This window comes from Lepidothrix coronata, unplaced genomic scaffold (genome assembly GCF_001604755.1).
Source record: "Lepidothrix coronata isolate B3197 unplaced genomic scaffold, Lepidothrix_coronata-1.0 Scaffold36, whole genome shotgun sequence".
NCBI classification, from domain to species: domain Eukaryota; kingdom Metazoa; phylum Chordata; class Aves; order Passeriformes; family Pipridae; genus Lepidothrix; species Lepidothrix coronata.
The window spans coordinates 4,245,569-4,389,747 of NW_016690216.1; the positions used below are offsets into that span (position 1 = coordinate 4,245,569).

Consider the following 144,179-nt stretch of genomic DNA (forward strand, 5'->3'; position numbering starts at 1 on the left):
ACTGTTATCCCACAGCAATGTTAAATGCCCTGTTCTAACTGGCAGGAAGGGATTCAAACTTCAGTTTGTTTCCTCACGCATGCAGCTCAAGTCATACATATGTATATATAACTAAATCGTCATCCACATTTCAAATAAAAACACAGGGAAAAAATAATGAAATTTAGTATTAGGGTTTTTTCCCAAACTTATCATGACAAAATTTGCCTCTCTTAGAGTAAAAGTTGGATTTGAGCAAAATGCTCCAGTGCTGTTTCTGCAGCAACGCTGTGCACAAGAGCAACATTTAATTCAGTTAATTTTATGGGACAAATAGATGGAGACAATAACCACCAGCAAAGCTCTCAGTCATATCCAAATCAATCAGCAGCAAAAGGACTTAGAACAAAGTGTTTCTGCTCCTAAGGGTTGAATTTGTTGGAGCTGTCTATCTGTTTAGGCAGAACAAACTAGCATGCTCATAAGTCCCCTATCCCTCCAAACCAAAAAAAAGCAGATGTTGTGAGCTTGAGAGCGTGAATAAACAGGAGACTAAATCAACAAGAATAAATATGGTACCATACACCTGCCCCAATTAGTACTTTATTTCAAATACATTAAATGTAAATATTGTTTTTCAGTGTGATTTCATTTTGCCAGAAGTGCCCTCATCACTGGGTTACAAAAGTGTTACTACACATCTTCCTGGCTCAAAGCATACTTGATTATTTTGTGAAATAGAAGTGACAGAGAATGTTGTTCTGACTCACTGTAATGTACAGGTTGGGGAAATTAATCATGGGCAATCAGGCTCAAATCCTTTTAAAGAGGGATGGAAATAGAAACCTACCCCTTCAGATGTTGATTATCTCTTGTGGTACTGTGTAACGAAAACACAGTATGTATTTGTCTTTTGTGATATTTTAGGAACAGCCATACTGAACTGATCCTGTGTGCTAATATTTAACGTCAGAGACTATTTCTGAGAGTCCAATCATTCTTCATTTCAGGAGCTTTTTGTTTGGTAAACAAAATATGTTTTGATCTTTATCCATTTAAGAGGCAAGCAGAGCAAATTAACCAGTTTAATAATAAACTACAGTTCAGAAATCAGAACAATTTCCTGTATCTTTCTTTTAAAATGTATCTTCAAAGTAATTTAAATAATGAATTTTTTTTTTAATTATAATCTGTCTTCCCTTCACCCCAGCTCCCCATTGGCCTGCAGCTCTGACATTTCTCCATTGGTTAAAATCTTTCTTGGACTTCATACCAGTTGAAGAATGTTAATTGATGATAATTTTTGTACACTGTTGCTCTTGGACAAAATTAAACTAAAAAAAATAAAAGTTCTTAATCTCAATTAGAAGCAGAGTAGAAGCTCCCCTCAATAGAAATAATTACTTCCAATCACTCTAAATACACAAGAATGCCCTTTTCAAAGTATTACAATGATATAAATAATAGTTCTGTTCTCAAGCAGTCATTGTATTAAAATTTAAAATGAAATGTTTTAAACTAGTAACATAAAAGTAAAATTTTAATGAATGTTTATTTAATAGATTTCATGTATATATACAATTTCTGTTTGACACTTACAGACCTTTGTGATTATTTTTTTTTTAGTCACTTTTGTGAAATAGATGGTGAGGATGGTGCAGAAAAACAATTCTGCTAATCTTGCTCTTTGTCGTAGCAATGGATAATACGTGATACTAGGTATGGCTCCTTTTCTTGAAGGCCAAGAGCTGTGGAGTGCTACATGTATCTATTAAGTGCTGTTCTTTTAAGTATTTTTTATGAGGGACTGATAGAAAAATATGATCTTTCTGAATTCTGTCTGTATAATACCAAAAGCAACGGATAGAAAATGATGCTACAATGTCTAAAGATGACCAACATTTGAATTAACATCATGTTGCGCAAAGTGTACTAGAGGATGTACAGTGATACTTGTTGATAAAAGAAAATGCATGGAAATGCTACCTGGTACATGCAATGTGTCCAGAGACTTGTACAACTTCTGATAGATGGTATAGGGTCTTAATGCATCTTTTTACTCTGGTAAATCTAGCCACAGGAAAGCTATGCTACGCATTTTATGCTGCACATTTTTTGTTTTTGAGTTCTGTCTCTAAATTGCCAATATAACAGTGCTCCACAAGAACAACGCAGTTCACAAGATCCTCAACAATGGACGTGACCAAGACATTTTCAGCTGAAGGAATCCATCTATTGAAAGATCTTGCAACACTGGAATAATCTTGCACATTACTGTACTCACACCCAGAATAGCAGAAATACCAACACCCATCATTTCTTTACTTCATTTGTTGTTCTTGCCAGAAGCCTTTTGTGTCAGTTTTGTAAATCCGACCAGAAAATTAAAAAACTGCAGGGACAGTTTGGGCAAAAGCTTAATGCAAGGCTTTGAGCAGAGCTCATCCATTTTAGTCACCAACGTTCAGATGGATATATTTACCTTCTCTAGCTCTACATATATTTAATTGAAAAAAACCCAAACAGATTATACAATAGTCAACAAAAGTAAAATCAATTCAGACCACTCAGCAACATGGTGGGCATATTAATTTCAGCAAAGGAGAGTTCAGGAACCTGCTCCAGATCAGGAAGAGATTAAATTTGAAAAATGGTCTCCCACCTTAGAGACTTGCTCCTGAAAAGTCTCCTGCTTGACCATTTTTGTGGGAGTCTGAAGCAATTTGCTACATTGTTAGTACAGATAGGCAGGTGGGGGCCTGATTTGAGAGTGGGCATGTCAAAACGCCATTTGTGACCACTTTTATGTGGTCACAAATCATACAGCCATAAACCAAATGCAAAGGGCACAGTCACAGAGTGTAAAACGTTTGCTGACAAATTAATTGATAACAAAAAGAATCAATTTCAATGAGGCCTATCTCTTTTTGCATTAGTATTTATTTTATTGAATCTAAAACTTGAATTATCATATATTAAGGTCTTCAAATTGACAAAGACTAAATATGATCAAGTGCTTTCAAAAGGTACAACAAATACTCAAAAAGAAAGACGGAAAGTGATATTTTATCCGTATTCTGTTTGAAGCCCAGCAGATGACCAGTGCTGACGGAAAAGGGCAACTACTACAATTTCCAGTTGATGGAAACTGGATGGAACCCCATAAATATCTTCACTCCTTTAGAATTTTTTGGTTTCTCGTCTGCAACCATTAATGGGTCTAAGAGTAAATCTTTTCTGTTGCTTTATAATGAAATAGCACTTGTGCCTGTACACAGAATAAATGGCTTGGTATGACACATACTCTTTACTAGGTGATAATGTTAAGCTGTACCTCAATGCTTACCAACAGCATGCTTGTAGCAAATGGGGGCAGAGCCCTCCCCAAATCTTCGTTCACGAAGCCTAGCCATGATGATAGATGATGATTCACCTCAATGCTACAGAGTCTAGGTCTTGGCCTCCAGAGGTCTAGAGAAGAAAGAAGCAAGATGTAGCTAGACAACAGTAATGAGCATTAAAAAATTCCAGATCTGATGTGTAGACTCCAGGAAGTCCTAATGTTTTGTTTCCTTCCCGTTTCTTCAAACTCTTTTGCATGGACAGGATGTTAGTATGGCTCATTCTTCTGTATCCGAAATGATAGGTGTTAAATTGTCTTAGCATATAAACATGGAAAAAACTTGCATCTACTCTGTGTATCCAGCTGCACAGTGGCATTTTACCTCACACAGTTTTGCTATAAAAAAAAGTTTAGTGCCCAGTACTTGGGTGCAGAAGCCCACTTCCCAGCAACACAAGGAAAAAAGTCATAAAGATCAACAATTACAGAGTATAACACTTTTTGCATATCACAGAGCATAAGTACCTATAGCATCCTGCACTTAGTTCCAAAGTATTTAGGGAAGTTATAACCAAAACTGAGAGAGTATAAGAAGCAGTGTGTTACTTTTCATGGCATTGTTTTTCTTGGGCCCATGAAATTTGGAAGCATTTATAGAGCCGGCCTGAAGCCAGCTGGATTCTGATGAATTTTAACCTCAGCGTCTCAGCTTTTGAAAATGAAAATACCGAGAACCTTTGCAAGCTGCTACAGCAGTCCTGTGAAGACTGGAAGCTGGTCAATTCTGAAGTTAGCTCAATGTAGCAAATTATACTAAGTAAATGAAATGTTGTCCTGATTAGCTTGCATAAAAATTTCAAGCTAGAAGACTTTGATACAATGAAAAGTATATATCTGATGCCTATTCTTGCCTGGCAAAGAAATGAGTGGTTACAAGGTTTTGAATTCTCCTTTGTAAAGAGAAGTCTCATGTGGCTGGTCTGAATCCACAATAAAATTCCTGTCCTGATACCTCCAGCCATATCCACATGTTCTGGACTTTTGTGGAGCTCACAGCTTTTTCTCTTTGCTGTGTCTCAGCAGGAGCAGGCCAGCTTAGCATCCTCTTGCCAGCTGCCAAGGATGGAGGCGGCCGCGGACGTGGCCCCCCTCAACCTTTTCTAGGCATTAGCTTTTGCAGGACCGAGGCCAGCTTCTGGCTGAGGCTGCGGTCCCAGCCAGCCCTTGCAGCCCGCGGGACTCGAGGCATCGATCTCCCCGGGAGCTGGTGCTGGCTCCGCCGCCCCGGGGGCGAGGACGGGCTGTGCGGATGCCGGGGCGCGGGTGCGGGGGCCGGGGCGGGCGCGCTGCCCGGAGCGCGGCGCGTCCCGCCCCGCGGGTGCCGGGGAGGGGTGTCCGCCGCACGTCACCGCCGCCCGCGATAAATGCCCGGCGGGGCGGGAGCTGCGAGGAGAGGCGCGGAGCTCTTCGGAGCGGCGGTGGCGACGACCCAGAGGCCAGTGGGGGAGGCGGCGGCTGAGCGCAGCGGCAGCCCCTCGCCGCGGCTCCGCTGCTGGACACGTCCTTGAGCGCCGCGCCGCTCCCGCCTCAGCGAGCGGGGCGAGGCCGCGCCCGCGCCCCCCGGCCCCGGCTCGACGCGGGCGTGGCGAGGAGGCGGGCGGCGGAGCGAAGCTGGCTGCGGGGAGAGCAGGCAGCCGCCGCCGGAGGGGTAAGGGCACTGGCGGGGGGCAGCATCCTCCCCGCAGCATCCTCCCCGCGGCAGCGGGAGGGCGGGGGGCGGCGGCAGGCAGACCCCGGGGCCGCGGGGCGCTCCAGTCCCAGGAGAGCGGGGCCGGTGCCGCCGGGTGCGGGCGGTGGCGGCGCGCTGGGGAGAGCCCGGTCCTGCCCGTCCGCCTCTTTTTGTTCCCCTCCCAGCGGCTGGGTCCTGTGTGGCGGGATTCGCGCGTGCTCGCCCGGGGTGTAGGAATGACCGCGGCTTTCCTACCTAAAGCAGTCAGTTACCTAGTAGGCGGTGTTGGGATACTGTATTCTTGGAGGTGGTGCTACTTTTTCTGATCGTTTCCAGTGCTTTCCTTTGTTTAGGGAATAGAATAACCCCGTCTTCCCCCATTTTCTTGTCCGAGTTGAATACCTTTAGTTTCATCAGGTATTTTTTTTTAAATCATAGAACAAAAGCTTTAATCAAAGTCATATTTCGAAATGCACTAAGAGGGGCTATTTTATATCAACTTTATTGTGGATTTCAAGTTTACACTTTGGTGATGAATGCAAGCCTTAAACTTCTTTTGTTCTTAAATTCCAATTTTGAGAGACCTTATCTGCAATCTAATCTTCATTGATGTCTGGCTCCTTCGAAGTAGATATGAAAAGCATACTTTTTGCATTCAGGCACTGAAATGGGCATGCCAGTGTAATGTATAAAACCACTTGAACAGAATGAGGTTCATAAGGTTGAAGATAACCTATCTTTCCGAATCAAGAGTGTGTACTTATTAGAGTAAAAAAAAGTAGCATCCTGCTTTCTCCCCCTAAAATAACAGTGACAAACTCTGTACGAACTACAGGATTTTTTTTCTTTGTAAGTTCATACAGGCCAGTCCTTCAGTCTCCAAATTACATTACTCTCTCTTATGTATTTACAGCCAACAGACGTGGAAGAAAGACTTTGTCTTGGAGCTAACTCCTGAGCATTTTTGAGATCATTCATCATGAAGTATGTAGTACAGGAATGGCTCAGAATAACTATCTTGCTATTCATAGCTCAAGCAGTTTCTGCAATGATTCTTCCCAATGCCACGCTCTTAGAGGAACTTTTGGAAAAGTACATGGATGAAGATGGTGAGTGGTGGATCGCCAAGCAGAGAGGGAAAAGGGCTATCACAGACAGTGATATGCAAAGTATCTTGGATCTTCATAATAAGTTACGGGGTCAGGTGTATCCACCAGCTTCCAATATGGAATATATGGTAAGGAAAAACTGATAGCGACATGCAGAAAGAATTGTTCTTAGTATAGTTACTATCACTTTATGAAACAGCATAATTTCAGTCTTAGTTTGTTTGTCTTCTCATTTAAAGCATATGTCACTTTTCTTTTTGTACAGAGATGAAATGTGAGATAAAAATGCATGTTTGTGGATCAAGTATCACGTTCTATTGATATTCATGCATTTAATCTCTCATAGCTCACTTAAATTTAAGTAGCAGTTCCTCAGTGTTAGGGACCCATTTCCAAAACTGTGGTACTCAAAATAGTTGATTGTGATTGTGACCTAAGTTACCATCTAAGAAGAGTACTGAACTATGAAGTTTCAAAATAACATATATTCTTTCCCATGCTTCTAGGTCAGATGGAATTTCTGAGCTAAATGAGAGACTTATAACAAGAAAGTCTTCTATTTAAATTGGCATGTGTTACTGGAGTCCTGCATGTTTCTGTGTTTAACAGATTAATAATGTAATATATAATTTCTGTTTGTATTTTTTTCTTTAGGAAGCCTCTATATTTGGATTATTATTATTAGCATTAAGTCTCCCATGTTTCTGAACTTTGATTTTATTCCGTAGTTCAAGGCTAATTTTAGCTCTCCTTGCTAAGTAGATCAAATCAGGTCATGAGAGCTTTTAAGAAGTCCAGAGTTTTTACAAGAATGGGCAATTTTACTCACATCGGCATCTTTTTCCTGTTTCCATGTGGTGTATTATTTGTTTATCTATTCAAGCACCAGAGAAATAGCATTGCTATAGATTGGGTTGTTTATATTAAATATTACACAGGTTTCATGACACTTTCCGTGACAGAGGTTTGTATTAACACACTTCAAGATGTAGATATCTTTCCCAGTCTGCACATATCCTTAAACTTTGTTTCCTGTTGTGACTTTTTCAGACCTTGTTATAATAGAGGTTACCATTTTGTTCCCAGTAACTCAAGTTGAGCGATTTCTGGAAAACGCAAGAAAAAGCTGTTAAGCCTTTTTGTAAAATATGAATAGGGGAGACTATTGTTTTCCCAAGACTGCAAACTTTTTTCTCAAGATTATGTGAAAGCATAGCTATGATTTTCAGTTATGTACCTTTTTCCATTCCTAATGCCATTCTACATTTGCCTGTCTTACATATCTTGAAAAGAAGAATTTGGATGTAGTCACTGAAGCAAGACTTTTGACAGCTCTATACTTCGAAGATTCCTCCTGCACTGCACACACTTTGGCTTAGACTCTGTTAGGTCTACATCTGGAACAAGTTTTTGTGGTTTTGTTGTTGTTTTTTCTGCGCTCTCCAATGACCCCTGAGCCAGAGTACTAGTAGCATGAAAATGTGATTACCCAATTTTGATGTTGAGGATGTTATTCAGAACAGGACAGCAGCTTTCAAGAGGGTGGGATTCAATTTTGGCATAATATCCAAGGGAATAAGGGGTTGGGATGGGCAGGGGTTTGGGATCTGTGAATGCAGAGGGTCTGTGTGAAGGGTCAGGTCAGAGGGACTCATGAGAAGGCATGGAGAGAGGCTAAGAGTCTGGTCAAGAAGGTTGAGAAATTAGAGTTATGGAGGAAAGGAGCACTTGATGAATAGACATAGTTAGGGGAAGAACTGGGACTGTCTGTGCAGAGAAAATTTGGGATCAGAAGTTTGTGGAGGGAGGTTAAGAGGACAAAAATTTGCTAAGAAGCTATTTAAAAAGGCTTAACCTATGAATGAGTGGGGAGGGAGATTGTATGTGGAGGAAGCAGGAGAGAGTCAGTCTTTGGAACTGAGAGAGGACAGTGGGAGCCGCTTGCTTCTTGAACAGAAGGAGTAAATGACAGGATTTCTGATTGTTTGCACATATATTTTTATTATACAGTTTGTGATTTTCCTTTCAATGTCTTACCAAAGGTGAATTTCAGTCCTCCAGAACAGGGAAATAATCCCCCTAAATGTTTACCTGATGTTTAGCAAACTAGATAAGTACAAATGAAAGACTTTTATCTACTTATGGTGTGCTTTATTAGAATAGACATGCTGGCAAAAAAATCTCCTGCTATGGGCACAGTCCTGTCCCTCTGTACTAGTGAAACTTCTCCTTATAAATACAGCTAGTTCTGCTTGGGGAAATGAAGTTTTATGTCTCACCGAATCTGAATGGAGTTGATCAAGGTCCAGATCCTTCACTTGTACACCTCTGTCTCTATTAGTCTGTCGTATAGTTGAGAAGTTTAGGATCTCCACTCTCTGAGTGGAACTGGGAGAAGGAATGTGGGGGCTGTATGTTCTCATTGCACTGTTAGTCTGTAACATCTCAGGTAACTCAACAGGTAGCTCTGGCTGAAATGCTTCTGTCCTGCTCCTGCCAATAGAATGTACCAGAGTTGATTATGAGTGATCCAAGTACTTAAAGAATCAAGATTTTATATTTTAAAATTTAGGTTTTTTTCCCATTCTGAGTCATGAAGCTAGTTCCATACATGGCTGAATCAGATGAGTTCAGTGCTATAAAAGTTGCTGGGAATGTATAGCTAAGAAATGGGAGGGATGGAGAATCACACTTAGGGTAGGACAATCAGTTATATGATTTAACTTGCAAAGTCCAGCCTTATCTTTGAGATGAAGTTTCTCTATTAAAAAAAAAAATTAAAAGGTTGAATTACAGATATTCTGTACAGCTTTACACTCTTCCAATATGCCTTGAAGAAGAAAAGGGTACTGGGCTATCACTGTTAAAGACCTGAAGTTATTAGCTTCAGTACGATTCATAGTAGATAGGTCTAAAACATTCTTATGGTTGTCTGGCTGAACTTACTGGATGAAAAGTTCATTTTCCCAAGTACTGTGGCTCTGGTGATGAGCAGTAGTGAATTCCTAGGGTAAAAGAATAAGAATAGAGCATGTCAACGGAGAGACTTCTGCAATGAAACCCCCCAGCTTCCAGCAAACAGCAGCTTAGGGAATTCCTGACTCTGGTGGCATACTTTTGTGTCAAATGGAATAGTCTCAGATGGAATTTTTGTGAATCTGAGTGCTTTTGAGTTCATTTAGTTTATTTATATTCTTTGAATCCATAGCATCAAGTTGCAGAGCTCTATAAATTTAATTATGTACTGTGTGAAAAAGTACTTTTTCTTGGTTTTTTTTTTTTTTTTGCTTTAAACCTGTTCTTTTATTTTCTGCCTTATTTTACTTTATTGTAAGAAATAATTTTCTCAGTGATCACATAGCTTTCTTTTGAAGAATTGTGCTTCCCTTACTCGAAAACTGTTCTATCTGAAAAGCAGTTCCATTTTGTTTTCCTTCTCTGTCTGATATGGTTCTCCTGTTTTCCTTTTATTTCAAAGGAAACAAACCAAACTGTTGACAGTTATGGTATACTGCAAATTGATGTAGTTGTATTTATTTTCTTCACTTCCTAATAATTTCTAACATTCTCTTACTTTTTGACTGGCTGAATTAAAGCCAACATTTTTCATAGAGCTATTCACAATGACTTTAAGGCCTTTCTAGAATGTGCTAAGAGGTCATTTACTACACTACAGTGTATATATAGTTTGTTGTAACCTCCAGCTGTGTCACTATTATTTTGTATGTGTTCACATTGAATGCTATCTATCATTTTGCTTCCAATCACTTAGTATTAATGAATTTCCCATCTTTATCTTGTATTTTTCCTATCTTGTTTTTAACTATCTTAAGTGCATTCCCTTTTCTGGGGCTATTGTGATCAAGGTATACAGCAGAGGACAATGGACACATCTTGAAGGGAATTTGAAAGGTTATTTTGTATTCTTAAATCTTTTTACTGTCATTTACCACTTTTTTCTTTATCTCATGATAGCTTAATTTGATTTGTTTATTAATTTTTGAATAGCTTAAGAACTCTTGAAAATTTAACTGCATTTTAACCCTTTTCGACATGTTTTTGACACTTTCAAAGTATAATATATTTGGGAAGAATTCTTATTATCTATGTATTTCAATATCGTTTTTTAACTTATCCTATGAAATTGTCCCAGCAGAAGTCAGTTTTTTGGTCTGCAGTTTCTCAGGATCTGCTAGAAGCTTTCTAAAATGCTAACATCCATGTGCTGTTTTTTGTTACTGTGGTAATGAGGCCATTTTAAAAGAGAGAGTGTACCACACAGTAATTAAGAAGTTTCATGATCAAGTTTTTCCAGATTCTTCAAGGATATTGTCTGCTCCTGGCAATTTGATACTGTCAATATTTTCGTTTTCAGCTAATGTTTAAGTCTCGTATGTGTCCTCTACCTCATCTTCTGTTTCTTTCTCTGTGTAGAAGAATTCTGGTGAGAGATCCTGCGTAAGCTCATCTGTAGGGAACAGTAGTGCAACAAATTCTCTTAACTCCTCTGCAGTGGCCTTATGACTGCGTGTTAGATCATTTCTTCCTAGACCTCTTCCTTGAATGCTGGGAGAGTTTTTGGGTTGTCAACATTATGACTTAAATAAAAAAAATATTTCTTGAGGTTATGATGAACAGTTTGTTATGAAAATGCATGGCAGACGTGTGCTGTGTATTTGTTTGTCTGGATTGTTTCCTAGTAAAGAAAGGAGTAAGGAAAATTTTCTTTTTGCTATGCATATGGATTTAACAGCACTGGAAAGAGAGCAAAGAGGGATGACGTTTCCCTGCTGCCTTTCTAAAGCACCCAAACAGTACATAGCAGAATGTCGTGGGAATCATTATGCTTTCAACATTTCCCACCCTGGGCCATTGACACCAGCGTGGCCTTCACACCATATATGCACTTGGAGCACATCTGTATGGAAGAGGTACTTGAGCTAGTACTGAAAACTGCAGCTGACTGCTGCTGGCAGTGTTCAGTCTGACCAGATCAGGGAGCTGCTGTGGCTCTGATGTTCTGTGGCTGCTCAGGTGTCCCTCCTTGTTTCTCTCCTGTGTTGGACCTGCCTGTGCCTGCCCAGCCTCCCTTGGCAAAGACCTGTCCTTTAAGGCAAAAATGGGAACCATTGTGCTTTGTCATATACTTGTCAATGGTTTGTTGTGGATTGATGTGGAAGGGTTCCCTTATTCTCTGTTATTCAGTTCAGGTAGAAAGGGATTTATTGCGTATTAATAAATTCTTAGTAGATTGTAAAGTCTTAGTAATATTTGAAAAAATTGTTTTAGGCACCATAACCTACAATTTCCTAAACTCTTGATCTTTTTTTTGGGTTTGTAAGCATTCTTTGTTTATCATGGATTGAAATTGGAAAACCTCTTCCCCCCCCAATAATTTAATTGGTAACTTTGCACCTTAATAAAAGTGAACCTATCAATGAAAACTTAGATTTGTTTTTCATGATCATTGCAATCAACACTTTAAAAATAGTCATTATTATTTGGATAGTGGAAGTTGTTAGTTCCTTTGTATTCTGAACAGTTATACTTTGCAAAATAAAAGGACCCACCAAGGATAAAACTTAAAAAGTAATTTTAATTAATGAGTTTAGAATGCATTCTATTTTAAACCATTTTTTTAGTATTCATTCCTTGATTTCATCTGTGTTTTTCCAAACAAAGGAGTAAGTCAAATAGCTCATGCAAGATCCTCATTTCATGCCTGTGGAATTTGCTGTACTTAAAAGTGTTTGGGTTCCCAGCTTGAGAGATAGCAGAACATTTCAACCTGCTATTTCTTGGCACAGAGCCACACACTGCATTTAGTAATTACTATAATTGGACAACATCAGTATCCTCTAGGGATACTATCCTCTGCTTATTTAATTATTTCTAGTCTTCTGGGAAGATTCTTCAGATAAATACATTGCAAAACCTATGTCTTGCTTCTATAAAGTTTTATTTTGGAAACCTTGTGAAGAAAATATAGTCTTCTATGGGTGCTTTTAAAAAAATTCAGATTAGAATATTTATTTGGTTCATAGAGTGGAAAAGTATATATTTATTCTTACTTTTTGTTGGTATAATATCTCTGAAGGTGTTAGTTTCAAAACCTTGATAGTGATGTGTTGAATATAATTCCTTTCAAAACCGTGACTGCCTTGTAACTTCTGTGGGACTTTATATTTTGGAAGGCTTAAAAATTTGCCGCTCCATTTCAGTAAGTTCAGGAACACTTCAGAAGAAGAAAATTAAGTAATTTGAGACCGTAAATATTTCTCATTTAGATTTTTTATAATTTTTCTGCTGGCAAATTCCTTCTATATTGAAATAGAAACCATTAAACTTTGGATCATTTGAACCCACTAGTGGATAGAGCTCTTGAATGGATGATAGTAAAATGTTATTTATTGCATTGTAGTGACTCAGTAGGGAGTAAAATAATTTTTTTTGCTATTTTGCGATGCTTTTAGATTCTATGATTTGTTTTAAGTCTGGAAGTAGCAGTTTCTCTGTCAGCTCCCAGCTGAGATTTTTTTGTCATATCCATTGTTCTTAGGAAAATTGAAACAGTGTTAGGAAATGTAAAAGAAGGCCTTTTAGTGGATGTACAAGTTTTGGTGAATTTTTATGTTCTGAAGTGCCCTGTTAAATTTCCTAGACCTTTCTGACAAAATTTTTGATGTCTCCATTTAGTGTGTCTTATCCATCTTGCCAAAACTCTTCAGGGATGCTTGGTTAAAAACAATTCCTGTTCCTTCTTGAGCAGAGGACTTTGGTTTGTGGAATTCCTTAAGTGGCTGAAGAGCACGTTGGGTGCCAAGAACAGAGCAGCTCTATTCAGAGTGAACCTGCCTGCTTTCCCTCTAGTTTTCCACTTTTCTGCTCCACTTCAAAGATTGGTGGAAGTGCTTCAGCTCCTTTGCCTCTGCTCAAAGGCTACTGACACTGCATCAAAGAACACAGTGACGTTGACTTATCCTCTTATTCTCTCTGGCAGTTTTAGCAAAGGATTGTGCAGTGTGAAGTGGCCAAGAAAAGAAGTGGATAAGTCCATGGTATGACTTTTATTGATGTAATGCCAACATCAACTAGGCAACTCCAAGTAAAGAAACTGAAAGTGGAAAGTAGCAGAAAGACTCACTGTCTCAAAGTTTAAGGAAGCCTTCCCTAAATAAAATAATTAGCAACACAGGACAGACACTGTTCATCTTTTATTTTTGCTGTCAGAGTATTTCTTCAACCCCCATATCAAAAAAGCTCATGGAATATTAATCGGTAACAGCAGAATCAAAGCTTAAATGCAAAATGTAAACTGAACACAGAAATCATCAATGAGATTTATAAAAGTAACTCCATATAGTCTGTCATCTTCATGATATCTGCCTTGGAATCTTCCTTAACTTCTCACTTTATTGAAATGCTATATATGAATTTATGCTGTTATCCGTAAATATAATCATCAACCTTAATTTTGGCCTAAGTAGAATGACTATCATAGAAAAAAGTGTGATTCATTAAGAAGACTATTCTCTGTCCTTATAGAGAAGGACAAATTTCACTTTATTATGAAACAAGAAAAGTTTCTTAAAATGAGGTTGTTAAATTCAGAATTTGGCTGCCTGATAGATATTACAATATATTTGTCCTGAATTCCCTGTTGGATTTTCAAATGATCAGGCATTCCTTTAATACATTTTCAACTCTCTTTTTTTAGATTTTATTTCAACATATTTCTGACAGTAGTGCCAAGTCACATATGATCAATGGATGCTCTCTGGCAGCAAGTTCAGTTCACTAATGTCAAATCACAGTGGTCATCTTTTAAAAGCATTTACTGTGACACATATTTGAGATACCGCAGCTAATTCCTGTTCAAAGCCCAGGAAATTCTGTAGCATCTCTAAACTGCTGTATGAAAGCAATCGGTTACAGCGAGTTTATCCTGGTAATCACTACCAGGATTTGAGGTAAGGACTTGTTCTCTGGTCAGTTTGTGATTAGCTATAAATATTTATGAATACTACTTGTGATGAATGTGTGTAATTCATAATTTGACAATGGAGAAACTAGAGAAATCTAGATCAGCTTTTATGCTGTTGATTCTCTTCCATTCCTTTTAGAATATAGAAGTGAATGGATGATTTTTAGTCATGTTCTAATAGAAAGTCTTAATGCATTGCTTTTAAGAAGTAGCAAAGTAAATGCACTGTTTCAGAATACCTTGGAAAGCTGAATATTCCAGTGAGGTTTTTTTAACATGCTTAGAGTACACACAGAATTAAATGTGATTAGTCATGTCTGCTGGTTCCTATTCCTGGTTTTACTTTTTGAACACAAAAAGCTCAAACACATGAAGCTGTAATAGGGACATACTTCTAAATATTGGTGCAATTTTTTCAGTGTTTGGGAACAATATTTTTGGCCTTATACTGCTTTCCTGTTTCCAGGCAAAAGCCACAGTTTTCCTGCTTTTTACTCTTTTCCAAAAGAGTAGCTGAAACCTCAAGGTCTATTCAGGGATCTCTGCCCGGTTTAAAGCTTTATAAACTCCAGTCTGCCACATGGTAGCATGTAGGTTCCTTACCATTTCTTTTCTACATAGGTAGTAGTTCTGCAGCAGAAAATGGATGTCTAACTTTATTGGCAGAGAAAAGTTGGGCAATTTTAGCTATTCTCTTTCTTTGTCCTTAAAGGATATATCAGTACTAGTTAGTATTCCTGGTGTTTCCATACTCCTGAGTTTTTATGGTCGCTGCTGTATATGGGACCTCAGACTAGAGGGAGGACACATTTTTTTTTCAAACTCAAATGACTGAAAAAGGTAAACATCTCAGTTGAGTGCAAGTTACTTACTTTTCAGATGTGTTCATTATCACTAGTTTCCATGAACTTCCTTCAGCAGCTTTGTACTGATGAAAATGCCTCACCTAAGCATGATTGAAAGGCCAGCAGATGAAAACTGCCAATGTCTGTTTATTAAGAAGAGATCATGTTAAACCAATCTATTTTACTTTTTTAATGACCCAATAATTAACCAGAATAAGGTATCAGAAGGAATTAGTATTAATTAGTAAGTAAATGTCATGTTTTGACTCTGGAAAGTTCTTGACACTGTCTTCCCCTGACATTTTTGTGACAGAAATTGAACAGAAGCTCCCTATTAAATAGGCAGAAGATTGAAGGTGTTGATGCTGTTGGAGCCCATTCATTTTTGGTTAAGCACTTGGGTTTTGACTTGTCTGAGCAAAGAATACACATGAAAACTGCAGTATATCTGCATACATAATATATATAATATAGGCACAGCATGGCGTTGTTTCAGGGAACATGACCAAAATTAGAACCTGAAAAATAGAAGTCATGGCCTGGAATCAACATGGTGAAGTTTAACTACAAGATATGGAATAAGGAAGAAATCAAACAGGTAACATACAAGGGATAAAATGTAGAGATAAAACTACAATAAGAAGATGCAGGAGTTGCACTGAATTTAAAAATAATATGAGGGAGGAATCTTTGAAAGGAGACTTCTGTGTGTGAAACAGATGAGACCTTGCCTGAAATGCAATGTCTATTTCTGGTAATTTTTTAAGAATGGTGTAGCCATTCTAGAGAGAATCAAAGAGATTAATGAGATTGATTATAAAGACAGAATATGTGCTTTATGAAATGATTGAAGGAATGAAGCAGCTGAATTTCATTAATCTTGGAAATAAATAAAGGTTGTTAGAGGAAAGACAGTGATTTTCTTTTTCTTGGCAATAAAACATCAGCTAGCATTGTAGGGCAGGAGATTTACATTGCATACCAAGGAAATCCTCTTTACTCTTACAGTGATAAAACTCCAGAAGAAAATTACACTAAATATTATTCTGAAAATACTGTTACTAATTTTAATTACACGTATATTTGGCTCAGTGGAAGAGTCTAGACAGACTACAGTCAGGATCAGTCTCCTGAAGTCATTTTCAGCTGTACCTCTGTCATTCTGTGCTGATGCCATGCAGGTGATTTCTAGTTCTTAACTGTATTTCTGGCATATTTGCTCATGACATTTCTGATTCTATGTTTCATTTTTCCTTTTTTTCCTTCTCAGTGTCATTAGTCTTAAAGAATACAGTGGATTCTTTTAAAAAGTAAATAAATACCCATACTGTACTGTGGTATTTACTTTCCCACTCTTTCCCTATATTTAGAATGTATACAGCAATGAGGTATTTATCCTATGCCATGGTAAATGTTTACTTTCAGTGGTGCCCACTGTACTTACTTTTCCATCTTTACTGAGCTTAAATTTTAACACTTCTTTAATTTCAATATAGTCCAATTCCATATGATTATTTCTGCCTTCCAACATATGTGAACATCTCTCTCCAATTAAAACGTTATCACTGGGGGTTTTTTATTAATCTTATTTTTAATGGAAAATGGTTTTTGAGCTCCTGGACTTTGCAGTTCTGTTGCAACACCATTTGGTGTAATTGGTGGACTCGTATGCTGGTGCAGCTTGGGTGAGAATATGCTCTTTTGATTTAACACTTGCACAACACAAATGGTGGGATTCATCTCAACAAGCTTTTGCTGTCTGTACTGTAAATGTCTGCATTTGAGCCAGTCTTCTTATAATTAGTAGAGAAAAATGAGAATTGTCAACACACAGTTTATCTCGGTTAAAGGTGGGTAGCTAAAGTTGTCTCCCTCTATAGATGCTTATTGGTCTGTGTAACTGCAAAGATAATTTGGATGATTATCTCAGATGTAGGTATCTGATTTAAGACTGTTTAAATTCAGAGGAGGTTAATCCCACCCCATGTAATTCATTTGGCTCTTGATGAATTTTAGTTTAAACTTTGGTAACCTTAAAAAACACATCAGTTCCTCCATAAGCAAGCAGAACGTTGGTTTCAGTCTACGTGCTACTTGGACCCCGTGTTTACAGTTTAAATACCCCAACTTTTAGTCCAGTCTGTGAAGTTAAACTAGCAGTAGTTGTGGCTTATTTTAATGTCATCTGTTGTAAACTAGAAGCAGTCAGAAGATCCATATTGTATGTAACATCATATCACTGCTGCAAAACGTAACCTCCTGGGGTAGAGGTAGAGTTGGCAGCTGGAGGCAGTAACTGCTTCTATGGTTCAGTTTAACCTGCTGCCCGAGTTTTAGCTTCAGCCAGTGTGGTGTATTAGAACATTTGTGAAACGCTGATAGTGGCATATCTGTGTGAGTGTCTTTGATTGTGCACTAGGTTTTAACAGGGTTCTGATAAAAGTAATGGTTGTGTTGGCGAGTGTTGTGGTGCAATTGGAACACATTTGTAGAGTAAAAGAATTGATGCTGAGAACCTGACATTCTTGGTGTCTGCATTTCAGGGGGACTTGTTTTGAGCTAGTTCTTTCTGTGTGGACTGAATACCCATGAACAACTGCAAAGTGCACTCCTGGAGCACAACTACTGGCATTTTATTTGGAAAGAATCCAGTTTGTACTTCAGGAGTGCTCTGTTGTACACATTAATTTGGAATGATCAGGATTTTAATTTCAAAAGCACATTACTGATCTAAATTTTAAAAAAGAAAACCTGCAAAACTAATCCACTTTGAATTCAGTTATGGTGATATTGCAACCCAGCCTAAATGATCAGGTTCATTTTCTGAATGCTGGTGTCACGAGAAAGAATATTTTAGATAGTAGATCTGTGTGAACTCTAAGAAATGCAGCAGAAATGGCATTAATAATCATGATACTCAGATGATACAAAAGTTGTTTTCCAAAGCTGAAATAGGAAGACACTGAAAAAGTATACAACCCTTGTGAGACTGTAAGGCTACAGTATGCAGAGCTGAAAGTTTTCTTCTCTTACTGTAAAATAGATACTTACAGGAGCCGGTAAGTTTAGTTCCTGCTCTACATAGTGGGTCAAATATAAGTTTGAAATAAATAGTTTTATTGTGTAGGTATAATGCTTTGGATAGCAGAAGCGTCTGAGATATGGACCACACAATCTTGTCAGTGGTAGGCTCTTCAGAGTAGATGATGAAATCAAGCCTAGAGCAGTAGTGAGCCTTGAACTGAGTGGTTTTGTGTGTGAATGAATTATACCATCACAACAATGATACATTAAAAGTTAATGTAGACCATATTTGTCCCACAGGAGTAGACAAGTATAAAAGGGAAGTGGTTATGTCAGTAGCTTTCTACACAGAAAGATAAGTCTCTTTGGATCTTTAAAGAGGTAAGATAATGGGGTCAAGTTTTCACAGACTGAAATTTCACATTTCGATGGGTGAATTTGTTATTTCCTGTAGCTTTGGTGAACAATTGTTTATGTATGCAGATGGCTAGAAAGCACTGAAGCAAAGGCCATCTTGAAAGTTTTGCTCGGGGAAAATGTAGTTTATGAACCAGAAAGCTGTATTTGTCATGATAACTCAGTATTCAATAGTACCATGAAAGAAACTATGGCCCGGATAGATTGAGGAGCACAAAATGATAAAGCATATACCATTTTCTTAGACTTTTCTTGTATTGATTTGCAACTGTCTTGCCCTCTTTTTTTCTTCAAAACAGAGAAGTACAACATGAATTTCTTAAGTTAGGTGCTGTTCTGAGCTTGCTCTACATGAGAGGGAGCGAAAGAGAGGTACATAGCTTGGTAGCTACAACCACTTTGACATCATGATCACTGATGAACAGGAGGAAAAAAACCCTCTGTAGTTCCTTCCTGTTTCTGCAATAGCATTGTGTCTTCCCATTGCTAGGTAACATCTTTTGGTCTTTATAATTGACATCAGTGAGTGGTCTTCTCTTGAAACTAAAAGCGAGATTTGGAAAGTGGAAGGACATTTTTCAATTTAAGACATACTAGCAACTCCTTTTAGGAATAGCTTCAAGTAGGTTTATGTTGCTGAACAGTTTGTGATATTTTCAGTGTCTGCCTATTTCAGTGTAGAAAGCCAACCCTGATGATGATTCCTTATATAAAAGGTAGACCTCACGTAGTTTTCCAACAATGTGAGGAGCACTTTTTCTTGATAAACAGGTTGAATTACCTTGCATGTAGTACCAAACAATTGCCAGTCAAAATGCTTGTCAGACCTGGGAATCAGCTGCCTAGTTGCACTTCCATCTTCTTGTGCTCCCATTACTACCCTGTATTTACCAAAGGAATCTGATAGTGCAAAGACATTGAAACCTGGTCATGTACAGACCTACATTTCAAAAGATCATAGTAACCCTTTTTATGAAAACAAGCAACTTTCTGTATTTTTAAGTAACGGTTTTTGAAGATTTAATTCATCCTTTATCAAACAGAAGGATCCTTGCCCATAGCTATGCAGAGATTTCTTTTAAACTTTACTATTTGTTTCAAAGAGTTGTTTTAGAAGTGCCCGTGGTGTAAATCTGTGAATTACCAACTGCTGCTGAGTATTGTGGAAGAACCTTCTGAATTAAGCTTAAAGCTTTGGAATTGGGTCAGCTCAGTATATAGTAGCCAGATTTGAATATCACTATTAACATTGTGATTAAAGTATGAGAAATGCTTACTTTTGGTAGGATGTAAAATAGCTGTGTTGCTGTCACTCTTCATATTCTTCCATTTTCATTCTAGCTTCTTTTAAAGTGCCAAGCATTTTGACATTTTAAAGTTCATTAATTAATTTTTATATTTGTTTAAAGTTCTTCATTGTGTAACTTGCTCTGAATGAAGATTTTTACATGTTTTTTGTAAACCTTTCCTTATACATTTGCTTTCCTCCATTTATCTCTTTTCTTCCCTGCTTTAAGGAGGAAGGAAACACTGGGAGAACAAAAACCTTTTGGATTTTATGAAATGACACATGAAAACATAGGTGTTTAATCTTTCTTTGTATATGGAGATGCTTTCATTGTTTGAAGCCAAAAGCCATCGTGTAAGTGAAACAAGGGAATGCTATTAAAAACACAAGAATAACACTTTTATTCCAGTAAAGAGATATGTTTTAAATACTTGTGCAGATTATTTTACATGTTTGTTTCTTTGAGCCTGCTATGTGAGCAAGCACAGAATGAAAATGTAAATGCATTACATTTAATGCTCATCTGACAGGATTGGTATGAAAAACCTTAAAATAAACAATCTCTTAATCCTTAGAATTAAGATACGCAGTTTTTCTTCATATAACTTCAATTAGAATAATAAATTTAGGGGGGAAATTTACATCTCCTGTTTTAATTACTGAAAGAGAAGGACAAAATTCAAGGTGGCATCACTAATATAAAGCAGCTTCTTCCTGTTCTTGATCCCATCCCTGAAGCAATGAATAGGGCACGTTAACAAAGAAGTAGAAAATCTTTCAAATTGTTTAAGTTCCAACTACATGTAACTGTAGAAGTGACCTTGAAAAATACCTTTAAGCTATTCTTCTCTACATTAGCTGTGATATGAAATTTTAGGCTGACACATTTCTTGTACAAGTTTTTAATTTGTTTTCAGAAATTTCGTACATGTTCATAACATTATTAACACCCGTGTACAATTTTTGCATCACTGGACTAGTCAGATATAAATTTAATATAAAGTTTTTCAAGTAATTGCTTCAGGAATTAGGATATCAGTTACCGAATCAGAAAACTGGTAAAGTTGGAAGGGACCACAGAGTGTCATTTGGTTCAATCTCCCTGCTTAAGCAGGATCATCCCCACTGATAAATAAGTAAACAATACTGGGCCCATTATTAATCCTTTGGAGGACACCACTAATTACAGAACTCCAACTAGACCCCGTACCACTGATTACAACTGTCTGGGACCTGCTGTTCAGCGAGTTCTCAATTCACCTCACTGTCCACTCATCCAACCCACACTTCTTGGGTTTGCATACGAGGATATTGTAAGAGACAGTGTTAAAAGCCTTGCTGAAATCAAGGTAGACAATATCCAGGGCTGTGCCCTCAGCCGTCCAGGTAGTTGTTTCATCACAGAAGGCAATCAAGTTGGTCAAGCGGGATTTACCTTTAGTGAATCCATGCTGACTACTCCTAATCACCACCTTGTCATCCATGTGGCTAGAGATGGCTTTGAGAATGGAGCACTCCATTGCCTTTCCAGCTATTGAGGTGAGGCTGACCATTCTGTAGTTCCTTGGGTCCTCCTTGCACTTTCGGAAGACTTGAGGTGACATTTGCTTTCTTCCAGTCCTCAGGCACCTCTCCTGGTCTCCATGACCTCTCAAAGATGATTGTGAGCAGCCTCACTATGGTGTGTGCCAGGTCTCTCAGCACTTGTGGATGCATCCCATCAAGGCACATTGAGTTCTGGATGTCAAGTTTTCCTAGGTGTTCTCTAACCCAATCCTGCTTAACCAAGGGAAAGTCTTCCTTCCAACATTCCTGGATCAGAAATTCCTGAGGGCTGGTCTTGTCAGTGAAGTCCAATGCAAAGGCAGCATTCAGTAACTCTGCCTTCTCTGCATATGCTGTTAGCAGGGTCCCCCTCCATTTAGTAATAGGCCTGCATTATCCTTTGTTTTCCTTTTGCTACTGATGTATTTGAAGAAGCCCTTCTTGTTGTCCTTCACATCCTTGGCCAGATTTAATTGCAGACAGGCCTTGGCCTTCCTTGTCTCATTTCTGCTTACTCTGACAACATCTCTAAATTCATTCCAAGTGGCCTGACCCTGCTTCCATCTCCTGTGTATTTCCTGGCTATGCTTGAATATTGACAGGAGTTCTTTGTTCATGAATGCAGGTCTCTTTCCCCTTTGCCTGATTTCTTGCTCATTGGGATTCATCGGTCTTGAGCCTGAAGGAACTGATCCTTGAATATCAAGGATATTAAAAATAATTAGAGTGATCCTGGAGATTGAGAAGGGCCTGGAGACCCAAGTAACTGTGACATCTAAACTCTTTTACCTTTTTTTGTTTTCTGTGGCTGTAGGTGGTTAGCAGTATTTTATTCCCACTTTTTCTTTAAAGGCTCTGGTAATCACGAAAGTGACTTGAATCTCTATCTAGAAAGTTCTTTTGAACTGGGACATTAGACGTTGTTCCAGAATGTTTCATAAATTTGATGTACCTTTGCAGAGGTTTTGTTTTAGTTCTAGCTTCTGTGACAGACACTTCAGGAAGTGGTGGCTTTGATGAGAAAATGAATACTGCACTTAAAGAGATGTTTCCTATGTGCCATTTACACTTGACAGATTTTTTATGTCTGAATATGTAATGCTTTTGATATTTAACTCCATCACATCTCAAAACAATTCTGAAATGATTAAAATCAGAAAGAAATTAAGCTATATCTTGGTAATCATAAATGAGGCTGCTTCGAGGAAAGTGCATTATGATGAGGATCACCTCACCGTAAATTGTAGGACAAATTTAAACTCTATAACCTAAGAAGAATTAGGGTGATTGCATCGTGATGAACCTTAAGCTATGACGTCTTTCCCTGAATTAAGCGTGCCAATTCCTACCTGAAATAATCTTGCATGTATAACCCCATTCATGAAGAAAGTGGAGTTGGTTATTTGGCTCATACACCAACCTTTTCTGGAGTCAGAAGTGACTGTGCAATGGACAGAAATATCCAAACACCTCAAACTTCTCATTGCTGATGTTGTCTCCTGCACTATGCTTTCTGTGAAGAGCTTAAGACTGTCTGCTCAGGCGTGAATATTTCTTTGCTGCAGCTAAGATTGTGTCTTAGAAACTGGGAAGTCTGCTTATCTCTGGCTAGCGGGGTAAAGGGAGTAAAGACAGTATTTTATACTGTGGATGAAGGCAGAGAAACAGTTAAAGAAGACGGAACTTTCTTTAAAGACCATATCCAATTTCAACAGCACTTGGAGCGTGGGTGTTCATCTGTCAGGAGGATTAACGGTGAATTTAAGTTTTTCATCAAAAAGCTATTCTTGCAGAGTTCTGGATGGCTCTGTCATGCATAGCTATCATTACTCTTTAAAAGAAAATTTTGTTAAAGATAACTACTTCAGTAGCTTGAAGAATTGATTCAAGCAGCTAAAATTGATTGGCTAGTTCTAATCTTAAAAAAAAAATCATTATTTCAGTTAAAATAGCTGCATAAAATATTTTTAAACTTATGTGGTGAAAAAATGGAACAGTAGAGCTTCTAACCATGGCTTCTGTTTTAAGAGTCGAAAATGTGAGGAGATGCTTTACAAGAGAATATATAGTGGCCTTCTGAAGCTCATCAGAGCTATAAGAAATCGTAGCTAGCCTTTGAAGTGGGAAGTTCTAAAACTGAGCAGGTGCCCAAATTTTGATCTACTGTAGTGGGTTGACCCTGGCCAGATACCAGGTACCCACTAAAGCCACTCTCTCACCCTCCCTCTGCAACTAGACAGAGGAGAGAGAAAAAAAAAAAACAGCTAAGGATTCATGAGTAAAGAGCTTGGAGAGGTCAGTGATTGATTACCTTCACGAGCAAAGCAAGACTCAAAATGGGGATAATACCTATATTTATTACTAACAGGATAAGAGCCAAAGAGTGAGAAATAAAACAGTCTTAAAAACATCTTCCCCCCACCCCTCCTTCCTTTCTTGTTCTCCCTCCTCCCCCCAATGGTGCAGGGGGACGGGGAATGGGGGTTGTGGTCAGTTGTTTCTGCCACTGCTCAGGGAGAGGAGTCCTTCCCCTGCTCCCGTGGGGTCCCTCCCATGGGAGACAGTCCTTGATGGACCTCTCCAGCGTGAGTCCATCCCTCGGGCAGCAGTTCTTCCCAAACTGCTGTCCCATGGGTCATTCCTCCATGGAGTGCAGTCCTTAATGAATGAGCTGTACTGACGTGGGTCCCCCACAGGGGCCACAAGTCCTACCCCGGAAAAACCTGCTCCAGCGTGGGCTTCTGTCTCCATGGGCCGCAGGTCTCTGGCAGGACCCTGCTCTATCCTGGGCCTCCCACGGGTTCACAGCCTCCTTCATGCATCTACCTGCTCCAGCATGGGCTTCTCCATGGGCTGCAGGTGGGTCTCTGCACCCCGATGGTCCCCCATGGGCTGCAGGGGGACAGCTGCTCCGCCATGGTCTGCACCACGGGCTGCAGGGCCTCAGCTCTGGCACCTGGAGCACCTCCTGCTCCTCCTTCTGCGCTGACCTTGGTTATTCCCATGTTCTCACTCCGCTCTTCCCTGGCTGAAATTTCTTCTAGGCAACAATCTTCTGTTCTTAAATATGTTATCACAGAGGCATTACTGTTACTTCTAATTGGCTCGGCCCAATCCTGGAGCCAGCTGGCATTGGCTCCACTGGACAGGGGAAGCTTCTAGCAGCTTCTAACAGAAGCCACCCCTGTAGGCCCCCTGCTACCAAAACCCAGCCACAGAAACCCACTACGTTCCTCTCCTCACCTCTGTGAATCACATATTTAAGAATTTTAAATTTCACATTCATCACGCAACCTTCCCTTACATAAACAAAAGAAATAACAACCTACCAAAACAGAATATAACGAAAATTCCCCCTGCCAAAAATCAAAATAACATCACCAATCACCAAACTTAAGTGAACAATTTACGCAAAATCCACCCCATGTACCTTTACCACAATTACAGCAAAAATTCCCCACGATCATTTCATTCTCGAACAGTATTCAATACTTGTTTTGCTCGTTACCTCTCCCAGTTACTATCCTTATCTCAAAATCCTCATGACTTCCCCGTACAGGCCACCAAAAAGCCTGTAGGTGTGTAGGTGTTACGATCTGAGTCCTTGTCTCAGCCAGAGCGTCCTCCATTACAGTTTGGGTTCCGGCCTCCACTACAGTCTTCTGAGAGTATTGAACTGTGGCTCGATAAGCACAGGCCAGGCCAGGGCAAGAAGCTATTGGTTTTGATTGGGGTAGGCAAGGCACCCTTCCATGAGGTGATGTGTCAGTTTGCTAGGGTTGAATACCCGTCAGGTGTGAAGTCCTGGGTAATGGGAGGTGTCAAACACCCTAGGAATCCTTCCACACTCCCTGCCACCAGGAACTGGGCCCCTCAGGGCATATCCCAATGTATTATCACCTAAAGTTTGTTTTCTCCTACACCGAGATAACACCACATTCCACAAACTCCATAATGTTCTGACAATATTGGTTAGTAGCAGTAACATTACTAAACAGCTCACATAAGGATTAACAAGGAGCATGGGTGACTTCATTATAAAGCCATTTATATCAGTCAGGAAGGGGGGGAAGGTTGTATTCCTCCATCAGTCTCAAATAGTTCCCCAGAAGACTACTCCCCCAGCACAGAAAGGCCATTAGTACAAAAGCAAGGTGCAGAGTCACTGTTTATATTAGTATGTTCCCGAAACTAGCAAAGTAAAGCTATAAGCGATGCAATGCAATGCAATGTGTATATATATATATATATATAACTGCCTTTGTCGTGCCCCACAACTGGGCGCCAAAAAGGACTGTGGTGGGTTGACCTTGGCTGAATGCCAGGTGCCCACCCAGCCGCTGTATCCCTCCCCTTCCCAGCTGGACAGGGTAGAGAGTAAGGTGGGAAAAGAAAACTACACAAATCGTGGGTTGCGATAAGGCAGTTTATGCAAAAAAGAAAGCAAAAGCAGCGTATACGTGCAAAAAGCAGAAGCCAGCAGTTTACTTCCCATAAGTCTACTTCCCATAAGCAGCGATGGTTGGCCACTTCTCTGAGAAGCAGGGCTCCAGCACATGTAACGGTTGTCAGCAGGCAGCCATCAGAGACAGTGAGTGCCTCCAGTCCTGCTCTTTGCCTCAGGTTTTATATCTGGGTTGATGTCCTATGGTATGGAATATCACCTTGGTCAGTGTGGGTCAGCTGGCCTACTTGTATCTCTTCCCAGGATCTCGCCCTCCATTGAAGAAGGAATGTTACAGTGCTGTGCTCAGCAGTAGCCAAAACATGGGTGTGTTATCAACACTCCTCTAGCTACCAATGCAGAACACGGCACTGTGAGGGCTACTATGGGAAAATAAATTCCGGCTCGGCCAGACCCACCACATCTATCATAAGTCTAATTTACTCTAAATTTGCATTTCAGAGTCTAGTTGGTAAAACCATTCTTAACAGCAATTATTTGGGAATTATGTTAACTTTATGACTTGTTCATGCTCAGAGCTAAATCTACATATTATAAGATTTTGAACTGACTTAATGTCATACAATATATGCAACAAAAACAAACTGTAGTGGCTTTTGTTTTAAAATTTTATGATCTTGTGATTTCATGATAGAATGATGAAGCAATGGTACTACAATCTATAAGAACAAAATATGTATGTGGAGGAAGTATGTTAACCTTCCTGTTCTTTTACAGTGGGTGCAGAAGGGAGAAGAACTATTTATGATAGTGTGACAACAAAAGGGAAGAGGAAAAGATTTATACAAACTGTCATATAAAATTTTGTGATTTAAGATTAGAATATTTCCTTATGAAGATTAAAGAATGCTGGAGTTTATGATATCAAAGTACTGGCCCAGAAGGGTGAATAGAAAATTCCTACTGTTTTCTAAAATTAATGGGCTTTGTATCCAAAGGTGGATTAAAAGATTTATTCTGTCATTATTATACTGTTTGAGTAATACTGTCAAAATAAATATTGCATTTTGGGAGTCAAAATGTACTCTGTAAATTTCTTACTTGCTGATGATTGCCAGCTAGTTGAGGGAGGTGATTGTCCTGCTCTGCTCTGTGCTGTTGTGGCCTCACCTTGAATATTGAGTGCAGTTTTGGTCACTGCAATATAAGAAACATACTGAGCTATTGGAGAGTGTCCAAAGGAGGGCAACAAAGATGGGGAAGGGTCTCAAGGGGAAGATGTATGAGGAGCGGCTGAGGTCACTTGGTCTGTTCATCCTGGAGAAGAGGAGACTGAGGGGAGACCTCATTGCAGTTACAACTTCCTTGTGAGGGGAGGAGGAGGGGCAGGCACTGATCTCTTCTCTGTGGTGACCCGTGACCGGATCTGAAGGAATGGCCTGAAGTTGTGTCAGGGGAGGTTTAGGTTGGATATTAGAAAAAGGTTCTTCAGCCAGAGGGTGGTTGGGTGCTGGAACAGGGAAGTGGTCACAGCACCAGGCCTGACAGAGTTCAAGAAGCATTTGGATGATACTCTGGGGCACCTGGTGTGACTCTTGGGGATGGTCCTGTGTAGGGCTGGGACTTGAACTCAGTGATCCTTGTGGATCTCTTCCAACTCGGCATATTCTGTGATTCTTTGTGATTGTATGATAATAATAAGACAGAATGGAATGCAATACATTGGAGACCTCTGAAGAAGAGAAGCAAGAACAGATATTCTACGATAAAATTGAGTGATATAATGGTGGTCTTATATAACCAAGGACATATTTGTTTTTAATGGGTAGTCTGATTAATAACATGAAAACTGCATGTCAAAATCAATAGAAAAATAAATTTTAGCATGTGGAATTTGTCTGTTATATTTGTGTAATCTTTGGCTGTGTTAAGGAGCTTTCTACCTTTCATCTGTGCCAAAAATTTGTAGATATGATCTCCAGTGGCTGCATGGGAATTTGGATCTGGAAATATTGAATTATTGTTATTTAGATAGCATAGTCTTAATCTATGAAACTTAATCTGAATTTATGATGAAATACTTGAGGTTCTTTCCTCAGGAAATACTATAGTTTCCTAACCTGAGCATTGGTATCAGAGAGACAGGTATCTGGAAACTGTTTCTGCAGGTCTCAGGAGATTCAAAAAGTCAAGCAGCATTATGGATACTTTGTGCAAGAGGGATGGATCACTTTGAGCAAACCCCAGATTAGTGCAGTAAAAACTATGCATACAGAGTATGGTATGATTTTTTTGATTTGCCTTTCAGCTACAAGCCTATTCTTCCATGTCTCTTAAAGAATTAAAAATAAGGATAAACAGTAGTGATACACAGTAATTCATGATCTTTTTTTTTGACTTGTCCTAAGCATGCCTCATGAATGTCTCCCTTTTTGCCAACCTAGTGATAAAATCAATGAATGACAACCTTACTCTAGTTTTCATATTTGTGTTTGAATTGTGTATTATTTCAACAAAAACTCGTTATAGAAAAGGAAGAGAAAATCGCATTCATTTCACATGAACTATTGGTTTAGAGGAAATAAAGCTTTGTTTGAAAGCATGTTGGGTAATACCCTTTTGACTAAGAAAAGTGCCCATAAGTAAAAAGAAATCTCAAGATAGAAAAAGCACTTAGTTTAGCTTGGAAAGTTGAACTAAGCCTTTCAATTTCGTATTTGTGCTTTATTCACTGCAGCATGGCTGCACATGGTTTCTAAAGGGAATGCTGCAATGGGATTAAAACTTTGTTTTTTCTCATGGTGAAAACATTTTTCTTTCTTACGTAACACAAATGGAGCATGTAATTTTCAAGTCTCACTTTTTTCTTCAGTCTTCTGCCTCAGTAAAAGAAACTTCAAAAATGGACAGTCTTCTTTTTTTATTTTTTATAGAATGAGATACACACCAAGGATTTCTAAGAAGATTTCCCTTTTTTTTCTTTCAAATTTCAGACATGGGACACAGAACTGGAGAGATCTGCAGAGTCATGGGCTGAAACCTGTCTTTGGGAGCATGGACCAGCAAACCTTCTTCCGTCAATTGGACAGAATTTGGGGGCACATTGGGGAAGGTAGTTTAAGATACTGTTTTATGCAATATATGAAGTTTTTTAAAATTTAACAAAATTTGATTATTACTTAAAGGAAAAATGATAGAAGCTACAACTTTTGAATGATCTAATACTCTGCTATTGGCTTTCATAGGTACAGACCTCCAACATTTCATGTCCAAGCATGGTATGATGAAGTGAGAGATTTCACGTATCCCTATCCTCATGAATGCAATCCATATTGTCCATACAGATGCTCTGGTCCTGTTTGTACACATTACACACAGGTATGTAGATGTGTTTGTTTTTTATCACCTGTGGAAAAGAGTGGTTGAGACCTCCAGTTATGTTGCTGTATGATACTTAGAGCATACTAAACTTTCAGTATATGCCATAGCACAAAAGCCCCAAAAGGGCTTGTTTAGACTCCATGGTTAAAAGCACTGGGTATTAGTAACAGAGTAGGGTTGCCATGCAAATCTTTAGACTTCATCCTCATAAATATCACTTCCTTATCAGGACTAAGGAAAAAGCTCATGAACACCAGTGTCGCACTGTGTTGCTGCTCACTGCACTTTGCATAATCCGGCCTCTGTGCTGGTATGCTGATAGTCCTTTCTGTAATAAGCTGAAGAAACAGCTCATTTTTAAAAAAAATAAATATTTTCTTAGGTGAGTTCCTCAGATCAAGGAATAGATTTTAAGATATTACTTTAATTTCAGCACGTTTTTAAAATTGCATAAAACTAATTTATTGCTTACTTCTGAAATTTGTGTATCTAGCCTGAATTTTGGCAGAGGGGAGCCAGTCATGTTTTCAGTGAATGGGAAATGTATGATTTTCAGGTTATACTACAGTCCACATAAAATTTGTGATACAATATTTGAAAACCTAAAAATTATTAATTTTTAAACATTTATTTTCTCTTTAGTAGCATAATTTACAATTGTATCTAATTTTAAAACAGAATTATCTCCATATTCTTATTTACCATTTTTCTAAATATAATTACACTTACCATTACATGCGAGATCAATACATATATAGTGTTTTTGTGGTATCCTGTTGGATCTACAGATCTGGCTTATCTTGAATTAATACAATTTCAACAGCTGTCATATTTGTCTAATTTGAAGATTCCAGCCTTTGTCACTCTGATTATTTTGAGATCTGCAGTGAAAGGTGAATAAGGAGCACAACCACCTTTGATGGCAATGACATGAAAGCATATTCATTTAAAATCCATTACTTGGGTCTATTTGGTGTATGAGGGTTTTTTTTTTAAGTTTTATCCTTTATCTTACTTCCTTTTACTGCTGAAAGATATCTGTTCTCTCAGTCCAACCGATCCAAACCCCTCTGGGTCTTTAGGTTGTACTGAGAACTCTAGGGCACAGGAATATAACTTCTAACTCACAGTCATCTATAAATTGTAATTCCAAGAACCAGTTCTTCAGATCATGTTTTGTAAATGTTTTGCTACACTTTCAAATATATGCTTAGACCATTTATATGTATAAAATGAGAGCTGCATTTTTTGTGTCAAGGTAAAGCTTTTCTTTCTATTAAGGGTATAACCAAATGGCCTTTTGGCAGTTATAATTAGGTCACTTCAACCCATTTATAACAGAGGGGAATATATCACTTCTGTTATTTGAGTTTTATATATTGAAGTTTGGAGATAGTTATGATTTTAAGTTTATCAGCTTTGGTTTCACATTTTTCTCTTTCATTTTCCATAGGTTGTTTGGGCTACAAGTAGCAGAATTGGTTGTGCAATTAATTTGTGTCATAACATGAACATCTGGGGACAGATTTGGCCAAAAGCAGTCTATCTTGTATGCAATTATTCTCCTAAGTAAGTAGATTGATACCCAGAAATATCTTGAGGGGGCAAGATACTTTAAATAATCTGAAAGGAGATCATGGATTTTCTATCTTTTGTACTGTTACTTTGTTCCCAAGGCAGGCTTTGGCTGCCCAAATACTCTTGTGATTTTTCTAGTCCTTTGGTTTTCTGGTCCGTGTTTTAGTATACAGCATCAGAGATCTTTGTTGTAGTGTGATATTTGTATTTCCCCACTGTGACTTTAAGGAATGTGTAACAGGAAGCTCATGGTTAAGATCAACTTTTATAGGATATTCCATCTAGGAGAGTGGAGCCTGTTCTCATGTAATGGAGGAACTTAGTCTTACAGCGCTATGCCAGTCTGAAAAGATCTTACAGCAATTTACATCAGTTCTTCAGCTTTTTTCTTCATGGACTTTTCAACTATGTCCTATGTATTTGGTATAGAATCATAGAATCATTTGGATTGGAAAAGACCTTTAAGGTCACTGACTCCAACTGTTAAGCTAAAACTGCCAAGTTCACCTCTAAACGATGTCCCTAAGTGCCACATCTACATGTCTTTTAAATACCTCCAGGGATGCTGATTCCACCACTTCCCTGGGCAGCCTGTTCCAGTCCTTGACAGCCCTTTCAGTGAAGAAATGTTTCCTAATATCCAATATAAACCTCCCCTAGAGCAACTTGAGATCATTTCCTCTCATCCTATTGCTTGTTACTTGGGAATATCAGAACAAAGTTACAGTCTATGTATCTGCTGGTTTTCATTATTTATTTGTTGACATACTAAATGCTGTTTAATGTTAATACATTTATTTATTAAGGTATTTTTTGCTATTTTTTTTTCTTTTTGTGTAAAGGGGTAATTGGTGGGGTCATGCTCCTTATAAACCTGGTCGCCCTTGTTCCGCATGTCCCCCTAGTTTTGGAGGAGGTTGTAGAGAAAATCTTTGTTACAGAGGTAAGTACTATTTCAGCATTACAACTATAAATGGGAATAGAAATGTAACCTTTCCTTTTTGATTTCTTTCCTCATTATGCCTTAACCTAGTGGAATAGTATATATTATGCATATACCCAAAGACCTGGTAGGGCCCTTCTTTACTATGATGAATGAGATCATGTAGTTATGGTATGTGAGGCTGAGCCTCATCAGAGTGGACTGTACTGAACTCCTGCTGATAAGTGCTGATTCAGGGCTTTTAGTGCACAAGGATGGAGACTGTCACTGTGTGCTATTTATGCCTTTCTGTAATTACAGTGGAAGTCTATGCAGTCATTTGTTTATAGCGAAACGTTATCTCAATGACATAGTCATGTGCTATATGAAAAATCAAGAACAAAACTGGAAGACATTAGAAATTAAAATGTAGGCTAGGATGATTATTAACTTCTTAAAATTTTTGGAATGCTATTCATATTTTATAGCATTGAAACACAACATATTATGAAACTGCTACTTCTTTTTGCTTTACTCTGTGTATGAGTAATTTAGCAATTTTTCTTAATAACTTTTGAGATCTCATATGGACCATATGAAAGTGCATAAATGTGCCCAAATACCTTCCTTATAGTTCTTGTCTAAGTAAGAAATGTAGATTCAGTTATAAGTATTTCAAAATTATTTTCATTGTGTATGAATAGAAGGGCCTCATTTTCAGGTGTATTTTATTATGAAATAAGCTTCTTTAATTGCATATCATCTGTGAATTTGGTAAAACTCATGTATAACAGAGATCATCTTTGTTCTATTGGTTTTCTGATGGCATAAAGGTACTAAAACAGGAGCATTTTCATACTTAAATTGTGCTGCGTGTACTAGAAAAAAAAAATCTTTGCTCAGTATCACAAACATACTTGAGATGTTTTTATTAATCTTGTGTTCTTTATCTTATGAAATAGTGAGAAGTCTTTCTTGCTTTCATTTTTCCACCATTTTATGAGAACAAAGTCATTTTACTGAAACACAGTGAGGGATTTACATTCCACACTGATTTTTTTTTTTTCTGAGAGATTATTTTTTTTGCCCATTTTCTGAAACAGAGGATTCAGAAAGACCTTATTCTCCCCATGAACCAGAAGAGGAAACCAACGAGATTGAACGTCAACGATCCAAAGCCCAGGATGCAACAGTGCAAAGCCGGCCAAGAACACATTCACCTTCGGCCTCCACAGGCACTGATGACAGTGAGAAAAATGAAGTAATAAGCACGCAGCAAATGTGTAAGGAATTTACCTGATTTGCAAGTGGTCAACAAAATTAAATTGTATAGTATGAAATTCACTGCAGTGAATTTGCTTTTTTGCTTGTTTTAGCTCAGATTGTCTCATGTGAAGTAAGGCTGAGAGATCAGTGCAAAGGAACAACTTGCAATAGGTATGGTAAATTTTACAGTTGTCATTTTGAGATTATTCTGAAAGGCTGTATTTGTACATGAGCTGAAATATTTTCCCTTTTTGTAATCCCAGGATTTAAGACCAAGTTGTGTTTTATTCTCTTAGGTATGAATGTCCTGCTGGCTGTTTGGATAGCAAAGCCAAAGTTATTGGAAGTGTACATTATGAAATGGTAAATAAATATTTTTAAATTAGATTTTGTACCAGTAAAGTGTTTAATGAAATGTCTTTTCTGTTGGAATACTAGTTAAAATCATATTAAGAATGCATTTTGAGTATATCAACATTCACCAAAAATAAAAGCTAACACCAAATGTTTAAGATAGCATCAGATGACCTAAATTTGCATCTGCTATTCTGCATGTACTGTCCAAATATTCTTCATACTTACGCATACACAGAAGTAGAATTTTTATGTCCACTTGTTTGAATGTAAATATGTGAAGGTGCGATTAAAAGTACAGCAATTTGTGGGTACACTCAATTTGTGGGTATAAATTGTTTCAATAAGGTAGGCCTACTTGACTTAATGCTAGCTGAAAGTATAGCATTTACTCTGTAGGTCTGGAAAACAATATAAGAAATAACAACTACTGTGAACAAGTATAATGTAAATAAGAACAGTTTATCTCTGAGTAAGGCAAAGTGGTGTTTTATTTGTATGAAATAATACCTACATAGACCATGCCAAACCTAATAGACTCTCTACCAAGTTTTTAATGACACATTGTAATTGAAACCTTATTGTCTGACATGAAACTGCTTTTCTTGCTCTGTTTTTCAGCAATCCAGTATTTGTAAAGCTGCCATACATTATGGCATCCTAGACAATGAAGGTGGTTGGGTTGATGTCACTAGGCAAGGGAGGAAAAACTACTTTATCAAGTCTTATAGAAATGGCATTCAGTCAATTGGGTAAGTTTTCTTAAAATATATGGAAATGTTTTCACATGTTTATTTGTAGTTCCTACAAGATGTATCACAGTAAAATATTTTTCTCATACTTTTTGTCATAAAGAATATGAAAATGCTATAGAAAGGCACATGGATATGGAGTTATTGTATCCATTCTGAAACTTTATTCAGTGTTTAATGGTGGACAGAAAAGTGACACAATTATGATGTGAAAGAAGGCAGATTGTTTTACACGTTTTGAACAAAGCTAGTATTATTTCCAAAGTTGGACCATGGACAGAGCAATCTATGACAGTTAAGAAAGCAATAATCTTACAAGGTTTTTTCTGTAAGTGACCCTCTTGTAGTGTACATATGAAGAATATGAACCAAGTAGAAAATACACCTCTTCCTATATGTTTGATGATTTCATCACAGTTCCACAGTTTCTGAGAAATTTTCTGGGAAAATCCAGAAAAACAGTGCACAGAAGGGAAGAATACTTGCTGTTTCTTACGTAATTATCCAATGATAGGAAAACATCAGTATTAGCATATTTGAATCTAAGATACTATTAATATTTGCAAATTACACTTCAATATATATAGTAATGTATTCTTCAGAGCTGTACATTTCTGTCCTTATTTTTGTCTATAATTAGTATGTATGTAATAGTAGTATGCATGGAACAGTTAATGTAGGAGTGACATTGAACTGAAAGAAAATAGAATTTTGCTGAGTGATGTATTTGGCTCAGGTGTAAACCCAAGGGTAAGGAGATAGGTGATCATCAGAGACTGTACATACACTCTGTGCTGTGCACCTGTGATAATTTCTCTTTTCAACAGATAAATCTAATCCGGCATAGAGAAGAACACTTACCTGTGTCTTGGGTTTAACCTGTAGCTGGGTTTTAGTAGTGGGGGGAGCTATAGGGTGGCTTCTGTTAGAAGCTGCTAGAAGCTTTCACTGTCCTATGAGAAGCCAATGGCAGTCAGTCCTATGAGAAACCAATAGCAGACTAAATTCAATGACCTATAATTTGGTCTACCTGGGTAGCACTTAAGGCATTGATATCAATCTGTTTCTTTGGATCATCTGATGACCTGACTGTGGTCAGGTTAGTTACCCACCTAAAAATGAAGATACAGACAGATATTTCTTTTTTTTACTTGCTTTGAGACAATGAGACAAGTAACTCTGGATTATACCAATCCTAACATATTAGGAGCAAGTGTAAGAGTAGATAAACTGTAAAACGATCTTTTAAACTAGAAGCACTTGATTTTCCATCAGTTGAAATCTCTGTGTTTCTGTGCCATATGAGACAAAACTGTATGAGTGTCCAGCCTACCTGAGTGTGTTTAGCACCTATCCTTTGAGAATCAGAACTCAGAGCAAGGTATTAACACTTGGTTTTGTTGGCTATGGGATAAATAAAGATTATTTACCAAAGTTTCAAACCTTCAAAAGGCCCATCGATAAGGCAGGGGGTACCTTGCAGCTACCTGACTCTTACCAGTGTCTCTAGATGGAACCTTGCATAAACTACATATCCATTCAATGAATAGATGACATAAAGTGGATCTCACCTCTATTGTGTATTGCAAACCAGAATAGGGAATACAGAAAAGGGACTGTCAGTGCAGCATACAGCAAACTTCCTAATCTTCAGCTCCTCTGACTTCTAATCAGGATTGCTAATAACAATGTTTTTTCAGCTGTTGGATTTTCTTAGTATAGGATGCTGTTCTCAATATCTCAAATAATCAACAAAAGAGTAGAGTGAACTATACCCCCATCAGTGTTTGCAATGCTAGGGCAACAGAAGTATGAACTGCCTCAGTGAAAACAATGTGAAATTGATGGGCCATACAACTAAATAAACCAATGCAGGCAAACAGTGGAGTCCCCAGGAGCAATTTGTTCCAAAGGGGAATAGGGAATCATTTCCTTGGTTTGTTTTTTTTTAATAATAAATAGCTTTATGGGTGCCAAAAGCATTGTCAGTTTCTGTGTTACAGATGAAAAATATCAGAATCAAAGGTGTATCCAAGGAGTAAAAGAAGAGGAAAACAGAATATAAGAGGAGTAAAATAGAAATGCTCATCAATTTGGAATGAAACAACATAATCTATATACCTGACTCTTTATAACAACAGGAAACGAATGCATCTGGGTACCATATAATTACTGAGAAAAAATGACTTACATTTTACACTGGGTTTTCAGTGATACTGTTGATAACAGATGACACAAGATCCAAAAATAAAATTTAATTAAATGTTTCAGAAAGTCTGTGAGGAGAAACTCTTTTCAGAGTTGGAGTTGTTTATAGGAATGAATCTTGAGCAGAAAGTGAATGATCTCTTCTGGTAGATGAATGCTTCTGAGCAACCACATGCTACATTTTGAGGGACAAATATATTGCATGGTTTGTTCCTAGCAGACTACTCTCTTAGCAAATTAAACTACTGAAAGAGTTTAACATGCATTCTTTTTTTTTCAGATGGATTCAGTGGGAGTACAAAATAAATGTGTCATTGCAATAAGTAGATTCACAACTGGGCGGGGGGGGTGCAGTGGGTAAAAACTGGTTTGGTACAGTGTCTTGAGTTAATTTCTGTATTCTCTAATAAAAATACTTCTAGCTAAAAGAAATCACTGAAATATATTATTTACTGACAATTTCTATTATTTCTTCTTCAGAAAATACCAGTCAGCTAATTCCTTCACTGTCTCTAAAGTAACAGGTTAGTATTAATTTCTTATAAACTCAGTACTACTTTATGATTTTTCTAAATAGCACATATTTATTTGTTTCTGTTTTACTTTCTTCAGTTCAGGCTATTACCTGTGAAACAACAGTGGAACAACTCTGTCCATTTCAAAAACCAGCCTCACACTGTCCAAGGTAAAATTATTAAAATTTTATTAGTTTAAAATGCTGCCAATATTTCTGTCAGTTCCTAATTACCCTAAGTTGTCATTGATCAAAGATGTCAACAGTAGCTGTGAAAATGAAGTCAGAAATGTTTAACTGATATTTAAATCTTTGGTCTCAGTAGAAAGCCAGGTAAGTAAAGATGATCTGCAGGTTTTTTCAATGGGAGAATCTCTTTTTCTTTTGCTCATGAGGATCCTGTTGCTAGTCTTAGTGAAATTGTTAGGTTAAAGACTCTGAATAATTCTTCATTATCCAGTATTATTTCTATGCACCTTGGGCAAAGTACACTTTATTTCAATTTATTTACCTGTAAAACAGATACAATAGAAGGATACAATACAGATATTTATTGCAGAACTTACCGATTTGTTTGGGAGTTCTGTAGGAACTGGATTGAAAAAAATTTGAAATATATATGGTTAAATTAAGGTGTGGTCTGCAGGTCAGTAAACAACTTTAAATATTTGTGCCATTTTTTTGAAGACTGTGTTTTAACTCTTCGAAAGAAGCTGTGCTGCAATATTTTGATGAACGAATTTGGTAACAGTTCTTAAAACCATAGATGAGTCAAAGGTAAATACACTGTAGCATGATTTACCACAAACTAAGCTGGAGATATCCACAGGATTACTTTCATAGCAATTCTACAGCCAATACAGGAAGCAAGTACAAAGCCAGAACTGCTAGAAAAACATCCCTTCATGTAGCACTTGGGTCCATGGACTTGTTTGGTGTTTGGCTATGGCTCCTGGCTCTCTAGCTGGAAGATGTGGAGAACTAAACTAAGGAGTGGAACACAGGAATGGATAGATACAATTTCATACTTGTATATTTTTCTTTTTTTATTAATTATTAAAAGCTAAAATTAGCTTCATTAAGAGAAAAATAGGGTCTGTCTTAAGGAAAATTAAAAAATAAAAATAAGGTTAAAAATGGTTTAATTCTGATACATCAACTTAAGGAACTTCACAACAGCAGTGATTCATTCAAGATTCTGTGCATGCTCTTAATTCTGAAAATATAGTCTCAGGAAATACAAACAGTAATCAGCTATGGCATTGATTACACAAGCTTACTTTTCCCTTTTGTACCCTAATCATAAATCATCAGCTCTTCAACCGCCCTCCTTTGAGATCTTGCTTCCTTCTAACAAAAGTAGCTTTCTTAACTGCTTTAATTACCCATCTGGTAAGACTCTAGCGTGCCTAGGTGATGTGACGTGCCAAACATCCATGGAGCCTGGAGAGCATCCTAGAGAAGAACACTTGCCCAGGGCTGCCCCGTGTAGGGACCAAAGTGTTTAGGGCATGACCCATTTTTTAAATTAAATAGTTCAGAGTAGACATTGAGTTAACTGTCAGTTCTTGCTTGTAGCATATCACAATTAACAAATAAGATGCTTGACACCTTCTGTACTACAATTAGCTTCCCATATGATTTTCATGTGCATTTTGAAACTATAGCAGCCATGAATCACTGAGAAAGTTTTCCTCAAAGGTCAACAAAATGCAGTTAATAAAGATGGTCTTTGTTTTTGTAGCCTTCTGATCTCCTAGAATCAGGTAGGAATCTCATTACTTTACGAAGTTTTTCATTTTAGCTATGGATGCCAGTGCTCACCTTCACTATAAGTTGCTAGATTGGCTTACATCACCAGGTCATCAGCATCAAAGCAGATCCTCACTCAGATCTGCCTCTTCTGTGAAGGTATTTGACTGTACAGTTTGTAAAGGATGCTGTAGAATCAGATAAATTATAGAAGAGTGAACAGTCTCTTTTCTCACTGGCTTTTCTACTAGCCTTATGTATGTTGGACAAGAACACCATCCGCTTATCAAAAGGGAAGAAGACTAGACGTGTTAAAGTATAATTTTAAGCACTTCATTATGAACCTCAACTTACATCAGCAATGTTTTTCACCTGTATGATCAAAGCCTCAAAAACTGACAGCATTTTAAGAGCAGTATAGACCCATATATATGCATTATGAACTTGACTTATACTCAGTAATGCTGACAATGAACATGATATAGTAATCCTCTGATACTCATTCCTGACTGTGTGTGGTTTGTTTTTGATCTTTCAGGGTGTATTGTCCTTACAACTGTATGCAGGCAAATCCACACTACGCTCGTGTCATTGGTACACGAATTTATTCTGATGTAAGTATAGGGATTTACATTACGTTATATAATGAAATATAAAATCCTATGAAAAGTTATAAGGTAAAGATAACGAGATAGAGCATAGATATAGTTTTCCTGCATATGCTTATTTTTCACACAGTCTTTTCAAAGTTCTTTTTCAGAGACTCCCATTTAAGTTAGCAGTACTCAGCTAACTGGAAAGTTATTTGAAAACCCATTATAGACTTCAGTAGTCTCTGGAACCAAATTTTCAGTTTTTTAATGAAAATTCCCACTGATTTGTTTAATATTAGCAGTGTATACTCATTTAAACCCCTGCACTTTAGATCCTGATGCACCCATAACTTCTGTTGGATAATACTAACAAAAAAACCTACTCTTAAAATAAATGTCCACAGTCTCATTATTTTGGATATTTCTTATTTGTGTGGGTAGCAAAATATTTGCAGCAGATTTTTAATATGTTTGTGTAAAGTATCTCACGTTGTCATATTTTAACATTTTTTTGTCGTTCTGTTTCCTAATCAAGTTTTTTTTCCTACAACATGTTGAGTTCTCAGGTGGGTAGAAAGAATGAAAAGAGGGTTCTATTTTATGCCCCTCCTTTGTCATCTCTCTATGGAGAACCCAGGATGTAGCGGCAGAGAAAGCAGATCACATTTTTGCCAGTTTTAACTGAAAATGTAGTCTCTGCAATTATGTTGTAACTATCTTATAGCTGTCATAAGGAGTAGTATGGCAACCAGCTGGGCCAGATTTTCACTACTTTCCAGTACTTTTAAATGTGTGAAAATAATATGCGAATATTTGGTCATCATTATTTTGAAACTAAGTAATGTCCATTAGATTACCTGAGTATCTTGTCCTGAAAAACTCTTGTCCATAAGCAGTGTCACAGATGTGAGTAGTACTTCTAATTTAAGAAGGATTTGTGCATTGGATCCTTAATGTGTGTGAGAGAGGCAGTGAAAACAGATTCAATACAAGTAAGTCCATTTTGTGGAAGATGATTTTCTTTCAGTTCTGTGGTTGCAATCAAAGGCTACAGCCAAAGTTTCCCAGTGAGTTAGAAAAGACTTTGTTGTAGGAGAAAGAAGACATGCTTTTGTTTGACTTAGACAGGAGAACATCCCAGAATATATATTTTCTTTGTCTGGAGAAGCCCCAGGTGACTTTAATTAGTATTACAGAGTTATACTTTAAAATTTATTTTAGATGTACTATTTCATTATTCATCTCCATTGTATAGAAATGTGTGCAGCCATAGTGCTTTTAGGAAGAAATGGACATAAATACAGGTAAGAAACCAGAGATGGAAGTCTTCTTATCAACTTCAAATGCTGTCAGGGTAGATATTTACACTGAAGGTGCTATTTTAGATTATGTTTATAGTAGTTTCTAGTACATAGAGTATAGTGGTAAAGGAGATAAATAGACATCTGCAGGGCAGAGTTCATTTGACTTTTTTGGAATGTCTACCTTACTATGAGATGAATTGCCAAACAGAGATGTCTGTTCTTCTCCATTTCCTACAGAAGGGTCCTGGGGCATCTAGCTCAAATGTAGAAGGATGTATTTGCACAGGTGTTCCCATTGATGATATCAGTATTATACAGTTTTCTACAATGTTCTTTTTTTTGCTAACATTTATTTTAAACCTAAGATACTTTTTTAATGATATTTTCACTAATACAGTTGGGTATTATATGCATTACAATATATTACTGAACTAGCTTCAGGTGAAGTATTTCTAGAGAATAACCTGTTTAATAAGTGTGCCCTCTTTTACAGTTTTTCATGTATTCACAGAGAGATTTCTTCACAGATAGAGAGAATTCATTCGCCCGCTTGTCACAGCAAATGTATTTGAAATTGCAGTCCATGATCTACTTAGTTGATTACACAAAATAGATGGGGTTTTTGTGAAGTTCATGCAAATTCATAAATATGTATGTGGATGTATGCATATATGCACATGACTATTTATTTGCCTTACTGCTTAGGCCTCTTGCATTGAATAAAGGAACAGGATTTTGCAAAGATAGTTAAAAAAAAAGCAAATAATATTAATGGATGTCACTAATGCAAAAAGATACATTTACAAAATCATTTTTATAGTATTGAGAATCTAGTTAAACCTTTCCTTTTCTGGCTTTGGTCTGATCAGACATTTATTCTTAAACTCATTTCATATTTTATGGTGACTTCTTTTCCTCTCTATTCCTGAGAAGATTTGTTCTCTGGTTTATCAGTAGTGCCCCACAGAATTTTTACCCTTTTTTTTTCTTTTTCATTTTAACCTTTAGCCTCTTAGTCTGTAACTCCCACAGTATCAGTAAATAAGGGATGGCTATAGTAGTAACAGTAAGGCATGTGTTGGTGTTCAGGATATAACAAAAGTCTTGAAACCTTGGGAGGAGGAAAAGTACAAAGTAGTTTAATTGGCATCCCTCATGGCATGTTCACAGCCAGCAGTGTGGAAAAAAACCCTAAAGCATCTTTGCAAAAGATAGTTTTCATAAACAATGTCAGATCTTTACTCCTTTAAATATTGTAACATTAAAAGACAAACTACATAACAGTGAAACCGGCGAGTCCTGTGCTTGGAATGAGAGTAGGAAAATCATTGCTATTTTAAATTCCTGATTTTATATACAATTGAGATTGCAAAATAGCTACGGCAAAGATTTAAATTACACTAGTTATAACTGGAAGAAATACGAGTTTTGTTTAAATAGTGGTTTGTTTGACCAGCTATTGATATTTATATTGGCTAAGTTTTTTAAGGTTGCCTGTGGAGAGATCTATTGCATTGAAGACTTTTTCCACAAAAAAACTTGTCTCTAAGTGGAGATTTACTGTAGCTGGACCTGCACTTTGCTGTGCTATGTGTTGAAGATTGGGGCCTACCATCTGGAGTATCTAAGAAGTTTCATTCTTCTAGCAATTTTTAAAATGCTGAAAGAGTATTAGAGGACTACAAGTTTAAATCAATTATTTAAATTAACGTTATCAAGATTGTCACTGAGGAATCCTTCTGTGGGTATTATTTATGCTTCATGGGTTCATGAGAGGAATGTGTGACCAGAGAATGTAGGTTTCAAGCAGATATAGGTGCTGGTAACTTCACAGAGAATTTTCATTGAATCATAGAATACCAGGTTGGAAGAGACCCTAAGGATCATCTGCTCCAACCTTTCCTGACAAAACATGGTTTAGACAAAGTGGCCTAGGATCTTGTCTAAAAAGTGTCCAATGCTGGGGAATCCACCAATTCCATGGGAAGATTATTCCAAAGGTTGATTGTTGTCATTACGAAAAATTTTCATTTTGTGTGCAATTGAAATCTCCATAAGAGTAGCTTGTACCCATCACTCCTCATTTTTTCCATATGACTTATGTAAAAAGGGAGCCACCCTTTAAATACTAAAACATGATGATGAGGTCTCCCCTAAGCCTTCTTTTCTCAAGGCTGAACAAACCCAGTTCTCACAGCCTTTCCTTATATGACAGCCTCCCCAGTCCTTTAGTTGTCTTTGTGGCTCTTCTCTGGACCCTTTCCAACCTTTCCACATCTCTTTTATAGCAGGAACAACAACTGATGTGGCCTGACAAGCACTGAGTAGAGTGGGATAATGATTTCTTTATCTCTCCTGGTGGTGCCCTTGCTGATACAACCCAGCATCCTGTTTGGTATCTCTTGTTTCTCTTTGCTGCAGTGGCACACTATTTACTCATACTGAACTTGTGGTTTACCAGGACCCTCAGGTCCTTTTCCTCAGAGCTGCTCCCCAGCTGGGTTGATCCTTGCATGTGCTGCACTCCTGGATTATGTATATGCACTCCAGGTGCAAGACCTTGTCTTTGTTGAGCTTCATAAGGTTCTTGTTAGTCCACTCTTCAAGCCTATCCAAGTCTTCCTGCAGGGTTGCTCTCTTCTCTGAAGTGTCCGCTTTCCCATTTAGTTTGGTATCATTGGCAAACTTCATCAGGTAGACTTGATCCTATCATTGAGTTCACTTATGAAGATATTAAACAGCGTTTGGGCCAATATCAGTCCCCAGGGGCCCCACTTGTGACAGATTACCACACTGAAAAGAAGCTATTTGCCACCACTCTGGGTGCCACCTGTCAGCCAGTTCCCCACCACTGCACAGACCCATCGCTAGACCACATCACTGTTTCTCCATGAGGAGGGTGGGAAACCATATCAAAAGTCTTGGAGGAATCAGCTAGACAATTCCCCCTCTGTTGTTGAATTGAAGGCTGATAGGTTCTTTCATTCTGAAAGACTGAAGAATTCAAACATGTTCCTGATCTTTGAACTGAAATAGCTTGAAAGAAATTATTTTGGCGTCATACTGAAGAGGATCTTTGAAGAGACAGTGTCTTTATTCCTATAAATTGACCTAATCCTTATGAAACTGATTTAAATACTGTAAGATTAATAAAATTAGTCATGCAATAATTATTTTATGTTTCCTAAACTTGGTTTAAATGTAATTTGTTTTCTTCTAAACAATTACAAAGTAAAAGGATGAAAACTAATCTTTCCCGCATTCTTCCGTAGGTATCCAGTATCTGCAGAGCAGCACTACACGCTGGTGTAGTCCGCAACCAGGGTGGTTATGTTGATGTTATGCCAGTAGACAAAAGAAAGGTGTATGTTGCTTCCTTTCAAAATGGAATATATTCAGAAAGGTACAGAGCCCGTTTTCAAAGATTACACTTTACCCTTTGCCTCCATGAGATTTACAAAGTCTTGCATTGTGTCTGTTTGTATCTAGGGCAGTGCTAGAAACCAAACAAATAGGCCAAAATTGGTGATTTACAGAGCTTGTGTAACAGCCGTGGTGACTTTGGAGAAGCTGTGGTGGCAGAGCTGCCTGCCTCCTCTAAGCTCATAAAACATTACTCTGAAAAGTTGTGTATGAAATAAAACCTCTTATTTGCTTTGCTGGTTCTGTTGCAACTAACACAATATTTGATAAGAAAATTGCCTTTACTTTCTTAGGGAGGTTTTAAAAATTAACACTGATGATGCAGGTTCATTGGTTCCTGATGAACTGTTCATTAGTGATTTACATGGTATTGAACCAGTGATCCTGAATCATGAATAATATTTACAAACATTAAAATTCATGATCATTGAAACATAGTTTTAATTTCTTTTTTTTTTTAATAGTTTGTTGTTAACAGTGTTTTTCTGAAAGACCTGGAGAAGCTGTGAAAGTTCATTTGGTTGTATTCAGTGTATTTTTGCATTATATGATGATAACACATGGCTGCATGTTGCAGATTAATTTTAATCTCTGAGAGAGTTCTCCAGGTTCTGAAGGAAGAAAGAGAAAGTACCTTAAAAAAAATCTTCATCATATAAGCTACTAACAAATAAGGGAACTCCTGGGTCTGCAAATTCTCTCCAAATGTAGTTGTTAGAATAGTGAGCATAAATGCAGGCTATCTCTTTCTTCTGAAAAATTTTTAGTATTTTGCTTCAGTAGAGCTTTATTCCTTAAACCAGGATCCCTCATCACAAAGGATTACTTGATTTTTTTTAATGTTATTTTTTGAAATTTAGGTAGTTTTTATTTGTAGCAGTTTTAAAAAATCTTGGATAGCTAAAGTTAGGAGTTGTTACAAGAACTGCTGCAGGATCTTAGAATTAACAATTAACAATTTAAAAACGTTGTCATTGGAGTGTTGCAGTCTTAAAAATAACATAATTGATGTATTTATGTTTCAGTTTACAGAATCCTCCAGGAAGCAAGGCATTCAGAGTATTTGCTGTTGTTTGAATCTAGCAAGTAAAATGTAAAACAGGCAAGTGAAACCAGAACACTTGGAAAAGAGTAATACAGGCCATTTCTTATAATTCCTAGAATTTGTATAAAGCTGTAACATTATTGTACAGAAGATGTATACTGCTTTCCACCAAAAAGTTTAAATTACATATATATCTTAATGAAAAAAATCTGTAAAAATAAACATGGGAGAAAAATTCATTTGAAAATCTATAATGATATATAACACTGCTTTGAATCCTGTGTTAAATATTGCTATATTTTCTTAGCAGTTACTCTTATACAGTTAATTCAAAGCTCATAAATGTTCTTTGTTTTCCTCATCTGAATATATTATTGTATGGTGCTTTATATATGCCACTAACAGTAACCTTTAAACTATATCATAGGGAGGCCTGAGTTTTTATTTTCAATGTACAGAAAAGAAGCCATCCCAATATTCTGATAAAATAAATCATGCCTTAAAGTAAAATAAAAACATATATATAACTTTTTGATGATTTACAGTAGCATTAGCCACGCAAGCATAGAAGAGCTAGATTGTTCTCAATTTCACACTAATCATAACAAGTCCAAATACCTATTTTGAAATAAAATGGAAGATATAAAATATGGGAAGCCCTGGGTCACATTAGCATGTTTTCCTCTAAAAAAATATTTCTAAGAGACATTCATCTCTATTATTTCTTAAATAGGTTGATAAAATATTTATTGGATGCTGCTAAGCTCTTTAATTCAAATAAGCAATTCATTATGGCCCAATCTTTCACAAATATTCCACTGTCTTGGGATGGTTGAATGAGAGACAGACATATATAATATTGGAGGATCTGATAAAATTTTTATATTGAGAAGTGTAGTAACCTGAAATTAAGGAATAAGCCTGCAGTTCTGCAATGCAGTTCTGCACATCCACATATATATTTTTGCCATGTCACTCCTTCAGTTTACCAAAATTGGGTCTCAGAAAAAATGTAGACTTGTACACATACATAAAAATTTGCAAGCTTGAGGCCTTGAGTTTTACATGTTGTCAATATACTATACATTGATATGAGGGTAAATGTTCAAAAAAACCAAAGAAAATAGTAACAAAGGCTAACCTTGCTCCCCATGACCTGGCAAATATTCCTGCAGGCCAGGAAGTATAGTGGTATGAAGCCCAATGACAATTATGTCATTTGTTGCTTCACCATTTAAAAAAATTCATTTATGGTGAACAGCTTGGTGGATTAATTTTACCATATTATGGTATATAAAGAACATGTAGTGGTGTTACTATGTTTCTTTCTATGAAAAGTGTATTGGTGCTTTAAGACTGAAAAGCTGTTAAACCTTATTTTTGGTGTATTTTGTTTCTGTTTTTGAATTTCACTGCAACTTGTAAACTGGTTCATACTCTTCATATTTCAGAATACGATATTCTGCCTTCTCTTTTGCTACATGTACTACCTCATGTGGTTAGGCAAGCTTTGTTAGTTTTTTTTAATCTGTTTTGAATAAAAATAATTTACATTGTAAGACTAACTTTGACAGCTTTTATTTTTTAATTGTTTGTCCTGAATCAAGAGAAAAAACAGCCACCCTAAATGTACTTATTTTTCTTTTTTGTAGGATCAAGCAGCAGACATAGTCTGAGGTTCTAAAAGATGTAAAGGCAATTTAGACACAAAACTTTCACTAATTGCATCAGAAGTTTTGTGGATAAATCTTCTGCTCATTTTTTCAAGTTTTGACAAGGGTCAAATTGATGAGGGAGACAAAGAGTCTTTTATGTATAACCCCTTTTTCTTTGTGCAAGTGGTGGCCATTGAAAGAAGCTTTTATATAAATTTTGCAATACTGGCATTAACCATTTTTCAGAATTGAAACCAAAGTGCAATTAGACTTTGACTGTGCTGGATCTCCAAGTCAGTCAAAAGCTTGAGACAGACTTGCACCATCTTTTCTTAAAAGCACCAAAGCAGTAACACAGAAAAGTCTTGCAGTACCTGGAGTTGGGGTTATCAGAACATAAAAAGCAGTAAGGCCACCTCTGAAGTTGAGGACACACAGAACTACTGAGGGAGACGTTAAAAACAAAATGTTTTGACTGCAAATAGTGTCCCTTTCCACACAGGTGGTACATTTCCTTGCAACCTGGCCTTGCCATTCAGCAGCTCTCCGTGTTCCCTGTCTGGCCTGTGATCCCCAGCAGTTGCCTCAGAACCCCATGGGCAGCCTGTGGGGTGCTGCAGAGCCTGGGCAGTGAGGTAGCTTCCTGCCCTGCAGAATAGGCAGCGGGGTCATCCCTTCCTGTGGGCAGTGCAGAGCCTGCGGTAAGGCAAAGAACAAGACAGTCACATCTTTAGCCATAACCACAACTTCTTCACTTTGGGTGGATGGGTGAATGGAGTCCTATGTGGAAACACTGTTGCCACTCCAAATTTCTGCCTTTTCCCTCCATTTGTTCCTTGTCCCTTTTTTTGTTCTATGTATCTTTGCTTCCTTTTCTCTCTTATCTGTAAAATCCAACCTACGTTTGCTGTGCAAGGGGGCAGGGGTGGACCCTTGGGGCCATAACAGTAAAGTCAGAGCTTGGCGGGAGGAGAAGGGGGGCTACTTCTAGCATCTGTGGATAGTTACACTGTGACCGGATCTACTAACCAATACAGTGACAAGAAGAAAGGGAGGTGAGTAACTCTTTCTCTTCACATCTTCTGTGGCACAATTTTTTTGAGTTCTGTTGCTTTTCTACATGCAATGACTATCCTAATGCAAATATTCCAGCTACTGTTGGTTTTTTGAGAAATTTTCTTCTGTATTCACTGTAAGTAATAAGTCAATGAGTAGACATTTCCAGACAGTTGTAGAGTGGGAGCTGCAGACTGGTATTTCTGTCTGCACCAAAAGCAACTGTATGCTGGACGGTTACAGCTGATTCATAGAAAGCCCAAAGGAGTAACTTGCAGTATCAGAAAACTTCTTTAGCCTAATGAAAAAACCATAGAAGAAGATCAGCTTTTAAATTCTGCAAATTGTTTGGTTAATTGAGCAGTTACAAAATTGTGTTCTCAACTCGAAATAAAAGAAAGAGATAATCAATACAAGAGTAAAGCTTAATCAATACTATTCATAATATTTAGCTTGCCTCCCTGGAAAGACCTAGAAGTAGCTGACAAGAATTAATACAACTGATACATAATAAAAAGCTGTTTTATTACACTGCTGTTTGCCAGTAATAATTTTGAAAGGGCTAAAATACCAAGGAGTTGCTTGTAATTATTTGGAGAGGAGTCAAAAGTTTGTCAAGCATAGATCACTTGCCTGGTGAGATTTTAAGTAAGGACTAGTTGAGGCATTCCCCTGCTATGCTGCATCCCTTCCAGCTGAAGTAGCTAGTTTCATAATTAAAGTGTTAGTGTTAGTGTGGAAGAAAGTGGTCAAACTCAGATAATCCTTTAACAGTTGTTCACTATTTTGATAGCTGTGTGAGGATACTTTAGTTTTAGGGAACTTGGGACCCACCTTCATGTCAACAGACAGTTCATAGTACTAGCTGGACATAAACTAAGGAAACTAGGAAACATTTCCTAGACTTTGTGGATGCTGAGGAATTTTAAAGAGTTCACAGACGTCCTTGTGTCTGATTTCTCCATAGGGGACAGTCTGATCTAGAAATTATACATAAAGTACTTTTGGAACCAAGCCTGAAACATGGATTGGGATAACCTGTTTGTAAGATTACAGGTTTTTAACTGAAGAAATAGTCAGTTTTAAGTTTTATGTAAATGTCAGTCAGTGGATTCTCAGTGGATTTGAAAAAGGGAAAGTAACATCAGCTTTTTTTTGTGTGTATTGATAAGTATGTTCAGGAAAATGCACAGCCCTTTATGGCAGAGATGTAACCAAGTTACTCACATAAACAGTATCTTCTGTGTGGCAATTACTTTTTAAGTATGTTTTGAATTTGGCTTAAAAGTCAGATAACCCAGCTTCCTGTGAATACACAAGGGAAGGTTTATTTCCTGCAATTTCTGTAGTCATACAAAGGGTAAGATTTAGAAACATAAATATTTGGAAGTTACAAAGATTATTCATAGAGTGCAATATTCTGTTTGGAAATGTATATAAATACTGTATGAAATACTGTACTGTCAGACTTCTATGACTTAAGGCTTTTTATAGCATCTGTGGAACTCTAGGGAGTTATACAAGGAATGAAAAGCTTGAAGATTTTTGTTTCATTCATTGTATAACATGCATCTTACAGAGCTTTAGATATACAAATGACAGCACACTTTAGTATTTAAAAAATTGCATACGATTTTATAAAAATATACATTTTGCATATGAAAAAGAAACCATCCTATCAGCCCTAGCCTTAGTCTGTCTTGCTGTCAGGAATAAATGATGGAAATAGTATTTTATGTATGGTCCTTATTTATATTTTTATTGTTAATAAAGGAGAAGTCATTGTTGTGACTAGTGAAAATACAATAAAATGTGATTCCTGCCCTGTGTTAACATAGGGTGATAATGTGATACCTGAAGTTTGCCATCAGCTGTTCAGTGATCCGTGTTAAATTTCTTGTTCCTCTTAGCCTGTTTGGTAGGAGACAGATGCCTACATCATAAGACCATCATAGTGTTTTGGAAAAAATACTAAGTGTTAAATATTCAGAAGCCAGCAAAGCCCCCTGGTCAGACCAACTTGATATAATAAGGCTCAGGAAAATATGAGAGACTGAAGGAGGAAAGTACAGAACATGCAACTGAAACATTCAGTCATGATGCTCCATGTCTTACTACCTGCAATGATTCCTGCAATAATTACCCCAGTTATTCAATTCAGTATCTGTCCCCAGCGCTGTATCCAATACTGGTTTTGTCTTTACTGACAATGTCCAAAGGCTAGCAGCAAAGCTGTTGGTTAAGAACTGAGATACTCAGGCCAAACAACACTATGTCTTTTAATAGGCACACAAAAGACTTCAGTTGCCAATAGCAGTAACTCATGGGCTTTTAAATTTCCAAATTTCATTTAAAGCATAAGCATTATAACAATATTAGGAATAATCTCCTTGAACTTTATTTAATATGAAGTCTGCTTAATATGTTTAAAAAACTTGATTTGATGTGTTTTTAGTTATTTCTGAATTAATGATTTTATATGACAATATCCTTATTTGGAATATCATCTTAGAATACATATAAGAACTTGCATTAGTTTTGCTAATTTTGCAAGCTCAGAGACTCATAGGACTTAGTAGTAATGCTGATTATTTTTAGGATGCTCAAGAGATAGAAATTGCTAGGAGGTAGTAAGTCTTCCAAACTTAACCTACACAGTTTGAAAAACAAGTACTTTGGTTGCTTAATTATTCACTTAGGCTTGTTTATATGCAATGTAAATATCAAGCTGGCTCTGACTTCTTATAAATTGCTGCTACTGTATGTCCCAAAGATAAATTGGAAACAGTTGCTAAATCAATCTCCCTGTAGTCAGTAGAATCTTCATTCCATATTTATCTGTTGAAATCCCTCTGTTTCTTGGTGGTGGTGGATGGGTTTTTTTCCTACTGAAAGATCGTGTCTTCTGAATAAGTATTTCTTTTATTGTGTAGAACAACTCCAAGACCTTTGGGGCTGCAGGCTGCACTAAGCACAGAAACAGAGCAATCATTTTATGCAAAAGGACTTAGTCTCAGATTTTGGATTTAGCTCAGTTCAGTACACAAAGAAGTGTATTGTATGAGTTGATTTAGTGCTTACTATACTGGAGGTGATAGTCCTACTCCAGCACAGCTATAAAACCGAGCCAGGGAATAGTTCTGTGAAATGCTCAGAGCTCCTCTCTTTTGACCAGTAAAAATTATGGGGTAAATTAGATCAGTTTACATTTTTAAATAAAAGGAATAGCTAGACAGATGTATTTGGTGGCTTATTGATACAAATGTGCCCTTCTGCCACTGATTGAGGGTTTATGCATGTTATACCAAACATGTTCAATGATGTGCAGATCGTGCAGAAGCAGTGATTTTTTGGGGGGTTGGCAGTGATGTTAAAAAGATTGGTATTTGGATGCTTCTGCTCCAGGATCTTTTAAAGCAGTTTTCTGTAAATTACAAGACAATTGTTTTGTAATATGTAAAGACCTGTCCTAGAAATAAGAAAGTCACACCTTGACTGAGATGCACGGCTGCATCTACTATACAATAAAAATACTGTTCTTTGATTTAGGACTTCTTTTCTGCTAATGCTTCAATTCAATTTGTAGTTTTCATTATAAGTCCTGGAGAAGTACAGTCCAATCAAAACACCTAAAGGTACTTGAGGAAAACAACCATCTCTACCATGATCTCTCAGAAGACATTCAGCTCTTATTTATCTCGCATCAATACAGCACCTAAACAGTAACTCAGTACCACTCCTATAATAATTGCAGTCTATGACTACCCATAAGGCTGAGATTCCAGCCTAGCTTCTTATTTAACATTAGTCAAAAGCATAGACAAAGGAATTTAACAAGAAAGGTGAGACAAATTTGCAGGTAAAAGCTAGAATAGCTGAGTTCTCAGAAAGTATGAAAAATGCCACTTAAGGAAAGCAGGCCACTTTGATGTATTAGGAAATGAACCTACGTACCTGTATCACATGATTAATGAGTAGAACTGGTAAATGCTGCTACAAAACAAAGAATAAATCTTAATAAAGATTGATCTCAATACTTTTAAGATGTTTACTATCCCAAACATGTAACCTTTAAGTAACATTTCAAAGCTCATTGTTTTTCCTTGGTTTGTAAAATTAAGCAAATGCTGAGGTCAGTCGGGCTGAGAATGAGAATTTTTCTGTAGTTTGACTGGTAGGAGGATAAGGTATACTGATACACAAAAATCCGATGCAAATTTTAACGTTCATTCGCAAGCATCCAAATTCTTGTAAACAGTTTTCCAGTAGGTTTTAGTCTTTCTGCTAACAAATCACTGAAATGGATGTCCATTTGAGTTACATTTACCTGTTTTGTAGGACTTGGAGAAGAAACATGCAATTAGTTTTAGAAAATGTGTGTCTGAAGTTATTTAGTGATAGCTGTAAGGTGAGATAAGAACTATTCCTATTGTATTTCAGAAACACATCTTTATGCCTTGAAACTGCTTATAACACAGCGCTACAGCTCTCAGCATTCTGTAATGAAGTATGGTGGAACTTGTGCCTTTAAGAACTGCTCTGAGAATCTGGTCAATCTATTCGGAAGGTCAAATTAATCAGAAAAGTATTCACTAAGACGGGATGAAGGGTGCTTCGGTTTATAATTTTGCTATAGCAAGTTTCCCAAATTGCTTTGATGAGTTAGCAAGAACATCTTAGTGTCTTCTAAACTGAACAATCATCAAATTTTTCTTAATTTCTAAAGCTAGATATTTAAATTTGTACATATAAAGGTGCCAAGTCAGAATTTTATTTTGCATTATTTACAATAATGTAAAACTGAATTTATATTCCTGTAGTCTGTTCAGCTCTAAGCTCTTCTCTTTGCTTGTTCTTCCAATCTGTAGTTCACTATGTATCTCTATCAGTTCATTGGTCAGCAATACAGCAGTGTGTTAGGAGTGAAAAGCCAGAAAATATTCATTGGTAAAAAGTTACAAAAGGTGTAATAATTCATGGGTTATCCTCACAGTGCAAGGAAAGTAATCTACTCGTGAGGAATGCAGCCTGTGTCTCCCAAAAGCCAGTGTAAAGGAAATAGCTTCTTTCAACCTACTGGTATGTAGGTTGAAAGACTTGTTATTCAGTAAAACTTCTGGGGTTGACCCTGGAGTTACAAAAAGTATCTGCACAGTTGAAGTTGCTATCTAACTCTCATAATTCATGGTTAGTGACAGAAGTGACTGTGAAATAGAGGCAGTGTCTCTCCTCCCACCTAACCCAGCTGCTTTGTGTCTCAGCAAGAGCATAAATGCTTCTTTTCCTTCCTAGTCAAAGGTGGGAGTTACAAAGGAAAAGAAAATCTTGAGAGGATATCTGTGGTGATACTGTTCTGCACAGCAGGGCTGGAGGGATGGCAGACTCCTTGCAGGGCTCTGTCACTGGAAATGCTCATGGGAAATCACAGAGAGAGGAAGGAGAAAGGGAGGGAGTCCTACTGTACCATGAGCATGTACAAGGAAGCATGATAAAAAGGGCATCTTCAGTGCTGTAATAATGCTGCCAATAGACAGTTTTTGTGCACTAGGAAATTTAGCAAACAGTATTATGAAACAATCTAGTTGTTTGTTGCTAAATATAATGCTGCAAATTTGATAAATAAGATCTTGGGTTATCTTTTCAGTTAAACTGGTGTAAGTCATTTAACAGAATAATCACACCAATATCTGTGATGCTCCTAAAAAAGTGGAGGAAGGATAACTTTTCCTAATTATATTAATACAGTTGTTTAAAATTTATGAAGTTATTATAAAATTTTAGCTATGTCAGTGTTTCAAATATTCTTAGTGGAAGAAGAGCCAGCCTTGGCTGTTCTGAATAATGTTTTATGTTGATACTAGGTGCTTTAATATGAAAAGACCTTTAAAAAAAGGTAGCTAATCCATTTCACTGGGACGTTCAAGTGTAGTGTGATCATTGAATCACAGAATAGGTGGGGTGGGAAGGTAGTCCTGGATGTTGTATGGTTCAACACCCCCTGCACAAGCAGGGACACCTAGAGCTGATGGCCCAGAGCCATGTCTGGATAGTTTTTGACAATCTCCAAGAATGGAGACACCACAACCTCTCTGGGCAACCTGTGCCAGTGCTCGGTCATCCTCACAGTAAAAATGTGGTTCCTGATGTTCAGAGGGAACCTCCTGTGTTTCAGTGTGTGCCCGTTGACTCTGATTCTGGCACTGTGCACCACTGAAAAGAGCCTGTCCTATTTGCACCCTCCCTTCAGGTATTTATAGATATTGACAAGATCCTTCTGAACCTTCTCTTCTCCAGGCTGAACAGTCACAGCTTTCTTAGCCTTTCCTTATAGGAGAGATGCTTCAGTGCCTTAATCACCTTTATGGCCTCTTGTTGGACTCTTTAGTGTGTCTATGTCTCTCTATACTAAGGAGCCCAGAACTGAACTCAGCATTCCAAGTGGTCTCACCAGGGCTGAGTAGAGGGGCAGGATCACCTTCCTCCACCTGCTGGCAACACTCCTCCTGATGCAGCCCAGGACACCATTGATGATCTTTGCCACAAGGCCGCATTGCTCGTTCATGTCCAAGTTGGTGTTCACCAGGGCCCCAGGTTCTTTTCTTCCAACTGGGTGTCCTTCAGCATATATTGGTGCACAGAGTTGTTCCGCTTCAATTGCAGGACTTTGCACTCAACCTTGTTGAACTTGATGGGTTTCCTGTCAGCCCATTTCTCCAGTGTGTTGAGGCTGGATGAAAGCATGACCTTCTGGCACCTTAGCCACTCTTCCAGTTGTGTGTCATTAGCAAACTTGCTGAGGGTGTGGTCTCCCCCTTCATCCAGGTCATTAATGAGGATGTTAAACAGGCTTGGACCCAATACAGACACCTGGAGAACACTGCTAGTAACTGGGCTCCAAGTAGACTTCGTGCCACTGATCATAACTCTCTGGATGCCACTATTCTTCCAGTTTTTAATCTACCTCACTGTCTGCTCATCAAGGCCATAATTCACTAAGCTTATCTGTGAGGATCTTAAGGGAGACAGTGTTGATCTATTGACAGAAAATATCCTCTTTATGCCTTGCCTCTAGTGCTTTTTACTAGTCTGCAATTAATCTGCTCAAGTAGTGGCTGCGGGATCAGGAAATTTAATGCCAGTATTAGTAGGGATTAGTTGATGCTTTTCATTCTTTAGGTGGGGGCAGTCTACAGCCACTGACAAGCACTACTCTTGATGTTACATATATATATATGTGCGTGTATTTATATATATGCATATTCTGTAATTCTGTAATATATATATTAATATATACATATTTTCATACTCTCCGTAAGAAAACTCCTTTCATTTGTCATATGACTCTTCAAGCTGAATGTATGTCTGTGGCCTTCAACTAGCTCGAAACAGTGTCCCAAATTTCCACTGTCAGGAGCCCAAAATAACCTCAGAACCCCTCCTTTACAGAATGGGGCAGTCTGCTGAAAGTGATGGCCAGTTTTGCAATTTCAGATGGCTGTTACTCAGTCTTGTAGTTACTGGCAGACATGTTCAAACATTGTCTCAGAATGTTCATGCCTATTTGCATCAGCTAAAGGCTCAACTCAGAAAGTGGGAAGCATAAAAATATCATGAGATAAAACTCTGCAAAAAGCAAGTGCTTTTTCTACATTAGATCCATAAACTAAAGAGGGATATTTGAGTGTGATGAATGACTTGATGTAAGAAAAATGTTCTTTATCTGATTTCTATGGAACAGCTCTATATGGAACAGAGGAAGTGAAGCACTCTGGGTTAGAAACATTTGAGGAAGTGGCATGAATTATAGAACATTCAAAACAATGCGAGATTATTTCAGAGGAAAAAAACACTAACCGAGAGGTGTACAGATTATTCAAAATACTTCTCTTGGCAGCAGATAATTTGCATCTCTATCACATAAGAATTAGTGGCTCTCATTTTACTTCACACAGCCTGAGTAGAAGTGTTTATAATATCAGACCTTGCTCTTTTCCCTCCACTTCACACATTCTCTCAACAATCTTATCCCCATATGTGCTTTTGGGGTGCTGTGCTATGACCCAGTTGGGTATATCCCTCTGGATGCCAGCTTTTTTACATGGCAAACCAATTAATCTTGGTACCCTTACTTCTCTGAATAACAATAGTAACTAAGACACAGGAAGATCTTCTTCCAAGCAGTGTATGGCCAAAGGAATGGAACAGGCAGGAGAATGGTCTCATTGCAAGAAGCCTTTCTGCCCAAGATAAGCCTTGAACTTGGCATTCCCTTCCTTCTCTTGTGTGGACTGGTCTCAAACTTGGCATGCCAAGTTTGGAGATAAGTTACAGTTTTTTTGGCTTTCAGACAATCTCTGTACTTGACACAACTGACAGCTCCCTTGATCTCTTTCTGCCAGGGCATAAATGTCCTGGCATAATTAACAGGGTTTATTGGTTTAAAGGACACAGCTTTGGAAAAAAGATCTGTTTAATTTACTGTCATGTGGAAGAAGCAACTCCCTGTAATGGCCCATTGTCCCAGCTGCCTTTGAGATGCATAGCTGAAACTTTTCTAGCCCTGAAGCTTTGTCTTCATTTTCCACTTTGGCAAACAATATTACTCAAGAAAAATAACACCAACATTTTTTCACAGAGATTTCTAAAAGCTTAAGCCAGATTTTCAACTGGTATCGATCAGGCCAGCTATCTTGACTTCAAGAAAATTTGCTAATTTACACAGGCTGATGATATAATCTACATTCTTCGAAACCAAACAGATAATAAACATTGGCAAAGCTTCTTAAAAGGACATCTAAATTGGTTTCATAGTCTGTCACCTCCATAAACTTATACAGAGCATGCATGATTTCCCGTTCTCCGGCTCATTTCCTGGTCAAGAACACAAAATGTTAATGCAGGAAGCAAACAAGACTCTCTTGAAGTTGATGGCATTTTAGAAAAATCTACTGCTATTGAAATAAACGTTTCATAAATACCTGGTTATACAATGGAGCATATCTCTTCCATCATGAAGATTTCAGGAAATAAATCAGGAGAGAATTGGATTTGCTGCATGGATGGGACAGAAATTCTAGCTTGCAACACAAAGTAATTTTACTGTCAATAATTTCCTTTGACTGAGAAGGAGAAGCTCAATTTTGGCAACCCCTGCAGAGCCCCCAGCACACAAGCTATTTATGCAAGCTGAACGCAGGGCCAGAATTAAACCTAAGCGCAGGAAAAGTAATGGGTAATGTAAAAAGCCAGCTGTTTAGAGCAGTGTCATGCAAACTAATAGATACCTTTTTTTATAGACATAGGTGATTCATAGTGAGTCAGTTCTAGATTATGTTTTGCCTAGCCCCAGAAGTGTCCGAAATCCCATGGGACTGCTATCATTTTTTCCTCTGCATCTAGTGAATATTTATGGGGACTGAACAAGAAGCTCTTTTAATAAGTTGTATAGATTTATTCTCTGCTATTATTTGGTGGAATATAGATTTCATCCTATGATTACATATGGCATAGCAGAACTCAAACCTCTCCTTGTTAGCATTGCTTCAGGAACACTCAGGGGTCAAAATATAGACACCTCTTGTTTTTTATTAACCAGGACAAAAATTCAGTTATGCAAAGGGTCCAAAGTGAACCTTAATTAAGTAACAATATTGGGTTTTTATGAAATAGCTATACATGTAGGTACTCATATGTGTTTGTTGGTATATAACCTGTACATTTAGGGATAAATTTTCTGAAAAAATCTGATTTCTGGACTTCTGAAAGTTTTTTACGGTTAACTGAACCAAAACAGGCTGCACCAAGCAGGTATGGATGCCATACAGCCGACATAAAGCAAGGTGAAAGCAAGCCTTTCAAGTCTGAGAGGCAAATATGATGTTTATGATACTTTTACCTAATTTATGACCCAGTTTCTCTGTATTTGGGGCATGGCCAAAAATTTGACTCGTGCATTTTTTTATCTTGAAAAATCCCTGTACTTTGCTATTGACATAATCCTCCCCCCCATTGTCTAATGTTTTATTTCTTTTTTCATTTATTGTTCAAACTTTCACAATACTGCCATAATGAAATTAAAGATCGCCTTTAATACCAAAAATATACATTCATATTAACCCACTGAACTCTTCTGATTCCACTGGTGGTAGCCTCTCCAGGAAATTGTCTCATGTTCCTTAGCTATGACCTCCTTGCCCTTTAAAAAAAGAGTCTAATTAAACTGATTTGGATTTCTTTTCTTGTTTATTTTGCTGGGGTTGTTTTGGGTTTGTTTGTTTGCTTTGATCTTGGTTTTCCCTCGAATGCTTTCCATCACATCCTTTTAAATAATTCCCGGGATTCTTCCTTCCAAAATTTAGTAAACTATATAGTTTCAATTTCCTGTGGATTGATTTACTGATGATAAAGTCCCTCAGTGGACATATGGAATAGGATAACGTTTTCTTTTTCTGACTGCCTTTCCCTTACTGCATTTGAAGAGTGGTTAAAAACTTACCTTTTTGCTGATTACTGGGAAGAGAAATGGAAATTAGTATCAAGACTGCAAAATATCAAATATATCTCTTTTTATGCCTTTTTTTCCCCTCTTTTTGACTGGAGCAACTTGGGAGAATGAGTTAATTAAAGTAGTTTTCTTAAAGGGGTTTTGAGTTGATTGATGGACTCAGTGAGATTGAAGTCTCCAACATAGTAGGAATATAAAGCAGAAAATCTAACACTACATTTACACTGAATTTCTTGTGGCTGGGTCAGCCAAGGCTTGTGATGAAATTTGCCAGTTTTCTATACTATTTGCCTGCAAGGAACCCTTTTGAAACAGCTCTGGCTTGTATTTCCTGGGACAATACTCAGCATGAATCTGGAAGCAGAATTCAAGACTCCTTCACTTACTCTGGCTGGTCAGTCCTCCCCGATGTATCCCAGCCATTTTTGTGCTATTATCATAGGACTAATATCAGCCAGGCAAAATAGTCTGAGAAAAGGAAGGGAGTTGTTCTCATATTTCTGCCCTCTGTCATGTTGCCTGTTTCTACAAAATGCCCTGCAAAGACAAGTGGGATTTATAGGGAGCCTGAGCTTAGACTTTTAGACTGCCAAAAGACAAAGCAGTTCTGAACAGATGGGTGGGTAGAGTGTAGATGCAGCCTATTGATGTATGTCATGAATCATAATGACCTAGATAATTGTGACGTGTCAGACTGGGAGTTAAGTTTCTTTCATGATGCTGATCCTATTCGTACAAGCAATACTCAAAACTGATTGTTTTCATTTAGCAGTTCTCACAAATTCCATCCTTTGATTGCTGTTACCTGGCAGTTACCTTAAAATTTTACTTCCTAGGGTCATATGAACTTCAGAGGTCATTTAATTTAAAAAGTCCTGACAAGAAATTACAACTAAGATCTGCCCTTTTGTATATGTATAAAGGATAAAAATCTAACATAAGTTAAAGATCAATCTGCCCATTGAGGGTCTAATTTTTCTTTTCTTACACTGATATGTTTCAACAGAATGCTGATTTTCACAGGAGTGAATAAGGTAAATTAGGTTCCTAGACAATTATGATTTTTTTGGGTTGACTTTCTTTTTCTTATTGATGATGGAAATAAGTATAAGAAACACTCCTATATTTCACATTGGTATGAGAGAAGTCTTGTGGGACCCTAGATAGAGCAGAGCCATAGTGCACATTTTGAGCAATAAGACAACTGACAGAAAGTTCGCAATCTAGGATTTTAAAATAAACTAGCTATATTAAAAAAAAAAAAAAGGGCAACAACAAATAGGTGTGGAGCTTTCTAATAGATATAAGTATCCCTTTCAGGAATCCCTTTCAGTTTGCTTTTGGTGTGTAGCTGTGTGAACATTTCCAACATTGTCATGCGAGTATATATTTTAATAATTGTTCATCTCCTAGAGACAAAAATTGTCCCACCTGAGAAACAAATCACTTTTGAAATAGAATTTGCTTATTTTCTTTTCCGTTGCTGACTATATTGGCATGCCAACATTTGATTTTTCTAAAATATCATCACTCACACAGTCTTTTGTCTGTGTCTTATTGTTTAACACCCTCAATATTTGGAGGCTCCTGAAGGGGTAGTTTAAATTGCATATGATTATTTCTATCCCCACAGGCAGAGTTTCCTTTTTATTTCAATGTATAAGCAATCCAATTTAATTTTGATTTTGTTGTTGCCAGACTCAGAGAAAATAAAATCTAAACTATAAAATTTGTATACATAGCAGAAGCAACCTTATTAATGTGGGAGGTAAAAGCAAATAGGCATATTTGAATGTAGGCAAAATCATTTGTCAAAACAGTAAGATGAATCACTAATAATGTTTGGGGAGCGGGAAGTATGCTTTCCTTTATAATAAACTCTATAAAAACCTTAAATTTTATACAGAAGAAAAATAAATCTACAGTTGCTGTATAAACTACTAGTCGCTATTGAAAAAAAAAAGTTATTGAAGTCAAAATAGCCATTTGATTGGAACTTGTCTGGGCAAAGTTTTATGGGTTACAACAATACATTTATCTTAGTATATTTGAATTACTAATATCCTAATATAATTCTCCCACCCTTATCTGAGATAAGGTTCCTGGTTTTGGCATAATTCAAATTACCTTCAATAATTTAAAAAACAATACCTTTAAAGAAATTTGGACAGGAATTGTCCATCAGGTGTGCCATTTGAAGACATACCTTCTCTTATACGAGCATAACTCTTCCAGTTAGAAAAGATATCCTGCACTGGTGGTGGATCACACATCTGTCACTGGTATTCACCAGCCCCTTCTATCAGATCAGGTGGAGTTTATCAACATCTGGACTTAGGCTTTTTGACACCCTGTGACCCAGAATGCCCCTAGACCCAGGGGACTGGGGACAGCAGGGCCTCACTGGGGCAGCAGAGCAGGGCCTGGAAACTCAGTCAGGAGCAGGACAACTGGAAAACAGAGAGACAGCCCTACGCCCAGGCATTAGGTACCTCCCCAGGGATGGTGATGGACTGAGACCACTCCAGGACATGCAATTACTTATGGGAATGTAAAGATGTTAAGTATTCAACTGGGCTGTTCTTCAGGAGAAGAAGTTACTGTCAATGTCATGTTCAGCTAGCAGGAGAGATTTTATTTTTTAATGCTTGTTGAATCCTCCCTCAATGTAAAGTTTTTCTTTTTAGTGAAGTTGCTCAAAAAATTATTTGTCCTTTATGTTCTGGCCCTTAAAACAAAATAAAACAATTCCCTCTAATACTGATGAAACTCCAGTAAATAAATAAAACGAACTATGAAATGACACTGAAGTAACTTGGAGACAGATTAAACACTATACTAGTAGTTTTTCTTTTCCCCCCTTTGTTGCTTTATCGCTATACAGATCCAAGGTTGGAGAGCACACATTGCATAGGCATCCAGTTGTGTTCAGTTCTATTGCTCTGCAGTTTCTAACAAGCCAGCTACTAAAAAATCATTGAAATTGCTGTCAGATCCATAGCCCTTTACAGACATGGCCCTGTACAATAAGCATTTAACATGATCTTTTGGAAAGAAAAGTCAATAATATTGTCACATACATTCATTTAGTTATAGTAGGGTTGGGTATCACTTGTGAAACACGTAATTAAGAACCATTTTTCAGTGGTAAGTTTCCTTGCAGCCTGGGAAATAGGAAGAATACTTACTGATTACTGTGTTTAGTGCCTGTTTCAGATAACTTTTAGAGACAAATGCCAAGCATACAATATCTGTTAGTAAGAGCTCTTTCTGATGTAATTAGTAGTTGTGATGAACAGGTTTCTTATTTAATGGACAAGATCTTCAGAATTAGTTAACAGTACAGCAGTTACTGCATTTAGTTCAAATATTTTTGAGTGGTCCAGGGTGGCTAAATTGGGCCTTTAAACAGTGTTCTGAATACTTGAGGTGGGGGCAGTTGTGGGGAGTAGATTTTCCTGAGAGGTTTTAGTAGTGAGTTTACACTAGTTAATGGAAATGCATCAGCTGAGAAGCTGATCCTTGCTTTTGAGCAAGACATTGACACCAGTTTTAACTCTTAAAAGCAAGATACAGAATCTTACATTTTCTAAAGGAAATGTTGAAAATTAGGTATTTGAATCCGTACTTTGGCAACTGAATGATTAACTCAACATTCACAGCTGTTGAGCACTGGGAGTTCTTTGTGTATGTAAATTTCGATGAGAACCTGAATAAAGAGTAAGTAAATCTAAATAAACATTTATTTTTCTTTGAATTTTGTAATTTATTTTTTGTTTTGTGTTTGCCATGCTTAACCCCAATAGGCAGCTAACACAGCTGCTCACTCACTCCCCTCCAGTGGAATGAGAGACTCAGAGGGGCAAAAGTGAGACAACGCAAGGGTTGAGGTAAAGACAGTTTAATAGGGAAAACAAAAGCTGCACACGCAAGCAAAGTGAAACAAAGAATTCATTTGTCACTTCCCAGGGGCAGGCAGGTGTTCAGTCGTTTCCAGGAAAGCAAGGTTCCATCATATGTAACAGTGACTTGGGAAGGCAAATGCCAAAAGTCTGAATGTCTCCCCTTTCCTCTCTCTTCCTCCAGTTTTTATTGCTGACTGTGATGTCATATGATATGGAATATACTTTTGGTCACTTGGGGTCAGCTGTCCTGACTGCATTTCTCCCCAGATTTCTCTGCAACCCCAGCCTACTTGCAGAGGAGCAGACTGAAAGGCAGAAAAACCTGGATACTGTGTGAGAATTGCTCAGCAATAACTAAAACATCAGCAATAACTAAAACATTACTGTGTTATCAACACTGTTTTCATCACAAATCTAAAATGTAAGTTGGTAGAAGCTACTATGAAGAAGTGTAGCTCTATCCCAGCCAAACCCAGTACATTCTCCATCCCTTATTCCATACTATTTACGTGATGTTTAGGTCCCAAGCTATCCAATACATCCTTATTTAATCACCTTTCCCCTTCTCATCCTTTGATATATATATACAGATATCATCCCCTAGTCAATGGATCATTGTGAAATGTCTGTAAAGTGTCCATAAAATGTCCATTGATAGTCTTTTTTTACTCCATGACTTTGGGCTCCATCAGGTGTGGGGATCACTCAGAACAGGAGAGGTGGTGTGCGACACTGAAGTTATTGGGCAACAAAGCAAGCTCAGGTCAGGTCACTGCTACTCTTCCACTGCTTTTTGTGAGGCACATTCTCCATTGGTGCCTACTATATTCTGGCCACCCAACTAGTAGGCATTAAAATTTCACAAAACCAAAATTCCTGCCCAGGAGACAGTAATACTTGACCACAATAGATATCTCTATCCATGCAAAAAGGACAAGTATTTATTCTTAATCTCTAAGACCTCTTTTTCACACTTAGTTATAGAGTTGATTGTAGAATTATGGCTCTCCAGAACCAGAATGAATTGTTTAGACAATGTATTATGATAATTTGAGTTTTTATAAAAGGAATGTGCACAAAGGACATACCTATATTGGTGACAGAGTGCAGAGAAGGGTTATTTGTGGTATGAATTTGCCTTATATCTCCCTTGGAGTCTTACTGTATACACTGAATTGTAGTACTGGTGCTCTGAACACTCACCCTCTCACGGAACCAAAGTTGAAGCCATCTACCTAGGTGCTCTCTAGAATGCTCTGCTTGCAATGTGTACATAAAGTTTTTCAGCAATTTTCTCATTATTGATACATGATGTGAAATAGAACTAGCAACTGACATAAGCTTCCTTGCTGGAAAAAATGTGATGTTAGCATTTGGTCCTGAAACCATAGCAGATCACAGGAAATCAAACCTGTTGTCTTGCACCAGTTGGAAGGGGAGACATGCAAAGAGTACCAATGGGGAATTTCTCTTCTGTCATTTATCATTCATATTTGCATCCATATTTGCATTCCTTGCTTGAAGACTTTCAAAAACTTTCAATAAGTTATATGTCCAAGGTTGAATTGATCATGGTAAAATGCTCCATCATATTGGCTTGCTATACTACAACCAAATGACCACTTGCAAAGATGAAGTCAATTTCTACATTAGATTACCAACCAACAAGCAAGACAGAAATAAAGCTCAAGATCAAAGGAGAGCATGCTCAAATTATTTGTATTTCAGTGGGAAATTCTTTCTAACCTGGTAAAAGAGGACTCTGTCTCAGTTTCCCATTTCTGCATCTTTGCAAGGTAAAACAGAATCCAGAAAAGTCAATGTCAGGTATAAAGTCTTTAGGATTTGGAAAACTCCAGTTATTGTGAATGCTGCTACATATAAAGCATTGAAGAATACAGAAGGTACATTGTACTCATCCTCTGCTTCCTATACTTGTTGCAGTACTTTTAATCAGGTTTAAAGAACATCGTATTTGCATGTTTGTCTGTAAATCTGACAAACTTTCTTTTAGAAAGGGAAAGACACTTCCAAAGACCACCAAAACAAAATGCTACTGCAAAAGCTCCACCTCTCTCCCTGGGGAGAATCTCGTAGAATCCTCAAGGTTGGAAAAGATTTCTAAGATCATAGAGTCCAAACTTTAATGAAAGAACAAATTATACAAAACATAAGTTAATCATAGCAGATGTTAATTGTATCACTTAATTCACAACTGGAAGTTACTCAGATACACTGTGCAGGGCATCATAATAGCATCTACTTGAAACAGAATAAAAATAAAAGAATTAATAAGGTAGAATTCACATTTCTTAGATACATACAGAAGACAGCAGAATTGTTTATTTTGGGGAGGTTGTGCAATTTTATTCAGAAACCACCCTTGAACACTAACCATCATTGTTTATGACTCACACTTTGCTAGGTAATTTTTAATAGCCTCGTTCTTGTCTTGTCAACAGCTTCATTTAGTAGCTGCCTCATTACTTTTCAAATTACAAGAGAAAGTAATTCAATTTAATGAAAACTAGTAGCACTTTGAAGTCAATATTGATGTAAAGCTGCAGGGGAAAAGTAGCTAAATTAAATAAAAGCAGCAGTTTCTAAGTTAAGCTTTACAGCATCTATGCAGTTAAATTGTGTTATGCCTATGGTAAATGTAAAATCAAAGATGTTTTTCAAGTACACACCTGGATGCCAGATCTGAAATAGAAAAGTTCTGAACAAGGCACAGCAGTACTGGGTTTATTGGGTGAAGATTCTAGATGGGATTTAGTTCATCTGTAAAATTCATATCTTATAATAATATAATTGCTAGTACTAAAGGCCAAAGTTGCCTCTGGGTGAAATTCACCCCTGTTTAGACACCAAGCGTAAAGACTGCATTGCTTGCACTACTGGACTTAATAAGCAATGCAATAATCTGTGGTCCTTTTATTGTCCCTTGAACAAAGATGAGCAGTGTTAGCAGAATTCACTTCATTGCAGTTATTGAACAATTTTATTGGAGAGGAAAATCAAACTGGGAAACTTTGCCTCTTGCCCTTTTTATAATAATGAAGTATATACTAAAACATCATTGAAATTTTATTCGTTCTGTAAGAGGAATGAAAGGACTGTTATACAAATCTCCCTTCATGAATCTACTTTGCCTCTTCATGTGCTGTGGCTAAGGTTAAAAGGTATAACAAATATTATGATTCAATGCCTAACACTGGACAATTTTACAAAAGCAGTCTTCCATACTGTTTTATGTATTTGTTTGACTATGATCAAACTGATTCTAGGGTAGGAAAGAAAAGTTATAAGAAATGTATTTTTAAAACCTATTTATTTAAGTGCCCTCTGTGAGCCATGTTAGTCTGCATACATCACAACATAAATCCTTACCTAGTTATTGCTTGCATGCCTGCTTATATGCTTTTATATAAACATTTCAAAACATTGTTTCTTATTTGGTTATGGGAGGTAGGAAGGAATCCTTCAGCTCATGTCATTATTTCATTTGCCTGTTTCTGGCATTTTTATGCCATCTGTTCCCTCGGAGAGTGCCTTTGCCTCTTATTTTATACTGCTGGTAAAGACTGATAAGCTCTGTTCCTAAACTATAGAAGTTATTTTAAATGAATGTGTGGCAAAATCCATTTATCTTTAGATTTTTGCATGAAATTCACCCTTATCTACAAAGGTGTGAGTATCCAAAGCCACTTACATTGTATTATCAGTTTTCAGATGTGGCTTAAGTATTTCTTTGCTCTTAGACTAATTTGGTACACTGATGAATGTTGATATAATTTTAAATAATAATTTCCTTTTGATTACCTACACCCTCATTTAAAATTCTCTCTAATGATGGATAATAATATTGACATAAATTTCATTATTAAGTAGCTTTATGTGAGGGATATTTATATAGTGAACTGTTCACAGTTTTGACCATGTAATTAAAAAAATACTCTAAATAAAAGAATGTGTTTAAGAATCTGATGTATGATGTGGATGTTGTTATTGTCGTCTTAGAACTGTCTCCACATACACCTAATAGAGAATTAATTTGGAGAACTGCAGTTCATTATGAACTTTTTTTAACAAGTTCTAGTTTCTCTTTTAGTTACTTTAAAATAGGGTTTTTTTTTATTAATCAGGGCACAAAATAATTAAAAACAAAACCCACAAACCCAGCAGTTGTAGCAAGCCATTCTGATATTTTGTTTGTAAACATGCTCAATAACCCCAGTAATAGAAATAATTATTATGCCTGTTTAGACTTTTGCATTCAGTTAGCCATATGGCAATTTATTCATCTTTACATAGTTGACCTGACACTTGTATTCATTTGAGTTAGCTTCACAGTTCCAAAAGTATGCAATTTCTGTTGTCCAAAAAGATGTATATTTTATTTCTTTAAATACTCAGAGAAAGTACATGGGGTAAAAACCAAACAACTTAATCTGGTGAAATCTAGATGCATTGAAGAATGTTGTACATGCATGGAAACAACTGATAAGGCAATTGAACCCTACAAACTGCACATGCACTTTCTTAGAACTCTTTACTAACTTATGAATATGAAACTTCAAGATACATATAGGTAAGATGTAGAACTACATTCAAATAGTACAGGTTTATCTAGTGTTTAAAATATCCTTTAAAATTGTCAGTTGCCAACTTCCTCTGACAGAAAATAGACATTTTCAGTCAATCAAATGATCTATATTAGTCACTTGTATATATCCCCATCCATGGAAGCATTCAAGGCCAGGCTGGATGGGGCTTTGAGCAGTCTGGTCTAGTAGAAGGTGTCCCTGCCCATGGCAGTGAGGGTTGGAGCTAGATGATCTTTTAGGTCCCTATGTCTCTATATGCTTTCTAATATACTTAGCCCATACCTTTAAGAGCATCCTTTAGAAGAACTGTTTGGGTATTTTGCCTCTTATTCTTCTTTTCTACAGCCAGCAGAAGACAATGTCTATGTACTGCTCATCATTTATATAGGAAACATACCACACAGAATCAATAACTTCAAAAATTTAAAAACCCAATATTAATTAAATGGAATTTAGCTTTTTTAAGAGTCAATTCGGCTGTATGTTTGTGCTTAGGGTGGAAAGACACAACAGGAAGCAAAAAGAAGGAATATGTCAGTGACTTCACATGTGAAAAATTGCTTGGTGTTCCTAAATCTGAATTTCCTCAAAATGTCCCACATTACTTTGTGTGTGATACTTTTAAAAATATCTAGCAAGTATACTTCACTTAAGTATTTTAATAATCATACCTGAGAATATGAGTAATGCTACCTAGCCTTCTTTTGTTTTGACAACTTTAAGACATCTCAAAATATTCTGCAAATTAGATTATTAGCAAATTGTTCATATTACAGTGTGACACAGGAGGAAAGTAGTGCAATTAGAGCTAGAGCTACACTTCCTGACTCCCAGTCTTTTATGCTATTCTCCAAAGCTTGGTTACTTTTACATGCTAGTGTGAGGCTTGATACCTCTTGCTAGTCACATTTGATTGTCATATTGCCCACTCAGCAATACCAGAAAAGTGTCATGGTAGCAAAAGGTTTCTTTTCAATCCACCCTTTTCCTATATTTAATCCATCTGAAAATATTAAATTCTTTATTTGTAGCTAACAATGTTGGAGAATTCTGTTAAAATTTTTTAAAGAATTTTTTCAAGTAATTCCTTTAAAAGTTATTTATGTTTTCCATCATAAATTACCTTCTTTAACTTTTTTAATGCCTTGGGTGCCATTTTTCTTTAGAGTTAAAGCAATTTAGCTGATTATTTTCAATGGATTTTCTTACTTAATTCCCCATGGAAGGTGTGGCAGAGGCACGTAATTGAGAGACACAAATTTCTCCCACTTCCTTGCTTGATCCAGCAGCAGAGTAGTTCAGGCAAAAATTTTCCTGAATGGGTGATCTGCCAAATGTTTCCTCTCTTCAGAAGAATGTGTTGGCAAATCTTAGCTTATTCCATCCAAATATGTTCCTGCTTGTTTTGCTTCATAGAAATATGTCCCATTTTTCATGAAAAGGTGTATGACATGTCCCACAAGACAGTGTTCTACACTCTACCCAGGTGTGACTGATAAGACTTTTTTCTGGGTTTTACATGAAAACATAGTAGTTGGAGTTTGTTCTCTGCTATGCTTTCAGAGAACAGTTACATACCACATTTCCCTCAGTCTGCCTACCAGCTCCCTTCCCCCAAAATACTGTCTTTTTGAAATCTGGCTCATTAAACAGTTTCTATTCATATCCCAGACCCACAAACAAGCTTTTCTGACATAAAGGTTAGTTGCATTTAATTCTGGTTGAAGGAACTGGAATCAGATTTTAGAGGCATATAGGACAGGGACAGCTTCCTAAAGCTGACATACCTCTGTCAAAGACTTAGCATCTAATGCCATCTGGAATTACCCAGGAAAGTTAAGACATAAGCCTTAACCTTGTGCATTTATTCTCGTACTAACAGAGGTGTCAGTTACTAACAAGCCCCCTGTATGAGAGTTTAGTAAATTTCAGGACTAGAATACTCGGTATTATTCTCTAAATTTCAAACTCAAAATAGGAATCTTTGTTAGTTCTTTCTTACTTATTTTTACACATCCTAATGAAAACTGTTTCATAAGCAGCAGCAGAATCAAAAGCCAGTAAAATGCAAAAGGTTTTCATCAGTGAATCAAGCAGCATAGTTGTACAATAGAGCATTTAAAAGCTGTCCATTGACCCTTCTATTCAGTAAGGTCTTCGTTGATAGAAGGAAAGTTAGTCTGGATGATATTTAAAATAATTTGAATTTTTACTTTTCTCTCAGCTGATCAGGTTTGGGAATTAGGTGACAACTGCAGACTGCCTCGGCTTTTCACATCTATATATTCAGGGAGAATAAATGATTGTGTTGTTTGAAAGCACTGTTTGTCTTCTTCAGTCATCTGGCAAATCCCCTTCTAAACTGAGCTGATATGGTGGCTTCAGTCTATCCCATTGTCTGCATTTTTCCATTCAGGACCTCCTCTAATTTATGACACAATTTAATAATCAGTCTCTGTTATGAACAATATCTTACTGTGTGCTGCCAACTGTACACAAGGTCTTATGCAAGCTGTGTGCTGTTATCGCTACACAACCAGATGCCTTCCATTAGTCATTCTAGTCTCATTCAGGAAATAATCATCAATAGTAAAAACTTGCAATTTTTAGACCAGAAGACTACCAATGCCTTTTTCTGCTTAATTTCTTCATCACTTTATCTGGCCAGATATAGGAAAGTGTTTAACTACACAACAATGGTGGACTAAAACAGCATACTCCATCAGGTTTAGGAAGGCATGATTCCTTACACCACCAAGGATCTTGTGTTATGCTTAAAGTGTTTAGCACTTCCACCTTCGAAAAATACGGTCAAACGCAGCACTTCTACAATTTAAAGAAATTGCTAAATTTAGTAAAGTTATGACAGTTTACATCCTATGAATATATTGCCTAATTTGTCTCATTAGAAGGATCAGAGCACATCTAGGTCAGCGTTGCTTCCTGCCATATTGGGCCCCTAATTTTGCTAACCTGAGGTCAAAATATTGTACAAGATAATGGACTGAGGTTTTAAATAATTTTCAAGTAAATATTAATCAAAAAATTCCCAAAGTTGGGGACTAAGCCAAAGCTAGGAACTGAATTATACTTGTTGAAAAAAAAAATATGGATGCTTTCTTCAGAAAAATGTATTTTGTGTTTAATGATTACAAATTGTTTTTATACCCAGACCTGTCCAGTTGGATTTGAGGAGCTAGAAGAAGCAGAGCATTTGCTATCTTCAGTAAAAAAGAAGCCATGAAGCTGCAATTGGATTCTGTATAATTTTGTTTGTCCTTACTTTGGGAAGAACTACCTCATCTCTGTCCTTATAATAATTATGTATTGGATTAAATTAAACTCACAGAAACTTAGATGTCTATATGTAGTCTTCTGCATATATGCCACGACCCACTACAGGAAATAGGGAACTCATGAATATGTTTAATAAAGCCACAAAAGGCATGTAGTTCACCCCAAGTGCACACTTGCTGGCTTGTTCCCAAGGAGTGAAATCTTTCACTTTTTTTTTTCACAATTCTGTACTATTCTGTACTATTGCCAGCTTCTATAGAAAAACCTGCCTGGAGCTTTTAGATGATTTAGGCTTTCTGAAGTGGTATAAACAAACGTAATAGGATAAGTTTCTAGCATAAAGTATCTGAATATTTATTTTTTAAAATACCAGAATAACAATGTGTTAATATCAGCATTTGGTATCTTCTAGTTTTGAAAGCTCGAACATAAGAAAATTTCGTCTAAGCCTTCCTTATGCTTTCTTTCACTGATTGATTCGTTATTCTATATAACACAAAGAATTTACCTGGAGCTTTCACCAAGATATAATTCTACAGAGTGCCTGTTGAATTTGCATTTAACAAATCATCCTGACAGCAACCTAGTTAAGACATGATGCAATGACACACGCGCTTTAATTCAGATATTCTGCCATTTAGCTATTTCTCTGAATATTGGATCTGCTGCTAATGCATCTAGGGCCCTCTGAAGATAGTCTAGGATTTATATTTAAAAAAACCCAAACCCTAGTGGATTATAGTATTTCTAAACAAGATATCTGGCTAGGGACACCAGCATAGTTTTTCACCGAAATGATTTTAAACTTGCTCTTTGTAAAAAATTAAGACATTCAACAATTTTGACCAAGGATTTCTATCAATCTCAGCTTCACCCTTCATGCTCTATTGCTCAAACAATCCAAATTTTAGCTAAAAATGCAATAAATAGAATGTGGATTTTGTATTAGTAATTTGGTAGTTGACTTGTGTCATACTGCCTTAGATAAACCTTCACAGCCTTCATAGATTAACCATATAGATTAAGTATATGAAGAAGCTTTTCTGTTGCCATTTTATAGGGATGGCATTCAGGGTGTTGTGATGTACCTCCACTAGAAAATCCAGTTGGCATTTGGGAATATTTCATAGCTCTTTCAGAGAAGCTGCCTTTCAGCAAACCTACACTAATCTCTTTCAGGGACTATTATCTGTCTTCAATAAATGGGATGAAAGGGCTATTTGCAATTGCATTTGAGCAGTTACAGTGAAATATTACAATTCCTTGTAGCATGTCCCAAGTCTAGGTAGGTTTGCAAGAGAATAGGAATTAAGCTGAAACAGATACATTTTTAGTCAGTTCCTTTGAACTACCCAAAAAAGGCAGACATCCTGAATGAAATTCCAGCATTACAAATAGATAGCATCTAATCATTAATTCAATGAGTGAGTTAGGTGTATTACTGTCTGGAGCTCATCTGTGAAAAGAGTTTGTGTGTTTGCTGGAAGCTTTGTTTTGTAACCTGTGATGTAGTGCCAGGTCTTGGCAGAGAAGTGTGGCCCTGATGCAGGCATGCTAATATGTTTGTATACCTATGAGAGCAGATGGTCCCAGACAGAGACAGCTCTAACTCTGTGAATACATTTTAATAAGGGTTTATTTCATATTAACTCTGGTCAGTGACTTCAGCAATGAGAAGTATGTGTGTAATTCAATGTCCATTCTTGATTGTTTTGTCTTCATTTAAATAAATAAATAAAATGCTTGCTGAAGTTTATAAATCTACTTAAAGCAAAAAGATATAAATGTACTTTTTTCTGGATTGTAAATAAAAAAGTAAACTAAACGAGAGAAACACACACGCGATCTAAGTCTGAGCATCACAGTTTGTTTTCCATCACTTCAGAGAATAATCACTGTCCTTGGAAAGAAATAAGAGATCGTATTAATATGCATTATATATTCTATTTCCAGTTCAGTTCCTCTAAATATTAATTATTGTTCACTGCGTATCAGAAAGCATCGCTAAGGAATTAAGTATTTCTACTGTAAGAAGCTGCTAAGAACTAGTTTCTTGAAAGTATTTTTATGACTAGTTCTTAGATAAGTGTTTAACATCTATTGTTTCAGTTGGAAATAGGAACCGTATGTAGATATTAGACACCTAAACATCACTGAGATTGAATGCCTTGTCCAATTTATCTAGCAAGCTCATTGCAGACTCTGGACATTTATTTTATTCCTAGCATGTGAGTTAATCACTACAACTTCTTTCCACACCAAATACTGAAAAACAGCTGCATGTAAAAAAATCACGTTCATCCCTAGAGTATATGATGTATATACATCATGCTTTCTCATAGATATTTCAAGAGGATCATTTTCAAATAGATTTTCCATTCCATTTAAAAATTTTTCTTACAGTCCAGATCCTGTCCCAGAAAACTGCTGCCAGAATGATTTTCTGGTATAAATAAATTAATGATAATTTGCCAGAACACACAAGAAATTTCATTTTTCTAGAATCATTTAGGAGCAGAATTTGGGATGTGTTGTGTGTGTAGCAATTAAGAGCCCTGAGGCAATCAAGGGGGTGGGAACCCCAGCACTGCAACTCTGAAAGAGAAAAAAAGTGTCTTGCTTAGAGAAGACTTTGTGGACCCAGTAAGAACAGAGGGAGCTGAAGCAGAAACATTCCCTAAGCTGCAGAGACCAATTTTTAGTAGCTTGACACCCAACCACACTCTTTCAGTGTGGTGTTAATTAGCAACTCACTTAAGTAACAATGCACATGCTAGAAGCATTACATCATCTGAACTTGTCACTGGCTGTTGAGCAAATAGCTGTGAGGACCGGATACTATTGCATTACAATTTCTTTGAGTCTTTTCATAAAATCCCAAGCATGGATTTAACAGGGAAACTAATGTGGTTTTGCCCCTTCTCCCCTTCCACCTTACCTCCTTTCCTCATTAAGAACACTATTCTAGCATACATTGTGTGTTAAGTGATGAGGGAAGTGGTAGCATCTAACTCTGCATACAAATATCAAATTCTTTCCCATTTTTTTGAAGCTAATTAAAGACTCCCACTGAAGCAAATGGGAGTTACATAAGAATTTTACACTCTGAAAGAGCAATTATTCTAGACAATGAGCAATCATAAAATTATCAGTTCAGCAGTGTTTATGCACATACTTGCCTTTAAGCAAGGGCATAAATACATTTCATTTTGTAATCCATTTAAGCATGTACTTTACTTTTAAGACACAGACTTCAGCAAAACCTTTAGGTTCAAGGTGCTTTGCCACAAAGGACATAAATGAGTTTGTCTCCTGCAGACTTTCAAAAAAGTGTTCCTGCTTCAGAGAAAATCTATTGAAACAAAAATGTAAATGAAGCCTTTAGAATAGCTTTGTTTACTCTGTTAAATTGTTCATCATATGAACGTGATCTACTAGGTTTGATAGGAAGCTGAATATGATCTCAGGGTGGTGTAGCCTGCCTTTTTTATTTTACATTTGTTCTATCAATAGAGAAGTTTCCAGCTTCATACTGAGAAATCAAGAAGGCTCATCTAGCATGTAACAGTGACAAAACTGGGAAAACTTTCTTTGAAAAGTACTATTTAAAAAGCTGTGAGAGAAAAAGCACCACACCTGATGTCTGTGAAACATAAAGTGCTATGATAGGGTTACTCAAGACTCTGCAAGGGAAAGCAATTTTCTGGGAAGTCTACAGTGTAATGATGATGATGTGAGGAGTCCATGGGCCTGCTTATGCTTTTTTTTTTTTTAGTAAAGAGCATTTGTGTTCAGAATTCCCATCTGTATTGGTACTCAGTTAAGAAGTGAAATGTAACTCTGCAAAGAGATTCAGGTAAGTGTGCAAAAATAGTTAGGAAGTTGATAACAAACTGACTCTAGTATTGAATCAGGAATGCTTCAGTGTGGAACTTTCTCACAATAAAAAAGGTTTGAAATATGAGATCTGCATTGGTAGACATCTAAGCCTGTAGACAAATAGACATCAGACCTGTAAAGAGAGGAAGATACTCTCATAATTAATTGTCTTTTAGGACCTAATTTAGGACTTTTTTACTCTGAACTGACAGCTCTGACAAGATCAATGCAGTGAAGAAAAGACCTTGACTGTTAGAAAGTAACATTTTTATATTGATTCAGAAATATTTTTGCAAGAAGTTCGCAACTTAATTGCTTAAACCCCCAAAACTCTTTCAAATAACTACCCAAAAACTGGTTTAGAATTTTATAATTTTTGTTTGTTTCTTTCATTCATTTCCTCAAGCTATAAAAACTTAAATAATTTATTGTGTAAAAAAGCAGTCAAAATATGTTTTTTCTCTGTAATTCTTGGCTGATCTGAATAAAACTCAGAAACTTCAAATGAACCAGTCTACTGCTATGGCTCAGATGGTGTATTTTTTCCAAACAGCAATTTTCAAGCTCTTATAACTTTCTGAAAATGTTATTCTTTGGGTTGAAATTCATCATGTTTATTTCAATGTGAAGCCATTTCAGAAAGCATTCAGCATAATATCAGGTGGATGCATATTATCACATTTGAATCTCACATTGCACATTGAAACAAATTACTCCATGCATTTATATCAATTTGCAATCAAGCAAGTTATTTAGGTTTTTTTCACCCCCTTTGCTGGATTTATCTCTTTTTTAACATTTTAATATTGCACACACTCAAAAGAGAGACAGAATGTTTTTCCATTTTATGTGCAATTACTCACCACAATTTTTAACAGCAAAGGAATTTTGTGCAAATAATATGTTAATGCAACATTAGTCATGAGATTTGTTGAGAACTTAACAACGTAAGTCAGAAACTTATCAACCAAATTATGACTCCCAGAGCAATGTTAAGTTAGCATATTATGCATATATGTGAGACATAAATAAAAGAAGGTACAGTTTATAGAGATATAAAGTGCTACATATAAACAAGATGATTACTTATTTAAAATTAGAGATCCTGATGTGTCTATAACTTATCTTGCATTAGTTACAGCTTCTTTGGGAACTGTAACATTGAAATTTGTGCTTTCTGTCTGATTACTTTCTCATGGCAGTGCACATAATGCGGACTATCGCCAAGATCGATTATATACTATAAGCTTATCTGAAAATACTTTCTGATGGTTTTATCAATTCGTGGATGATAGAAAATAATTTTCTTTGGGAAATGTTCTGACTGATTTTTATGGATATTTTACAATAATTCATCATATAAAATGGCACCAAAAAATAAAGCAAGATTTTAATGACCCATTAATGAAAATTATGAATATTTAAGGTAATGTTGCACTTTATTCCTAGGATCTCGGTTCCCACATGTGCTTGCTCACTGGTTTTGATCAAAATCATGATAACAACCACTGCTAGTTGTGAAAGAAAAGTAAATTGGCAAATTTCCTGACAGTTTAAAGCATTTTGGGCTCTATATGTCACAGTGAAGCTTATGATTAACTTTGGAGCTCTCTCTGTTGAGAAATGATCTTTCTTAAGTGCACTTTCAATTTACAGCTCAGTATAAGCCACATTGCTATGATGATGTCAAGAATTAAGTACTAAATACATTTTAAATAGTAATAGTAAAAATGTTCTTATTGTGCACAATTAATGAAAACAACCAAAAAATGTAAAAAAATAGAAGCTTTTTATTTTACTTCTATATCTACTATCTTACTTCTGAAATATTGTTGATTAAATTATCTTTCTTTCATAACATTGGTTTCTTGATTATTTATTTATTGTGTAAGGAATTCATAATCAAAGAAATTAAATGATATGAGACCTATGATGGAGAGGACAATTTGTTCCAAAAAGTAGAAATAATTTATTTGCTTTAAATAAGTCTATAAATGCAGTGATCTTTGGGGAATAATTGGGAAACTCTGTTTATCCAGGCGATACTTGGTTGCTTAGGACAGTGTAGCAATAACATACAGAAGATGGACAGTTTTTATTATTTCTTCCTTAGGTGGATTACTTGAATGACACTGGACAGGACTCCTGCCTGTTTTTACTGCTGTTTTTTATTTTCATCATTCAGTTTAGCATCAAAAACAGGCCTGAAGGAAAAGTCATTTAACCCATCCAGTTTCTGTGGTTTAAATATTTAGTAAGTGTCCAACCAACATTTCTTGGCTTGCTCCAATAGCACAAAACATCCCCTAGAGCTTTTGATCCGTTTACTTAAGTAAATCTGGGTTTGACTGCTTAGCCACCACGGTTAGATAAAACCCTTTAATTGTGTGACCAGAGATTATTTTGAATGTAACTTCCATATAAAAAAAGTAAGTGGGACTCTGACTATGAAAGCTATAAAAAATCAAATTGTAATAGAAAAAATACTTAGAGTAAGACCTTTTTTATGGTAATTTGTATTAACCAATAGTAAGATTTAATAAAAATAAATTGTAACTGAATTAATTGTAACTGAAAACACACCTACAGGACATTTTCAGCCTATGTTTCTCTTCAGAGTTTTCTCAACCATTGTCTGCCAGAAATTACTTATTAAATTATAGATGGGGCTTAAAATACGTTAGCTATGGATTTACAGTTTGATGACATGAGATTCTGAAGAGAAAGTGAAAACATGCTTACCGTCGTTCTGAAAGTTAGTGAAGAAAAAGTGGAAAAAATAAGGTTATAAAAGAAAAAGCAGTATCAAGGGTGTATTTCTTCTGTCTTTGAAACCATGTAAATGGTTTTTTATAAAAGTGTTTAATTTCTTTGTCTTTACCTATGATTTACCCGTTCATTCTTGTTTACATTATATATTTCCAATCATTGGTATGACTTTTTTTTCCCAGTTTTGATCTATATTATCCTGTTTGTTGGTGACTACTTCCAAATAGTTAGTTATTTGAGTTAAACCTTTCAAAACCGTTGGAGAATTGCAATGTAAACTCTTTCTGTCTTAAACATAGCTGATCTAGATAGAAAATAGAATTCAGAAGCTTACTGCTGCGTAGTCAGCCTCAGATGCAACCGTCAAGAGCTGAAGAGGTTAATTCTACACAGTGCACTTTTTTTTTAAAATTACATTATGGTTATGGTAGGGAGTTACTACTGATCCCTTAACCATCATTCACTTGCACAAGAAGTGCACCAGCAGCTTCAGTTAGGCTAAAGTTCAGAGTGGATTTTTTTATCCAAGCAAAAAACTTGATAGATTTTGTTGTTAGATTTTTGCCCATAGTGAGGAAGTTGCCATGAGATTGCTTTTAGTTATTATTCCCATTGCCTATTTGCAATATAACATTAATCCCAAAATTTCAGCAATTTTGGGGATTTTGCTGATCTTTGGCAGTATTTTGAAAATGGACAGAACCCTCTAACAATAGCATGAGTCCTTGTCTAGTATTCCATATTCTATAAGGTAGGATAGATTACTCAATCAGAAACATTATTTTCTGATAGAGATATGTCAATATTCCTAATATTCCTGACCCATTTTTGTCTGTGCTCGGTCTTCCCATCTCCTTGAGGTTTTGGGGTTTTTTTGTGTACTATCCAATCTCTCCTGTTAAATTATATCTATTACCTTTTATTTCCAATGAACATGGAAAATAATTACTTCCTTTCCTCTCTGTGGTGGCCACATTTTATTTATAGATATTTCTTATGTCTGTCCTATGCCTTTCACTATTTAGCTATATCTTTGTCAATTTACGTTATTTTCTAGACAACTTACCATTCTTTTAGATCTTCTCTGCTGGTACTTCAAACTGAACTCCACTTTGAGGCTCTTCTCTCTGGTGACTACTTCCTAAATTTAATCATGTAGATTAAATTTCTAAAATAAATTATTTTTTGTAGAGTTTAGATAATAAATTTGTCACAATGGATATAGTACTGATGTCTCACATTCAGTGAGTAGTCCTTCCAAAACCCCTTCTGGGCACTGACTAGCTAGTTGTTTCTCATTGTACATTTATTCAGCTGATTATTCCAACATAGAGCATTGAACCGAATCCTGTTTTTTAAAAGCCACTTCTTCTGAAACAACTTTGAATTCAAATCCTGCCTTGCTAAATGTTTGTGGGTCGTTCCTCCATGGCATTTTTTGTAAATTGAACAAATATGCTCTCTATTTCATCATCTATGTCCCTAATGGAAAATAGACCACAGCTAGAACAAGCAACTGTGAAATGATTCTGAATAGATTCCTCTAGTTTGATAGTAAAGTAGCAATAAATGAGAAGCTCCAAATATAGCACTGGTTGCCGACTTACAGGTACATTATAAACTAAAAGATTCAGATAAGCTTGAATTTGAACTTAGCATGGTACCTCTTAAGAAACTGCTATTATAAAGTTTTTTATTTTACTTTAACCGATTAATTTATACTTTAGGAAGAAAAAGGTTGCATGTCTGGAAATGCATTCCTAACGTAATATAAGTAAACTCATATCTGCTTTGCTCACAGTAGTTGCACATTACTATCAGAAAAGTAGCATTTTATAGTTATTTTGCAATGAATTAAATGAGTGTCAAAAGGCACCATTCTGCAGACAGTGAAGTTCATGGAATACAACAGAGGGTTTTTGCTAATACCAATTTTATTTATGTTGGCCAACTTGCATGTCATCTCAAAATATTTTTGTTTATTTTTTGAGTCTTAAATGGCAAAATTTATGTTCCTAAACTACTTTATGCATATTTGCAAAATTTGCTAATGAACTCTGCAACGGTTATATGTGTTTACAATAAGGTCATTTTGTAGGTAAACATGCATAAACACAGAAGTAAAACAGTAAGTAGATGTCAAATGTGCCAAAATTTTGTTGTCTTATTTATATAGCAAGGTTATATGCTTCTAGGCATGGTCACTTTATAATAGAGCTTTAAATACTCTTTCACTTCTAAGTACAGGAAAATTATTTGAGTTTGGAAGGAAGATTAGAGCACGTAGTAATGAAGACTCTTGCTGCTTCATTTTTGGGCTATTCTTTCATGTCTATCCAAAAGCATTCACAGCATTATTTCAAGTTGTTATTTAAGCTATATGGAAAACACTAAATGGTGACTTTTCAAGAGGCTCTAAGACTATTTCTCTTTTCTTGATCAGTCATTTATAAGTTGAGAAATTTCTTACCTACTTATAGGTAAGAAATTATATAGGCTTAGCTGACTTTAATTTCTCTTTTCTGTATTGTCTGGCCTTCAATGAACAAATCATCACATTGTTAAAAACCTTCTGATGATGCTAACAGTCAATACTACTGGCTGAACTCAAAAGAATATATTTTGAGTGATATTCTTAGGTCAAGGTTTTTGGTTTTGAGCCAGAAACTATTTGAAAACATTCCAAGAAATCAGAAATAGCAGACACTTAAAAATCCAGTATCTCAAATAGGAAACAAGTTACAGCAGATCACATTAAAAAAACTTCTCAGAAACTGCCATTCTCTTAGAAAAACTAGAAGACTTTGAATATCAAAATCAGACATAAAACGGGACAGTAGTATTAAATGTAGACAGGAAGACATTGATACCCTTCCATATGTAGATATTTTACTTGCTGCACTTCCGTTAAAAAAATAAAACCCCCTGGATTCATACCACATACACATTTTTTTTCCTTTATGAGTCCACATCCTGGGCTTGACAGGCCAAAACTGCCACTGAAATCTGAACTGGATCCAAGACCTTTCTTTCTTTTTGGCAAACACATACAAACCTACATATTCCCAGTTATGTATATATTCCTCTTTATTATAAGAATCCCCTATTCTCTTAAGCATGATGTCTTACTGATGTAAAGTGGGCTAGTTGACATAAATAGGTGGGACATGTCACCACATGATGCGTCACTGTGGACATAGGAACAGATGTGCTGTTCAAAAATCCATGGTTAAAATGTCTGTAATATATGATTAAAGAAATATTTATTTTTCAAAAGTAAAAGATTTACTCCCCACAAAAATGTTGCTCTGGTAAAGTTCATGCTTTTCAGTACTTTATGCTTTTAATAACTATGGTGAATATTGTACCACAAAGCTCCCATTAATTAAATTGTATTGGGATCAAGGCAGTAACTTTCAAAAAATTAAAGCCACCAAAATATATTTCAGACATCTATGTAATCATTTGAGCCTTGTAGCAGCCTTTATTTAGGAAAACCTGTCTTCAATGATAAGGCAAACTGAACAAAAGCTGTGGAATGGAGTTTAACTGGTACACTTAGATTTCCTAGGAAACTTTAGCGCTTTCTAAAATGAAAAAAAATTTGTGTGTTTTCAGCAAGTAAATCTTTTTGCAGTATCTAGAAAGTATAAAACAAAGGGGGTTTCACACCAATTTTCTTTAATACTCCAAAGCAATATTATTTCATCCATTGACTTTGCAATTGAAAAAAATTTTTACTGTTGAAGAGTGATGGAGTTATAGAGTCTAATCTTTTGAGTTAGTGATAATAAATGGATGACTGCCATGAATTTATAGACAATGAAACTCATGCTTAGTAAGAAAAAATGCAATCCTTGTTTATAGATATGTATTTTCTTTATTGTTCATAAGTAGTAGTGTTACTTAAATACGTTTAAAGATGGAGCAAATAGTGGCTTATCTAATTACAGTGTCTTTTGGAAGCAGGTGAAAGGATGAAGTTAGAAGAGGAAGGAAGCTGAAAAACAAAAACAGAGATTTCTTCTTCTTTTTTTTTTTTTAGGAAGAAGAATATTGAGCAGGCTCTAAGATTCCCAGGTGACTATCAAGAAAATTATTGTTTTTTATTGAAGGCTATTAATACCTTACTTTCTGTTCTTGTTGCTGCTTTGCACATCAAAATATGGATACTTGGTTTCTGACAATAGGAGTGAAGAGATGTGACCAAGCAATGCTGGCAAATATTATGTTGCAAGTTTGACAAGATCCAATGTAAAAACTAGTTATTGAGATTTATGATTCAGAGTGCTATGCCCTAGCAATGCTGGAAGCAAAAAGAGTTTTCATGTCCTTTGCCACAATGCTTGTTAAGTCCTGAACAATGGAATAGTCTTGCTTGGCAGACAGAATTAGACAATCTGAGTTGTCTTTGCTCAGGAATGAAATTGAATATTTCTTGCTGTGAAGAGTTTTCCATTTACTCCATTGTTCAGACTGCATTGATTCAGACAAATTGATTGTCTCTGTGGTAACAGATCCATGCCAAGGGATGACAAAAGTTAAGTCATCTGTGACTAGGATTCAGTCAGTTTTTAACACTGAAATTCTGGAGGCACTCACATGAACTTCTGGAGGCATTATAACTACTGAAATACAAAGGATATACACCGAATTTCTTTGTAGTACTGGCTACGAAATGGGATTAATATTCTTTTTGTAATTTAGAATTTTTGTCATATGGCTTTAATTTATGAAACCATATGGAGAATAATTCCTGGATATGGATTTTCTCTTCTAGATCTAAACATTTTATTTACACATAGCAAGATATTAGTCAAATGACCTTAAGCTTTGTACTTAGTCAAGATATTCTACAAAGGCCATCTTTGAATTCATTACCTCCATAGATCTGCATTATAAAACATTGACCAGTGAGGCTCAATCCACTTTTAACCAAAAGTTTAATGTAATTTTCGTTCACAGTCTGTTTTGTTTGTTCTGTGTTTTCTTGAAAATATACTTTATATAGTGATAGTTATGTGAATATGTTGTAAAATAAACAATAAATGTGTTTCATAGCATAAGTTTGTTTACAAACAATTTAGGTTGCCTAGATGTGAATTTTGTTTATAAGAAGCACACCCTATATATCTTTCCCTTGAGGAAGCAGGTCTCGGTTAGTGAGTATAAGCTTTCTGTGGGCGTATTTTTCTCAGTCACCTTCTGTGGATCACTTGTGGTCCAGGGGATTTCCCCAGGGACCCTAAGTTATAGTTTTGACACCACTTATTTTAGAAACTAAGGGGTTGAGCCATCCAATTATTTTGAAAGAAGACTTTGAGAGGATGGCATTAGTTTTCTGGTCAAAGAACATCATATCTTTCCTTAGGAAGACAGAGAACGAAGGACAGCACTGACTGGAAATTTTTGTTATGCACAGAAATATTGAACATCAACATAAAACTTTTATTATTTGTCTGAGCTTGAGCACTGATGATTTATCTTTAGATTTTCTTTTTTGTTTGTTTTATGTTTTAACCAATAGAATAATTCTTCCTTCTTTGACCAGACAAAAAGAAAATGTAACTCAAAATACAGAAAAACATGGAAATTATGTTAAATCTTGAAATCTAAAAGCAGAAAACAACTGGAGTTCCAAGAAGGAAACATAAAAATGGGAGAAAAACACACATGTAAACCTCAGGCCAATAATTTAAAATGTCGTTTTCCCCGCTACCCCCATGTAACATATTTTGCAGAATTGCCACTTTTTTCTTTTACAGCCAAAGTTACATTTTGGGTGTGTATAAAATGTTCTTTACATTATTGTGCTTGTTGACTTGCTAGCCTCCTGAGTGTAAATGTGTGATTTCTTTGTCATTTCCCAGACAACATTCTGACATATTGAGAACCAGAAGTTGTTTACAGACCATTTGAGAAAGAGTATGCTGGAAGAATTTTAAAAATAAAATTAGTTATCTGTTCCAATAACCCTTCTCTCTGTGTTGACACAGAGCTAAAGAAAGAAACAAACAGCCCAGTATATTCTGGCAGTATCTCTTTTTCTGAGTTCGTTCTCGCTCCTGTAGAGGCTGAGCAGTAGATTTTGGGGCAGCAATACAGGTTAACTAAAAACTTCTTCTGATCCTTTGTTAATTAAAATAATTACATTACGTGTGTGGAGAAAGTTAAGATTGTGCTAAGGATTAAATTGTTTCAGATGTAAAGGAGACTTCATCCATAAGCTTAAAAATGCTATGCAGAGTGAATTGTTCAGAAGTCTACAGTTCCTTTATTAGATGTGAAAAAGAAAAGAACTTGAAAGATGTTGTTTCTCTGCTGAACATTGAACAAAGATCACCTGCCAATATGGGTAATATTCTAAAAGTACCTAGAAAATGATGGGGTTGAGCATGTGGCCACTTTTGCACCTTTTTCTGGTACTGCAGTTTATACGTTACTAAAATGGTTATAACAGGTGCAGAAAAGAGTAGCAGCTACCACATGATAATTTTGGTTACTCTACCAAGGTTCTGAACAACCTGTTTAACTTTCAGAAAAACAGATAACTTATCTAAAAGAAAACACCTCAGGTACAGCTAGAAGTAAACATATAGCTGTAATCAGGTTACATAAAAGTTCATGTGCAATTCAGAAGTTAAGCTTCTAAGTTAAACAATCAAAAGATGACATTAGGAAATGAAACTGTTTTATAACCTTGACTTTGTGATATAATATTTCAAAGCAGCCTTATACAGCCTTTGTTTTGCTTCAGAGAGAAATTTGACCCTGTTTAGTAAAAAAATGTTCTTTAGCCCATCTGTTTCAAGGCCCATAGACATTACAATGCAACCTTGTGTGTGATTTTTTTTCCTTCAAGATGCCAGAATAAAATGGACCTGTCTCATCCTATATGGACCATTAAGATAGTGCTGTCAGCATCCTCAAGATGGAGTTTTTATCTTTAACTACTCCTTAAATGAATGCCTGTTCCTGGGCAACTCAAACTCTGCTGACCTCTTTAAGCCTTTGTTCAGATTATAATCAGTAAATTCATTCATTCAGCAAAAATAGCATGTGACATACCAGAATAATTACAATTAACCAATGCAGCATTAATTTGGATTATCTAAGACTAGAATGCTGATTGAAGGATCAATCTCTGGTGTGGGAATTATCATCAAATAAGTATGAAGCATAGTTGAATAATGAAAAAGTAAAGGAAATTACAGTTAACTAATGAACACTAGATGAACAGAAAAATACATTCACATTCGGTATGTGAGAGAGTAAATAATTCATTTGGTAAAATGGATGTTTAGGAGTGTCTGAATATTTCTAAACACAAATACTATTCTGCCTGGGCCTTGTTAGAATATCTTGTTTCTAAAGCAATTATTTACCTCATCCCTTCTTTAAAATATTTTTCAGTTTATTTATACTGCATTCTAGCTACTAATATCTGTTGTCTTTATTTAGTCTGACAATATTCTTTATTGCCAAACCCCTGAAAGAATTGTGGAGAGGAAATTTATCATGGGAACAACTTTAATTTTGGGAATTTGATACTAAAATACTCTTTTCCTGTTAGAAGATTTGGTACAACAGGTACAGGATATTCTCTTGTGCTTGGCGAAGGTGGCAACTGTGGGATAGTAAGTTCATATTTTCCAACAGTCTATGGAAAAAAAGGCATTGTATACAATAATAATACTTGATCCTTTTTGCATATATTGAGTTGCTTACATTTCTGTCTGTGTAAATGCTCTCTTCTCAAGATCACAATTTAAAAAGTAAACCTCAGTTTCTCTCAGAAGTTCATGTGGTTCCCACATTAAAAAAACATGCTACTTTGGCTTTAGGTCACTCCTCTGTTCAGCAATTGTTTATTTTACTTTTGAGTTTATAATGCTAAGAATTCATCATGGAAAAGAAATTTCGCTCAAGTCATTACCATCAGTTTTTTAATATAGTTAGTGCTGACTCCTGTTAACTGTGCATTGCTTATTTATGCTTATAAACTGCCTGTAAGTATTCTTAGCAGTCCTTTGAGTTACAAAAACCAATTAAACCAAGTCACCTGAAGCTGCACTTAAAAGTTTTACTTAAAAGGGAGATTCATCTCTTCTCAAGCAAAGAAATATATCACAAATGATGCTGTTGCATTCTATGGGTCAAGACAAGGACAGCTATTGTGGGTGTAGGCAGATACATATCTTCTTTGAGACATAGAGATGTGCTCTCTGGGACTATTTCTTGTAACGGACAGAGATGGTGAATGACTGGGAGAGATTATCAGTTGTTGTCCCCACTGAAGCACAGCTACTGAGGTATGTATTTACCAGGCATCAGAGTACTACTTGAATGAGCTGTATTCCGGGTCAAATGTCTGTGGCAGATTGAAGACCATACTATGAAACATTCATGTTTTGTGACCTAGTCTATAGAAGAAAACAAATCCATAAAGAATTTGCATGAGACAGAAAACTGTTGTATGTATGTATATAGTTCCAGGTACATAGCTTACACTTACTTAGCTACCTAGCAGCCAAAAGCAGCAAGTTTGGAATTAAATAGCATGAGAAACTACAAGAGACTGACTACTTGAGAAATAGTTTTCAAATTAAAGGTTCAAATAAGTTTGAATTATATAAACACTTGTAAAGGAGATTTTCTTCAATTTGACTGTTGAATGCTGCCAGGCCCTTGCTTGTGAAATCCTAGTCCTGTCTTCTTGTAGTAACCAAGGAAGGGTAGCACTTTCAGGAAAAAAAAAGTAATTGACATTTACTTGATTACGGGTATCCATCTGGTACAGGCTATGTGCCCTCAACACTCAATCTCTGCTTTTTTATGGTTTCAAAATGCTATAACCATAAACCAAGTTCTCACCAGTGGTGCTATCCCTTTGCAGGGGTGCAGTGCTGAGGAAGCTGGAGAATGCAGCAAGTCTATCTTTAGATTGACATCATAGGCGAGGGCCTCTTACTTTCAAAGCTGAATTATTTGAAATGCCATGAAAATAGGTAAAATTAAGATTGTTTAAGTCCTTGAAAGTAGTGCTTATTGACAATTTAAATGAAGACAACATGTGTGGTGCACCTCTTCAGTGCTGAATCAGCTTTTATCAGTTTTTGTTTTAAAAAACACACATGGTGCCAGTTACTTGAGACAGACGTCATTGGGGTCTTTAGTTTAGTAGGGTACAAATATACCATAAAATTAAAACCCAGTGCTCTGTTTATTTCTGCTGTTCATGAAGCTGTCAATAAACTCACAACAACATGGTCTCTCTAGTAATGTTCCAACGTCAGCTGCTCCTGTGGCCAACTTTAACCTACTGTGAATGGGTTTCATTTAGTTTCCCTATCCTCTGTATACAGTAGGCTGACTATCCAGGAACCATATTTTATTTTCAGCTTCAGTTTCTTTTCCACTGAAAATAAAAAACAAAAATGTATTCATTCCTCTGAGTTCTAGTCTTAGCATGCTTTAAAATAATATAACATCTTGCATTTATATAATATCAACCAGAGGGCTTTGCAGGATATAATACACAGGTACCTCTTTACACCTTTTAGAAGAACAGCCAGTAAATTGAAAATGAAGAACTGTTTAACTGGGCACAGTAATCCTATACAATAGTTCCACTCATTGCGTCTCACACTGAAGGGAGTATGAAGTCTTAAAACAAATGAGTCGGATGGAAAAATACTGTATCCTAGGGGGGAGCTAAATCTACAGGGCTATGAATAAAGGGCAAGTGCTGTGGTGTCAACACACACAATGTACTTCAGGCCCATACCTCAGTCCTTCCCTGTGACTCTCGTTCCTGTTGGCTTCTTCCTTTCACTATGTATCATTTAGATATTTCTTTTTTTTTTTTTTTTTTTTTTTTCTGGAGCTGTTTTTTTCAACTTTACACAGCCAGGTCTATGTAGCCTGTTTTATGTAGGGGTGGTTCCTGCCTCCTAACTCTCCCTTTAAGCTAGTAAGAATTAATATTTACGTAATACATTCCCTTCCTTATAGTTTGAAGAGAGCTATGTTCTCATAGCAGATCTCACTCGTGCCTCAGATTATGAAAAATAAATACAGAATTAGAACAATAGTTTGAGGGAGCTGAGGTACAAAATAGAGCAGAAACTTTTTCACTATAAAGCTTGTCTCAAGTGGCAGCAACAAATAGCAGACTCTGACGTATAAAGATACATAATACATGGAAAATAACATCAATCTCTAGTATAGAGGTGTACAACTCCCGTGTTTTGTCATGGATTTGCCTTAGTTCTTTCATGACTGTTATATCTTTTCAACACAAACAACTGTGAACTTCAGCTTGTGCCCACACCTTGCAATGCAATCCTAAACAGCAGAAGGTCTTCTTACTGTCGATGGGAATTGTTTTATAAAGGAAAGAAACAGTAAGTACTCTGTGATCTCTAGTTTGCACAGACGCTGGTATCCACCTTTTCTTTTCCCTTTTCCCCAAATTTGACTACTAATTTAGACTGTGGGGAGGAACTTAAGATAAGGCTGGTACTCTATTATCCTAGGAGAAGAATGTATCCACAAGTGTGAAAAGACTGGAATGCTGATGACTCAGACAATCCAGGCATTGAGGGTGTGCATACCTACCACCTCGGGCTAAGGGCTGGGTATTGGTTTTTTGTCCTTACACAAATGACTCATCTGTGATAACTCCCTTTAGGAGTTATTGTCCCATCAGGACAATTCACACACATGGCCTGAAGATATTTATCTCTGCTGATGGCCATAATGGATCCACCTGTGCTGACATAACAGGCATCCATAAACAACTTAGAAGGTGTCAAAGACTCTTGAAATGACTTGTGATCCAGTGTTAATCATCCAATGAAGAACTCCCTGCCCCAGAGGAGGTACCAGAGGCCTTCCCACCTACCCTGAGCATAATAAAAGACCACACTCGGACTTTACCCAGCAGACTGAGGATCTCCTTCCCTCACTCCATGGGACTTCTACCACCACCTTGATGGATCAGGACTACAACCACCATTGGAGTTGCAGTGACCAGGTCTCATCTCTGGATCCAAGCTAAATGCACATAATTGGGTATTGTCATTTGATTGTTTATTGTTTGATTGTTGATATGGTGGCTAAGAACTACAGCAAGATCCCATAGGCAAAACCCATCCTTATTTCCTATTGATGTGAGATAGATGACAACAATAATGTGTGTTTCATTAAAATAAAGTTTGACATAAAGGGCTCAATTTAAAATTCCTTTCATTGCATTAAAAAGTCCTGTCTGGAGATTTTGTTCAAAACAAATATGACTGGCTTTACATAGAAGCAAGGATTGTCTGCAGTAGTTTAGATCTATAAATATTTTTGGGTTCCTTCTGTTTGGTAAACATAATCTATTGATGCTACCTTTTATGAGAGGGAGGTGGGACGAAAGTGCAGCATGTTTGGATGCAACCTAAAAAGTAAGGTGAGAAAAAGTTCTGGCAAAATCTCTGATGGAAACTGATAAACCAAAACAACATTAAAATATTTTCCCCAGTATTTTTCATTAAAATTTGTATACCTAACTTTCAAAATGAAATTTATGTGGTAAAAATGTTGGAAATTTGATTTTTTAACTTTTGATTCCAGGAAGAAATCAAAGTGTATTCTACCACTCATTTTTCTCTGAAAAAGATCACTGTCCTTTCCAGACCCTTTCTATAGGATATTAAACAACGGCATATCATGGTGATATACTGTGTTTACCAAGCCAGCTTGCAGGCATTTTTGGGAATGACCATGGCGAAAAATATGAATGGCACATCAAGTATTCTGGGATGACAACATAAGGAATGTGTCTGAGTTCTTGCAGACTTTTCTTTTTGCTTTCTTCCAATTGACTCACTAAAAAAAATTTTATATGTAGAAATATTCTACATTTGGCAGCTGAATTTCCTCATGCCTTTTTCTTCCATCACAAAATATTTTGTCCTTTATCTCTGATAGATAGTTTTCATTTTAATTCCTAGTGTTAACTTAATTCTTTACACCAGGAAATATTAAAACAGTTTTGATGGCCTTTTTTTCTTTGTTCATTTTGAATGATTTTAGAACAGTGGCCTGGTAAGGACAAATGCCAGTTCTGTCACTTTGGTCTATTTTCATTTTTATCTGACTCATTCTTCTGCATTTTTATTCAGTTATTTCTATTAATTTTATGGAAAAATTAGGAAAAGGCAATTAAGTTTTATAATGTATTTATTTGTCTATATTTTAACTTTGAAAAACTTCTGTAAAATATCTCAGTTATGAAAATCTCATCTCATTATAGAAAACTCCTTTATTTTGAGCTGCATTTCCATCATTTGTAATAAGAAATTCTTAGGTAGAAAGCCATTGAGAGAGCTTCAGCTGAGTCTTTGGAAACACATCTTGTGACTTCAGATTTGATTCTTTACAGGATGCCTAATAGCTGTTGCTGGAGATAAAGTTAAAAAAAAAAAAAAAAGATAAAATTCTTTGTAATGCTTTGTAATACTTTGAAGGTTAATGCCAAAGTTCTGTTAAATTCTTTTCTGTATTTCCTATTGGCGTATCTGAAACTAAATGTTCATGTATAGAAGGGAGGGATAATGAAGTTTGCAACAGGAACAGTGGGTTGGACATGAGATATTGGGACAACAAAAACTAATGCAAAGTTCTGGAGTGTAGACAAATTGAAATACAAATGAAACTTAAAATTAGATTTATATATATATATATTTGGGTATATGTAAAAGATTGACTATCCTGAAGTGCTGAGTATTTTAACTTCATCTATAAATTTAATTCTTGGAAAAGGTTGTCCACCCTTAAATTCTGGTCATAGATTAAAATTCAAAATCATTGCTTAGAAGAAGAAATGGACTCCATAGTCTTGCTTCTCAAATGAATGCCCCACTCACTATGCAATTCACTCTTCTATTACTTAACTTTGACAAGAAGAGTGGAACATCAGCCTAACCTTGAACAACCTATAGGTGGACAGTGACAGGAGTGCTTCACATCAGAGTGTGTTGTTGGTGTTGACTGGATTTTCCTCAGAAGAAAAAATGTTATTTTTTCACACACATCCTGACATAGACCTTATGTGACCACCAACATTGCTGATATTTCTTCTACTTGTGTTTTAAAGAAAGTAGGTGGAAGTGTTTCACTAGGCTAGGGACCCAGCCTTATTCCTGAATTCAGTTGCGTCCAAAGGACACACAAATCCTTCAGGGTAGTCAGGCTGGGTGGATTAGGTATCGGTTGCAGGGTCGCATTCAGAGGGTCAACGGCCCAGAGTCCCAATGGACATCAGTGACAAGTGGTGTCTCTCAGGGGTCCGTATTGGGACCAGGGTTATTTAATATCTTTGTTAATAACATAGACAAAGGGATTGAGTGCACCCTTAGCAAATTTGCAGATGACACCAAGCAGAGTGGGGATGTTGACACATCTGAAGGGTAGGATGCCATTCAGAGGGACTTGAACACAGGATCTGAGGTGTGACCTCACCAGTGCCAAGTAGAAGGGATGTTCACTTCCCTAGTCCTGCTGGCCATACTATTTCTGATCCAATGGCCAGGATGCCATTGGCCTTCTTGGCCACACTGCAAGCTCCTGTTCAGCCAGCTGTTGACCAGCAACCCCAGGTCCTTTTTCACTGGGCAGCTTTTTAGTCACTCTTCCTCCAGCCCACAGCACTGCCTGGTAGTGAGTGTTGTAACCCATCAGCAGGGCTTGGCAACTGGCCTTTTTGTACCTCATACAATTGGCCTTGTCCCATCAATCCAGCCTGTCCAGATCCTTCTGCAGAGCTTTCCTGCCCTCCAGCAGATTGACAGTCCCACTCAACTTGATGTCATCTGCAAACTGACTGAGGGTGCCCTCAATCCCCTTGTCCACACCATTGGTAAGACATTAAAGAGAACTGGCCTCAGTACTCCAGGGAACACCAGCTGTGACCAGCAGCCAATTGGATGTAACTCATTTCAGCACCTCTTTTTGGGCTCCGTTGTCCAGACAGCTTTTACCCAGTCAAAGATATATGTGGTTTACAGGAGTCCCTTAGAATTATTTGGAAATACTCACATAGAATGAAGTAATCAGAACACTGTGTTATATAAATATCCCGTGTAGGTTTCTGTTGCAAAATGAAAACTGAAAATAATGTCATGGATCTTTTATAACAAAGTTTAAGTCTATCTCTTTTAAAGATAAAGCCACCCCATTATTCTGCTGAAGCTTTCTGCTTTCTTTGGTGTCATGTCACCATTATCCTGTAGGAAAATCTTCCATTGTCAGATCAGATTACAATATTCATATGTGCTGGCTATCACTGTAATAGTTGTGTCTGTAGCTCAGAAAATGAGAAAGGGAACAATATAAAGTACAAAAAAATTAACGAATCACTCAGTCTATAATTACAGAGAGCTCAATGCAGAAGTGTTTGATCTTTTGAAGACCTCCTTGGCAGTCTTAATCATGTTCTCATCAATAAATTGAAAGTTCTTTGAAAGGGTGAATGTCATGGTGCTACATAATCAACATGACTTTAATTTTTCAATTTATATTACTCTACCTAGGTCCTACTTAACTGTGCAACAGCAGAACACTAAACAAGTAAACCCAACTCCGCAACAAAAGTCAACAGTAGCAGAAATGTCAAAAGAGATATCTGAAAAATAAAAATGAGAAAAGCATATACAAAAAGTTATAACAGCCAGATTTTTGTTTTCTGTTCTAGGTTCGTGAAGATTCCCAAAATCATAAACACTGAGACACGAAGGGTGTAAGCCAAGCAACTTTATTCTATTACTTGTTATAGCAATTAATACATGCTGACCCCCGGATTTCTGAAAAACCTCTGAGCAGGACAAGGATATGGAGCCCCTCCGTGGGAGGGGCAGGTAGGCAATGCACCTTCAGGGCATCCCCTGGATCAAAGCAGTGTGCATCTCATCCTCCTCACCCAGCCAACCCAGAACCTCCTCTTATATCCCCCTCACAGGAGTGGAATTTTCCAGTTGTGACATCGACTCATGTGTGGCCAGTGTATGAACCAAGACCACAATGGCTTATGATACCAACTCCGTGCCAACAATGGCTCTGTTGTTTCTTCTTCTAAAGGTCAAGTTCCCACCAGTTAACCTAATCTAGTGTTCATCTTTCCAAGGTTCAGTTCTTGTCCTAATCTAGTGTTCTTCTTTCCAAGGTTCAGTTCCCAATAGTGAAACTATACAATATTTTCCCATGCCACATCAACGAGCACAACCACAGACCAACAATGGCAGGGCCTCAGACACAGCTCAGGTCCCTAATGGGGGATACATTTTCCAAATTATATTTTCTGATTCATCATACTGCAGTGTTTTTTAATGCTGTAGCGATAATTATTGCTTCTGAATGTTGGGGTAGGGAGAAGAGAGATGTAAAAGGTGGTGGAAAAATAGTCATGAGTCCTGATACTTGGGGAAAGATGGGGAAAGGAATTCAGGAAAATTATATCCCTTCCCTTTCACTCCCTTCCATTTCACTCCCTTCCATTTCCTTCCTATCCATTCTCTTCCCTACCTTTCCCTGAAAATCATTTGTCTTTCCCTGCTGCTTCATAATGCCTTCCCCTAGTATCTTAATGCCAACTCCCAGTATTTTCTTTTTTTTTTCCTATTCTAAAAGCTTTATATAGAAGAACAAAGATATTTCAAACAAAGGGAAGGATTTCATGCTCCAAGAGATAAGTCTTCTGTGATATATGTATTTTTCAATCAATATTCAGCATTTTCTTACCCTCTGCCTGCCAGGTGGTCTTTCTTTTCTAACCTGTTTAATCATGTATGACAGTTTATTAGATGAATACTTTTGCCTTTCCAATGAGGTGCTCTGACTTCATATTTCAATCTTCATCTCTCTTGTAAGCTCTCTCCAGTGATTGATTAAAACAGATATATATTTATGGCCTACATAAATGATAACTTATTATAACATTCTAAAGTATCTCAGGCATGAAAACCAAGGGTGAAACTCTGGCCTCACAACAGCAAAACTCTTATCATTTCTAAGGGGCTGACATTTCACCCCAAGGATGAAGAAAAATTATTTATGGTGGCACAGGGGAATATAACTATGAATAATTTTATGAAATTAAGATGGAATAAATTCCTATCAGTGAGATATATTATGTTGGGAATCAGTATATCAAGGGAAGTAATGGAAGATCTATAGATTCAGACATTTTAAACTAGCTTTGAAGAAGGACTAGATAGTAATACAGTGAGAAGCTTACTTAATGAATTGCTTAATAAATTCAAACTCTCTTATAGTTCAAAAGAGTGCTTATTGCTGCCTGCTTATCCAATTTCTGTAATTTTTCTTATAAAATAAAACTCTTGGTCTGCCTGATACATTTTTGTACCCATCTGTTTGGAATTAAGAGATCAGGTTGAATCCTATCGAGAGAGAGGTTTAGGTGTTCAGATACTCAAGAGTTACTATAGATGTTGTGGAAAAAGGCAGCTAGATAGAATAAGACAGGTCCAATTAATAGCCTTCATAAAAACTTAATAAAACCTGAGAGAATCCATACAGCAGAGAGATACAGGATAATGGTGACATGACTCCAAAGAAAACACCTCAGAAGAGCGAATTCTCCTTATGTATCTCTCACAAAGGCTTTTGGCCTGCAGAAATTTAGGTTTGCTTTGTACTGCCAAATATGTATTTATATATCAGAGGAGTGTGGGGGTAAAATCAACCAAATGAATGAAAAATGTAGAAAAATTTGCTAAGAAACAGGACGGTTTACTATTCACTTCTCCATGAAGTAAATGTGTCCTTTCATGGACAGAGGCCAATAGCTGAAGCCATCTCTGTTTCTCATTTCTTTCCCTGATTTCTCAAGAAGTGGAATTCAGACTTATCTTTTCCGTATACTTACAGCCACTGATGAAACACAGCCATGAAAAGGTAAATATTCTTGTATTATGTGAGATATTACCAGAAAAGATAGGCATACCACTGAAATTCCTTCAGTGAGTTTTTGATCTGGCTCCTAAAAAATAATAAATGAAATTTTTACAATTATCTCTTTGTAATTCTCATGAATCAGTGCTATTACCAGAAAAGAGCAGTCCTAGGGCTTAGTCTTAGGGCAGTTCTCTGCCTTACCTAGTAGCATAACCTAGGAAGCATGAAATTAAAGCAGAAAATGGAAGCTTCCCAACAAAGAAAGGAATATTTTTTTCACATCTGTGGAACAATTTGTGACAGGATACTACTTTTAGATTTGTAAAGCGACTAGACAAATGTATGGAAGAGAAATCTGCTGATGCCTTCTACATTCCCAGATACCTCTTGGCTTCAAAAATATTACATTAAGGCTCAACAACATTCTGTGGCATCACTAGCTTCTCCTTGTCCTGCTCATACTCTCCTCTGGGCTTCTGTTACTGCTCTGTATCAGAGACAGGATGCTGAACTCAGTGTATGCATCTGACTTCTAACAATCCTTGCAAATGTATTTATGTTCTTCCTTTCCTCCTTTGTCATCTCCCCAGTAATACTGCTGAAGTTGTGCTTTATAATTGTCTTAACATCTCCATGAACACATAATGAAACATTCATTGTCCAAGAACACTGTAACACATCTTCAGGAAACAAAAAAGAATAAATAGAATAATTTAAATCAAACTTCAATCAGGAACTGGCAATTTAGGTTTGTCTATGTTCAAAATTTCATATATTTATCCTCAGACCAGTACCAGAAAAAAAATCAACAAGCACTTGTTCTGTTTTCTCATTCTTCAAGAAGTGATAAAGAAAAGTCCATAGTGGTTTAATGTGCCTTATTTTTCTGCTGTAAAGAATGCCCAGCAGGGCATTTCTGATTTTCCGATAATAAAGACTATATAATTGATTCATATATAATAAAGACTATAAAATTTCATTCATGAAAAATGATAATACATTTCTTTCTCTCAAAGAACTTTTTGGGAAAAAAAATAAAAGATGAAACAATGAGAACAGTGGAGGATACCACCAAGGTCAGATATTATTTATCATGTCAGCACTATGAAGATCTCATCAATCATCAAAACCTAATTTCAAGCCAAGACAGTTTCCAAACTCTAATCCTAGACCCCCAAACTAAAAATAATTCAATCCTTTGCTGTTGCACTTTAATATAGACTTCTGATATTAAGTATGAACATGTGCTTCCTTTGCAGTCTTTACAATTTATATAGTAGGCTTAACATTTTAAGAAAGAGAAAAAACATTCCTGTCTTTCATTCATTGCATTATTACACAAGAAACAACTGTGAGTGTTGGTCAGGTCCCCTCTCATATCCCACAGGCCTCTAGAAATTCTCCAGAGCTCACATTGCACAGCACATTCTGCACCAATAGAAGGAAGGTCACTGAAGAATCTGAGTCACTGATGATATAAAGCAAACTTTGAAAATAAGTTTGTTATACTCCTCAGAGTAATTGTGTTTTAAAATGTGTCAATAGAACCCTATCTTAAAATACTTGAAAAGATAAAATTAGCAAATGAAAAAAGAGTGATCCTCAGTAAATCTATACTGATATAAGCGTGGTCTTTTATAAGAAGTAGAGACATTGAAGTGTTTCTCTTCACAATTCTTCTCTGATTTCACAGAGATTGTGAAATCCTCCTTCTTTCCATGGAAGTTAGACTTAGTCTTATAGCCCAGGAATCCTGAAAAATTGTCTAGGATTAGCACACAATTTCATGACAGAAAGAATTAGACCTTTATCCTTCCTTTTGATTCAGGCATCAGTCTTTTCTCATTGCCAGGATGGGTCATGTATTTCTGGCACTTAACTACTAAAATTTCTTCCATGTCCCTTTTTGGTTCCAGTTTCAAACATCAGACAACTGTTGCTCTCATTTTGGTTGGTTTGTTGCGTCTTGTAGTTTCTCAAGGCTGACCTTTTGGCATGTATGTTTGTCATGGTCTTAATACAAAAAATTAATGGAGTAGGTTCAACTTCCAGTCCGCCGTATGCCTGTTCTCCTTAATGACTCCCACTGTTTGAGCATATCTTTGAAGTGTAAAACTTGCACTATAGAATTTGCAGACTCAACATCAAGAACATACTGTGGAGTATTTCCTATTTCAATATTTCTTTGTTGAAAATTATGTCTGGCATACATACAATCTAGACAAAGGCTGAGAATGGAAGAGGAGGAAGGAAACTATAAAGTAACCAATGCTTGAAAAATCTGCAGAAGTCTGGAATTTTTGTACCACACATAGAAAATATGAGATATGTGTTCCTTCACTTCATTGCTGTATTGGTACCTCTGACTACAATAACCACAGAAACCTCAGAAAATAAATGGCAAGTCTAGAATTTCTATGAATAAACTTTGGAAAAAAAGAAAAACAAAATTGTGGAGATACGTGTGTGTGTGTGTGTGCGCGTGCATATAGTCATGTTGGAAAGATCTTTTGATCTTAAAGTAGGGTTTTTTTACTAGATTATGTATCCCTTGCCATAGAGGTATGTAATTAAAACTTTAATTGAAAGACAATCTTTGTGAAAACTGATATTTCCCCTACAGAGTGACTCTCCTGAGACTGCGGGCTTATTCAAGAGTTTTAAATTCCATATGAGGAATATTTTACTTTGACCCACTTGAGAATAATTTCCTTCTTTTACTATATTTTGCATAAAACAGGCACTGCTATCAGTTTTTTAAATTTGCAAAACTGATTTCAGAATTTCTGTTTTAATAAACTATCAATTAACTAAACCTTTATTATTATTACTACTACTACACTAGTGGCTATTGCCTTTGTCTTGCTTATTGCAAGGAAAATGTATGTGAGGAGGAAAGATTTCTGCTTGTTTGGGGACTGAAGGATTTTGCTTCTGTTATTAAAAAGTCCTTTATAGACAGCTATAAATGTACACATCATTTTACAAATATGGTATAAGATACATTCCTTGCTCTGAAGTGCTTATAGGCTCTAAGACAGGAAAAAGATAAATGGAGACCAGACCCAGGAAAACAATTTATTCAGTGTAATGTGAGGAATAAAAATGAGGTAAATAGGAAAGGAAATTTTTTAAAAGAACTGTTCCTTGTTGAAAGCCAGATCATACAGAAGAAGGAGATGATGATAAAGATTTGGAAACCAACTCAGTGCCCAATCTCAGTGACACATAATTCCATCTGAGCAAAAGGGAAAATAAAAATGGAAACAGGAAAAGGAGAGAGGAGTATAAAGCAAAAGGTCTTGAAAGAACACAGGTTCAGTTAGTGGGAATGGCCGACCTTGGGAGTTTGGTCATGGTCATTTTATGTTGCCTTGTGTCCATGACAACAACACATAGGGTTGTTTTTCCTTTTTTTTTTTTTTTTTTTTTGGATATTATCTAGGCAAGTGTGAAATTTTTTTCCAGATGGACAATTGAAATTGGGGTGAAAGTGTTCCTTAAAATGTCAGTATTGCTTATTCCTTTACTACCCAATTTATTTCAATCAGTGTGATTTAATTTTTCCAAAAGACCCACAGTCATCACTTTAATCATGAATGTGTATGTTGTTGCTGGCTCTGCATTTAAAACCCACTTCTGAAACTACTCTTCAGCAAGGCTGAAGCCAAAACATCAGGGTGCAACCTTTACCTCTTCAATCCAAAGACACATGCTAGCAGATCTTCTAATCCTTGTTCCTGTCAGTCGGTCTCTGTGTTTGGGTCCAGAATAATAATGAGCTCTAAAGGATGAAACATACCAAGAATAATTTATTTTCTCAGTGGAATTCTTTGGCTCGATTCTGGTGACATCTTACTCCAAAAATGCCTTGTGCTCTTTCTGGAGTCCCCACAGAGGGACTCCATGAGCTGTGTCCACATGTGGCACTCAGCTGTGACTGTGCTGCGGAGCTGTCTGTCCAACCCCAGCACCCAGCAGTACCCTGAGCATGCTGAGCTGTCTGCTATCATTGCTACCCAAGCGTTACTGAGCACATCACATATCAGATAGCTAAGAATGGGCCCCTTATATAGTCCACAAAGTAGCGCTGGCACTTTGTCAGGAGCTGAGAGTCGGCCTCTGGAGGAACACAGCTCCTTCCATGGAGTATGACTGGAGTAGAGGCTCCCTTGTCTGGGTACATATCTGAAATGCAGATAGCCTGTTGGCAGGAATATCCTGCTGCTGGGTGAAACAGTCAGACCTATTGTGGCTTTCTCTTCTGTCTGTTTCTAATAACTTGATGTATAATTAATAAGATGTTATTACTATACTTATTAGTGCTATTACAGTTTCATGAACTTATGAATGAGATATTTACTGACAGTGTAGAAGATTTAACATTCCTACATGCCTAATCTGCTAGAAAATGTTAGATTTAAGCAGAAAAATGTGCTTATTCATGTAGCTGGAACATAAGAAGGGTATTTGAAATATAAGTCTAGACGTTTTTGCAAACTGTTAAAGAAATGTACAAGCAAAAATATTGACTTTGGAATGCAAATGATCTTTGAAGAAAGCTAACCTGGAAATTATCTCAAGGAATAAAACTGCAATCTGCCACCACAAATACCAATCACTATTTTTTTAACCCATTCAAGTAATGCTTTTTACCTGTGGTACAATGTTAAGAATGGTAATCAGGAAAGGAATGTTTATAACTTGCTTTCCTATTTAAACTGATATTCAAGAAACTCTGTTTTCCCTTTCATTTTTGGAAGTAATAGTTACATGCAATGTCCAAAACCATATTCAAGTTTTATTTTTCTGACTCACAACTTATCATATAAAATAAGAACCTGAACAAAATCTATGAGCTTCCATCACTGATTTTGAATATTTAAGTCCCCTGAATTAAGCTTTTCTCATTTTGTAAAAATGCTACTGCAAAAGATAACAATATTCCCATTTACTTTCTTTCCCATATCCCTATTCTAGTTTAATTTTTCAGCTATCAAAAGCAATTGTTTTTCTAAGCAGACAAACTGAAAAACACAGGTTGTTAATTTTATGGGAGTTAATAATAAAGTAATATATATCTTCCAAGTACAGAACCTCTGAGGTGTTTTCTTCCCTGGCATTTGATTTGTGTTTTTAAATTATCTTTGCCCAGCAAAACTAAAGTCTAAAATAAAGAGAAACAATTTTTTAAAAAATATAGACATGTACTGTTTAACCTGGATGTATTTCTCACTAGCAAGTAAATACTATTATAAAGAATTACTGTTTACATAGCTGACTACAAAATGAAAACAAACCAACTCCTGCAAAACTGGCTGGGACATTAGTTACAGAGCGATCACCATGACTTGAAAACACATAGGGTCTGTTTTTTCTCAAAACAATTGGCTTTGAATTAACTTTTACTCTTTGTCTCCACTATCAGCTAATACAGTATGGAATTTCTGTAGGTTTTTTTTTAGTTTTTAGAAAAACAAAATACATTCAAAGACAGTATCTTAATGCTTGCAGCATTAAGATAAGCAGGGTCTTCATACAAATTGCTGGGTTGCACAAACTAAGTCACAAACAAACTGGATTTTACTACTGGCCAATTGGTGGAACTGTGTTCTCAGAAGTGACTGTAAAAATAAACATTGTGACCATCCCATCAAGGACGCAGTAGACTTTCTTCAAATCTAATTCTGATGCCGAGACTATTCGAATTGTCTGAAAGATTCAGTTGCTAAAGAGTTACAGGCTGTGCTGTACTAGCATTACTCGATCTCTTATCCAGAGACCAATTCTGGGCACACCCAGGCCAAACTGCAGAACACAATGAAACACAGGCCAGCGATTTGTATGCACATGTGCTTGCATTAAGGTAATCATTCCTGAGTAATAAACGGTACATTGAGGTTAAGACTAGCCCAGATGATGAATTTGCCTGCACACAGGGCCCTTCAATACATCTAGAAATCACCCTGGTATATATTCTAAGCACTGAAGGATTTGAGTCAAGTTTCACTTTTTGTATAACAGTCACAGGGGAGATAAATCTGCAAAGACCTGTCTCCTTACTGTCTGTGATAGGCATAGAAATCACACATCACTGATATTTTAACTTTGGAAGAAACTGGAGCAAAAGAGTGACTCTAAAGCAATCACAGTCACATTGAATTATATACACAGGAAAAGGACAGTAGCTAGTTAGGCAACCCTTGGGAAAGAATATCCCTTTCCAGTATATGTAGCTATCATCTGTAGCCATGATTGTAAAAGCTTATTAATACCAGTGATTTGATAAATTGTAACAGCAAATCAAATCATAGATGTTTTCAAATTATATAGTTGAGTAGTGATTATTAGAAGAACAACATTATTTTGCCTACAGTATCCTGAGCTGCATTAGGAAGATCATTGAAAGCAAGTGGAGAGAAATGATCCTGGGATTCTTCTCTGAATTGGTGAGGCCACACCCAGAGTACTGTGTCCAGTTCTGGGCTCTGCAGTACAAGGGAAACGTGGACATACTGGAGAAAGTTCAGAGCTGAGGCACAAACATGACCAACATGCTGGAGGTTCTTTTATAAAATGAGAGGCTGAGGGAACTGAGACTGTTTAGCCAGGAGAAAAGGCTGAAGGGGGATATTATCAGTGCATATACCTGAAGGGAGGGAGAAAAGAAGGTGAAGTCAGTGACGCCCAGTATACCAGGACAAGAGGTAGTGGGCACACACTGAAACAGAAAATTCCACCTAAGTAGAATTTTCCCACACCTAAGTGTAGGAAAAAGCTTTTTACTCTGAAGTGGTTGAAAACTACCATAAGTTTCCCAGAGAGATTGTGTAATATCTATCCTTGGGTGGATATCTTTGGAGATATAACCTGGGTATGGTTCTGTAGATTCTGAAACTGGAATCATCTGGATATATCTGTAGGAATAAATGGTAAGCTTCACGTAGCACTGCTTGGCACTATAGTTAATAAGTACAGGATACTCTTTTTCTATTCTATTAAAATATTAATATCTCTAGGAGGCCAGTCACATTCAGACTACCCATTACTAATGGTCTTGACCCATACAGACCCTTATCTTTGTTGTAAATTGCTTAGGAGATTGCCAGTTGGCTTAGATCAGGAGTGGACATAAAGACACAACTGTTCTAATAATTTCGCAACAGAGGCAATAGGAATAAAGGGCCTTGCAAACAAAAATATGATTTTTTAGTAAATATTTTGATTGAGGAGTTTAAGTCCTTGAAGTCAATATAATATAAACGTTAAGCTCTCTGTTCCTATCTTTGTAAAGAAGTGCGTCAGAAGAAGTCCATTTCTTGCTTGTTGAATACCCAGAGATCCTTGGAATCAAGACACCCACAGGAGAACTTAAATGAGAGATTCATGCCTGCAGATATCATTGAGTTAGCTTTAATGTTCTGTAAAGAATCTCTTCACTGGATTCACTAGTCTTTGGTGTCACCTTAATGTCTTCACTGAATCAGAACTGTCCCAGGATAAAAGAAAAAAATATCCTCTTTTAGTAGAAAAGTACTAAGATTGTAGTTGCTTTTTACATCAGACAAGCTTTTCTTTTTCATACAAAGACTCAATAGTTGCCATAGGAAGGAAGAAAATCTGGGAATAACTCCAACACACAAAATCTTTCAAGGATATAAAATGTGGACTGAGATACAGATACTATATCAAAGTGAAATACCTGCTGAAATAACAAAGCAGAATTTCCCCCCAGTTTTCTGAAGGCAGGCCCAGTAGAGTTTACAAAGGGTTTTCAGCTACACACTAGAGACCCAAAGACGATCATGGAAAAATGCATATCAGAGAGTATAAAAAGCATGACTCTTGAATGACCAAAAGATTTAAATAATACAATATTTATCAGCAAATCTAGATCAGTAATTCTTACATTTTCTGAAACTCAGTCCACAGTCAGCCCTCTACATCTGCTGTTAAATGTGCAGTGACACATGATTCTAATTAAGACCTAGTGGGAAAAACTACTTGTCTTTCTCCCATCCTAGAGAGGAAAGAAAATTCCTGCTCTCATTGTGATGAACACAGGGAAGAATGGCCTGTAGTTATGAAACATAATGGAAACACCAGAAACACAATGCTAGGATATTCGTGTGGGCTACCTCAGATGAACACAAGGCTACTGAGATCTGTGACTGTAGTTTGAGCCTTGGTGTCATATAGATTTGATAGGCTGCAAGAAGTCCCCAGATATTGTTCCTGCCCAGAATTAGCTCAAAATCAACTTCTAAGGTACCATTCTTCATCATACACTTTATATCCTCTGGGCTTCAAAGGAGGTTCATCAAAGTTTATAAAGGGGAATGGGTCAAAAACTCAGCAAATGTGAGTAATATGTGGGCTGCATATGACACTTAGAGCAAGGAATTTGAGCTTATTCCAAGTAAAATCTTAAATTAAAAAAAAGCTTTAAATTTGGTTCATGTAAAGCATAAATGAAACATACTGAAAATGGAAATCATCATATTTTAGAGGCATGTGCTGCAGGCACTGTATTTCTAGCAGTTTTTAAGTTTACTGTTTAGTTTTCATAGGCTTTTTAATAGCAACACAGAGAGTTTAACATTTAAATTAGCTTAAGCAGGAGGAAACCACAGTTGAATCTAAAACTGCATATTGAGCACTGCTGTAAGCATTCCATTTGAAATCTTTATGTATGAATATATTCTGGCAGTTCCTGTTCTAGATATAGAAGAAAAAAAATATTCATAAAGTGAAATTCAGTGGCTAAAATCTGTTTTTCAAATTATCCATACTAGTATAATACTTGTATTGATTGCATTTAAGATATATTTGTTCTGAATGAAAAGCCATATCCTCCAACAGATTCCTATGTTACATTTCGTGCTTTGTGATTTAAACTAATTTGTCAGCATAAAGTATAAGAGTATTTGTTCCATGCATTTTTTCTATTATTTATCCTTTATAACAGAAAAAAAAAAGAAGGAAACAAAACATTGCAGTATTGTCTCTTGTTCTAGGTGTAAGCAAGCCATTTTGCCATGTAAGTTCTATTTGGAAATTTTATAGTACTAAATTTTTTTCTCAAGCATATCAATGACACACATCACACCACTTGATTAATCAAGCTTTCACTGATTCATATTCTCTGGTTTTAGTCTAACTGAAATAAGCAGTTACTCTAAGTTTTTACCAGGCAAGAATTGGATCCACTTTTTCCTAAGGATAAAGTCTCAGCAGTTCCTTTTTCCATTGTTTTCCAGGCCAGTCACAGTCATCTGAAGGAAAACAAAACCCAAACAACTTCCCTCCCCACTTCCATGCAGATTCCCTTCTTCTATGTAATTTTTCAGTGACATTTTAGGTGTCAGCTACTGGAATCAAAATTTTATGTTGATTTTGATTCAGCTGTTTTTGTAGTTGTGTCAGTCTCTGTGAGAGTGTTGCATTTAGTTTACTGGGCTGCCTGTGGAATATATGTGCAGCTGAGGCACAGAAAAAGGAGTGTGTGTTTTTGTGTTCAATCTTCCTTTATCAGTTGCAGAAAAAAAAATCTGCAAAATCCCAAGTATCCAGGAGTGGCTGTTGCCCACCAACACCACCAGGGCACAAAACCGGTTAGTATTTCACTGCCTTCAAAAATCTTCTGTAGATAAAAGGGGTTATTCACTCATTAGATTTAACATTCTATTCTAAGTTTACATCAGATCACATCAGCTGGACCTGAGTTGTGAGCAACAGAGTTGGTAATTCAGGGGTGTTTGGACTAAGTTAAGAGGATGCAAGGCTTTGCAATAAATAATGTCTTTGAAGAGTATGGGAAAACTGACACCTAATTTAAATCCTATTGGAAACAGGGAGACAGGTGAGATTTCGACAAAGTTTTTCTTTAAGTGGTAGGAATACTGGCATCCCCTGCTGTCTGAAGAAATGAAGACCATTATGAGAAAGCCCGAGCTTTGCTGTGCATTTTGTGTTTTGTTTAAGCACAGAGCCAGTTTTCCTTCTGTCATCCAGCATAATTTTTCCCAAGTTCTTTTGGAATTCAGATCTTCATTACTTTACTATATCCTTAGAAAACTCTCTGCTGAGGATTTTGCAAACACATCCAGTCTGTGTCTAGAAAGGCACCTAAAGTGGATGGGAAATTGCCTTTGGAAAGGCAATTAACAGGAGGAGACTAATACTCTCCATTATAAAGACCACTTCTATTTTTCATTTAATTAATTTCTTTTAATAAATGATGCTTTTTAAAGAAAACTTCTTTTCCAGAAAATGGCCAAGGTGATGATGTAATATTTTCCTGGTATGGTTACTGACTTAATAGAATCAGAGTTTAGGAAGTTGTGGGTAGTGAGAACTACTCTACCATTGTTACGCAATGCTTGTCAAACATGAAAGATCTTCCTCTTTCAAAAACCTGCTATCTATTAATGAATGACATCAAATGAATGGCATAAAAAATGATGAATGATGTGATGTGCAGTAATCTGTTAAATCTGCTAAAACTGTGGGATTTTTAGTTATCTCATTAGTGTTGTGATTGAAGAGCTGAAAACACTAAACCTCAAAAAGCAAGTTTTCATGAACAGACTGACTTAGCTTACAGGAAATTCAGCCTGATTTTGAGGCAGCTTATAGAAGACATCTTTAGAATATTATTCTTCCAAACAAGTAGTAAGAGCATTTATCAGGTTCTTTTTGGGAATCTCAAAGTGTGCTTCCAAATACCCTGTGCAAAATTGGTTTTGAGAGACTATTTAAGAATTACTTGAAAATTATGTTTATCTAATAAGAACTATCAGAGTATTGACTTGCTGGGAATTGTCTGCATTAACTGTAATTTTTAGAGTTATCTATTCGCTGCTGGATGCAACACTCTATAAACTACAGTCAGTGCAGTTCCATATGAATTGCTGTATCTATCTGATACAATGCAATACGACGCAGTAGTGAAGGCTCAGGTGCTGGAGGCACTGAGCACAGACTAATGAGTGTTCTGCCTTTGGTCCCTGGGGGCTTCCTTTGCTATCTTTTCATTTTCCTGAACAGACGTAAATTTGGTTCAAGTCTCCTACACACTCACGTAAAAAAAAGAAATTCAAAGAAATGGAGAACCACCACCTGTGTGCTACATATGATGCAGAGCCCCCAAACCACAGCCATGTTGTTTCAAATTGTTTGTGTGCACAAAAGTTTTTAAAGGAATCACGTACAGGACTGTGAAAAAAAAAAAGAGCTGAAAAATGGGCACAGCATGGTCTTGATTTTAGACTGTGAATTAGTGAGAAATTAATAGGAGATTCATTCAATAATAGATTATGATTTGTTTATGTTTGAAAACATTAACATTATTGTGACAATAACAGATCTTTCATAGGTATTGGATTATAATGAAAAGTCAATTATAATTTTGAAAAAACCCCTACATTATAGAGCATATATCATAGACTGTATTTATTTTGTAGTTTCACACTAGTTTTATTATTAATTTGGAGGAATGTATTTAATATCACCTTGCAAACAGATAAACAAAGAGGTAGCATAAAAATGAATAATAAAATGTAGAGAAAAATTTATTCCAGTTCTGAATGGTGAGTCAAAAGTCAGGCATTAAAGTATCATAACCTTTTAAACTTAAATATATTTTAACAGGCTTTAACATGTTTGAGGATGCAAAGTCAACAATGAGGAATTATACATGAACTGAAAATTTAAGTTACAGATATTTTTGTGCTGATTTTGGTTGTCTTTTGTCTCTAGAGAGATCCTGAGGAACTGCACTCTGGCTCGTATGGTGTTATTAGTTGAGAAAGAGCCTGGGGTAGAGAAAAAAATACAGACTGCTTAGTTGAGGAGAAAAATCTTTAAAATATTTCATTGTATTAAGTAGACAAATACATCAGAGGAAACATTAAATTAAAAATATTTAGCATGTAATAAACAGTGAAAGCAGTATTACAAAACTGAAATTCTATTTTTGCAATAGGCAAGGCAAATATCATTGACAAAACAGGCAACACTTAAATATACAGAAAGCACCCGATATAGTGTAGCATCAGAGATCAGTTTTAAAAAGCACTGTAAAAACAAAAGTTATCTCATTGAAAGGTAGATTGGTTAAAGGACAATAACCATAAGTGTGGGGCTTTTTTCCTAATATTGAACAAAAACATTGAAGTGCCACTGATATCTGAGTGAGCCAAAACAATGCTAAGTCTTTTTTTTTTAAGACCTAGAACTTTAATATTAGACAGACAGAAATAGCAAGACAGAACTTTAATAGAAAGAAATGATGGAATGGAAGTGGGACCAGACAGGTAAAGGTAATGCAGAAAGAGTCAAACATTTTTCAGACCACGACTAAAAATTAGAAATTACAATGATTGCCATTACTGTAATTTCAATAACAATTGTTCTATTCTTTAGTCAAGGTGGAGCTCTTTTCACGACATGAGGTGATGTTAAAACATATCAAACACTCGTAGTCCAGAGGCAGAATGGCTAAGGCTGCATGGAGAGCTCTGTGCATGCTATGAATTTGCCTGTAACACCGGTGTAGAGGGGAAGGATGCTGAAACTGAAACCATACACAGTTGAAAGTTCGACACAAACAATATCTATTACCAAGAGGTGGCCAACAAAATGAAAAACCCGAGAGAGAGGAAGGAGGAGAAACATAAGCTCTCAGTACAACTCCTCTAGTCACCCAGGTGTTGCTTGTGAAGTTATCTTACTGACCCAGAATGCCTAGAATTACCCATAGCAGAAGCTGCATTCTTGGAGTGTCAGCAGGCTCACAAGATAGCGGGCGTCCCCGCAAAAGGCAGTGTTGTCCTTTAATGTGAAGCTTGCGTTCCCCCCAGCTGAGCTATCTGCTTTTTATACAATTTACCGGTGACATCTACCTGGGCAGGTGTGGCCAGCACCCCCCAGCTAGAGGCCTTTGGTCTCTCCCCCTGTTATGTAAGTGGTGCCCCTTCTGTGCATGTGTGTGTACCTTGCAATTTCCCCGCGCTTGTGCGCTATAGCTCAGGGGGTCTTTCCTAAATGAATCTGAGGGTGTATTTCATCACCCTCCTCTTCACTTTCTTCTTCAAATGCCCTTGGAGGGCCATCAGCCAATAGTAAGATACCAGTTAAGTACAGTTTATACAAGATGTTCCCTTCAAGGACGAAGTTCTAGTTTATCAGTGCTTGTTTTCTCATAACTTGGCAGGAAAAGAATAAACTTTCAAAAGTAGCTGGGCCAACCAAAGACCAAAAAAATACCAGCATCTAATTAAGCATGAATACAACTGGGGAACAGCTGAACTAAAAGCCGGGTTCCACCTCTCATATTTCCCATACTTTTCTCCATCTAGAAGGAGATTCTTGTTTCTTATGGTACATTTTTGACGTTGTTGCCTTTGCCACATGCAATAAAAGGATCTTATGCTGCAGAGATAAGGATTTTTTTTAAGTTACAGTGTTATGAAAACGTGGATATTTAAATAGGGGGCAAAAGTGCTAAAAGACTGAAGCAAATGCGCAGGAAAATTGAGGTGGATCAGAATATGTTCTTAACTACAAATATTTGGAGTAAATTACAACACAGAAAGTTGCTTCAGACTCTGGCATCCTAAAAACAAAACTACAGGCTGGTCCCTACCTCTTTTCAAGTGCACACTAGCTATTGTGAAGAAAAATAACCACCCCAGCCAAATCCAGTACAATTATTCTGAATGAACTCATTTGTCAGCTGGAGTGGTAATTGTCCATTCTCAAAAAATTAAAATACCACCTATTACAGTTGCATCTCATTTTAAAGGCAATTTCAAAATGGCTATGCCTGACCCTTCTACTCAACCTAATGGCAATAAATTCTGGTTTCAGTTACTTGTAATTCGGCATTCCCAACTGATGAATTTGCATAGGGAGTTTCTGGCAGGAGATTTTAATATCATAAATAGAAACATGTTTTGCTTCCATTAAAAGTTTGTTGGAAATCTTTCCTCCTGGACCAGTTTTCTTTCATTTACTGTGAAAAGACCTTTCTCAATATGCTATCAAGCGTTTCTTTTCTCTGTAAAATATGATGCCTGGAACTTTTACTAAAATTACTGTTCCTATCAGAGCCCCTCTCTTTCCTGTTGCAGTTATGTTATAAAGTAGCCTTGGTTCCAACAGTTTTTGTTGCCCACACGTCCTTCTCGGGTTAAGGGCAAGGCACATCCATAGCAAAGCCCTAATTAATCTGATTAAAGAAGATGTTTTTTCATCCTCAATGGGGTCAAACCAAAAAGACCTCAACACACTGAAGTATGAGGAACCAGATAATCTCTTTTTTGCAATACAGAAGGAAGAATATATTTTCTATATATAGCACACTATATCAGGTGCTTTCTGTATATTTAAGTATTGCCTGTTTCATCAATGATATTTTCCTTGCTTATTGCAAAAATAGAATTTCAATTTTCTAATATTGCTTTCACTTTTTATTACCTGCTAAACATTTTGACTTAAATGCTTCCTCTGATTTATTTGTCTCCTTGATACAATGTTTCAAAGATTTAATACAGAAAAAGCAGTTCTACTACGAGGCACTTTTAATTAATCCAATCTGTAAAAGGGCAGTAAATGTGAAATGGGAATAGGTGCAACACACATTTACCAAAAGTAGGCCATACCAAGTCAGCTGTATGGCTCTCTTTGATGAAAATCCAAGACAGTGCAGACAGCCTAAGCTATCTGGACTTCATATAAACTATTCAAAGGGAACCAATTAAATTAGAGAAATTTGGGATTAGTGAGAAAACTGTAAAAATTACTTTAAATCATCAATAAAGTGCATCTGAAAAGGTGGGATCCAGTACTAAGGTACTACCAAACTATTTTCAGTAGAGTGGGAGAATATGAATGTCAGTATACAACACGTAAGATACAGACATCAAGAGTTCTGATCACTGACATTCAAAAAGACGAGCTTGAGTTTAAGTAGGTGCAGAGACGAAATGCGTAATCCTGATTATGCAGTGCCTCTGCCTGCAGTAGGAAAGAAATAAACAAAGAAGTGGACAAAAAAAACATTCCAGAAAATATCTTATACCTATTCAGATACAGTAAATTCGAAGACAGTACGTGGACAGTCACATAAAAAGATTCCATGTTTGAGAGAAATGGCAGCATGAGTGGATTCCCGGATCATTGCAAGAAACTTTGTCCTGTTGTCAGACCTTGTTGGGTTACTGATCCATAACCAAAAGAAACACATTCTGCATCAGAATGTAGAACAAGACCATCTCCTTAGCTGAAATATTTGGTGGCACTGGTAGGTGACACTGAGCTTCCCATGGCAGAATCATACATCAAGTTTGTATGGCTCAAGTTGAAGCAATAAAGATAAATAGGCTCTCTGCTCCTAATAGTTGTTAGCTCCAGTCAGACTAAACTATACCTGTCACTGAATTATTACCATCTCTGCCCTGAAGCTGAAAGATAGACATTTAATGGTGATTATTGCAGGGAGACATATTATTATTAGGCTATTGAGCAGAATGCTAAATCTATCATTCAAAGTGTTTCTTAGCTATCAAAGATCCTTATGCAATGAACTGTTGAATGTTATCTACCACTATGGGAGCTGTGAATAAACTTGTTATTAAAAAAAAAAGTAGAAACTTCCTATGTTCTGCACATTAATTTCAATATCTGTGGACATCAGTTTGCTCTAGAGTAAAATTACATGATACTTGGAGGCATTATCAGAGACCTCTGAAAACAGTAAGAGAAACTCTCTTGTAACTCAGATCTTACCTCACACCTTCATGTGCATTGGGCATGGTTCTTAGTCCTGGTCCTTGAAGGAAGAACTTGTCATGTCTAAGGGTTCCTGATCAAGCACATGTTCTGTCAAGCAAAGGTTCTTCAATGCTTCCTACAGTAAACCTGAATGCATTTTTCTATTTTAAACCTGAATATATTCTATTCACTTATCATTTCAAGGGTAGCACAAGAGGCATTATTTTCTAGTATATTATTTTAAATTGCCAGAATGGCTACTACCACAGTATTTATCACTTTTCTCCTTCCAAAATATTATTAGCTTGTATTGCTTCTGAGGTTAAATTTAGAGGCTTTATATGCTGTATCCTTTTATTTGTCTAGATAGAATAAACATTGTGACTGGAACGTAGCAAGTTTAACCATTTCCAGTTGAAAACTGAAGACAGGAACATGGACATAACACCATAAATAATTCTCGTTGTGTGTTTTTACCTAAGATTGCCTCGTCTTCTTAAGTATTCACTTACATTTGTATTTCCAGGACAAATAAAGCAAGTGAAATGGCTATAACAGGAAGTAAGTACAAGATGGCTTTTTAAAGGTACTTAGGTATTATTAGGTAAAATGGACTAAGGAGCTGAAGAAGGATTCATTAGAAGGCATTGAATAGCACTTGATAGCATGTGATGTGATCTATCCCCTAGATATTTGAGCCTTGAACAAATGTCTATTGAGCACAGCTTGCAGACTTCCAGCCAGTCATTGGGCCTTAACACAGACAAGAGGACATGAATGAGAAGCACTTGTAGAATTTTTTTCACATATCTTCTCAATTCCCAGAAATGACAGATATATTGGTGTCGAATGGCTTGAGAATGAGCCTTCACCAGTTGAAGGGTGGGCCATCATAGCTTGACTTGAAAGAGTCCTGAACACTACGGGCTGTAGAGGCCTTTAGTTTTGTACATTTTCCTATTTTTCCACCTTTCACTTCTAATTTGATAAACAGTTATTTATTCTGAAGAAGAATAATAATTTTTTGTTAAGAGCCTCACAAAGCCCACTCCTGCTCTAGTTAGAGCAGAAGGGCTGCTGGCATTGATAGTAATTGTCAGCAATACTGGATAGCTCCATTACAATTTCTGTCCTGTCTTTTGTGATTATGGATATGCTATTAGTTTTCTTTTAATAGTGTGATAGATACGTACATTTATAATAGTATTGGTTCAGCACTGAGTTCTTAATCAGTTTGTTTCTTTTGCATGCCTTCTAAGGGTACTTTTTATTTATTTGCCTCTATAGCTGTTCCTCAAGATGAGCTACAGTGCATGCATATCCAGAAGGAACCTTATTCTAACAACAGTTGTCTGTTGCTTTGTATTAATGATGTTCCAACTATTGCTGCTAGCTGCAATGTTCAGCAAAATTCAAAATATCATCCAGAAAACATAAAAGATTAAAACTGGAAGCCTGTAGATCTTCTAAAAAATGGATTAATAGATACTGAATTTATTCACACCAGCCAGTATTAATTAAATAATTAAAATAATAGAAATAAACAGTTGTTGCCTGAGGAAGCTTTAGCAAAACCCACTATGCTTTAGAAAGCACTTAGGCATTCAGACCAGGCAGCTTACGGCCTCCAAAAGACCGAGTTTTGGAGGATAGCTGGCATTTAGATAGCTGACAGTGTAATTTACATTAGGAGTAAAGTGGAATTTTATGCACAATAAATCATCTTATAAAAAATTCGTAGGTGCAAGAAATCTGCATTAGATAGGGAGGGGAGGTGATTAAGGTTGCAGGCAAGCTGCCTGCAGGGTTTGCCATGAAAATAACAATTCATGATTGTTATTTTCATGAAAATAACAATCTCAGGAAGAGTCAGAAAACCACACAGCTCTAAGGTACAGTGCAGTCATATCTGCTGAATGTATACTTCCTCCTGTCACCAAGGAAGGTGGTCCATTGACTGTGGAAAAAAAAAGCCTGTGGCAGCTTTTATCCTGCTGTGTCCTCTCTCTCTCTCTGGAAACACATTAATCACATGTTTTATTCCTACGCTCTGGATTTCTAGTAGTGAAACAGTGGAAGAAAGAAGATGCAGAAGGAGAAAGAAAAAGCTGAGATCACCAGCTATGCTATATTGTGTAGAGCTGCAAAATGATTTTAGGATACTGATAATTCCTCAAGGGGGAGAAATACCCATTTCATTTAAGCTCTAAGGTCACTTTAAATCCAGAGGACTTGAATATTTTCTTTAGCAACAGAAGAAATTTAGGTTCTGTCTTACACAGTGTGCTATTATCTGATGGGATAGTGAGTGTCTAAAATCTTGAATTCTTAGATTTATTGTCTTATAAAAGGATACTGAATATGAATTCAGAAAATGTAGGTGTGTGGGTATATATATGTGTACATATATTTTTATAATATATTTTTTTCTCTTTTAATATATATTTATGGTTGTATCCCAAATCTTCATTTGCAAAGCCTAGCCATGAAAAAATATGAACCCCTGGCTTTGTTTTATGATTTATAGACTGCAAAGAAGCAAAACTAACTTTTTTTAAGAGGAGAACTGTATTATATAGAGTTTATGAGGTTGTAGCACTGTTTACAAAGTGAGACCTCTGCTCTTGAGTGATTGGTCCATAAGAAGCACATTACTATGGCAGTAGATCAGTTTTGTGGTGCTTTATGTATTCATAGTGGGCACTGTTGTTTACAAATATGGAAAAGATCACCTAGACAAGACACATAACTCAGAAAAGTATTTGTTGTCCCAGATATCTTCCATCCTGACAGATACTATATTTAAAATCAGGTAATCATTGTACATTTCCTTTATCAACACTTTCTTTTCTTGAAAACCTAGATATAGGTGGTTAAATCACAAATCAGAATGAATAAAGGAGTGATAAACACTTAAAAGAAAAATTCCTCTTGTCCCTTTCCACTTTCTCAGAGTTAGGCTACAAGGAGAATGCAAGATTCAATAGCTGAATAGGATGTTAAAAGGATGCATAAAGAAAGGAAGGGTGAGAAACTATAGCCCTTCGGAGTCTGATCTCTGGAATTCTACAAAATTTCATATCTAGAAACAGATTTATACAAGCTAAGTCTCAGACATTGTTGGTAACCTACTAACAACCACTGCACTTTGGGAGAGAATAAATGACACAGCACATGTCTAAGTTATGGGAATTTTTTAATTCTGGTCTCTTAAGTTGAAAAAACTAATTTATGTGTTGAAGTTCTTTCAATTTTCATATCTATAAAATGACAGTACTGGTTGGAACTGCAGGGCCCTATGTAAGTGTATATAAAGGCTAATGTGACACTGTTCAATGATGACCCCACTTCTCATCTTTCAACACCAGTAACTAGTTATGGAAAAGCAGTGCTGTGCTGCTGCATTAAAGCTGCAATGTACTGTATAAACATTAGGGGGATGTGAAGTCTTGAAACAAATTCTAACTGTTCTGCTGCTGAATTTTACTTGTAAAGGGACATGATTTTTTTCTTTCAAGATACTTAAGGATCTTTTTTATGATGTTTATTGTGTGTAAGATATGCATGTTTTATTTGAGAAATGTAATTTTCAGTGTATTTTGGCATTCCTTTGAGAAAGTAGAATATTTTGAATTGGAAAAGTAGCAACAGATTATCTACCCACAAAGACCTTGGAACATTCAGCTGAGCACTGAGGGCACTATTTCATAAGGTGTTAAGTAGCACAAAGATTTTGAAGATTGAGGGAAGAGATTTTTTCCTGCCAAGCAACCCATCTAACCATAATGAAGTCCCACTCTTTGGTGGGACAAAGTTTCGTAATGCTTGTGTAATACAGACTTACTGCATTCAAGAATATGCTTATATTTGGTAGTTACCTTAGTGCTGAGTCTTAGTGTCTTCTTTCCAATTCTCAGCAACCTGAAAAATTATAAAGTTGTTTCAAAGTATCTCTGCCTGAACTACATTTAGAAAATAATTCCACAAGATGCTGAGGAGGTAAATTTGCCCCCATAAAATCTGAGTTCTGTGGATGCCCTGGATTCTAGCAGGCACTGAAAGGTATTGTCTAAATCCATAGGGGTGCTTCTAATCTCTGCCCAAAGGTAACACTGAAGGATTGGGATTTTTTTAACCTGTATTCAGCAACAAAGAATAAACCAATGTACCTGTAAAATTTGTGTTGAAAATCTTACATGTCATTATCGAGAAATAAATATTTTTGTGCTCCTTGAAAATAACCTTTTTTAATTCTTTCAACCTGACCTGTTAATCCTAACGTCAGTCATACTTCCTGCTTCTGAGTGCCAAAATCCACTGCTCTTGTGTTGTTTGGCTTGTGGTCAGCCTTCACAAGCAGAAATCTGATGTGAAGTAAATGATCAGTGTTTATTGTAAGAAGTCTTCTACTTTTGTTCCAGATAGCTATAGCATTGCAGGGGGTTGACAGGCAAATTCATTAATCCCAGAACCTTTGCAATTTTTTCTTGCACATGATGCCACCTCTAAGTATAACACCAGATTTGGCATGAGAAATACAGGACCGTTCCAGTTTCAATACTTCTAAACTTCTCTGACCACTCAAATATCCAAGAAGTGCTGATGTATGACATATCCATCAGCAACACCTACTATGTGAGAATTAAATGCGTTGTACAAGAAAACATCAGCTGCAGCCCTGTGTGTCTTGTTTAACTGCAGCTCAGGTTGCTTTTATTCTGTAAATCTTGTTTTAAAACACACTTTTAAAGCCAAAGTATGCAAACAAATGTAGTTTAAGGGGCCTCACTCATGGATTTAGGGCTTTCTTTTTTTCTGACTTTATCTTTTCTGTGAGACACATGTTAAAACAGCATGAAATTAAATTAGTGTTTTGTCCAATTTTGGCTTTCAAAAGTTTTTTGGGTCTTTTTTTTTGTTGTTTGTTTGGGTTTTTTTTGTTGGTGGTGGTGGTGGGGGTTTTTTTGTAGTTTGTTTGTTTGGTTGGTTTGGTTTGGGGGTTATTTTTGTGGGTATTTGTTTGGGTTTTTTTCCTTCCTAAACTGTAACTGTCAAGTTACTCCCACTTCAGAACAGAAAATTGTACGTGGCCAAACCTAAGTCTTCAGGATATAGCTTTAATTGAAATAAATGTGCACAATAAAAACATTTTTAGCTAGTTTGAATAAATAAATACAATGTTATGTTCTTAACTGGATTTAGTTTGGGTTTTTTTTCATAAACATAAAGATTTTATTTTCTGATCTTCTAATAAGTACTGTAGTAATATACCTGAACTATTCTGTGATATTTTGTTGTTGGGTTTTTTTTTTAATTTTCTAATAGTTTTTAAAATAACCACAATACTTTCACTAGAATCTCCGTATGTTACATCTGAAGTCAAATTTCTGGAACTATGGTTAAACAGCTTGATTAAGCAAGCAATCAGTTTTCAGAAAACAAGTACGGAACTAATATACAGTGAAAGGTTTTGATAGCTCTGAAAATTTAAATAGAGTGAATTGACTTTATAAACAGAGACTTTTTTGAATAAGGACACTGTGATATGACTAGCATAAGCAATTTCTCCATATCTTTCATGTTTTGCATTAATTTATGAATACAATTAGAGAAAGTTTTGAAATGTTAAAGAATGTTGAAAACTTCACTTTGCTTTATTGAAAAAGGTTTTATTTTCATACTGACAACACTTCTCATTCCATCCTGTGCTGTTAATTACAATTAAGTTTTTAAAGGGTCTTCTAGGAATGAGCAGATAAATATCATGAACAATTCTTTCCTTGTATTCATCTTAAAATACACTTTCCAGATGATTTATACTGTGCAACTGAGAACTTTGTTGAACTAAATTATTTTTCATTTAATATATATAAATTCTGTTATGAAGTTCTAAAAGGTGCCAGAAGCTCTACTGCTTCAAGAAACTCAAGCAGAGTAGATTTTAATCAGAGAAAGAGTCAGAAATGTTCTTCCAAAGTCATATACTAAGCAGTTTAGAAAGTAAAGCATTTATACAAGACATTCCTCCTAGTGCACAAGATATGATAGCAAACTATGCTTTCTGGAAATACAGACTTAGTTTTCATATTTAGTCACTGAAGAAGAATATTTTATGAGCTAAATATAAAGAAAAATAAAGAAATAATGTCCTGTTGTATGTGGAGCACCATTCTTGTAGTTTTTCTTTACATCCCTTCATTTATATTATGCTCTAAGGAGCTTATTTTGAAAAATAGTATATTTTCATTTCAAAATGAATATGTTGAAAATGTGAATTAAATGACCACGTAAAATTATATTTCAAAGTGATTATTTCAGTTAAGCTGAGCCTATTTTACTACCTTGTAAAAAATAAGTGAACTCAATAACCCTTCTCAGCCTGACAACTCACTATAAGAATTTTCTTCTTTAAAGAGTGACAAAGAGGTGAAAAAAGATGTGCCTGCACTGTGCAGCAAAAGAATGTCCTTTTATTTGGAAATTAGACAAAGTGAAAATCTGTGCTACTATAACAATACTACTTTCAACACACAACCTTGGATATCTCAGTGCAGTTCTTCAGTGTCAACATGCACTCTATAGTCTCTACAGATACTGTCTATCTATTCCTAGTCCTTTCAACATCTCCTAAGATGTCCTAACTCCATTAAATTCTGTAAGCAGGAAGATTAATTGACTACAGAGGATCCTACATCTCCTCTGTGAGTGTCATTCTGTTAACAAAAACATTGAAAAACCTCACTCACCATTCTGACAAATCAATTAAAATGTGATCTCTGTCAGCCTGTGTTGACAGAGATTTATCCATGCAGATTAATGAACTTGGAATTCAGCAATTCAAAGTGATCAAGCTTTGCATAGTCATAAGGTCTCGATTCAGACAACTCAAATGTATTCCTGAAACTTATACTGAAATTTAATGATTACAGTGGAACATCGAACAGAATTCTCTAAGGGAAAAACATACTGCAAAAGACACAAGATATGCAAGACGATGAATGCTCTTGGTAAGTGTAGCTGATAATATATTTTCACTTGTAGGAAACATTTAATATAAAATTTACTATATATAATCAATGAACCCAATAGGTTAGATAGTCAATTTCAAAAATAATTTCCAATAATAAATCATCATTGTATGAGAACTGTTGCGAGTGGACTTCCACAGAGATCTGATCCCGTTTTTTTGGTATATCATGTAGTCTTAGCAGAGACCTGTAAAATTTGAAAAGAATTCAAAACCTGTTACAACAATAAATAGGATAAAAAACAATTACAGGGAAGGATGTATCTCTGTATGGTACTATCATACAGATAGCAGATGTATGTGTGATATATTACATACATCTCTCATATCTCATGTATCTGCTATGTATGCTGCATAAAGCTTGGGGCAAAGGCATTCCCTCCTTTGGTTTCTTCATGTGTTAGAAAAACTGTTTATATGATCATCCTTTTAGTGCACAGTTACCACTGTCCATGTACTGTCCTGAAATGGTATGGGTACCTAGGTACCTAGTTTGCCCCTAGTTGCATACACAGAAAGAGTAAACTAATACTGACAACATTCACATTCATGAAAGTAAGACTAAACTTGTAAGAACAATGCACACTCCTTGTAAAGTCATCCAGGGTGTATTTTAGGTTTGAAAAGTAGTGAAAGTACTCTTAGTAAATGATGAATAATTGTTTGAATGTGAGTTTCCAGTCGTAAACTTGGAAGAATCAGATTATGAGTGTGTAAGTAGGGAAATGCTGAGTATCAGAAAATAGAGGTCATTATATACTATTTAAATTATCTCAGTTGTGTTGTATGGAAACCTTTTGTTCTGATGTTCAGACCTTAGGGAACAATGGAGAAAAATGGACAAAGATTCAGGACAGTCAAAAAATATATAAAGGTCTAGAAGTTTTAGCTTACAGAAGAATTCTAAAGATTTGTGAGTAAATGGAGGAGTATCTCAATTCTGCCTGGAAGAACTGGCATTCTGATAATAGCACTTTAATATAGTGAATAAGCTACTGGTTGGGACAAACTAGATAATCTGAGGTTACAATTAGTAGCACATATTTTACAGGAAAACAGTATCAGACATTAGGATAAGTCTGGGATCCCTTTCCCCACCCACAGCGTGGGGGAGCCCAGTTCTAGTCCCATCTCCATCTGAAGAACCATTCCGACATCTTGAGGGGATGGGGAAAGGGAGCTCCAGCGCAGGGGTTTTTCAGGCCCCGAGCCTGGAGGGGAGAGGTGCCCTCCCCGCACCCACGTGGTCCCATGGCAGGCACGGAGACAGCACACCGGCGTGGAGAGGAGGCAAGAGAGGGTTTATTGTTGGGGGTGTTACATTTATAGGGTTTAGGGGGATTCACAGGGTAACCAATTAGAAGTCTCAAGGGGCTTACAGGAACACCCAATCACAGGATGGGGTTAACAAGGTCCAATGGGAAACACCTCAGGACACCTTTCCCAGGACATTCCTGCATGGGAGATAACCTGTCCTGGGGGGTGCTGGGAAGAAGAAACACGTGTTTGCAAAGAGACCACAAAAGGCCATTTTAAGACATGTTTAAACAAGTTTCTCATCAGGTTTAGTGCTACAGATAAGTTAGTGAAGAATACAAAAAAATGATGTCTTTAAACACCAAGGATGTGATGCGTGAGCTACTGAAAATGTAATTGATTGTAAGTGGGATATCAGATTTTATAATCATGGTTTATTCCTGTTCTAGAGTGAATGAACACCCCATATTTGTCTACATTTTGACCCTTGGCCTTCTACATAACATCCATGAGCATAAATCATAATGTTTAAGAACAGGTTGTCTTTCTTGAGGTGCACAGGCTGTTTTCCATTAATGCATCACATTTTATCTTTGGATTTTAAATTTCAAGTTATATTATTCTGTGGCAATTGTGAAAGAAACTTAACACCCGCCTTCATCTTTAAAAATTTGGTCTATATCTCAGAGGGACAATGATCAGTCAGGGAAACAGTCCAGGCAGCAGTTTGGAGATGAGGAAGAGGATTTTTTTTCCCAAGCATTACATGGAGCTCACAGGGAATAAACGCCTGTGCGCATTACACTACAGTATATCAATTTTCAGTGGAAATTGTTCTGGGAAAGTGATAGAATAAAATCTCAGTGAGTACAAATATATCCCTAGATGCTTCCCAACGCAGTTTTCTTTTTTCTGTAGAAGTACTTTCCATGACAACAGAATCTTCTATGATAAAATTTCAATTTTTAGCTAAAAATATTTGGAAAAAATGATTGTATTTCATGTAGTTTTGACTTGGATTTCATTGCATCACTTTTCCTGTGGAGGTGCAAACAGTCAAGCAAAAAGAAGCCTTTTGAGAAAAAGATTTGAATACCCCAACCTCATCTCAATCAATAAAGGTGCTCACAAATTGTTAGAGGAAATCTGTCTCAAAAGTCTGTCTAAAAGATTTATCATGAAAGGTCTTAACACCAGCAAAAGAATCAGCAAAAGGAGTTAAAATTGGCTTATGGTTATGTAACAGATTTGTCACGGATATTTTTTTCTGATTGGATGATTATTATGCTTCAGTTTAGGTTGTTGCTGGAGATAGCCTTTAAAGAAAAGTTCTAATTTTTTATCTTAATAGTATTGTTTGCATAAAAGATCACAGAAAGCTGACAGACAATTGGAATTAACAAAAAGAGGAAAGAAAGAGAAACTGGATGCTTCTTTGAAAATTATTCCAAACATATTTTAAAAGAGAAGTTTACCTAAGATGTTCAGTCATGGACCCTTATTTCCGTATTCATAATTCATATGAAGTGTAATAGTAACAGAAAGGAAATAACAATCTGCCAATTAAAACAATCCATAGAAACAATCAGATAAGTTTGATAGTTTCCAATAGATATATGCACTGATTGGAATATGATGACAATTAGCATGAGACACAAAAAAACCCACATGCTTCACATTAGCAAGTCTATTCTTATTGACGACATTGCAAAGAAGGGAATTAAGGGATGTCAAGCTATATGAGACATCCACAGTAGTATATCAGAGAATGCTACAGAGACCATCAGATTTATATCTTACCACTTAATGGGTCTTTTCACTGTGAAAGAGAAACTCTGCTTTTCTTTTGCAGATATTTTTAAGGGAAATACTAAGATTGGTAAGAATGAAATGTGAACAGAAATGCCTGTGTGTTTAAAGACTAGAGCAGTAGAAAAGAGTTAAAAGAAATGGCTTGCATTTATCACAGAGAACACCATCCCCAGGTCATTACTTCCAGGATACTCTTCCCAGTAGTAAAAGTGAGGAATGTGTAGCTTGCATGAAGACAAAAAGACCTACATGCTGATAGGACACGGATGACTTATCGATGGAACTCCTGCATCTATACACAAGGAGCATGGCAACAAGACTGCAACGTATCACACAGAGCAATTCTTTTCCTGTTAGCCCACCAGAAAAGGAGATTGTGACATGCACAGCAAAAAAAGAAAAGAAAAATAGAGGCAGCAAAATGAATAGATTTTTTAGGGCTGAAATAACCAATAGTCGGAGGACCTCCCTGTTAAGTCTAAAATTGGTCTGTTTTTGTTCATCAAAAAGGACCCCAAAAATGTGGTGAGGCCTTGATAGCCAGTGTTCCTGGTCTCCTGTTTTGCACAAATCATCCTGTCCAGATCACTGGATACATGGCACCATGGTCCTAGTGAGTGTGTATGTGTGTGAGAGGGCATGAATTATATGAAAAAAAGACTGCAAGAGGGTAAAATCTTGGCAATTTGAGTCAGTAAAAATCTTGTCGATCTTGTAAATAAGTGTCACCTCCCCCTTTCATAAGTTCTCTCAATTTTGCTTGAACTGGATTGAGACTTTGTCTGGCGTTCTTTTCAACTACTCCAGGAGATAGCCTATGCCAGGAAATATGGGTAGTGTGATAACCTTAGCTGCACTTAAAATGAAAGGAAGAAGCTCATAGACATTGTTTTGTTGCTGTTTGAAGAATCCTACCAGATTCTGCTCAATAAGGGTTAAACAAGGCCCTTCTAAAATGGCAATTATGCAAAGTTCTGCCAAGAGTAATTTTGGATAACTTCTCTGAGACTGCAGTTGTCACATGGAGGAAGAAGATACTCCAGAATTCAAACCCCAAGAGCATTAGAGTTACAACCATGATTGCACTGCACTAAATTAACACAAGTGTTGAGGAGACCTCAGAAAACTGAGACTTCAAGCTGGGGAAGCAGACAGAGAGATGAAAAACTAACTGAGAAAAACTGAGAACAGGAGACTGGGAGTAGCTGAATGAGAAGTCTGTGGCAGGGACCATGTGCAGCAGCTGAGGGAACCTGAGGGAACAACAAAAGGAGAATGAATAGTGTGGCATGGAAGGAGAGAAAAGAATGAGACAGGATAACTAAGACTTCTGGAAGAAGACTAAAACTAAAGTAGACAGTAGAAATAGAATGGCTGGCTGCTCAAGGAGGCTGCATTTGAGAGAGAAAAAGAGTGAAGGACCATTATGAGGTGAAAACAGGGAAGCGAATGAGGAAAGGATGGATTTTTATTTTTACTTGCAATATCACAATAGAATCATAGAGTGGCTTGAGTTGGGAGGGATCTTAAAGATCATCTAGTTCCAACCTCACTGTCATAGGCAGGGATACCTTTTACTAGACCACTAGACCATAGGAAAGAAGTACTCTTAAAAAAGCAGTAGTAAATAAATAGTAAAGATATCAGTAGGATTGACCTTGGCTGGTTGCCATATGTCCACACAGCTAATCTTTCATGCCCTCTCCTCAACAGGACTTGGGGAGAAAATGGATGAAAAGGCCTGTGGGCCAATAAAATGGCAGGAAATGACTAACCAACTAACGTTGTAGGCAAAACAGACTCAAATTGGTGAATAATAATTTAATTTAGTGCAAACTGAAATACATTTGGATAATGAGAAGAAAATATAAATTAAAGCAACACCTTTTCCTCAACCTTTCTACCCAGGCTGAATTTCATTCCTTCATTCATGTCTCTTCTCCCTGCATCTCTCCATGGCATACTGTGGATGGGGAACGGAGGATTACAGTCTATGCATAACAGTTCCTTTCTGATGCTCCTTCCTCCTCACATTTATCTCCTGCTCCAAGGTGGGTCCTCTCCATGGACTGCTGTCCTTCAGAATAAACCTGCTCTGTTGTGGGATCCTCCAGAGGCCTCAGTTCCTTCGAGGAACATCCAGCTCCACTAGCACGGGATTCTCCAGTGGCTACCCTGCATATATTTGTTCCAGTGTGATCCCCTTCACAGGTTGGACAGGAATTTCTGCTCCACCAGAGTCTCTTCCACAGGCTGCAGGGGAATACCAGCTTTGATGCCTGGAGCACCTCTTTCCCTTCCTTCTTCTCTGACCTTGGTGTTCGTAAGCTTGTTTCTCACAGGTTTTTTTTTCTCATTCTTCTTACTGCTATGTGGTGTTTTGACCCGCCTTAATTTTGTTTTCCCAAATATGCCACCAGCTTGACTGATGGACTCAGCTATGTCCTGCAGTGGCTCCACTGAAAATACTTGTGTTCAGCATGGGGCAGCACCAGGCTCTTCTCATACGATCTACCCCTGCAACCCCTCTGCAGCCAACACTTTGCCATGGTCATCCAATACATATATATGTCTTGAGAAGCACATTTCAAAACCAGATAACATCTAGACACTCCTATAGTCTATCTGGACTTCAGCAAAGCCTTTGACACGGTCTTCCATGGCATTCTCCAGGAAAAGCTGGTAGCCCACGACTTGGACAGGGGCACTCTCTGCTGGGTTAGGAACTGGCTGGAGGGCTGAGCCAAGAGAGTGGTGGTGAACAGTGCTGCATCCAGTTGGCGGCCAGTCATTAGTGGTGTTCCCCAGGGATCAGTGTTGGGCCCAGTTCTATTTAATATCTTTATTCATGATTTGGATGAGGGAATTGAGTCCATCATCAGAAAATTTGCAGATGACACTAAGCTGGGGGGACTGTCGATCTGCTGGAAGGCAGGAACACTCTGCAGAGGGACCTGGACAAGTTGGAGAGATGGTCTGATTCCAATAGGATGAGGTTCAACAAGGCCAAGTACCGGGTCCTGCACTTTGGCCACAACAACCTCATGCAGCACTACAGGCTGGGCATAGAGTGGCTGGAGAGCAACCAGACAGAGAGGGATCTGGGAGTTTGGATTGACAGGAAGCTGAACATGAGCCAGCAGTGTGCCCAGGTGGCCAAGGAGGCCAATGGCATCCTGTCCTGGATCAGGAACAGTGTGACCAGCAGGTCCAAGGAAGTGATTCTTCCCCTGTACTCAGCGCCGGAGTACTGTGTTGAGTTCTGGGCCTCTCAGTTCAGGAAGGATATTGAGGTGCTGGAGCAGGTCCAGAGAAGAGCAACAAGGCTGGTGAAGGGACTGGAGCCCAAGTCCTATGAGGAGAGGCTGAGGGAGCTGAGGTTGTTTAGCCTGGAGAAGAGGAGGCTCAGGGGAGACCTCATCACTCTCTCCAACTACCTGAAAGGAGGCTGTAGCCAGGTGGGGCTTGGTCTCTTCTCCGACGCAACCAGCAGTAGGACAAGAGGGCATGGTCTTAAGCTCTACCAGGGATGGTTTATGTTGGATATTAGGAAGAAATTTTTTACATAGAGAGTAATCAGGCATTGGAATGGGCTGCCCAGGGAGGTGGTGGATTCACCGTCCCTGGAGGTTTTTAAGATGAGACTGGATGTGGCACTTAGTGCCATGGTCTAGTAACCACGGTGGTGTTGGATCAAGGGTTGGACTTGATGATCTCGGAAGTCTTTTCCCATCCAGTTGATTCTATGATTCTATGATCATCATGAATATTGTCCCAATAAGCTCACTAGTGCATCTAAATTTACCTGATGGCTTAAAACTCAGGGCATGTCATAATCCTAGTACCAGTGCAACCCAGTTTGGAGCAGGGCTGGAGCCCAGTCAATCTCACTTCCAACACAGTCACCTGGATGACCTTCTCTTGGAAACCAGAATGTGAAGAAGGAGGGAACAAGGGAAAGGAAGAGCTGCAGAAGCCTCTTTTGACCAAGTTTGAAGCAGTTGAGGGTGTACATGGTGAGAATATGTGTTAAATGTGCTCCTCTTTTACTTACTGCTGTTGCAGTTCTTAATTTCTTTGCAAAGTAGTTGCACAGTGAGTGGTAAATACAATCACCCTTTTAAATAAGTAAATATATATTTTAACCTTAAAAATGTTTTCAGTCTCATTGCGACATATACATTTAATATAACCAGTCAGACTTATAACATAGACTGTGTACCTTTCATGGGAATTTAACTAGCTGGATTTGATCATCCTTTTACCTTTCTTAGATACTTATGTCAGATCATGAGAGGTATGCTGGTAAATTCATTCACTGATTAAGTAAGTTAGTTTTCCCAGAATTAAGAAGAAATCACAATCCTACATATACCAAATTGCTAGCATAGTCTTCATATTCCAAGAAATCCATTCTTCCATCAGTAAATATGTTTGTATATTTACCCTAAAAACAAAAGGCCAACACATTCTGAAAAAAAAAAGTGTGACTTTTTTTGCATAGGACTTTTTACATAGAAAGATATTTCCACTTAATTTCTTCATGCTACTAAGATAAAAAGATTTCCTTCTACTGCAAAAAAAGAGCTCTCACATATCTGGCTTCCAGTGTTAACAGTATTATCAGCATGATCAGTATCCTCTTTGGATGAGATTAAAATCTCATAAATTGGTTTAGTTCTGCATACACAATAGTTTAGTTTTCCTGAATTCACTGTATTATTTTCCTCAAAACCCTTTCATCCAAACATATTCTCATAATTTACACTAATTATATCCATTTTGCTCTAATGCAAACTATATGGACAATACATGCTGGGGGCTGCTCAGCTGAAAGGCAGCTGAACCAGCCAGAGAGTAGGGGAATCCACAAAGCAGGTAAGGGGACCTGATGTCCAGGCATGGGTGTCAGGACAGCAGAGGGTCTGTGCCAGTACTCAGGACACTTGCAAATATGTGTGTGCTTGTGAACCTAGAGAGTGTTGTGTATGTGCCTACACTAGTGAATGCCTGTCTCTACCATCTGAAGAGAAGCAAAGGGACTTGAGTGTTTGTGCTAGTATTTTATATGGGCTCTGTATGCACATGCTATTGGAGGAAGATCTGGTAAGCAGTAATTTAGGGTGAACATTTAACTTTATAGACAGCTAGATTTTCGAGTTTTGGAGAATAACCATCTTGGGTTTCCAGAAAAACAACCCATCTTTCAAGGTAGAGGTTTATTTAAAATTATATGATCTATCCACACAAAACCATAAGCACTAAGCTGATTGCCCTGTTGATCAATAGTTCCTTCAGTTGTGTTGCCTTTCTGTTTGTGGGATCACAGGATTATTTTCTAGCAGGATCGTTCTTACTGAAGTTCAGCAGAAGATCTCAGTTTGTGCTTCTTGTTAAACTTCTTGAATATTGGCAAGTATCACTCTTGATTGTTCATCCTCTGTGCTAATTTTGGTAAAACATGATTATACCTACATTCAACAACCAAACAACTGAAGTCAAGCAACATAAAAAAGAATACATGTATTCTATTTCTGATTTCAGGTACATACAGAAAAAAAGAAAAAAAATCCGTCTCCTTTTTATATGGAAGTAATTTTTTGATGGACATTTATGCCAGAAACTTGCCCTTGTGGAAGTGACTTCATTTTAAAACAAAGGAACTAATTTTCTTAGTGAATAGAGGAGGAAACAAAACACAGCAATTTGGGACTGCAATGTCTTGGGCAGAACAACTGAGAAAAAGCAGTGGGCAGGCTGTACAGACCTGACTTCTACAAGTAGGGATGATTTTTCTGGAGTTCTGTCAAGGGAATTATAGCTGTGAATTGCAACCTTTGTTATAAACCAGAATAAATTCCACTTGTTAAAATCAAGTGAGCATTACACAGAGTTAAGCAATATTAAGTAGACAACCTATTGACAAATACAAATTAGGCTCAGAAAAAACATTTGTTAAATATAAATTAGGGGCTCTCTGAAACAACCTCCATAAAATATGGGGAAATCTGCCTCTGCAGGCATAATGGGAAACAAAGGACATACATCACACATGGCAAAATAATTATGAAATGCAACTTTATCACATGTGGCCAATGTTTCCAATTATTTCTGTAAAGTAAAGCCATTTTTTTCTATTAATGATGTTGCAGATAACTCACTCAGAGGATCATTATTGGTAGGAGAACTCTCCATCTCTTTAATGAGGAGCTCACGGGTCTTGAAATGATACTGAAGTAATTATAAGATTGACTCAAAAATGGGAGTGAAAACTTCCGTGGAGACAAACACCAAACTAACATGGAATTGAAGAGTTCCCCAGAGAGTGAACAAATGTAGGATGGTCTAAATATGCTTTCACTTCTTGCTGAATATTTAATTGTAGGTATATGTTGATAAACTGTTGTGAGTTTCTTCATTGGAAAGCACATTAGTTTCTCACCCATGAGAGAAAATTAAGAGCAAGTACAAATATGTGGGGAGAAGTGAAAAGGCTTGCATTTGACAGTAAGATAATAAAGAGTGCATTTCATTTGTTTATTGCAATTTACAAAGGTTATCTGTTAAAATAGAAGAATCTCAGTTAAGAGACGTGTCAGCATACCTTCTGTAATTTGGAATACTTTCAGATCAGTAGAATAATTTACAGTTACAACCTATTGTTTTAATTAGTTTACACTCCTGTGTCCTGGAGCGAGTTTCTAATAGTCTAAGGTATAGAGCAACAGACGAAGCCATGTCAAAGGTTTCACATGAATGTTGCTTTCATTTCTGATATTCATGTCTAAAAAAAAAAAAAAGGAAGGGAACCAGAAGATAGTCAATGAAATTAATGAAAATGTTGAAAAGAGTGGTACTTAATTTATTCAGGAATTACATGAGAGAGCAGAAAATATGACAGTAATGTACCATCAATTCAGACATATCAGTAAACAAACATGCACATAAGTGTGTTTGAAAGACAGACTGCAACTTCACTTCTAACTATGGGTATATAAACATGCAGTAGACATAAAACAATTTCCCTGCTCAGTTTGAGATCACAAAGTAATATTTCTCGACCCAATTAAAGATCATGTTGTAAAGCATGGGAGCATACCTAATCTTTGCTAATCTAAGCATCTTCACCCTTTTCTGCCATCACACCCAGCATCAGCCTTGCTGCATCTTACTGCTCTAGGAAATTGCATTATCATGTTAAGGATGTAAGCTTAGAAACTTTTTATATAATCCAATTACAATCTAAGTGAGAAAAAAATGACATTGGACTACCTTCTTGTTTTGTATAATGAAGAGAAGCAAACCCTGCCTATTTCCTAATGTAAGATTTTAACAATATCAGAGCTTCTGAGATGACCTAAGCTCCATTCACATAAACTACCCACATAATGTAGAGCTCTCATAGTGTAACACTGAATCAGAGCTATAATATTACACTGCTGGAATTAAATGAAGTGAATATCCATTCCTTTTTATGAGAATACTGCAGGTGTTAGGTTTGGAAGGTTAAGTTTGAAATAGTATGCTGGTAACTGATACTGCAATGACTAGACTTTCTGGTCAATGAAGCAGGACAGCAATAGTTCTTCAATCAAGAATTTGCAAGCCAGGCAATGCATGCAAGAGCAAAGATAAGTATACAGGCTCATTGTATGTGACCTCTTGGTAGCCCTAAGATGCAGTGTTGAACAATGCACAGCTTGGGCCTAATTTACTGGGAATATTACTACAAGTTAAAATAGTGTCATGAGAAGGCTGAGGTGTCTGGTCCTTTATAATAAAGACTGCTCTTATAAATCAGTGATAGTATCAAACATCTTATACTGTCATGAATTTAAAAAAATGCAGTAAAAAGTTTGCTTGAAAGAGTTAATGAGGGAATTCAAGAGCAATAAAAGATCACAAGACTAGCCATTTAGCCCAGCCAAAGAAAATGGTGGTAAATTGTAACCAGGTGTTTTTATTTCCTCATTCACAAAGTATTGCAAAGTCAGCACTCTGTACTAGAAAGTGCAAGATGCAGACTCACATACACAGAACATTCACTGGATTCACCTAGCCCTTACAAAACTTCAGACTTCCCAGATTAATTTAATCAGTTGCAATTACTGTGTTTCCCAAGACATACCAAGGAAGTTGTGGGAAAAACTCACCAAGCCACCCTCCATCATTTATCATCACTCCTGGTTAACAGGGGAGGTCACAGAAGTCTGGAGGTTATCCAGTGTGACACCCATTTACAAGAAGAGTCAGAAGGATGATCCAGGGAACTAGAGGCCTGTGAGCCTGACCTCAGTGCCAGGAAGGTTACGGAACAGATCACCTTGAGTGTGATGGCATAACACGTACAGGACAACCAGACTGAGTAATGTGCTACAGTATAAATTCTAAAACTCCACTCTAGGATTTTTAAATGGTTTCTGATATAAGATTAGAAGTATAGAAGGATTTCAAAACAGTTGATAAGTATTTCTTTTAGATAAGCTGCAAGAGTCTAAAAAATCTGAGCTTTAAAATGTTCCTTAGCTAAGACTTCTCCTTATTTGGAAATTGCACTGAAGATCCTTTCTTTTCTTTTTCAGCATGCTGGGTATTTTCTTTCCTATTTAACTGCTTAGAAGTTAAATAACATTCACATTTAAAACAACTTTTACTCCCATCTTGGTAACACCACCTTGTTGTCTGCTGGCAATCTGGATGCATGTAAGTCTCCTATACATCCTGAGTCATATTTGATGCCCTGGCAAATCAGAAACCCGTGTTATGAACAGTGGTTTCTACTAAAATCTGGTAGCATCTGATTGTAACGGAACACCTACAGTTTCATCCAGTCAGGTCCTCACAGCCCATGGAGATATACAGACAAATAACTGTGTGTTAAGGGTGAAATGACTTCCCAGGGCTCCATACAGTCATCTGTACAATAGGTGCCTACTGATTTCTTCTAAGCTCTAAGTTTTCCAAGATAGCTTCATAAGTCTGACAGATATGATATGGTATAGAATACCATATCTGATATCTATACTGTTCTAGAGCACTAACTAGATACCATGGTATCCTGCAACATCTCACATGGCACTAGAAAGCTATGAATAAGCAACTGAATCAAGCCTTTAATTACTGTATGTCAGTGGGGTATTTAACTGAGCTGCTCAGGCCTGTCAAGAGAGAATTGTTTTGGCCATGTTCAGATGCACATCTGTAAAAGGGAACTTAAAAGAAAAGAAAAAAAAGGAACCCTGAACAGACAATAGATATCAACTGGGAAGCAGTTCAAGTGAAAGAATATTTCATTCATCCTTAATTTGCTTTTCAAGTTTTTATGAGATCTGAATCTTTAGACCAAGAAGAAGAAATCATCTTGACATATGCATTGGCTCTACAGAAAGGCATTGGCAGTTTTGCACTGTTAGGCTGCTAGAAATTTGGCTTCCATTTGGCTTCCTTCTGTCAAAAGAACATGCTTCTGTGCACACTAAAGAAAAGATCAAGAAAGAAGAAGAAATTTATTGGGAAACTAAAGAGCTGATTCAGTCAAAATTCCTTTTTGAAGTAAATATTGAAACTACAAATTTGTGTAATCTGCCCTAATGTGAATACAGCACTGGTATGAAACAAGCTGATTAAATTCATATACTCAGTTTAACACCCGTCAAATTGTAACAACTTTTAGTCATTAACCCAGAATTAAAAATGTTTGACACTGGGTAAAAATGTCCATTCAGAAAGCCATGAGTTACCCAGAACTTGGAAGAAAAAATAGGGGCTTTTGTACACAATAAAAAAGTGATATTTGGGCATATTGCAGTCCAGACTCTTATCTTTTTAAATTTCTTTTTCTTATTTTACCTTCAGCTTGGGGAAAAAAATGTAATTTTCTTATCATATATAAGCAAAACAGTTCCACATACATAAAGATTGCTTGCATTCTGACACAAAATAATTAAAGAAAAGAATTCCACAGTCTTGAGTAAAGTCTGCCATATGTTCCTTCACATAGCATCTGTCTTTTCAAACTAAGGACACTTTAGTTAGGAATCCTGAGTGCTTCAGAATTAGCATTTTATAATTTAAGATTACAAATTATCTTGTTTTTGTTTTCTTTGCATTGCTTATCTGAGAGTTATAAATAATAGAAGAGGCATTTCTCTAACTTTTTGAAAATAGATGACTTTATATAGAAAACGATCTTGAACTCTTAATCAATGAAATCAACTGGGTTTTTTGTTTTATTTTGTTTTGTTTGATTTGGCCAAATTTTTCAAGCGTCTTGAGCCGCATTTGTGCATTATAAAACAACAGTTTTAACAATGATATCCACAGAAGTGCCACTGCAATTTCCTTCACAGGATCACATTATTTGCAGCCTAGATGGTGTTGAATTTCTTCCATGAAGTGTCTTCCTTTTAGAGAAGCTTAGATTTCTGTTGAATGTCTCTGAAAATAAGGAATGTCAGGAAGGGACAAAATATCATTCTGAAAAGATGATTTTGGAACATCGATGGGCTGTTTGCACATTTCTTGTTTGCAATTCTGTGCAGCACTTAGTGAAGGCATACATCTATTTTATGATATTATATGCATTGTAACAATTTTTTATTGAAATGGGGAAATTACTCAAATAAAATTGTGATTGTGAAGCACCACAATTTGACCACTAAACTTTTAAATTGCAGAACCCACTTTTTGCTTCTTTTTGTTGAAACTTCATCTATCAAGACTGTATGTAGTTATGAATACAAAGATTGTGGTTTGCAGCATTAGTCAGAAGCATAAGGAGATCGCAACCTCTCTCTCTTTCTCAGTTCTTCCAGATAATCCCTGTCTTATCAAATAAAATATAAATCTCTATGGTAAAGTATATAAAACAAGACCTGTGGGGCGTAATAAACATTCTTACTATAAGCGAGTCATTCTACAGTTTTGCACTGAAGGTTTTCTTTGTGTCCTCCTCTTAAGCATCCATCTCACAAAGCTGTCAGAGGCAAACTGCAGGACTAGACATTTCTTGTTACTGTACACCATCCGTTGAAAAACAAAGTACTCCACATAACTATTCTTGTAGTTTTGAATAATTTCTTGTCCATTTTGAATAAACAATCACCAAAGTTTGACAGGGTATATTGTGACTCCTTGTTTACTGATGAGAAAACTGAAATATTTTTTGATATTCAAAGAGCCACAGTCAGCTTCAGATAATAGTCAGGATACCAAAATTTTAAGCAAACACTTAGACTGAATTAAAAGCAAATTTCATGCTTTTCCTATTCTACTACAAGTATTTAGATCCTAATAACTAGCTCAAATTTCTGTCTTCCTATCATTCCATCTTGATAGCTCTAGAAGAGAGAAGAAAATTCTTACATTTAAATACCATGAAAACCTGCATTTTATATGAGTGCTGATTTTTTTGAGAAATGGAATAGCAAAGAAGAAGCAGCAATACCAGTATTCAAAATAAATATAAAATCCTTGTTTGCTATATGTTTTGATATCTTTGATCCTAATGAGACTTAAAAATAGTCAGATAGACATAAATCAAACATGTTTCTGAAAAGCAATACTAATTTGGTTCTTTTTTTTCCAATGATTAAAATAATAATGAGCTGCATTTTAATATTTTTTAATTCCCAAGGTAAAATTTACAGTAGGATGCATATATTAAGATACGAATAGGTTTTCATTTATGCAGAGCACTAACAACAAGTCCCAAAAGTAAAATTTTATGATACAGGAACTCTAGATATTAAAGGCTGGAACCAAAAATTAAATAGAAGGATGATAAGTTCTGCAAGAAGCTGAACAGTCTAAACTACCCTGATTAAGACAGAGCACATAATTAAACTTTGTGGTGGTCTGGAATTCTTCAAGTAAGATTCAATTAAAAAAAAATCTCTGAGTATTTACACACCTTCAAAAGATCAGTCTGCAAAAATACAGACCTTTGTCTGTATATTGTAACTACTGACTGGACTGACTTCCTCAGGTCTATAGTGCTGTTGCACATACCCAGGGTTGCTATGCTTAATTACATTTTGGAGTTTGGTTTCAGAAATCTGTTGGGTTTATGCCTCTGTTTACTGACAAACATGATATTACACAACACATGCTTTTTTGGTTCCTCTCCTCTATACTTCTGGTTCCTGGGAAGTGATTCCCAAACCAGCAACTTATCTCTCTCTTTTTTCTTTTCTTTTCTCAAAAGACATAATATTTAATAAACATATTTCTTGATTGTTATGTGATAGAAACTCATCTGCACATCCAGAAAGGAGCACAGAGGTGCAAAATCATCTGTAGAGCTCAAGCAATCCCTTGCCCTGAATGGCAAGTCACATGAGCTATCATTTCATCACAGGCCTATCTTCCCAAACCCAAATAAGCAGGCAGGGAACCCAAATTAAGGCTTCAGAGGAAGAGACATCCTGTCTGAGCCCCTCCCAGTTGTGTCCCAGAAGAGACCCAATGCCAGCGTAGAGGTGTGAACCCATCAAGACGACTCAGGGAAAGATGAGTAGTGGGAGCAACTGAGCAGATTGTATTTAAGCTCAGTTGATGGGGGGATACACACAGGTATGTACTAGCAGACCTCCATCCTGCTCAGGCTGAGAGGGGAAAATGACGCTCTGTGAGAGCTCAGAGTTTCTTTCTCTGTGTACCTGGCTGCATATATGTGCATACATGCAGTGTATGTGTGTGCTGTCTATGTGTGGCCTTAGTTTTGGAGCAGGGATCATGGAGCTGCAGCAGACTTGCCACTGCTTGGCTGCTAGATTCTGCCCTATTCACTAACATGGGTATTTGGAATTGACCTATACTTTTATAATACTCTATCACTAATCCTTTGAGAGGCTTGTACTATCATTTGGATTTGGTCATCACTGTTGAAATCTCTCAACTATAGCAACAAAATCTGCTCTCCTAGACTTAAGGTCCTTGACTTGCTCTGCTGTTTAACTCGGCTTCTCTCACACAAAATAGAAACCTCCACGTCACTTGTATCCTCCTTTTCTGGAAGCTGAAGCAGATGTTTGATGCTCTGGCACACCATTTTGGTTGTGATCACAGCCAGTTGAGGTAATAATATAAAATTATATGTAAAATGACAGAGTATGGTGGAGGAGAAGGGATAACTAATGCAATGGTCTATTTTTCTTATTGGTGAACTAAAAGGTCTGAGCAAAGCTTCTTTCCAAGACTAAAGAAAAATTAACTCCTCCTGTATGGAAAATAACCACAAAAATACTGCATTTAATTAGTGTGTGGGAACTCTTTATGGTGAATATGTTGAGAAGGAATGAAAATTTTTCTCACCATGCTGCAAGCAATTCTTCTGTTTCAATTTTTATAATTAATTGTGACTGAAATTATGTGTTTTATAAGCCCCAGCTTTATTTTATTGGTTGTTACTACTACCCTCTGTGAGTGGATTTCTTTCATGGTAAAGGATGTATTTTCTGCCTTGCTGGAGTTCTATTTCAGCTTTCAGGTGTCCTTGCCATATTGCATTATTTATTCAAGAGAAAAAGATTAATATTTTCCCTTGAAGAGTTTTAAATAACTTGTTAAAAGCTGAGTTATTTTCTTTCTTTCCATTTGTATTTTTGGCTTAATATTGCTCTTTGTAAATACTTTATTCCATAGAGGTTTCTCTATGATAAACTGAAATTTAATTTTCGTATACACTCTTCCATTCAACCATCACCTTAGGAATTCACATTTATATCACCTATATTGTTATATATTCAATTCCAGGCTTTCTCTTTTCTCTTGAGCCCAATTACCACTGAAAGAAAATATATCTGTTAGGAAGTGGGGCTTTTTGAAAGTGTCCTGTCAGCTACATGGAGAGGGGCCAACCCATTGAAGGTTTTATATACATTCAAATAAATACACATGTATTTGTATATGTATTTGTGTATCTGTATGTAAAAGGGAAGTAGGGGGGTGTAGAAGAGTGAAAGCAGGAATTAGTAAAGATAAATGACAGGAAATCATGTGCATGTTTGTGTGGGAGGAAGAGAATGAGTATGGGTGGGGGGGAGGAAGAGGATAATATTTCAGCCTTTGGTTCTGAAAGTTTCTCCTGAGCAAGCAGAAGTTCTTTCTCTTGCTATCAGCAAGGATCTGAGTACTTACAAAGTGCAGACCTGGTCTGACAGATGGGGAAAGAAGTCGTATACTTAATTAATTAAATGATGTTAATGCAGGGGAGAAAGGTCCTTTTATCTTGACTCATAAATCTAGCTCTTTCCTCATCTGTGCAAAGCAGCTACTTTCAGGAGGTCCCTCAGCTGGACTTGCTACTTGCATCTCATGTTACCCTTCCCTCACTAAAGCTGGAGTTAGGAACATGAAGGTTCCCAGTGTAAAGCATAGTTTCCTAATGTACAGTACCAATGTTAGAAATAAATGTTTGTTTACATAGCAGTATGAGAATTTTAATATATACAAAGCATTCTACAAAACCCTCATACTTAGGAGGTTTTATACCTACATTATACCTCAGCAAAATTATCCAAGGACTACTACTCTTTATGATAGAATGAGCATTTTATCTTGAAATATCAATACCATACCACATTTTGTGCTCTGGGTAGAAGTTCACTTAACTATCAACATTTTTCCTTTGCCTTCTTGCTAAGCAAATGGAATTTGGAACACTTTTGAAAGAAAACAATGCTACGGGTCAGGTTTTTAAGACAAAACAAAGGATAGAAAACTTAAGACTATTCATTTTCATAGCAGTTTTAGCATTATACATGTACCTTAAACTGAGGAATAAAAGTTGTCGCTGTACAGGGATAGAGATTTAAGCTACTCTGAGAATTATAATTAAATTCTCCAAGGATTACAAAATAGCATATACAATTGTAGCAATTTTACTATATGAATATAGAATTTTTTTTTAATAGATACCAGTCAAATAACACACCAAGCTGAGGAAGCGACAGTGAGCTGTTCAAGGTACAAGTATTGCTATGTGGTAAATTGTCAAGGCCTAAAATGTGCAAGCGAACCCTCAGTATGGATGAAAGCCCACGTTGAGCTGAGATGCTGGAAGAGCAAATAAGCTTGTGATTATAACTTTACTGAGAGCAGTGTCAACTAGAAGACTCTCTTTAGCAGTGTGTTCTTCATCAGTAGTCATTTGTCCTTGGTATTTCACAATCATTCCTAATGCTATGCCAAGGCCCCAGAGAGGTAAGAATATGCTATTCTCACTCTAGCTAAAGCAAGCTGTCCAGCATTACTCAAAGCTCCTACAGTGAAGGCAGAAATTTGTTGTATTTCTGAATCCAGTCTTAGGGCATAAACACTGAAAGGAGTTTTGCAACCATATGTAATGCAACATACAAGGGAAGACCATAAACTACCATTGAAAAATACTGTTAAGATACTGTCCTTTGCCCATAGGCAGTCATAGTTGTCATAGCTACAAGTCAGCTGAGAGGCCAGTTACAAAGTTTTCATGGTAACAGCTTTGTGAATGTGCAGTTGTACAGCATGTAGATGCAGCAACTTCTTATGAAAGCTCCTGTACTTTGGTGGAGCTTCTTTGTCTAACCCACATTGTATTTCTCCATACAGAACCAGATAGGAACCCAATTATACACTATGCCATGAATAGTTGCAGAATATTTTTAGTTGTTCTTGCACACATGAATTTTTTAAATAGTTTTCAGAGCAGCATGGGTTGGAGAGGTACTCTGATCTGAGCAAAAAAGACATATGCTTTGGCCATAACTGAGCTCACATAATGGTTTTTAAATGAAGGCTGGTATCTTGGCATCAAGAAGTTTATATATGAGGTAATGAAAACACACTACAGAATAGGGTCTAAACTAATAATCAATTTATTCATTGTAGTAAAAAAAAAAAAAGAAATGAAAGAAAGAAAAATTTCAAAGTTCAAGGGTTCAATCCTGCAACCTTCTCAAAGAACCTATCCCTGAGTCACAGCTTTGGGACAAACTATTCAGAATAAATGCTGTCTGAGTGGTTATATGGCAATATATGTTTGGTAGAGAGAAGAACACTTGTACCTTGAAAAAATGCTTACATTTCAGAGAAGGAACAATGATTCCCTAGTGACACATCTGGAGTATTTTGTCCAGTTCTGGGGTCCTCAGTACAGAGGAGAGACTGGAGTGGGTCCAGCGAAGGGCAACAAAGATAATTAATGGACTGGAACATCTCTCTTATGAGAGGATAGGCTGAGAGAGCTGGACTTGTTCAGCCTTAAGAAGAAATGACTGAGAGGGGACTTCATCACTGTCAGTAAGCATCTGAAAGGAAGAGTGCCAAGAGGATTGAGCCAGGCTCTTCTCAGTGGTACCAAGCAATAGGACAAGAGGCAGTGGGCAGAAACTGATGGACAGGAAGTTCCACCTGAACAAGAGGAAGAACTTGTAGATTTAAAATGAGTTTAAGCACCCGTAGTTCTTTCAGCAATTTCCTACATTAAAACTGGTAAGCTTTAAACGGGCTTTTAGGAAATGGCTCCTCAGACTGTTAAATGGTTGTACTTTGGACAGCCAACAAATTGCTTCACTTTGTGAGCGCAACCCTCCACAGTTGTAGGTAGCTTGTATTCAATAACGCCCTCAAGCAAAACAAACAGGCAAAATGAGTTATTTCCTAAGCAAATAAATGGTTTGAGTATATCTCCTTATTCTGACCTCATTTGTGGTTATTTGCTGCATAATGAAATTTCCTATCAAAAATAGTTTTGTTTTCACACAGTGAAAAATGGGAAGATCACTTCTCCCAAGTGAGAGACTTCCAGTTTGAGTTCAAAATCAACATAGACCTTGGAATGACCCAGGTGAAACAGCAATTGAGCTTAATGCTTGAGTTTTACCTCACCCAGTCATAGCCACTGTCCCTCCACTCTCCCTTTTTCCTTCAAAGTGAATCAAGGAAGAGACAGAAGCAATCTCTGGTATTAAGGAACAATAATTACAAGGAATCTATTGAAAAGTGTAACAATTTAAAAGCTATGATTTATGAAATTTGCAGGAAGTACAAATGTTAGGAGGAAGTTTGTGATGATAAAGGAGGCTGTGGAAGGGTGAAGATATCAGATAGTACCTTCCAGTTGTTCCTCAACAGCAGAATGATGAAAGCTGCTGTGGTTCTTTGGCAATGTGGGAATGACACCAGATCCCTTCTGACCACAAAAGCAAGTCAGACACGAGCACAGTGGAAACAGTGGGTTTATTCCTCTGTTCCAAAATGCAGGGCTGTCAAACACAGACTCCCAAACAATCCTATGATTTGATTTATGACACCTTATGTACTATTACCCCCTCCCAGAATTTCTGTTTTTAACACACTCATTCTTTCCTACATAAACAGCCACCCCAATTACTTTTTCATCATTGGTCCTAGTTGTGAGACAGCTGTTCGGCATTTCTGATACTTTCTCCATATGAAAAGTCCCTGCAAAGTCCCTGTTATTCCCTCTAAGTTCTCTGTAAAGTTTGTTTGTACCTGACATGACCCCCCTTAATAACCTGTACAATCCATCTATTCTTTATGATGTTATAAGTAACTTTTTTAGTGCCTCACACTGTTGGTCGTTACACACAGCAATTTTCCCACGTCAAGCCCAGTAGTTTCTCACATCCTGCTCAGCTGGCTTAGCCTTAGGCCAGGATCTGGTCAGTGACCTATTCATCTGCCCCAGCCTTAACACACGGGCTCAAAAAGATTTTATAAATCCACATTCTGCAGAAAAACTTGAAAGAAAAAAGCATTTTATTTTTTTAGAAGAGTGGACTTCAGCACACTTTCTATTGGCTGAGCTCTCAGGTACAAAGTGCGTCGCTTTAAATGCATGTGGTTCTGGTACCTTTTCTGGACAAAGATAATTCTTCTGTACTGAATACATTTGCTTAGTTAACTTCATGAAACTGTTTTTACCAATTACAAACACATTTTTCATAAGATAATACCAAAGGGTAAGAAGTGAAAAAGTAGAAGTGTAGATTTGGGAAGCAGCACAACTTGAAAGACACCATGAAGAGCAAATAGTGAAAGATGGCCCTATGGATACAAGAGAAAGGACTTTTCTGTCCCACTCTGCCCTCACTCCCTGCCCCCTCCCCCTCCCCCAGCCTCTTCCCTGCCATTCCACATGGACCCTGTAAAGTTTTACCAATTTTTTATCAAATCAAAGTTTGTGCCTTCAGTTCCAAACCTGAATATGCAATGTGTGTTTCTGAAAGAGTAATAGGCCAAATAAAATATGAGGTCACAACATTTGGTATGGAGAATAGCAGGAACAAATTATTTGAATCAGTTAAAACCTGCTGTAAAAAGGAAGAGGGATAAAGCCAGGGTGAAATCAGCCTTACCTTTGAGTAACAAACAGCTACTAATATGCATTTAAAGAACAAACAGTATACACACATAAAAAGAATCCCATTTGCAACGTTCCTCAGTAAGGGAATTACAAACTCAGGAAGTTAGATGGGGAAATAGTTAGGGAGATTTATAAATTTGTTGGTTGTTATCTGACCCTGAAATTTCAAAAAAATTCCCAAGCTGCTTCTCAGTAACACTGTGTGGGTAAGGATTAAATTATACATATAATTCACTGCCCAATAAAAAACTTGGCTGAGATAGAGATCTTGAAAATCCCTTTTTGCTCTGACTGACAGTTTTCTTTATAATAATGAACCATTTATCTTCAAGTAATTGAAACAGGAAGCTGGTGGAATAGTGTCCTTTTGTTCTGCTAGATCATCTCAATTAGCACTTAAATGTGATTTTACTCACTTGGATCACAATATCAAACTTCAAATACGGTTCCCCAGCCAGCCTTCAGCTATGCAGAACACTTTGAGAGTCAAAGCTCAACCTGGATAGAGCTTTGGACTTAAGGTAAGAAATGTAAAAAAAAAAAAAATAGGTTTTACAAGTCTTAAATTTGTTAGAAAATGTACTACCTGAGTGCATGTTAAACACATTCAAAGTGTCTTGAGAGACTAAAACAGATGACATATGCAGAATTGTCATTATGCATATTCTTAGTCTGTCTCCCATTTTTAAGTCATAAGGAAGTGAAATAATTTCATAGACAAACATACTCATAGCCCAGATGCAGATTTTTTAAGCTTTGACATAAATTGAAGATAAGGCATCTTTATGAAGGGAGGCTGGGACATACTCTGTATTTACTCCAGTAGTCTGAAAGTAGTTCTGAAGAGGAAAAAGGAAGGAAGGATAGGGTAGCAAAGGGAAACACCCTCAAAATGATTTCTTGAAATATGCTCTGTTCAGAAAGAGTTGAATAAAATGGGGTCCTTTGATGATCATAGTAGCCAAAGTGAAGAACTACAGAAAAATTTATCTGCAAAAGACTTTGTGAGGCCACCAATTCCATTTTCCCTTCAAGCATTTAAGCCTAGAATTGAAGAAAATACCCAGACTGAATTAACAAATTGGGTTCTGTTGCTGTAGTAACATAGATATATTTGTGAATACATTTTGGACTTTCTCATTTGGGATCAATGAGGTACTACTACTGCTATGAACAACAGGCTAAGGAAGACAGGGTTTTAGTGAAGTTGTTATTTATTGGTTTATTAACTGTGTCATACTAAGGCTTTATCAGTAACTAGTCCCTACTTAAGTGCTATAGAATTCATTTTGCAGTTAAAGTTATAAGATACTGGTAAACTCTTCCCCCACACCTCCCGAGAAGGTGGTAAGCAGGATGGGCACTGTGGAGCAAAATGTTTCGCGCTCTAAGAAAAGCCAGCAGCTCGAGGCAGGTGTTTGTTTCTGCCTCTCTACTCCACTCTCATGGAACCCCATTTCAAGAGCTGCATCCAGCTCTGGGATCCCCAGCACCGGAAGGACATCGACCTGTTAGAGGAGGAGCATCAAGAAGGTTAAGGGGATAGAGCACCTCTCCTACAAGTAAAGGTTGGAAGAACTGGGTTTATTCAGCCTGGAAAAGAGAAGGCTTCAGGGTGACTTAATTGCAGCCTTCCGATACTTAAAGGGGACATATAAAAAAGAGGGAGATGCTTTCTACAAGGCCATGTGGTGACAAAGAGCAATGAAAGAAGCCAGGTTTATATAAGATATTAGCAAGAAATTCTTTTTTTGTATGGGTGGTGAGGCACTGGAACAGGTTGTCCAGAGAACCTGTGAATGCCCCATTCCTGGAGATGTTCAAGGGAGGGTTGGATGGTGCTCTGAGAAACATGATCTAGTGGAAGGTGTTCCTGCCCTTAGCAGATGGGTGTAAACTAAATGATCTTTAGGGTCCTTTCCAGCCCAAGCAACTCTATGATTTTATAATTCTATGATTCCATAATTCTATGATCTAACCTTAATGTGACAGCAGATAATCCACGTGGGAGGGTGGATGTTTTGCTACATTTGTTCTCTACATCCTCATCTAGGTAGAGATCAAACTTCAACCTACCTTCTACCCATCAAAATATTATTGTGAAATTTATAGAAACTTCATATGGGATTTACTTCAAGGTTAGAAACCTTAGATGCTTATAGAAAAATGTCTACATGTGAACTTTTTCCAAGCTTCCATGTTTATCTGTGGACATGCCAGAGTTGAATAAACTGCCCATACACATGTACCAAGTGTTATTTTATATATCAAATGGATGCCAGCTGGCTCAGTAAAAAAAAAACGTTGTAAGACATTTTTAGGTCATCAAGCACATCTGCTGAAGTAATGCAATATCCTAGTAAGTGTCCCTAGGCACTTATGCATGGATAACTTACTCCACCGAAATCTCTACCACTCTCACAAATTTAGTCTGACTTGCTACAGATTTAAAATACCTATTGGCTAACAAGATAAACACACACACATACAATTAGAGGCAGCAAATCCCCTAGGGAAGTGTGCTGAAAAAATAAATGCATAGTTAATGGAAGCATGAGTTTCTTGAAATTGTAAAACAATTAGTCAAGAACAAGGTTGTTAAACAGGCTTTTCGGTTCATGTGTATCTGTTGCAGAATAACTTTTAAGAACAGATCCTTTCAAAGTAATTTCCAGCAAAAGATGACAGTCCATTCCTGTAAGCTGATGGTGGTAAGAGGAAGAGCATGGGGGAAAGTTTATATGACTGTAAAAGTCAAGAGTAATATCTGTTTATTAGTTTTTGGTAGGTTTGTGGAGTGCACAGGAGAAGTGCATTAGTATATTTATGTAAGGCTGTCAGGGCAGGCAACCTGAGAATCCTGCAGTGATGGAGAGCTTTTCTAGAAACAGCTATTAGGGTGAGGGGCAAAGTGCAGGAACTTTGGTCACAAAAAAAAAATAGTGGACACGTTTTAATACTTGAATATATTTCTGAAAGACATGACACTTTATGTAGAATATAATTGACTTTAAGGGGGAAAAATCTTTTTTTGAGATCTGTGTGGGTTCCCTCAAATTCAAAAAGAGATGCAATTTTCAAAGTTATAATACCTTTTTATGATCAGGGTATATTTTCACTAACAATTATGTAAAACTCAAGATATAACTATTTGCAATGAAAAGACAGGAAACCAGATCAGAGGGTAGAAAGTTATGAAGGCTGAGTTGAAATGAGCATGCACAGCCTATAGTCTTTCTCAGGGAGGTGAGTGTAGCTGTGGGCACTGCCAGTAGAATTCCCTCTCCTGTACAGTGGAATAAGACCATTTGTGTCAATCTATTCAGGAGTGAAGACATTTACTGTGTCACAAATGAAACAGCCATGATTTTAGCTTTCTCTTCTAAGTGTGGTCTAGTGGGTAAAACAGTGGACTGCTATTGTACTAACTTGTTTTCTAGTACAAAGCACAGAGCAAATCGTGTTCCCACTTCATGTTTAAGCATGGTAATCTCAAAGCATTTTTAGACAAAGGAAAAATAGCAAAATATTAGAGAATATAATTTTTATTTTCACTGACTCTTAACTGACCTCTTTCTATGTAAAATCAATACCTGATACTTGAAAATAAGGTTCTCCACAGCATGTGCTGATGACCATATCATCCTTCCGATTTGTGTATGTGTTAAACACTGCACTGGAGAAAACTTTTATTCCTTTGTGCTGCTTTGGTAAGAGTCAAGTCTTATTTAGTTTTTCCATTTTTCTTCTCTGTGCCAGTGTCAGCAGAAACACTGAAACCCTCCTGGCTGATCAACATGTTTATTTAACTTGTTTCCAAATAATTTTTTTTTAAATAGAAAATTAACACAAAGTAAAGGAAAACAGAATACAAGTTACTGCATCTGCCTCAAGTTATTACTGGAAAAAAGGTTACTGTGGCATAAATTACTATTTTTCCTTCACTGCAAAGAGATTCACTTTGTGCCCATATGTTTTTGAGCTCAAGCAAGTAACTAAAATCTTTTTGCTTTAAAGTTTAATTGATACAAAAAATAGCACAGCAGCATTAGAAACTGACATCTGTGCTGAAGCTGAATCCACAAATACATAAAATTATGAAAACACATTAATTTTCTGATTTTCTGGAAAAAGTTGAATGATGAAAAACCTGATCATTGGATCTTAAAATGGATGGAACTGGGTAAAAGGGGTACAAAGAGTCCACAGTGCTGTGTTTACTTTAAACCATCCTCCACAACTGCCATGAGAAATAGAACTTGAACCTAGTGACATTACTCATACACTCAAAATTAAGGGAGCATATGGAGTCTGGAACAATATTTTATTTAGGAGAATTTTTTGGAAGTCAGAGGAAATCTACCATCTAAGAGAATGAATGTTGCAACTGAATATTAAGAGGCTCTTGGCTGTAGTTCTTGACATTAATCTAGCTATGAGGCACAGAGGAAGAAATAGTGAGAAGTCAGTATAGGTCATGGAGGTGTGACTCCCTTCTTAAACAGACCAGGAGGACCAGCACAAGCTGCCTGTTCTGGGAGGAGAACAGCAGCCTGAAAAAACTACTCATAGAAGGATTTTGACACTTCTAAAAAAATTGCAAGGCTAGAACTGTAAACCTGCAGGCTTCCCAGGTTAAGATGGAGGCTATAGCTAAAAGCAAGCCCTTTTTATTTCTTTTTAGTGTTTTAGATTTTTGGTTGTGTTTTGGGTTTTTTTCGGTTGATAATTTAGATTTGATAGAAACACTCAATTGTGCATCCTAAGTTTAAATTAATGAAATTTAAAGAGATGTCACTCTCTAAAATAGTGCTGTATCTATGAAAACAATTTGAAAGAGGACTTTAGGTCCTCTCCCAGAACTTTGAAAATATTAAATATGTTTGTAATGAAGGCAGATCTTTACTGTCAAGAGGTGTGCAATGCGTGTAGATAGCAATAAACTGAAGGATGCAGGCATGTAATAAAGGAATACTACAGCACTTAGTGTTTAATCCTAAATCAAAGTAATGACGTACCATATCTTTCTGAAGTTTCACTGATTTTCGTGGATGAAAATGAAGTCTTTTCTTTAAGTTAATTTTTTTGGGGGGTTGTTGGCTGGTTACATCTGCACTGTTGTCCAGTTCATCCCTGGAATTTATGCCAAAAGGGAATCTAGGAACTGCAATTCCTGGCCAAACTCTCACTGTATCACAATAACACACAACATTAAGCTAGCTCCTACAATATTTGGCACTTCTACCCAAAATTACAACATGATGTCAAGAATTGTAACACAGGGAAAAACACTAGCCAATACAAACACTGGGTATGAAAAAAATGCAAGATTGCACTGTACGTTGTGTCAACCTAACATGCAGAGTCACAGAATATCCTGTGTTGGAAATGACCCACAAGGATCACAACTTGAACTGAATCTCACCACCTCTGTGAAGGATAACAAAAAGTCCTTCTACGGATACATCAATAGCAAAAGGAGGGGCAAAGAAAACATCCACTCTTTACTGGACATGGGCAGGAATATAGTTATCAAAGATGAGGAAAAGGCTGAAGTATTTGTCTCAGTTTTCAACAGTAAGACAGGTTGTCCTGAAGACAGCTGGCTTCTGGGACTTGTAGAAAGAGACAAGAATCTGAACAGCCCCCCTGTAATCCAGAAGGAAACAGTTACTGACCTACTGAGCTGCTTGGATCCCCACAAGTCTATGGGACCAGATGGGATCCACCCAAGGGTGATGAGGGAGCTGGCAGAAGAGCTCACCAAGCCTCTCTCCATCATCTACCAACAGTCCTGGCTCACTAGGGAGGTCCCAGATGATTGGAAGTTGGCAAATGTCACGCCAATCCACAAAAAGGGCCAGAAGGAGGACTACTGACCTCAGTGCCTGGCAAGATTATGGAGCAGATCATCCTCAATGCAATCACACAGCACCCACAGGATGGACAAGGGATCAGACCCAGCCAGCACAGCTTTAGGAAGGGCAGGTCCTCTCTGACCAACCTGATCTCCTTTTATGATCAGGTGACCCGCCTGGTGGATGAGGGGAAGGCTGTGGATGCAGTCTATCTGGACTTCAGCAAAGCCTTTGACACCGTCTCCCACAGCATTCTCCTGAAAAAGCTGGCAGCCCACGGCTTGGACAGGGGCACTCTGTGCTGGGTTAGGAACTGGCTGGAGGGCCGGGCCCAGAGAGTGGTGGTGAACGGGGCTGTATCCAGTTGGCAGCTGGTCACTAGTGGTGTCCCCCAGGGATCAGTGTTGGGCCCAGTTCTGTTTAATAACTTTATTGATGATTTAGATGAGGGAATTGAGTCCATCATCAGCAAATTTGCAGATGACACTAAGCTGGGGGGACTGTCGATCTGCTGGAAGGCAGGAACACTCTGCAGAGGGACCTGGATAGGTTGGAGAGTTGGGCTGATTCCAACGGGATGAGGTGCAACAAGGCCAGGTGCTGGGTCCTGCACTTTGGCCACAACAACCCCATGCAGCGCTACGGGCTGGGCACAGAGTGGCTGGAGAGCTGCCAGACAGAGAA

General features: G+C 36.9%; 1 protein-coding gene across 3 annotated transcripts; it reads left to right on the forward strand.

Moving 5' to 3' along the window:
* Positions 1–5,969: 5,969 nt before the first annotated feature.
* CRISPLD1 (cysteine rich secretory protein LCCL domain containing 1) lies at positions 5,970–46,319 on the forward strand. 3 transcript variants are annotated; one of them, XM_017812554.1, is made up of 14 exons: positions 5,970–6,288; positions 28,662–28,780; positions 28,914–29,046; positions 30,503–30,618; positions 31,470–31,570; positions 32,653–32,832; positions 32,926–32,986; positions 33,112–33,178; positions 33,791–33,921; positions 36,610–36,653; positions 36,742–36,814; positions 38,934–39,009; positions 43,565–43,695; positions 44,741–46,319. In XM_017812554.1, exons 1-14 carry the CDS (start codon positions 6,031–6,033, stop codon positions 44,790–44,792), a joined length of 1,542 nt encoding a protein of 513 aa, XP_017668043.1. In that variant the 5' UTR covers positions 5,970–6,030; the 3' UTR covers positions 44,793–46,319. The 3 variants fall into 3 exon arrangements, with proteins under 3 accessions (XP_017668043.1, XP_017668044.1, XP_017668045.1); XM_017812555.1 differs by having other exon boundaries at positions 6,054–6,160; XM_017812556.1 differs by lacking the exon at positions 5,970–6,288 and adding an exon at positions 24,857–24,996.
* Positions 46,320–144,179: the final 97,860 nt, after the last annotated feature.

Excerpts from the sequence above, each read along its gene's own strand:
- CRISPLD1 (XM_017812554.1), top strand. The coding sequence starts at position 6,031 with ATGAAGTATGTAGTACAGGAATGGCTCAGAATAACTATCTTGCTATTC. Across the intron at positions 29,047-30,502 it reads TTTGTACACATTACACACAG|GTTGTTTGGGCTACAAGTAG; the intron begins GTATGTAGATGT and ends CATTTTCCATAG. Across the intron at positions 36,815-38,933 it reads CCAGCCTCACACTGTCCAAG|GGTGTATTGTCCTTACAACT; the intron begins GTAAAATTATTA and ends TTGATCTTTCAG.